This window comes from Lonchura striata, chromosome 7 (assembly GCF_050655825.1).
Source record: "Lonchura striata isolate lonStrDom1 chromosome 7, ASM5065582v1, whole genome shotgun sequence".
Taxonomy (NCBI): Eukaryota; Metazoa; Chordata; class Aves; order Passeriformes; family Estrildidae; genus Lonchura; species Lonchura striata.
This window is the reverse complement of record NC_140709.1, coordinates 32,309,878-32,438,370: the sequence shown is the minus strand read 5'-3', so window position 1 is coordinate 32,438,370 and position 128,493 is coordinate 32,309,878. Positions and strand designations below refer to the sequence as shown.

Sequence of the window (128,493 nt, the reverse complement as noted above, 5' to 3'; positions counted from 1 at the left end):
GAAATGCCAGCAGTTAATAGGATGGCAGAGTAAATGTCACAAGCTGAAGGGACCACAGGAATGTGGATTTGCCACATGTAGGAGTCGTGTTTTATTACAGCGCAATGTGGAATTTATGAGCATTGCTATAATATTCTAGATATGCCTCTCTGGAAATATCTGATATATATCAGTGCTAAAAGTCAGGATACTGCAAAATCAGCTCCCTCCTGCTCTCTGTACCTTTCTTAGATGCTCTGAAGCTATATAGTCCCAGTAATGCACTGTCAACTAAAGCAGGTAGAACCAGCCCCTGCATATTATTTATTGGCCTGTGGATGCAGATTGCAAACACACTTTATTACCTGCTAATTTACCACCTGCTGGCTGAAGGATGGCCAAAGTCTACTATTTGTTTTATAGAAATTCATTATGCCATTAACCTTTCACTCCTGTAGGCCACGAGCAAGAATCTCCTCAGTTAAATCACTCCTGTAATAATGCACTACAAATGAAAACAATGATTTATTGCACCCCACAAAGACTAATAAACATAAATTATATCCTAATGCTCTATGTGTTGCAGATGATTGTGTGCACAACTAGTTACTCTTTCCAAAAACTGTTCTGGTCTCCTCTGAAACAATTTACTAAGAATCATGCCCATTTTGGTGCTTCAGGGAACACTTTCACATTTTGCTTTGTAATAACAGTGATATCATCAAAGATGACGGGGTTTCTGTATTTAGATATTTTTTTTAAGTAGGAAGAAGAAAAATAAAGGATAAAGCAACAGCAGTTTCCCCCTCTCCTTTCAGCTATTGCTGCTCTCCTGTGTGGATGGCAGTGAAGGCATGACGTGTAGTCCAAGGGTGATCCAAAGAGACATTTATATCCCTCCTTCTCCAAGTCAAAGCAAAACTTTCTGCACATTTTCTAGGGTTTCAATAAATGTTTTGTGACAGAGTACTGCTGCAGTGAGTGCAGCATGACACTCTATCAGTTCTGTATTTTCTGCACCTTTCTGATAGCCTAAAAAATCTGTCCTACCCATTTCAAGCATTGCCAATTAAAAAAAAAGTCCTCTGCAGTATGTGACATTCACCTTGATACCAGTGACATTCAGAGAGCCTGCTGATTTTTAAGCTAGTGATTAAGAACTGTCTGAAATAGTTTCACACATGGTTTGTAAATCCTCAGTCAGAGCTTTTCCATCAGTGCCGCTGTGAAATATTTCTCCTTGGCTTTGCAGGTGTATTAACAAATTCCTTTGCAGGAACTCTCTGTCTTGAAAATGAAATAATCTCTTTCCTCTTGTAAACATTTATTTTCTACAAATACAAAAACTGCTAGCCAATGACTATAATGTAGCACAATTTTGCACCGGATAGAGGTCAAGCTAGAGTATGACCAAAGTAAAACAAAAATCCAGAAGTTTTCCCCCCTCAGAAAATTCTGTAGTCCCTTGTGCTTACATGAAATGTAGAAGTTTAAATTATCTGATCAGAATGGCAACATCTATTTACATAATTTCAAATGATCACATAAAGCAGCAATTGACAGGGTAGTCTCTGTCCTGTTTAAATAATAATGCTGTGTGTCTGAAAGGGTTGCAGAAAATAAGGGCATTTATTCTGTTTATTTCCAGAATAGAGTTGGTACAGCTGATTTAAATCCTCATGACAGTTTGTACCTACTGGGGGGTAAGGGGGAGAAGAACAGTGTCAAGCTCCTCTGAATCTCAAAGTTATTGCCATCATGCTCTCAGTGATGTTTTGCTCTTTTGATACTTTTTAGCTATGGAGTTGGATTGCAAAACAAGAAGAAAGAAAACTGCAAGGAGTTCCTGCAGTCATGACTGCGAGCAGCAGCAATCCCAGTGTGCCCTGACCTGTAGGAAGGCTGTTGTATGGAAGGTAGGCAGCTTCTCATCATTTGGCTGAGCTGCCACTTGCTAAATAAAACCTCTTTTCTTGAAGGCTTGTTTTGAAGGTCTCTTCAGCTCCCACTCAGAACTGTTCACAGGAGCACAGGGTGCAGTCCTGTTAACCTTGTGGATGGAGGGTAGCAATGGCATTAAGCACTCCCACGGGCACTGGGCACTTCAATCTGTATGGCTTGTTCTAAATCCCAGCTAGCAGTGCTTTGTAGTTTGGGTCAGAATTTGGCTTAAAAATCTTGGTTAGCAACTCTAAATGAAAATAATTACCCATTTATATTCCTGCCACTAGGGCTGTGTTATGTTCAGGAGTAACACCCAAGGAGCCCAGAGGATGAGACCCTTGGGCAGCTGCACAGCTCTGCCCAGAGCCTTCCTTGGACTAAGTGCACTTCTAGATCATTTGGTAGGCAATAATCCAGTTTAATCATATGCTTGAGGCAGAGGAAATTACTTAAATTAGAATCTCTTTATTGTTAGTGTGATCAACTTATGTTCATCGTGTAGATTGTTTATTTAAGTGGGACTCGGCCACTGTGATCTATGTACTAATAAAATTAGTGTTCACTTCTTTGAAAAAATAGAGGTGGTCAGTGGCACAACTGCAGTAGTTCATATCAGAGCCTGGGTCAGGGTCACAGCTGAGTTATTGAAAGACTTTTTGTTCTTTTGGCTTCTTGATTTTCAGAGAAAAATTTTTGCACTCACACTTTTTTCTTCTGTCCTACTCATCCAACACTTCTTGATAACTTCTGTATTTATTGGCCTGTTTCAAGCAAAGTTGGCAGCTCTGCCCGAGCTGGGGTCTCATAGCTGTGAAGTGCCAATGGTTTTCATTAAAATCACTGTTTTGGCATGTGCTGTAGTGTGCCTTTGGTGAAGGTGGAAACATTCCTTGTTCTTCCTGCCAGCAGTCTGAGTACCCACATGGCTCTGGACACTGCATCTGTGTCTGGCAAGTGAGGGAGCAAGTAAAGGTGCACAGAAGAAGCTGAGGACCATTCGGGAGTCCTGCTAGAAAAAAGAGGGAAGTGGATCTTTGTCATGACAGAGGAGGAGTTGGGAAAAGTGGGATCAGCAGGTGAGATTGGAGGCAAAGGAGCTCGATTTGCAGTAGTAACTGGGTTAACAGTTTACAGACAGCATAGAAGATGGATGTCTCAGATGTGCAGGAAATCAGGCTTCATTAGCTCTGCTCCTTGCAGAAAAACATGTTATTAATTGCCTTTGGTCTCCAGGGGAACCACTAGCCTCGTTTGAAACTATTCTGCTGCTTATTGTCTGAGCACTGAGGCATGCTCTGAACAGAGGGATGCCTTTGATGCTGATAGATCAAACTCTACACTGAAATCTGCTGAGATGAGGAAGCCTGAATCAGCAAAGCCAGCTTTTAAGGAAACAGAGATCCCTCTGTGGAATAAAGAAACAAGTGCTGCCAGAGACTGGAAATATGAAGTCTGTGCTCTTTAAAGCTCAGCACTCTCTGGGGCCCAGCCAGCAGCCTGGAGGACAGAGGAGAAATTACTTGAGGATTTCCATCCAAGGAGGAAAAGAGCCCTAAGTGACTGTGTGTAGGAGTGCAAGGACAGCCTGATATGATGTGTGGTTAATGCCTCTTTCCACGCTTGCAGGCTTGGAATACACAGAGCAGCAGCATTAGCAAATGCTCTGCAGTGATAGGAAAAATTGCCTGAGACTTTCTTTTCCTCTAACTCCTAATACATATTGAACCTGTATATTTAGTTTAAGGCTTTCCACCTGTCCTTTTGGGTAAGAATTCTGACACTTAAGAACTGTTTTCTGCACAGATGAAGTCCAAGTCACAAGTTTGTTTAATCTCTTAAATCTCTTACTGCAAAGATCTGTGAGAGGGCAGAAAAAACACTGCATCATTGCATCATTTGTGGAGAAGTAGTTCCCAGCTCTGATTTTGTTCTTCACCTCACATCCTGCTTGCCTTTGCCTTTTTTCTTTCGCTGTAATAACCTGATAAAGGTCTGATTATTGCTTGCAAAGGTAGCCAATTTGTAGATGTGCCTGCTGGAGGTGTGTGACCTAAATGATTAGATGCTGCTAATTTATGGGGAAACACATTTATGTGCATGAACCCATCTTCTGTACTTCTCTAGAGGAGTAGGGTACATTTACCTCTAGATCTTCTGTGATGAAATCTTCAACTGGCGGGCTCTGGTTTAGTGCTGCAAGCTTGTGATGCAGCTATCCAAATCCCAGGCAAGCTTCACACAGCAGGTGCAGTGTTTGCTACTCATGGGTGAGGAATTGTGAAGGAGATTTGAATGAGTTAGAGAGGGGAGCTCTGAGTTTTTTAGATGATACAGCTTATTTTTCCTATCCTGTGCATAGGCAGGAAGGGTGAATTTGGCTCACATCTTCACTGCATGGTTCAGAAGGTCACAAGACCCCTAGTGACAAGACTTTTTAAGGATTTATTGACCAGTAAAACACTATCAACAAGGATATTTATGTTTGTGACCCAGTCCTTAAATATTTTGTCTTATGGACTCATGCTACAGTTTAAACTTTCTTAGCCAATCATTTTATGACATACAGACCTACAGACTGTACTCTAAAACTCCAAACTTTCTTCTACTGACCTTAATGTGTCTCTGCTTTAAACTATAAATCCACATTCTCATTTTTAGCACCTAAGTTTGGAAGCCCTTTCCAAGGTCTCAGATCAAATCCGGTGTTTAATTCTAAGCTTTGGCTTACAGGCTCAGTGTTATGAGTTCCCTGCATTTCGGATTCCAACACTCATTCTGCTTCTGAAGGAGCAGCTTGAGCAGAAGCAATAACACACAAGTGAAATTTGGTTTGAACCACTACTTTCTTTGACAGAATTCCTGTAACAGGAGAATATTTTTGAAGGAGTGGATAGGCATAAAGCATACACTGCATGTACAGAGCAACACGTGACTGACTGGTTTTCTTAATGGATTGGGTTTTAACCCAGTACAGTTGATAATGGTGTTTAAATTTTAGTTGCCATGTCATAATTGTCTAACAAGAGAGGTTTCAATTATATGACAGCATAATTACATGTTCTAGAAATGTCTGGACATTCACTTAATGCCATGGTCTGGTTGACAAGGTGGTGATTGGTCAAAGGCTGGACTTGATGGTGTTGGAGGTCATTTCCAGTCTAAGTGATTCTTTGTGATAATAGCTTAAGGGCAAAAGAAATTTGGGAAGATTAGTCAGTGGACTACTTATTTTGTGGAAACTTTGGAAAGGCATTAAAGCAGACAAGTACATTAACAAACTTAAAGTAAGCTTTTTATTACTTAATATTTTTTCACCAAAATTCAAAGCTTTGGCACGCTAAGTAAAGCAGAAAGTGGAAATCTCAGCAGCGCTGCATTAATTTTTCAAGCCCTAATGTGCCAGACAGGGAATAAGTTATTACATCTATTGCCCTCTGGGAGGAAGAATGAAAAGCACAAAAATGATTCTTCTCTGTTAAGATGGAATAACTGGATAATAGCTGATATAAGCAGTGGTGTTGCTGCAGAAAAGCTTACAGCAGCTTGTGTGTCATCATTAGGAGTGAACATTCCTCTGTATAACTAGTGTAGCAGGATTAAGAAACATGGCAGGGCTTATTTGTTCTTCTCATGGGGCCCTTTACAATTATGGGGGAATTTCAAGTGAGTGCCTCATGTGCAGCTGCTGATAATCTGTGTGAGACACTCCTTTCTTCATGCTGAATTCTCAGCCCGTAGGCATTGCTTTCAGGATCCACAGGCAGAAATACAGTTGTCCATGGCTAGTTTATGAGAGCAATATGGCACTTCAAGCTGTGGTGCCTCTAGGCAGGTTAGGGATTTGTTTGCCATGAGCCTGGCTCTTGGGTGGACTCCTGGAGGTGATGAACTGAGTCCATAAAATCCTAGTCCTGCTGACAGGCAGAAACACTTGCTGGGTTCTTTGGTGACTTGTTTTCCAAGGGAGAGCCCTGGAGGCCTCTTATTAATGGTTGTCTCCTCTGTAAATACACTCATAAAGCTTTCTAAGTATTGTGATAACATGACAAGTAAACAATGATAACCCCAGAGGAAAATATGGGAATTACTTGTGTGTCCATGAGCTCACCTGGGAATGAAAGCACCATCCCCACGCTTCACTGGTGCCTCGAGCTAAATATCTCAGTCTTTTGTCATCCCCAAGAGGTATGGAAGGCTTCAGTATCAGGGCATGGAGCCAAAGAATGAAAACAATGTGGATTTTTAGAAGGCTCTTTATCTGCCTGTCTCCTTGGAACATCAGATATTACAGGGGCATGTGGAACTGGAAAGGCACATGGACAAAAGGGATGAAAGCACTTTAGGCTTTCTCAAATCAATTCCCTTCGTTGGAAAGAATATTAGAATGCAATGTGTAGATTTTTATCTTCACCTCTAATTGACCTTAGTACAGCCCTATATAACATGCTTTGTTGTGGGTGCTGTTGGTCTGTGAGTCAAAGAAAGCTCATTTCTGATGGAAGCAACTGCACTGAGAGTTTCCATGCACATTTCTCTCATTAAAACTGAACTGATGCTGTTTCTCTGGCCTTGTCAGGGGTTCATCTGAGGTCTGAGATACAGCAGGCTGTGACAATTTACTGTGCTGCAGGATGTAATGCATAAACAATGGCTATTTTAAGGCTGATGTGACCTAATAGAGGAGTAAGTGAAAACTAAACCTTATGGAAACGTTGTGTCCCTGATTTATTGCAAACACCAGCTAAGTGTATTTGTGTATTGAGGCAGACTAGGGGTAGTCCTCTACTGTTCCCTGCAAGCGTTCTTTAATTTTCTTAATGCTTTCATTTGCATTGAGCAATGCCAGGGCAGGTATCAGTATGTGGATTTAGCTGAAATCAGCTTTTTTAAATGTCGTTCAGCACTCTATTTAATTAAGGGTTATTGGAAAGCTTCCACCTCTTCTGTGTAGACTAGCTATCCCTTAAGCCTTGCGTAGCTGATTTTTTAAGAGATTGTCACTAAATTGTGGCAGGTCATGTGCTCATATAACTTATATCAGCATTGTCCTTGAAAAGCCAGTGTAGCAATTCGACTGTGACATGGTTGGGAGTGAGGAATCCTCCTGGTCACACCTTTCCCAGCTTTGACAGTGTGTGACAGTGGTGCACCAAAGGTGAAATCATCTGTCTGTGAACACAGAACAAGCATGTGCTTTATTTGTAGTGTAAACATACATACAGCTAAGAAAAAATATAAAAATTAATACCTCTGCCTCTGCTAGCTTGGAATTAGCCCTACATAGGGGACTAAACATCAAACCCCCAAACTGGTCACAAATTACTTTTGATTCTTGAGATCTGTCTACCTTGAGAGGGGAACTGTAGTTAAAGGCAGCCAACAGTTCAGGAAAGGCAAGGTCTGCAAGTGTTAAAGAGTAAAGCAGTTATAATTACTTTTACTATAAGGGAAAGCTTTTCCATTGTGAAGGGTAATCTGTCTCAGAGGTAGATTAGCACTGACACATCCCCTTTAGACAAGAAGCTCAGAACTGACAGCCATTTGGAATTATGTCTGGAAATGCTGTCAACACCCCCACGTCATGAGGAAAAGAAACGTGGTCTCTTGGCTGCCTGCAGTTGCAGCCATCTGTTTGGATGGTGAATTCCTGCTCTGGGGGGGTTGGAGTAGTTCACTAGGACTTCATGGGTGCCAAGCAGCAGTAGCTTGAAAAGAGCAGACTGTGTATCTCAACACATGCTGCAGCTTTTATTAGGAGCCCTCATTCTGCATGACTGCAGCAGCATCACAGACATCCTTGCTTTGCTGGCATGGGGTGATACTCACATGTCAAAGCAGAGGAGTAGAGACAAATAAAACGGATTTTGAGGGACTTTGTACCTGCCAAAATGCAGTGCAATGGGCACCTCAACCTTAAAATAGTGTGGGACAATCCAAATGTCCTTAGAGAGCCATCTCCTGAGATTTCTAGATGAATAGGAAAAATCACTGCCTTTTCACCACCCACTGAATCAGCTGGAATTTATGGCATAAAATTGCTCAATCGATTCCAGAATGGGAGAAGTCAGTCAGAATACCTAATTACATGGTTATTGAATACGGACAGAACACTCTTTTAATAAAATAAAATGTAACTGTGTCACAGAAGTGAAGAGATCTGCATAGCTGGGAGGCAGTGCAGCTGTAAGGAATTTTATTCCTATGCTGTGTGGCTCACTTTTGTTGAACACTTAACAACAAAATTATTTCACTTTAGGAAAAAAGCAGCCAGTGATGATTATTTTACTAGGTTTTCAATATATTAATTCTGATTCTTATCTTGCTTAACTTTTTTTTTTCATTTTTCCTAAAAAGTTTTTCAGAAAAAATAGGAAATGCAGTAATTTTGTACCTAAATGAAGCAACAGTGCCGTTATCACCTTTAGCCAGAAGTGCAGTCATTGCACCACTGCTGTTCTCATTTGTGTTGTTGGGGAATTATTGTGTATAGCATTAGAGGCTTTTAAAGTTAATGTCTAGCCCCACAGATTTCTGGAAACCCACCTTGCTGCCTCTGTAAGACAGATGCAACATGCCTTTAAAGGGCCCCCAGGGGGGGACATTGTAGGTCATGCTGGACACAGACCTTCCCTTTGCCAAAAGACTGTGTTTTAAAGTGGTTTTTTTTTCTTTTAGCTAGAAAAAAAAGTACATGCTGCTCCATCATTTCTTGTTCTAAAGTATTACATTTAGTCTTTCTGTCATAGATCTGGTTTTATCTGTCTTTTATTCTCTAAGATTCCCAGTTTCTTACTGTCTTTACTCCTTTTTTTTTTTTTAATAATTTCCTTGATTTCCTATATCCCTGATTTTTAACACAAGCATGCTGGCGACTGAATAATGCCACCACCAACTCCCAAACAGGTAAGAAGAAAGCTGATTTTTTTTATTTATGCTTTGATAAAACTGCTTTGGCGTTATAAGACACAGAGAAGGTTTCTAACACCAGCTCCCAAGTGATCTGCCTCTACCTAGACACGAGATTGAGCTGCAGAGCAGCAAACCCAGCAATGCTGGGAGACAACAGGCTTTGCCTGAGTGGTGCTAATGGGGAGGTTGGACCTCCAGGTATCTCTGGCTCAGCTGTGACACACAAGGATGCAGGTGAAGAACCTGTCCAGCTCTTCCACAGTGACAAAGTGCCATTTGCCAGTGTCTGCTGGCGGGGACAAAGTGGCTTTCAGCTCTTCCTGCACGCTGGGCTGGAGGAGAGTGCTCCATCCCTGCTCTCCCTGCCAGCAGGGGTTCAGGTAGGAAGGTGCTCTCTCTCCTCTCAGCTGGCATTTGCCATGGTGAGGGACAGCCCGTGTCCAGGGCAGCAGTGCCCAAGCCCTGGGAATGGCTGCTCCATTGGGAGAGTGGCCAGAGTGCCCTGGAAACCCTGCAAATGGTTTGATTGTGTATTCCAAAGAATTATTGCATCTGTTATTTCAGCCTTTTCTACTGTCACAGTTTTCTGATGTTACTTATTGAAGCAAATACTCTCTGCTTCTCCCATTTCCAAGAACCTTTTACCCTTGGCTAGACAAAGGATGACATTGCCGTGTCACTAATCTTGCCGATTTCCACAGTGTTTGATAAATGCTTTGGAACAGATTTCATCACATCCAGCAGATTTAATGCTTCTTTAGATAAGGCAAGTGCCTAACAGTAACACTTTCCTCAGTCAATTCAACTACAAGTAAATACTGTGTGTGATTACAGGATTAAATCTGAAGCAAAAGCCTGGTTTTGTAAGCAGCTAAAAAACTCTTGTTGAAGCTCTTCTTTCTCTCACTTGCTGTAGAAAAGGGAGTCATTTTCCCTTGACAGGTTTTCAGTTATAAAAATTGATTGTATGCTTAAAAAAATAGGTTCTCGGGAGAGCTTTAATTTCCTCTTGAAAGGATCATTTTTTAAATGGAAGTGCACTTGATTTTGGAAAATCTCAATTTTATTTATTCCAAATCTCCCTGCAAATCTATTTTTCTGCTCGATCCATTTTTCCTTTTCAGACTCGTGAAAGTTGCCATAGCTACCCATAACTTGCTGATTTTTTTCCCCAATTAAATCTCAGTAGTTATGAAGAAAGATGTTGTTACTTTTAGCAATAAGAGATTTCCTCTTCAGCCCCTCACCCCCTTGTTGATTGTGTCTATTAAAGCAGCAATATTTCTCTGACTCATCCTTACCCGATGATTCAGAACCTCAGACGTGAGACTCCATACGCAGAAATTACTGCAGTGGGTGTTAATATCTGTGTGGGAAAGGATAAAGCTTGGAATCTAGAATACCCAACATGTTACATGAGGCTCAGAGAAAGCATTCCTATTGCCTAATGTGATTCCTATTGCCTAATGTGGCCCTCCACAGTTTAACAGTGGACAGAGACCTCAAAGCTGCTCCCCAGCATTGGAAAGGTCTCAGCAGTTGCAGGTGTTCCCCAGAGACTCTGATGCCCTGTGAAGGCTGACCTAAACCAGAGACTAGGCAGAGTTAAAGAATAAGGCAGGGATTTATTAAAAGGCCTCAATGGATCCACCTCGGGCAGCACAAGAGCCCAGCCAGGGCTACACCCAAGATGGACCCAAAATGGTCACAAAATGCATGACCGGTCATGGGGTCTCTGACTTTTATAACTTCTGCTCCATTTGTATATTGGAGTTACAATTATAGCTTTGGGTTATGAAGTCACATCCTCCTTGTTTTTCTCTCCTCAGCCCACATTGTTTGTGCTCTTGGGCTTGAGATTTGGATCATTTGTCCTTGGTCCCCAGCTGGAGAAGGAATTGTTTTGTCTCCCTGCTCTGTGAAGAGAGCTCACCATCCCCTCATATGAAGCTCAGACCCACACACTAGAGCAGCAGAGAATCTGAAAAATATGAAAGCTAAAACCTGAGGCATCAACTGAAATACCCAAACATTCAAAAATGGAAGGAATGAGGATGTGGAAACTCCCAGCCAGTCAGCCTCACCTCAGACCCTCTGGAAGTTTTGGAGTGACTCCCCCAAGAAGCCTTGTGTTGGATTCTGTACTGCACAGGTGGTCTCACTCCTTGTCCTCCATGACTTTTATGCAACATGCACAAAATGGGATATCCATTCACAGGGATACGCAGCTTAATGTAGCAGGGAAGTAGAGCTCAAGGTGAGGTTATAATCCATTTGCTGCCCTTGGCTAACTTTCTTCCATAAGCCTAAGAACCAAGAACTTTGCTATCGATCCCACTGAACGAAGTTAACAAAATTTTTATTATTTCCTCAGAGAAGAGAAAGTCACAGCAGTTCAACTCTCTCTCCTCTCAGACAGTTCAATTTTTAATTCAATAGTTGAAGCAAACAGAAAGCCTTCCTTTCACAGTTTAGGAGTGACATATCACACCAAGCATAGCCCAAAACACTGTTGGAGTGTATTCCTAAGACTTCTCGGACTTCCCAAGTCATGATTTACCCTGGCACTCCCTTGAAAATTTCAGCAATGAATCAAACTTTCTGTTTCTATGGAAATAGAGCAGGGGCACTCAAGAAATCATCTAGTTTGTCTCAGCTGATGAACAGATGAGAGAAATACCATCCCAAATTTGTGAGCTGGTTCAGAACCCACACAAGGTGAGAGCTTTAGTCCAAGTCTGATGTTTAAGGACACTGCACAGCAAGGCAGGATTTGAGGGCTGTCACTGTCACTGTCTGGGCTCTCTGGGTAACAATGATTAATTATATGAATATTTCTATGACATATTTCTTTGTAAAATGCAAAGGAATCATATATTCTTCCCTGTGAGGGTGGGCAGGCCTTGGCACAGGCTGCCCAGAGCAGCTGTGGCTGCCCCATCTCTGAAAATGTCCAAGGCCAGGTTGGATGGGGCTTGGAGAAACCTGGGATTCTGGAAGGTGTCCTTGCCCATGGCAGGGAGGTGGAATGAGGTGAGCTTTGAGGTCCCTTCTAACCCAAATCTCCATGGTCCTATGGCATAAACAAAAGCTGCTTTTGAAGTGCCCAGTGTGGTTCCCAGTGTGCTGTGCCATGGGCAAAACCAACACAGACCATATTTCCAGATGTGTTTTCTATGTACACAGGTGCAAAGGATGGACAGACACCTGGATATACCAGCATTGGATTTGGCAGCTCTTACTTCAATTAAAAAAAAAGAAAATTCATTCATATATGTGGAGTTCTTCATAAAGCAGTATCCAAGTAGTCTGGGATGTAACTTGATCTACAACACATACAGCTTTTAGAAAAGTTTGCAGTGCTCACAGTACAAGCAGCAGCATCTAAAGCCCCTTGGAAAGGTGTAGGTTGCTGGTGTAAAGGGGCCTTTCTGAAAAATGTGTGGTATTTTCTTTATGGGAGATGAAATAACTTACTAAAATACTGGGATTAAGTCCTTTATATAATTTTAAGGGAAGTGAAGTCAGTTTTGTAATTAACGTTCTTGGCAAGGATTGTATCTGTTTTAAGTGATGGTTTATTTTAATGGTTTTTTCACACTGTCATGCAGGTACCCAAGGGAGACCCTTCCTTAGATGAGCAGAGCACCTCCATTCCATTTGTGTGGACTTCCCTGGTTAGTAGAGAACATGATCTTCAGTTCCCTGGAATAAGTGCAGGCATGTCATTAAAACTGAATATTTGAATTAAGCAATTCTGGAACTAAAAACCTGCTGAAAAACACACATCTCAAATTTAAAATGCCAATAGCAACACTGCTGTTATTTATCTATTTTTCCTAGAATTATTTTCCATTTGTCAAATGTGACAGGCTAAAGTGTGTGGCCTGGAAGATGTCTCAAATTTTGCCAAATTTAAAGTGCATGGTAATCTCAATATGGCCATAGTGGAATCTTATGCTATTTCATCCCTTTGCTCACATGGTTTGTCACTATTTAATTTGGAAAACTGACTGATCCTTTTCCTCTGATGTCTGTTTTCACCATCTTCATATCTTCAGGAAAAAAAAAAGAATCTGTAAGAATTTTCTGAATAAGTAAGGCTTGTAGGGTTTTGGGAATCTCAGCTTACCCTTTAGATGTTTGACAGGCTGAAGAATATATTCATGTACAACAACAAAAGGAAATGATGATACATCTTCTCTCCTCTGAAATACTGTCTACTTAAATGAGTCTTTTAAAATGAACACTGGAAAGAAACCCTTGTAAAAAGCTTATTTTCTTTTGACAAGGTATAAAGTTTCTTTCTCTATTTCTTTTTTTAAGAAAAAGGAACAAATTGATTTTTTCCTTTCTAGACTAATTTCAGGTGGATTAGAAGGAATGTAATGGCTTAATTATTTGCATGGTAATTTCTGCTTTTCTGCAGGAGATTGAACATGTGTATACGAAAACCTTTATTAATAATTCCCAGGTGTGTGGCAGAAAAACAATCTGTGCCAGTCAAAGTATCAAAGTTATTTGTTTCATTACATGCAATATAATTGCATTTTTTCCTTCTGGTTTCAAGAGCTGAATCTTGTAATGCACTTTTTTTTACTAGATGCTACAGAGGGGATGTAATTGAGCTTCAGTAAGTGAATTTTGGATTTTGTTGTGGAACATCAGTTTGCCCAGCTGTGCCAATGCCTTTCTAGGCAGTGACATTCAGGTCTCACTCTGGATTCTGAGTTGAATGACATTGGCTCTAATACTTTTGCTCAAGTTGTGCTTTCAAGGGCACTACCAGGAAAGCTGAAGTCATAAATGTGGGGCAGCAATCCCACCTGGGCAGGTGTGCCTTTCTTTCTCTGCGTGAGTGGCAGCAGGGAGAATGCAAACAGGGCTACAACAAGAAAATCACTTCCCTGAGGAAGAGCCACACACCACAACAGCCTGTCCTGCCTTGTGAGGGCCACACACAGGTGCTTAATTGGGACAGCAGCACCAAAGTCAGGAGGTTGTTGGGTTTTTTCAGACAGATCCAGGTGAGTGGGTGGGACCAGGCTGGAATTACCCTGACCAGCTTCACCTGGCATAGAGCTGCAGCCCAGAAGCCCCACAAGGTTCTTCCAGCCTGAAGGCTCAGGTTTGGGTAGAACTGGTTTAAGGATATCTGTTCCCCTTCCTTTGCTGAGTTATTGTTTGGATTTCCTGGGCTGACTTGGCTGAGGATCATGGGATGGGTTTTGTTGCTGTCGCCATCCTGGCTCTGCTCTCCTGGATCAGGAGCCCCACCTGTAAGGTCAGTGCCTCTAGTTTGATGTACAGAGCAATGGAGTGGCTTCATATAAACTGATTTTCTGAAACACAAAGCAGGAAAAATGTGTATTGCCTCTTCCAGAGCTTAGATTTTAAACCTCTGCTTGAAATTTAGCAGATTTACTTGGTAGCAGTTGGTGGCTCTTCAGCAAGTGCTATAGCATAGCTGTCTGTCTTCAGTGAAATACAAATCACCTGAACTTTTGTACTGGATTCAAATGAAGTGTGGTTAAGTAACACATTACTGTGAAAGGTGTAATGGCTTAGTATTTCAAGATAATTTTTGTGTGTATGGGAAAGTCAAATGATCTAGTTAGTACCTTACACAGTGTTTTTTCTTCTGAAACAGATGTAAGCCTAGTATGTGCAGATTCAATTCACCACCTACTTAAATGAATCAGATTTGGTGGGAAAGTCACTGAGCTTGCTCTTCTGAGAGCTGTGTGAGTGTAAACTGTCAGGAGGCTCCAATTCCCTTATTTCTGAATGAGTGGGGCACACGCTGTTCTTCCTAGGGATGAGGAGAGTCTTTAGAGAGATTTTTTAAATGCCCAGCCTCTTTAAAATACCAATATAGAAACCAGGTTTCTAGGGACAATCCTGGCACGTTGTTTTCTGGCTTTTGTCAGGCCCAAGATTTGATCCTAGCTAATACAAGAGCCTGAAAATGCTTACTTCTTTCTGCTGAAGGCAGTTTACTCTTCGTAGAGCCCAAGTTTTCTGTGATTTGAGCGAAGTTCCTTTCTAACCAGGCTGGCTTTCCCTCAGGAAAAAAAGCCCCACTGTCCTACACAGACATTGCACTTGCATTGGTGTCCTTGAGTGATTTCCTGTAAAAATAAAGCTCATACAAAGATCCCACGTGGAGAAGACCCACTTGCAAGGAGGTGTGTTGATGATCCTTTGATTTGTCTGGTGTGTTTTTGAGATGTAGCTTTTTCTGACATTTTAGCTGCCTGTTATGCCATGATGTAAAGCACAGTGACAGCTATATTTACACTAGCTGTAAATCTGGTTCTGTAAACACCAGATGAAACTTAAACTTGGACACATACTCCCAAACTGTCACTACTGTGACAGCACTGCTCTGTCCAGAAATGCAATGAAACTGGTTAAATCTGCAGGGGTGTTTAAGAACCTTGGCTCGTAAATTTAAGGGATGTTGCAACAAATCTCATGATTTTTGGTGTTTCAATATGTGAATTGATAAATCGATGGATGGATCCTCACCAGAATCATCTCTGTTGCTGGAGAGGGATAAAACCATAAGGGAAAAGCTGTAAGACAGTAGGATTTGAGAGAGGTCAGAGTGGCATGTTGTCCTCTAGTGGCTTGTTCCCTAGGCTGTGACTAATACAACAAAATTCTCCTAGAGACTGGATGGAAGATCTTTTCAATTTAAGTTTCTGAGCAAGTTGAGGCTCCACATTCCCACTTTTCTCTCCACCTGCTCACAAACACTGAGGCACATGACGTCGAGTAGGCTGGGTAGGATTTCTCCCATGTTCCAGAGACAAGGAAGGCCAACTCTTGAATATGCATTGCATCCCTGGGTTCCTTTTGATTGCCAGCTCATAAAATCACATATTCCTGAGTAATGAATAAATTATACTGATCTAAATAAATGATACTGTTTCAGCTCAAGGCCCTTGAGCTATGAAGGGTAATGGGCTGGCGTGGAACCATTCAATTTAAAAATGGTGTAGGATAGGGCTTGCTAAAGCAGGGTGTGGAAAGGATGGAAGTACTGGTTTTAGGAAGTGGTTGCCTTCTGAGTGGTAAAGTGTATTCCATGTACACCTGCCAAATTCATGGCAGTGGAATGAAGCACATAGAGCCCTGGTTTCTCAGCCCTCCAGCACAGCCAGGATCCTTGCTGTCATGCTGCTACTCTTAGAAAGGTGTCAGTCAGGGGAGGGCCTGGCTGCGAGGGAGGCTTAGAATCAAGCAAGCAGATTTAACATCCCACTGAAGTTGTCAGTGCTCAATGCTCAGGGTCTGGGTTTGGTAAGGGAACTCATTGCTCAGCATCTGCTCAAGGCTTGTGCTCCCCAGCAGCAGTGAAGTCACTTGATAAACAGCACTTGGTAAAATATTTAGGCAATAACTAAAATCAGTCAAACCTGTGATGGTTTGTGGGGCAGGATGGGGACATTGCAGTGTTGTGTCTGACTGCTGGGAACGAAGTCAGAGATTTGGATGAAGGAAAGAGAAACCACACAGCATAAATAAAGCATTTTGGGGTGTGGAATACCAAGGGTTGTAGAGGTCAGGAAGCACAAACAACTCATTCGAAGCCTGAAGCATTAAAATTGGCTACTTATAACTAAGTTTTAATTTCCCCTTTTTATTTCATATATTGTCCTGCTTTGTTGACATTTCTTAATCTCTATTAAATTTTATCGCATGCAATAGAAAAATTCAGACTCTGCAAAAGGGCTTCAAGAGGGTTTTTTTTTTAAGGCCCTATGGTTCATTTAGTTTGGGTTCTGGTGGCTTTGGTTTCCACCCCCCACCCCCAGATGGTTGTAATACTATGGAAATGATGCGCATTCCATCCTAAATGCATGTAAGTACATTAAATTTTGTAAGTTATTAAATTGGAATATCAGGGAAAAAATGCTTGGAGGGAAATGCCTGCTAAATAATACAAACATTAAGAAACATTATCTTTTAAGTGAAGAAAACAATTTTTTCATCTGAAAATGATGCTTACAGGAAATAATTCCACTTTAATAGGATATTGGTGGAATGAGCAAATAACAGGAAACATGGGAACAATGAGGGCTGTTCAGAAATGAGTGAGTTAAGGTCACAATGGCCAGATCCCAGCATCAATTGCCCCATCTGGAAAGTCTTGTATCTTCTTGAGGATTAAGAAACACTTCCTTGAGAGATTGCATGAGTGTGTATTTAGGTGACTCAAACTTTCCAAAACCCCCCTTGTACAGATTCTGGGATCTAGTGGGAGTTTCGTATGGGGTTTTTTTTATCTAATAATGGATATTTAAATGAGAAATTTAGTATTTTCTGATGTTTTTAAACTAATTCTTCTTTCAGCAAAAGTCAGGAGCAAAAGTAATCACTTTCAGGGAAAATTTTTTTTTTTTGGAACATTGACTTCAAGTGCCATAAATATAATAGATGTACAAAATAACTGTTAAGGGATCTTTATAAGCAAATGTAAAAGCAGATTTTTTTTTGATGCGTTTTTTTCCTCGATTAAGATTCTTTAAGTTCTCACAAAACTTTACATGTAATAAATATTCAATATATTGCTGGGAAGTGTGGTGTTTAAAGAGTTTCTGTGCAAGAATGGGATAGACACTTTGGTGCCTTAGGTGAAGTAATGTGCTATTGAATCATTTAGAATAGAATCAAATTTGGGATTGAGAAATACTATTCCACGTGAGAAAACATACTTCAGAACCTCTTGGGGTTTAATGTACTGTCTAACTTTTTCTGGGCCAGGTTACTCTTGAATTGTATGGTGGTAATAGGGTGTGTTGCATATTAAATAGATTGACAATAAAAGCAGAAAAGTAATTGTGCCCAGCTGGTATCTTGGCAGACTTAGAACATCGATCCATCTTTTGTGGTTGTGATCTTGCATGTGACAAGTATCAAAGTTTATTACTGCTTTAATTTCAAGAGAGTTATATCTGCCTGGCAAGTGCTTCCCTGTTGTCATTCCAAACCCACATGGGGGGACCACTGTCAGTGCAGCTAAAATGGGAATAATGGAGTTTTTATACCATGCTTTGCTTGTGGTCAGTGGGCATTACTGGGTTAGATGTTCTGCCTTGCTGGTTCTCCAGTGAGCCCAGGCTGTCTTGTTCCCCTTCATGCCAGTGTGTGCAGGGGGGAGTCATGTGTCACACAATTTCCCAATTAAGTGGCACATCTTTAATTAACCCTTGTTAATTAAAGAGAGGGAACAAGCCAACCTCACAAGTTGTGTGGGCTTTTTTACTTTCTTTCATGTTCTCTAGCTGTCAAAATGTTCATTACTCACATGCTGAGCTTTTGTTGCAAAATTCCTCTTGTGACTTCCCTCCTTGCATCTTCAACTATTAAAGCGTTAGGGTAAGATGTTCCGGAATGTGAAGCTGCATTGTAAGATAGATTTTTAGCCTATCCCCAGTACTGAGGGTGTTCTAAAAGAGATCACATTGTAGCTGGGCTTTTGGAGATTAGCCATAAATAGAAGATAGTCTAGTGTTTCCCACTGGTTTTCCATTATTGCTTTCTAAGGAATATACCAGTTTTAGAGGATGCTGAGTATAAATGCTGCAAGTATTGATTAGTTCAGGATCAAAAGCTGCTCCTGGGTTGAAGTTCTGGGTTGTGTCACTAATTCATTATCTACCACATGTGTGGATTTAAGAGTGTGAGCCCTGAGTGGTTACCCCATTAGCATCTCAGCTGTGCAGCATGTGCTTCCTTATCATAAAACTGCAAATTCAGTAACATAGGCCACTCCTGCCTGTTGTATCCATGTTTTCTGGTCCAAAAATACACTGGAATAAACTATAATCTGATACTATAGACTAGTGTAAATTGCAGGTGCAGCAAGGACTTGCCAGAAGGAAACCAGATGTTCAGTGAGTGTCAGACAACTCTGAAGTCACACACCTGCTGCACTGTGTGTTGCATATCCTGGACTCCACACACACAGATTTTGGCTGTGCAAAGTATGAACAGCCTGTATCAAATGCTTCAGAGCTGCTGCAGGTGTGGTTTGACTACAGAACAGTTGTAAAAGGTCAAACAGGCGCAGGGTTTAACATCCATACATCACACAATTACTGGCTCCCTGTTGAAGCCCTGGCTGGGTTACTAGCAGTGTGCAGGAACATGTGTGCTGCACTGGGTACTAATGACAGTGCAGCTGTTGTGTTCCCTTCCCCACATTTGCATGTGGAACTCGGTTTGGAGAAGGTAGTTGGAATAATAAAAAGCATTAGCAGTATAGTTGGTTGCTCTATAGCTATAATTAAAAGGTGCTAAGGCTGGTTAATGAATTCTGGAGATTGCTAACACATCCTTCAGGATCAACTGCACAGGTGTGGTAAGGAAAAGGCATGGGAGGAGGAGAGCATCACGGAGTGTCCCCTGGGTTTGATTAATGAGAAACCAGACATATGAGAAATAGAGAATATCTGTTTATTCACAGGGAGAAAAAAAAAACAGATTTTCTTGAATTTCTTGGGTGAGGGAAAGAAGTGTAGTATAGACAGTTGGAGCACAGGCAACTGATACTGTGTAGAAACAAACAAAATCACAAAACCCCCAAATGAATAAACAAAACCGGCAGCAAAACCAACACAAGACCACCAAACAATGAAAAGAACTGAAAGCTTTTAAAGTTAGGGAAAGAACTTGGCAAAACTGGCAGAACAAAGCATGCCTGGAAATCTCCCAGCAGATCTTGGTAACATCTGTGTTTCTAACTGGAGAAACTGAATTGCTTGTTTGTTAATTAGGAAGGCTGGTATGTTGCTATGAGAAGTTTGAAATGTGAATAATAAACCTGTCATGAGGATTACCATTCACTTTTCCTAGATAAATATTTCTGCTCAAAAGTGAGATTCCAGAGGAATGTTTTGGTCATCCCAGTAGCCACTGTGATACTTCTGTGTAACAGCTGGGAAAAAGCATATTATCAAGTGCCTTGAAAAAACACTTTCTTCTTTAAAGAAGCATTCTTTTTTATAGCTGGGCATTAAATGTTCCCGGCCACAAGTACTTTTTACTTCAAACAAATTCCAATTTGAGAGGAAACATCACCAGTCTTTCAAGGACTAAGAATCATTTTAGTTAAGGTTTAGGTCTTAAGAGCTAGGGTGAAAAATGATCTTGACAAAGATCCTAGATACAAAACTCTTGAATTTAACAAACTCACTAAAATAAAGAGTTGATGGTAGAATAAGGAAGCCCCCAACCCTATTATTTTGTTCTTTAGAAACTAGAATTACTTACTTTAGTTAGATTGCTGGAGGATAAATAGCCCATACACCGTCAGCCTATGCCAATGTAAAGAACAATTCCACAGGACTTCTTACATATCCAGGTAGAGAAGGATCATTTTTGCCTTCAGCACATTAAACACTGCAATCTGGAGGGTGGACCACAAGGAAGGTATTTCTTCATCAAACCCTTGTTAATTGTGCTCCAATTAATGGCAGCTGTTCCTCTCTCATTTGAGTCAATGGCATTGCAGCTGCGCAACACAGAAGTTCAGATATTTTCAGGAGAGGGCAACAACTGATGTCCTTAATATTTGTTCTGCTATATCAAGGCAAAGATCCACAGTTCTGAGTAGCCTTCAGTGCATGAAGAATGAAGTTTGTGTGTTGGGCTTCTAGAAAAAGTGCAGACAAAACTAAACTTGGCTCAAATGGAGGGAGGGGACGTGGGGAAGGATGGAGAGCTGGGCTCCTGCTCCCAGCCTTGTCAGGGGAGTGGGAGCAGGGACAGGAGGATTAGATCTTTTGTTAGAGCAGGTGTATTATTTCTTACCAGTCAGGATCATCTGATATATTTCAAGCAAATTGACAGAGCCTGAAGGTGTAGTCAGAAAGTGCTGGTGATTTATTTCCCCACTGATTTTCAGCTCCAGTGGAATGCACAGATAAAATGCAAAAATTTAACAGGTTAGAAATAAGTCTTCTGTGATTATATACAGGCTTTTCCTCTTTAAATATTCAGAGTAAATGTAAATGTATTCATAGCATTGTGTATTCTGCCTGTAGAAATGCATTTGCAGTGTGTCAATGTGTTATAAAAATAATGGAAAATACTATTTTCTAATAAAAAACCTCACAAAAATTGAAGGCAGCAAGGCTAGCAGAAGTTGTCCCAGAGAGGATGTATCGTTCCCTGTATTCTCTATTTGAAATTCAAATTGTAATTACAACATTGTACTTTGAGATTGCTCTAACAGTGATTTAGATTCTTTGCAGTAATCGTTTCTCTGTGGTGACGGGGCACTGCTGGTGACACATAAATTCCTCTGACAGATGTGGTTAGCTGGCTTAATCCTGCATGGGGACTGTTCAGGGGGATGCTAGAATTACTTGAAAAGGTTGTTTAAAAAGGTAAAAAAATCGCTGGCATGTTTATGTTGGGCACCTAATTCTTTATTTGCAGGATGATGGTCCTGGTGTCTTTAGGGGTATGAAGCTGTGCAGGGAAGTAGCAGGAATGTGAGTAGGATGTGAAAGCTCACATGCAGACAGCATTGTTTTGGGGTGTATATGAAGATAGGAATCTTACCAGCTGTGGTGTTCTGGCAGCTGCTGGGATCATATCTAAAAATAATTAACATTATATAGAAATTATAATTTATACATATAAATTATATATAAAATTATATACTATAGATATAATCTGAAATTATACTTGTTTCTGTCTTCTGTAGTTTCCTTGCAGAATATCTCTAAATATCTAAACCTTTTCAATGCAAGTAAATACACAAAATGATTGCAATTTAAAATATAACCTTCAAAATATGGATGTGCATGGATTGGTGTCAGATACATTACATTTGCTTAAATAGAATTTATTTAAAGGTTAACATATCTATGAACAATTGTGTCCTTACCGAGAGCTGTAATATAAAATCCTGGAAGTCAGACTGTCAAAACTAAAGGTATTTTTATGAGAATTTCCACAGAAAAACTGAGCTAATATAGCATATCAATAATTTACTTTACACATTTTGATTTGTATTTATTAATAAATGCAGCTTGCATATGTAGTTTCCACAGTAATTAAATTGTAATGTTGAAGGAATGGAAAAGGTGATAGGCCTTTGGCTGAGAGCAAGAGGAACATGTCATGTAAGCTTAAAATATTGCTAGTCTTCCAGAAGCCATTAACTATAAACAATGTAGGCATTTTGATTGCATTTTAAGGAGGAAAAATACCCGACCTTGAAAAACAATATATAACTTTGTGGGCAAAGAAACAAAACTATGCCCTGGAAATTATTACAGCTCCACGGGGTAACTAATGTATGTGCTGCTCCAACACAATCTTTTCTGCATCTTAGTTAAATATTCCTCGTCCTTCTTCAACCCTGTCATTCTGTTTCTATTATTCTGATGTACCCTATACTGTCACACTGCCCTTGTTTTAATTCCGTGGTGTTGGGCTAAAAATCCACATTGTTTGAAACGGGGCATGATGGATATTGGATATTCGTACCTGGGGTCTTCCTGCTTGACTTCATGGTATCCAAACCTCTCCATCTAAAAGCTGGGAAAAGTAGAATTCCCTTCCTTCTCCAGCTGTTTAGTTCTTGTAGAAAACTTTTGGTGGTGTGTGGTGAAAAGGGCCTCAGAGCTGAAGAGCTGACTCATTTCATTAAGAGAGCTCAAATCGCTGGCACTGCAGAAATAGGATGCACTTAATGGGATTAGTAAGGCTCTGATACAAGTACATAAAAATACAGCTTTAAAATTATTCTGATAATCATGGAAATGCTTCATAAGTACCTTTGTAAAGCAATATTCAAACAGTCTTACAAAAAAGCTGAAGAGGTTTATTATTTTATCTCTATAGGCATATGAGAATTTGGGGTCTAGAACAAAACCAGATTGATTGTCATTGCAGAACTATTTTATTTCTTCTAACCATAACCTTACCCTTTCTAATGGTATTTTTTAAATAAGTAATTTTGTATGAGATGATTCTGATGATATCCTGCACACAAAAACTCATTCTGCTTACATTTAAACTCACTTTTACTGAGATATGATAACCAGTAATCAACAGTGATTTGTGATGTGCCTGGGATTTTTGTAGCTACCTACTTTGAAGATTCTATCAAAAACCTTAAGCATGCTTTAGTCTACCTTTTAAGAAAAGTAGACAGAAGAATAAGCATCTTTCTAAGATGCAAAGCAGATATAACAGATAAAACTAAATGTTATTTCTTCTCCAAACTCTAACTTCTTAATCACATTCTCCCAAGAATGTGCTTTGAGGGATAAATAGCCAAAATAGATTTCTTGCACATACACGAAATGTATGTAAAAATATAAATGCAAAGAAATACTTACACACATGGTCACAAGCTTGGTCTTTCCATTCGTGATAGTGGCTTTTAGTCAAGAAAAAATCAGGTCAAAAAGTCACCATTTGAGGGCTGCTTGGAAAGTTGGAAGGCTGAATCAGTTGCACCATTTGGCTGCAGGAAAAAGACTCCAGTTCACACATGTTCTTTCTTTCTTTCTCTTTTTTTTTTTTTGCCTTTTTGAAATGGAACATCAACAACAGTTCAGCGGAGCTCAAAATTAAAGCTCAGGAATGATCGGTTAAATCTCAAAAAATTGCAGGGGGGAAATAGAGTGAGAAATTAGTTTCTTAATATTGACATGATACTGCAACCTTCATTATAAATAAGATTGTCATCTGATATCACTTCAGTTTTACATATGGATTTCTTCTGTCTGAGTGGATCATGAAAATTTCCTCACAGTCCAGGGAAACCTAAACAGATCTGTATGAAATGGGTTAATATTCATTAAAAAAGGGTTTCTTGAAGGAAAGCAGATGTTTGCACTACTGCTACCTGTGATGCCTGAAAACCTTTCTACAGATGACTGTAGGTAATGAACTAAATTGGCTCTGTGTCCTCCATTTGAAGTTGCAATTGTCACTGGCTTTTATCGTTACTTTCCTTAAGCCAATGTAAAGATGTTGAGGACTTGTTTGACTGCTAAGTGAATTACTGTAAGTCTGTACACACATATATATATATGTATATACACTCAGACATATATCTATTTAAGTATACAGAGCATCATTTTTTAAAAAAAACATGATTGACATTTTACAGGGGAAAAATTAGGGCTGAAATTAGTTGCAAAATTGGGTGGATTAGCAACAAACAGGGATTCTGTGCAGGAATGATTTTTATTTCCTTGAATGCATTCAGTGGTATCTCATCAGATGATTTCCTTTCCCCACCCAACATAGAGAAACAAGGACAGAATATGGAAAGAAGGCCAAGTAGTTATTAAGCTTGCCATGAAAATTCTGTGCAATTCAAAACTTTGTGCTTGTGACAATTCTTGAAATGGATGTTTCTGATTTAAAGTGGTTTGCACGGAGATCAGACCTCTGTGATTCTAGGAATTGGTAATGAACTGAGTTTAGATGTGAAGAAAATATATATTTCCTGTCCATTGATCCTAGCAATGCAATACTGACCCCCTCCTAACTGAGAGCTAGTTATAGAAAAGCTTCTGAATTTTCCCCAAGATGTTCCAATGAGAACAACACATCTTCAGATTGAATTTTGACATTTTTTGTCAAACAGACCTCACAGAAGTCTCAGTGGGGTGCAGGAGTCCCCTGACTGACAGTGCCCTGTCTCAGTGTTGCAGTCACTCACACAAACTCTGTCTTCTCAGGCTGTTTCACTATCCCAAATCACAGTTTTAGTGTGTGAAATGTTCCTTCTGTCTGTGCTCTGTGTTTTCTGTCTGTTGTTTGTGTCTCATGTGCTGTCTGAACAATTGAGACTTGCAGAATAACAGACTGAGGCTGAAGGCACATCTTGTCCAACCCCCTAATTAAAGGTTTTGAAATGTTCCTTCACATGGAGTTGGCAATGCTTTTTTTTTCTCTGCCCAGAACTCCCTTCAGTTTTTCTCTGTCTGGATTTGCATCAGATGCAATATGGTAAATTTGGGTTTGATGGAAGTTGTCAATGGAAGGCATTTAATTAGCTGTGTTGTCCACAGAATAAAGTCTTTATTAATAGAGTGTAAAATCACAATAACATTCTTTGCTGTCATATTCATTTACAAGTTTATAACTAATTAGCTGTCAGTTCTCAGCCTTAGGCCATGTCTTGCACACTTCCAGAACATTTTCCTTTTCCCAAAATACTGTTTCCAGTAGACCTCCTCTCTCAGGCATTCCCAATGTGCTAACTGGGATGTTTATTCCCTATCTGGTTATTAGTTAACTAATTTACCTATTCAGTTGTTTATTTGGGTGTTTTTTCCACTTTTTCTAATGCTTCAACAGTTTTGTATCTGAAAGCTAAAGTTCTTCCACATTTTTTGAGCAAGACCTTTTCTGCTTCTCATTGTGCAGCTCTGATCTTTTTTTTAGAAGAGCTTCCACGTTTAAAAAAAAAAAACAACTCAGAAGAGCTCTTTACTCCAGATATTTGCTGTCTCCTGGGTTTGGGTTGAAGGACATTTCCCATTGTTAACATATAAATGAGTGATGGGCAGTGAGTGATGTATCTGGTGGTTTTTTTTGCTTTTACCTCCTAGAAGCTGGTTAGAAATTAAGTTTTCTTAAGAAGGGGAGAGGAGGCAGGCAGGGTGGGATATGTGGAGCTGGAGGTGGTTTTGTGACTTCATTTTGGTGACAAAGACAATGGATTTATTATTGGTAGCGCAGTTTCATTTTAGCATGATTTTTATATTTTCCTGACTCTGAGAGACAATATAGATTACAATTATTTTTGTAGCACAACAGCCATGTAGAGATGTAAACAGATTTATTTCCCAAGTGTCTTGTCTTTGAATAATGCTTTTCTATCTGCATATCATTGACGCTTTTTCTGCCCAGAAAAACTTAAATTATTCCTCTATTTTCAAGTCCATAGGATCTTTATTGATTATTTTTCTACTTAAGTATTTGCAGGTCTTCCCAGTTTGTGATTTTCAGTACTGTGCAGTTTGCAGGCTCCAAGAGATCCATACTGAAGACACCAGCCAGTTGTATAAAGCTACATTAGCACTGCTGCTGCTACATTAATGAACTTTACTGGTTTTAATGAACATTTCTGGCATCCCTGCCCACAGCAGAGGGGTTGGAACTACAAGATTTTTAGTCATTCCCTACCCAAATCATGCTGTGGTTCTAGGATTTATTATACTAAAATATTAAAATCAGTCTGTGGTTCTAGGATTTATTATACTAAAATATTAAAGGACTTTTAGCACATCTTTATAATGTACTCCTAAACTAGAAAGTGATTGCAGACAGCTTGTAATTTGAAACAGACCTTTAAAAAAAAAAAAAAAATCAGGTAATTTTCCACCCAAAATAATAGGCAAAAGTATTGCCTCACAAAGCGGTAAAAGTTCTTCAGAAATTCAAATCCCTTTTATTTCTTCTGAAAACTGTGCCTGCTGGCAACAGAAATGGTAACCTTTTTCAGTGCAACTTCATCTTTTAGAAGAAATAACCTTAAAGTTCAGTTTTAAATAACCAGGACTTGAAGATTGCATGGTACAATCCAGCACTGCAGCCTGCCCATCCCCTTGCTCTTCATCTCTGTGTTTTATCCTTAAGAACAGCAGTCATAGAAAATATTTCTTTTTCTATTAAACAATAGAAATAAGGGATAACACTGAAATCAATTTACTGCAGCTGGTTTTGTACTATGTAGTGTAGCACTGCTGACTTCTGTGGATGCATCTGAAAAGCCTTTCATATCCAAAGATTGACTCCAGGCAAAGGTGAAAACAAGAGCAACAAAGCAAAATGAACTGATGAGTCTATTTTCTGAGAGGAGAGGTGGGGGAAAGAAAAAAAGATTTTCCTTATTAAGCTTAGCAGGGTAGGACAGGAAAGGACTATTTTCAGGAAAAAATGACTTTTCATCCTCCTGATTTAGTTTTACTCAGAGTAGTTTTATTTCTTCAATAGTACAAGTCAATGCCAAAGAATATTTAATCCATCAGGTTCATGATCCTGAAGGTGCAACTTCCCCGTGGCCTTCTGTGTATCACTGGGTCTGAAATACAGCAAAATAAAAAGTGCTTAAAGCCAGGGGTCAGCCTGGGGTTTCCCATCATCCTTGCTCATTTCTTGGTGTGTATTATACATTGTTCTGTGGTCAAAATCTCCCAGTGAAGGGAATATTCCATCTGATCCCAGGAAAGCTGGCACTTGGCATTGGGATTCAGCCACCTGAGGAGGGAAGGTTTCTGGAAACCATTTCTGCTGGCCTCTCCTCGAGAAAATTAAGCCTCAGAAATGATACTGAGCATCTCTAACCACAGTCAGGACTCTTTGTTTTGTTTCTGCTTTTGCTGGCTTTGATTTATTTGGGTGGTTTGGGAGATTTGGGTTTTTTTGGGTTTTTTAGCAGATCAATCCTGAGACAGTCACCCATTAAATATTCATTGTCTATTGCCTTTGTTTGAGAGGATTTCTGCTGTATCAAAGATTCCTTTCTTCAAGATTGTGTCTTAAAAATAACTTTCAGGCTATAAAATGAAGGGCTTAAAAACGATACATGGGGTAATCAATGCTACTTTGGTTGCTAGAAGTAATATCTTATATTCTAAGAGAGATTTCCACATTAATATTGGATGCCTGTAAGAGGATGTGGCATTACAAAGCACAGAATTAAAATATCTATTTTATACTGTCATTCATCTTAAAACTTCCCAGCTGGAGCATGTTGTATTTTAAAAGAAATTAATAAGTTACACATTTATTCCACCTGAAATGTCTGTATGTTGTTATTTCTTCTCTAGCTGTTTGAGATTCCAACTGAAATGAAGGTTTTAATAGATACTGAATTTTCACATAATAAGATACAGTACATGCCCAGTAAAATTTACAATAGACTTCAGAGAAAACGCACAAAAGGTCAGAGAAAGGAAGTGCTGTTATCTCAGTTTAATGAATAGAGAGCTAAAGCACAAAGAACACAAATAATTTCCTCACAATCACTCAGGGAGCCTACAGCAGGAATGAGAATGACACCTGCATCCTAAGAAAACCTGATGGCTTGATTAGCAAAAAAAAAAAAAAAAAAAAAAAAATTCCCCTTTCTTTTTTATTAACTGGAATTGTTTATTGAAGCACTTTGTAATTCTTACATGAAAGGAGCTGTAGAAATAATAATGGTCATAATTAGGTTACTTTAAAAGCTTGGCTGCCTGAAGGGATGTCAGAGCCCAGAGGTGATGCAGGTGGACCAGGAGTGGCTCAGAGCTGCACTGAGTTGTCCTCTGCACGGGGCAGCAGGTACAGAAAATTGTAAAATGCTGTGGGCTGGGTTTTGGTGAGGGCTCTTGATGCAATGTTTTCAAACAAGAGTAAGTTTCCAGTTCTGGAACTTTTAAGAATTCTTTAAAACCATGAAGAGAAGGAGCCCTCTGAAGGTACCAAGATAACTTATCTCAGGGATGGATGTGGGTAAAAGTGTATTGCAGAGGCATCAGTCACACACACTGAGTTTTGATTATACTTCATAAACTGTACTGGGCTGGATTTTTGCATTTAATCTCCAGGTATTTCTTTTAAAGGACAATTCTGATAGCTAGTACCAGATGCTGTTGGTAGTATGACTTTTGTAATTGTGCTGATCTGTCTAAACCATGTTTTGTTAAAGTAATAAATGTTCCCTTTCTATGAAAATTGAATTTTAAAGAGAGCACTGCATCTTGGCTTCTGCCACATCATTTGAATGGTAGAAAATTTTGGATATGTTTTTTGGTGGTATTAATGTTGGATATGCTTTTTGTTTGTGATCAGGGGGCTGCCAGCACAGTCCCTGTGTTAGTGTCCAGGAACACACATAATCATGGGATATGATTCCATACAGGTTCTTTTATTGAGAGCTCTGGGAATCAGGGGTGCAGACCCAAATCTGACTCTGGCATGGCTTTTGAGCTGAACATATTTTATAGTCTATCATTATATGACTTACATATTAATTATTAAACCTTTATTGTTCTATTTTATACATTGACATGAGTTTCTTGTGATCTTTCTTAGGTCCCTGACCACAGTCTCCCATGGTTATTCTTACAATTAAACAGTAATTATTTTTAATTACTAAACAATGATCACATCTAACAGTTGTATCATTTATCATGTACTAGCTACACAGGTGCAGTTCTAGCAAGGTACAAAGTCTTCATGTACCTAGGGTATTTATTTTTCTTTTCAGGGCCTACTAAGCTTAATTTTCCTTTTAACCCTAAATCCCCATGATTTTAAAACCCTTTTACTATCACCAGCATGGCCACTCCACAACTGAACTGCTCATCCTTATGTGCAGGTGTGAGGTGAGAAGTAGAGATTTCCTTAGTCTCCTTAATTCCAGTAGAGCATCAATTTATAAAAAAAATATTTTAAAGGTATGGTTCTTCAGGTGTTGCTTTATGTTTTCCCTGTGATATTGCTTCTTCCCTGGGATCATCATTTTTCTTCTCTCTTTAATGCTCCAGGGAGCTGTTTAACTTGTTGACTCCTAGCCACAAACAAGCACATTCTATTTCAGCACAAACACCTCATTTATTGTTCAGCACAATAGGCATGGCAGAAAAAAAAAGGAGATTTTCATGGTGAAGCAACCTGCATGTCAGACACCTCTCCCTGCATTTTCCAAGTGCATTGCATGCGAAGTCCAAGGTGATGACAGATACTCCTGGTGGAAAAATTGGCTGTGAGTTTCTTTTTTGTTACCAGAGACAATTCTAATAACAAGTAATGAGGCAGATGTTAAGGTGTCTGCAGAGTGTGTGACATTTTGGAGCAGCAGAAAGGATGTGACTGTGAGGAGGAGGGAAAGCTGTGTGCTGAAATACCTGCTGGTGGCAGCCAGTGCATTTCCTCGAAGAGAGAAGCTCAGGAAACCTATTTTTCACTGCCAACAAAATCATTCTCCAGCGATTTTCTATAGTAACACTTTCCCAAGTCAAGCTAGTCCAGTGTGAAGATTCCCCTTCTGAAAAATGTAAGGGGTGTCAAGAAGTTTTGTGATATTGATCCGTGATAGATGGTAGAAAAGTGTTTAGTGAAGTAGTTAGGTACTTAAAATACACAAAACATCGCTGGAAATAAAGGCAGCATTTGATAAAAGCAGGGATGGCCTTTTTACTCCTTGCTGAGTAGTGCAAACAAATCTGTTCTATTTTGAGCACGGTGGATTTTCTCACTGTCTTTTGAACAGTATCCACAGTAAAGGAATGAAGTCCTTGGCAGTGACTGAACATGTCTAGCACCTCTGAATTTCAGAGGTTTCATAAATCATGGATTTGAGTTAATAAGGGTTGGGTTTTTCCTGCCAATCTTACTGTATACACGATGCACGTGTGAAATTGTGGAGGAGCTCAGATTACTGGGATAACACTTCCTGTGCTGGTACATGGTTTCTGTTCTGGGAATCACCTAGGACAGGAAATTCCTTCTCTGAGGTGTTAAAAATACCCTTGATCTCTGCACTTACAGCAGGAATTTTTTTTTTTTTTTAAACACAAGACAGCATCAAAACTATTGCTATGAATCTATTTGCATTCATGGGGTAAAGAATACAGTCTTCTTTTAATGTTCCCTTTTTCACACCCACAGGTGTCATATCATAATCTGCTTAGCCTTTGTTTTCTCTCTAATCTGGTGTGGAAATAAATACTTTCTTAGGGATATTCCCCTAAATGCTAGGCAACTTGGGCAATGCTTTTCTTTTTCTTTTAGATCTGTTAAAATGCTCCCCTGAGGTAAAATTCAAAGGTATCACCCTGTTTAAAAGACATTAAAATAAAATGGATTTTTCTTCATTTCCAAGTGTTGTACTTGATATATAATGATTTTTCCCCTAAAAAGTGTGTTTTCCCATTTCATATTAGAAGCAGGAAATTAATTTAGCAGTGTGAATAGAGAGGTTGGAGAATAAAAGGGACCCAAGTCACTAAGGATCAGTTCCTAATTCAGTTGTAGAATAATCATTCTGGAAATTATGTCTGGAAACAAATCTGCTTATATTTTCAACAATATTCTCCCTTCTCCTACAAGGAGTAATGGCTTTAAAATGAGAAAAGCCAGGTCCAGATTAGATATTAACAAGAAATTCTTTATTCAGAGGGTGGTGGGGCACTGGCACAGGTTGCCCAGAGAAGTTGTGGGTTCTTCAAGTGTTCAAGGCAAACCTGAATAGAAATTTGAGTAACCTGGTCTAGTGAAAGGTCTCCCTGCCCATGGCAAGAGATTGGAATTGGATGAGATTTAAGGTCCCTTCCAATCAAAGTATTCTATGATTCTGTGTGATTCCTCTAATTTTTCTCTTTCTCTTCTCCCCCTACTTAAGTAGATTTATTTTTAGGGGTGCCTGAATGTGGAGGGGTGGGGAGCAACAGAGTTGTTCTCTACTCAGTCTGCTGACTTGGTTTGGTTTTTTCCTCCCGTGTTAACAGGTGTTAATGCCTGTGTAAGGCAAATGTCCTGGCAATCAGAACAAATGAAGCTCCTGCTAAAACATTTCCTCACTGCCCTGCTGGTTTTTAATCAGAACTGCTGGGCTCTCTGCTTACAGCCATCCTCATGGAATTTACAGGATGGTTTCAGAAGAGGAGAGCTGCTTTGAAGGGGTGTTTCAGCCATAGCTGATTCCATTCAAAGTCTCTGCTATGTTATTCCATACTCTTTCTAGATTATGGATAATTATTTGTAAAAGCGTTTATTATCTAACCTATCCATGCACTATTTTTTGTAAATTCACTTTGTTTTCACTCTTAAAATTTGCTTCTCAGTTCTGTTCTTGCTACTTGGCCAGGTAAAATAGTGGTAAGAACAATTTTATAATTTTTCTCAGTGTATCCAGCCAAAAGTAGCTTTTTGTATTATGAAATGGGACCAGACTTTAAAACCACCCCTTGCCATATAAAGTGCTCAAAGGGAATTAGTTCAATCTTCAGTTGAATCCAGCTCACAGGTGCATTCCTTTGCTTTGAATTTTTCTTTCAGTGAGCAGAGTCCTGGGGAGCAGACTAACCTTCCTCCAGGTAAGTCACACATGAAAGAAATTTAAAGTATTAACCAAGAGAAAGTACACAAATATTTCAGTACATTGATTTTCTCATGTGCCCTGAAAAGGGATCATGCAGGATTCCTCACTGAAAATAATCTGGTCTTCATGGTTTAATTAATAGTATTGCATGGACAAATTGAGGGCGAGAGAATGATCTGGCAAGTGAGAATTTCTGGTGCTCAGTGAGGAGTGAGTTGTTACACATGATGTTGTTCCTCAGCAGTGGAAGGTGGTAATGGACAGGCTGCTGGCTCAGACATTAATCTTCTCAGCTACATCCATAAATGAAATGTCATGCCTAACAACTCCTCTTTTATTGGTATTTCATCCTGCTTTCCCTGATTAAAATTAATGTCTGTGCATGTATGTATGAAAATGGGGATTAAAAGATCTACATATTCAGATGGTCAGAAATGGTTCACACACACACAGAGCCCAGTTTCAAAGAACAGATAGGGAAAAAAAAAAAAAACACCAGCTGCAAAAAGTCAGAGCACCTGCTCTTAACAAACATGACAACCTGCCAAAATTTCATCTTGAGATGTGCTTAAGACTGTGACAGAGATAACCAGAAATTACTGTGCACTCGGATAGCAAATTAAAATCCAGAAGTCAGTGAGGCCACAGGATATTGGATTTAAGACCTTGAAGAGGTTGTCAGTGTTTTTGACATTTCATTGCTGGAAACATATCAGTGTGCTCAACGTGTGGATATATTTGAATGCTAAAGCTGGGTGAAAGGCCAAGTTAAATCCATAGGAAAATTTGGCATCATAAGCAGCTGAGCATCCTCAGTTCCAGTCAGTCGTGGGGGCTGTGGTTATATAATGTATATATGAAAGAAATATGGCAAATATTATTCCAATGAAACAAAAGTGAGGTGTTTTGTTGAAGTTACAGATTGACTTTGGGCCCAGCTTGGTGTGACTGCTCTGCTGGTGTAGTATTAATGGGAAGTAAATGAAAGTTCCTCCCCAAGGGTCTTCCTCCCCAAGCTTTGTCATGTGCAGGGCTGGGTGTTATCACTGGGATAGAGAAGAGACACAAGTTTTACACTGAGTTTTCCAAGTGTTGTGGTTTGTTCCAGGTCTTTTCAGAAGACACACGTTGATGTTATTTCTCTGAGCACAAGTTAAATCTCTAAATTCTAAATTCCTCTGTTTTAGCTTGGCAGTTAAGTCTGTTGAATTTTACTTGTCTATTCACTAATCAAGCAGAGCATTTTGTATGTTCTCATACTTTGATCAGCTTTGACTAAATCAGAGGCTTTTTAGAAGAATGCTTCAATACGCTGTGACAGAAAAGGAAAATTTTAATGAACTTCACGTGTACAATTTTAGGGGTGTTTTGTGGGTAACACTGTGAGACATGACTGACATTGTCCTTTGCCTCATGGAATTTATTAAACTTTTTGCCTTTAAAAGGGTGCTTTTTCTCATGAAACATAATCTCCCATCACTTCTGACCACAGATCAAACTTGGGTTATCTGACAGTAAATACACAGCCTCATCAAAACGCTCCTCTTCCCACGTTTCAGCAATAAGTCTGAGGGAATCTGAATAAATTACCTCACAGCAAATGGTACAGCTGCTCTCAAACAGCAGAACTAATGAATTGTCATGACTGGAGAGAGGGAGAGGTGCCTTGCATCTGTAATCCCAGACAGCTGACAGGATGGTGCCTGATCAGGTTTAGTCACTGTTGGTAATTACAGGCTGAGAAATTACAGCCACTTTTAGGTTAATAGCTGGTAAACACCTCGAGATAACTTACAGCAAGAGAGGACTTGCCCTGCAGCTTAAAAAGGGGCTGGAAGGACATTTTGTGCTGCTGTGCTGACCCTCCAGCAGTGCCTGTCCAACCCCAAGCCTTTTAATATCCATGACATTCTGGCTCCAAAGACATTCTACATACAGAAACTGGGGACCTTTCCCCATTAATTTTATATATTTTTAAACAGAGATGTATTAACACTTTAAAGGCAAGGGTACTCAGTTGGAAGAAAGAATTCAGTTATTATTCTCCTCTGTCAATTCTTCTCCTCAGCTAAATTTGTAATGTAATGAAAAATGTCAGTGGTGTGATGGTTATACCAACAATAAAGCCATTTTCTCTCTCTTTTTATCTGAGGGTACTAAATCTGACATGCCAGTTATATCTCCAGAGTGGGTTTGAGTGAGTAGTGAATACCAGCTCAGTCAGCAGAGTTTTAAATCAATCCTCATGCTTTGTAAAAGCAGCAGTACCTTGTCAGCTTAGAAAATGTTAATGCACTATCTGGCAAGCATGATTTGAATTACAATTTCAAACTTATATTTTACCATACTCATCATTTTTGGTTTTTATTATTTCCTCTCAACAGTAACTGACATAAATTCTCTGGTAAACCAGACCAAGTGGTTCATGCACAGATAGAGAAACTAAGGCAAAGGTGACAAGTGAGAAAGGTAGGTAAAGGACTCTAAAATACAGTAGATTCAAGTGGACCTTGAATTTGTAATACTGTACAAGCTTTTGTGCTGCTTAATATTTATCAGCCTGAGAATTTTGCTTCCAGACCTGGTGCAGTATTCATCCTCTCTGCTGTCTAACAGGCACGGCAAAATCGAAAATCAATGTGTGCCTTAATACTCTGCTACTGACATGCTCAGACTTGCTTTGATATCCCCATCTTGGAAATAAAAAATCCAAGAGGAAAAACCACATGGAGATTGTCAAAGCCACAGAAAGCCCTTTTTACTGATAAGATGAACTAAGTCAAGTTGTTTAATTTATCAAGATGAGAACTGAGAGGGGATTTGATTGCTGGTATGTGAATAGTTTATTGTTAGCTAAAAGGAGGAATGCTGAAAGGGCCTCTAATTTTTCAGGGAAGAGCATGACACATTCTGATTTATGTACAAATTCTAATGACATGCCATGCCGAAATCGATCATCTTTCAAAAGTGATGAAATGAGCAGAGCAGTCCAATGAGACAAAAGGCAAGTTTAATGTTCCTCTATTTTATCATATCTAACTTCTGGAAGCAATACAGGAGGATATTGAAAGTAAAATACATGCAATAGAGGGTTAATTTTTTTATTTCAAATTCTTTATTACTCTTTGATATATTTGGCTGGGGATTCTTTACCTTTTAAAAAGTGAAAATGAACATATAAGCTTGGGGTTTTGGGCTAGAAGTGGTTTTTTATTATCTGAAATGTGTACTAAGCTTGATATGATGTCTAATTAAAAAAAAAATTTAAAACCCCAAAGTTATTGCATTTGAATTTCTTGTTTCTTCTTGCTCTGTTCCAGTCAGTTCTGGTGCCATTTGAGGTGTCACACTATTTGTGTGTGAATGCAAAAATCTCAGTATTGGAGAACTGTCTAGAATTCATCCCAGATCTCTCAAATTTGGCTTCTGTGCAGAGAGCTCTTCTGTGCAGACATCTTCAGGCATAGAGATAGTGTGAAAAACTACAGAATATCTTTTTATAGCTTCAAAATGAAAAATGTAAAGATAAAGCTTGGTAATTCATTCAAACTTTAGAAAGTCATGAATATGCTTACATTTAGGTCACTATTTGCATATATGGAAACCTCTTAGAGGGAAAATCTTTTTATACATTCTGTTTGAGGCAAAAGTAAATTGCTGATAACTGTTAAAATTTTGTTTAAAAAACCCCCTTAAATCGGTTCATACTATGGCTTTCCTGGTTCCCTTCCAAAAAGGAGCTTTCTTAGTTGTCTGATCAGTAAACCATTGCAGAAAAAAATATTCAGAATTTTATTTGCACCTTCTGTTTTGTGTGTGTGGCCTTAGACTCTGCTTGGACTATGGTCAAATGAATAAATGCATTAATGTCAACAATTTGTCCTATGGAGAAGCTGAGGTTTTACTAGAACACTCCACCCAAGTGGGGGTTCTTCTTTTCACCTCTCTTATCCCCTGCTTCCACAAATTAAACTTGTGGTTTTGTATCAGTAACCCTTCCCCCAGCTGTTCTGAGGATGCTCAAGGTATGCAGGCTTTCTAACATGGCAACACCCTCTGTTCCCCAAGGATAAGCCTCAAGATACCCAAATTATTCTTTTGGGCTGTTTATGAACTGTAGGAAGTGTTTTGGAGGCTGGTTCTGTAATGATTTGGGAGCTTGTGACCTCATTCAGAAATGTCCAGTGACTAATACAGTGCAGCGTCAGGTTTAAAAGGGTTTATGGGGATTTGAGGATTATTTCTTTGGAGGTTTTACTCTTTCATGTGGTGTCCTGGCAGCCTTTATTTGGATTACCTTGTTGCATGTTTCTTTAGTAAAGGAGCAGTCTGCATTTCAAGGAAACATGTTTTTAGCTGGATTAGGATTTGATTTAAAAAATAAGAAAAAAAAATGTCAATTGGGAAATTACTGTTTGAAGATGCTCTAGTTAAGTCATGAAACAGTCATTACTTTCTACTTTCCTGACCAGGCATAAAAAACCTCCCCCTCTTTAAAGGGAATGCAAGTCAAAACTTATTCAAAACTTGTTACTCAATTTTTTTGTTGTTGTTAAAACATCTTTAAATTTCCAATAAAATGATTCTGAGCTGGGATCCGAGGAAGAAATTATTTTCTATTTCCTGACTGAAATCCAACAAGTTAGGTTGTTTGGGGCTTTTTAGATTTTTTTTTTTTTAATATTCTCCACTGAATGAACTGGAAACAGGAAAAATGCTGCTTGTTTCACCACTGCTGTACACCTTAAACCATATTTTTTAATTTATGTTACTTAACTGCTAATGCTGAAAGAGTCCACAAAACTGCAGAAGGCTTCTTGTTTACTTTAGTGCAAGCCATGGTGACATTAATACTGGGGGAAAAACTAAATGTCCTGCTTTAATACGTCTTAAAGGAATAACACAAGTTGCGATAAAGAAATAACAGATGTCCAAAAAATAACACAACAAAACAAAAAAACTCCAAAATGGCTCGGGAAATTAGAAATGATAATGGAAACCTGAATTGAGTCAGGATCCTGCCTCAGTTTTATTTTCACTGTAACCTGGCAGAGAAGACCATCACTGTCTGTAAGCAGCAATGGCACAGGGCATTGCCATCCATTTCATCCAGCTCCTCAGTGCTGCCTTAACTCTTGAAATAATTTCACTTATTTTTGCAGCTTAGGTGCTGAAGGGCTTTGAAAGAGGAGATCCCCCCAGCTGGGGAAGTGGCAGAACATCTCCAGGGGAGCTCTGTAGGAAAGTCTGGGGCTGCCAGTGTTGGCTGTCACCTTGCTCAGCTGGTGACGGGGGAAATGCTGCATTCACTTCTCCAAAACGAGCAGGATGGGCCCCTTTGCAGAGGAGAAGAGGGGAAGAATTCAAAAAGGTATTTTTTGGAAGTTGCTGGAATCTGAAATGCAAAGAATTCTCAGAAGTTTAGGCCTGTAAGCCAAAGCTTAAAATTAAACACAGGATTCAATCTAAAACCTTAAAAAAAGCTTCCAAACTTAGTATTTAAGTTTTTACCTAAGTACTTAAGTATTAAGCAAGAATGTAGATTTATAGTTTAAAGCAGAGACATGTTAAGCTGAGTAAAAAAACGTTTAAAGTTTTAGAGTTTAAAATATTAAAAAAAAAAATAGAAAAGTAAACGAGATTAAAATATAATACTGTAAGTTTGTGTCATAATGTGATTAACTAAGAAAGCTTACACTGTAACATAAGTTCATAAGACAAAATATTTAAAGATTAAGTCAAAAACTTAAATATACTTGTTGGTAGGGTTTTATTAGTCAATAACTCCTTAAAACTTAGAGTCTAGTGACCTTCTGACCCACACTGTAACAATGTGAGCCAAACGCACACTTCCTAACTATATAAAAGAAAAATAAATTACGTAATCAAAAACCAACTCAAAAGTTCCATCTCAAATTCCTTCCAAAATTCCCCACAAATAAATTATCACGAGAAGTGAGCACTTGAGAGATCATAAATTGTGCAAATCCTTTCAGAGTAGATCTCCTTGGATTTTTTTTTTTTTTTGAAGCAAACTATATACTATGATAGACAAATGCCCACAATTTTGCGAAGTGATTTCCTTTTTTATATTTTTTTGTAATTGAAAAATTCAGAATTTTGTCTGAAGTGATTTCTTATAGCTGAACAAATTCACATACACTTCATTGAACAGAGAAAAGAAAGAGAAGCATTCCTTGTGCTCAACAGTTCTAGCTGGAAGGGCCATTCACAAAATTACCCACCCAAAATTCTGAACTTACATCTTCTAGGACAGACGGGAGCTCATGGTCATGGTCCCCAAGGAAAACCCAACTCTGACCTGTGACAAGGGGCCAGGAACCAGCATGGCCCAAGAATAACAAGTGACAGAGGCAGGTTGCATTTCCAGGGTCCTGGCACAGGACATCCTCCCTGCTCAGAGCCTGCTTCCAGCACACTCACGTGCAGCCACACAAGCTGCAGAGGAATTTGGCATCAATAACCTCCTGCAACACATGCAACAAAGCTCTGGTTGTCTGGTGTAGAAAGATTTACAAGTGCTTGTTAAGCAAAAGCATTTTAACACCATTTTTTAAATAGAGAAATAACTCGAGGATATGTTGCATGTTCAGATAATAACGATAAAAGAAAAGCTTGGATGAAACAAAATCTTGTAGTAATGTAAAACCCCCTGGCATTATCAGCTTTTGAAGTGTTTCACTCCAGTTTGCATTTATGCTAATGAGTACTTGAATATTTCAGTGGCTTTGTGTGTTTGCTTCAGCCTGACCCAATAGTATGTTTTTAAGATTTCATGCTCTGGGATAAAATCATGTCTTTTGCCCACAATTGGAGCACATGTTCCTCATTCCTCACTTTTAAGAGTCCCTGGGACCAAGGCTGCTTGCAGTGTGGTGTTATTTTTTCCCACAGATGATGGGCTGCTGCTGTTCCAGGCATCTCTCAAATGGTCAGTGGGATGATGAGACACACACCTGTTTATTTGCAGTCTATAATCTGTACCACTTTGCAGATGGTGCCCTGCACAGTTCTGTGAGGTATGTGCTAAATAGCCATGAATGACTTGGAAGCAGTGCTGGAAAAAATTTTGACATTAAAACTTTCAGTAGTTCCTCTCCCATCAGATTTTTAGAGCTGGCTGAGCACAGAAAGGGGAGGATCTCAAGATTGCAAATGTTCTGGGGCTGCTAAAGTGCTATTTTTCAGCTTCGAGAGAAGCCTTCTGTAATACAGAAATGAAGAGGTTTACCCAGCAGAAAATAAGTGTTGCCACTTTATTGTTTTTGGCAGGAGATGGTGGTTCATCATTTGGACACATCAGGTACTTTCCTTGTGACTGTCATATAATTTAAAATGACAGTGCTTCAAACGGTGATAAAATGACAAAGCACTGATCTGTGGTGTAAGTTTAGCATGGAGAGAGAGATGCAGCCAGGCAAAATTATTTTGAAAGGGAGTTGGAAGAGCACTTTGCTTTCAGTTTATTTATTTACTGGGCTTTGCCTTTGCTGATTCACTTGCAGGGACTCAGGAGCTGTGAACCTTGACGTGAATATCTCCAATTTGTGGGGTATTGTGTCCATGGCTCTCTCTGCTCCAACATTTTGAGGACATGTTTATACAACATTTTTCAGCCCTGTGAAAACTGCTGAAATCAAACCTGGTTCATTTGCTATGGCTGGTGTGCCTTTGTATAGTAAAGAAAGAAATCATCCACATAGTAAAGGAAGAAATTAATGGTTAAAACTCACATGCTGGTCTGAATTGTCACAATTGCTTTTGAGATTCTTACATGCAGAGAATTTGCATTTTGGAGATACATGTTCTGCTGAACTTCCCCTGCATTTGAAATCCCTGGAGGAGTTACCTTGTGACAAACACTGTGAGCTGGTCAGTGTCAATAGATGATGGTAGGAAAGTATCCATGTGTCTGGGAATTCACTGCTGCCTTCAGAGATCCTTAATCCTACACTTTTTTTTTTTTTTTTTTTTTTCTGAGGGACTTGAGTGCATCTTAAAGGATGAAAGTGAGGATAGGTTTTGTGGTCACAATAATTTTTTTTTTGTAGAAAAATAGTGTTAAGTTATAAATATGGTCATTATATGAAGTCTAGTAAAATGCCATCTAACTAAAACACATTTATTTCAGCAAGGACTGAAGTTAAATTGATGCCTCATGAATGCTGACCTAAAACAGAGGCTAAATGGAGTTAAAGAATAAAGTAAGGATTTATTAGGAGGCCTCAATGGATATTCCTTGGGCAGAACAAGAGCCCAACCAGGGCTACACCCAAGATGAACCAAAATGGTCCCAAAATGGACAACTGGTCACGAGGTTTCACACTTTTGTAAGTTCTGCTCCATTTGCATATTGGAGTTAATTGTGCAGTTACAGCTTTAGAGCTCCCATCCTTCTTGTTTTTCTCTCTTCAGCCCACGCTGTTTATGCTCCTGGGCTGAGATTTGGATCATTTGTCCTTGGTCCCCAGCTGCAGAAGGAATTGTTCTGTCTCCTTACTCTGTACAGAGAGCTCATCATCCCCTAATATGAAGCTCAGACCCACACACTAAAGCAGCTCAGAATCTGAAAAATATAAAAGCTAAAAGCTGAGATATCCAAATGAGATTCTTGAAGTGTACAAACACATATCAGAGGGGTGTTAGTGAATGATACTACTCTCTTAGAAACTGGAGCTGTTGCAAAAATGTACCACAGCTGTTTAAACTGAAATTAATAGACAGGTATCATGTGCCACTTGATTTTTTCTTAAGTCATTTTCACTGCTGTTCCCAGGAGAGGCTGTGAATGTGGGATTGATTTACAGTGAGAAGGATTATCCTGTAATTATCCTGCTCCTCATCTTACCAATGGGTTTCCTCTAGAAGCATTCCTGCCCTCCTTCCCACCCCATGGCCCTGCTGGGCTGCAGGGGAAGCCCATGTGGGAAGCTGGAGGAAGGTGTTCAAACAAACTCCCCAGCTTTAACCCAGCCAAGGGAATGTTTTCTGTGCTGCCCCTGTTATTCAGAGTAGCAATCACTAATACTCATGTCCAGGAGGATGTCCCTTTTCTCTGGTCATTCAGGAGATGAGAATTCTCTGACTGACTGGATGGTCTGTGCTTGTGGTTTACAGGCTGGAGCTATTTAGTGCCTATAACCAACTGTAAAATGCCACAAATAGAACAATATCATGACTGGAGCTACCCAGGTGATTCAGATTAACAATGGGCTCTGTAAGTACTGCTGTCCTGGTGGGAATTCTGAAAAGCAAAGCCAGCTCCTGGGGATGATGGAGCTTGGTCAGCAAATTACAAGGTGTCAGAGAAAAAGCTTTTGTGCCTAGGAGTTGTCCTATGGCTTTGTTCAGTTTGAATTTCTCCCATGTTTTTTGTGATTGACTTTTATTTCTAAACAAAGATAAACTGCCAGCTCCCAAGGAAGAGCTCCTACATGCCCCTTTGAAGCAAAGCATTAAATCCCCAAACCATCTGTCTGCAGGAGACTCAGATTGGCCCAGTACTGCTTCAAACCTCAGGCTGGTGAGACTGGTCAGTGATGCACTGTAGAGATATAAAATCTGGTTTCTTGCTTCTACCTTCCAGTCTGTGGTTTTAATCTTCTGTGGAGCTGTGCTGAACAGAACAGCTGGCCTGTAATTGGGGGAGATTGCTGCAGCCATTTATCTCTGTGGGTGTTACTCCTGTTCTCAGCATTATTGCAGATAAAATGGTTATCATTTTCATCTATAGTGTCTTTCTAAGACAAAAATAAGCATGTGCCACTTACCTTTTCAGTGTTATTGAATCATTTTTTAATCATTTCAGTATAGAATTATTAATTTTTTTTCCATTTTTTTTTTTTCCCTGCTGATCTCCATAGCCCTGGAGAAGTTGAGCATTGTTATCACTCTCCTGCTATTTAGCAGAAGGGAGAAGGACCTAAATAAGCTCAAAAGTTTCTGATTACCCTGACTGGAGTGTCAAAATCCTTTAACAATCAAAAAAAAAAAAAAAAGATTCAAATTCTTTTATAACCGTGCATCCAAATTCTACAGGTTATTCAGGCCTTGTTGCACTGCCTGCTTTTCATGCCACATTACTGTTTTCTTCTAACTCTGAATGGCCAAGGGCAGGTGCCTATTTTGTTGAGCCAATAATTTCCTAACTCACAAAACTGGGAGCCCTACTTGGGGGTAAGAGTTTGGGTGAATTTTGGAAGAGGGCTTGTACTAAGAGATTAGGGCGTGAAAATCTGATTTCAATTATTATCTTCAGAAAATATTTCTAGTGGGACCTTATATGATCCATTAATGAGTCTGGGTGTGATCTGCATCCTGCCAAGGTTAATAAAGGTGTTTGTTTTGACTGTGGTGAACTTTAACATCCTCATCCACTATGTGGGGCCATTGCTGTCTTGTTTCTCTTCTCTTTCTGTCTAAGAAACTGGCAATGCCTAATGTGCACTTAGGGGAAAAAAAAACAAAACATGGCTCTGGCAGCTTAAAAGTAATGCTACTACAGGAAGAACAACCTTTTGAAGGTCAAGTTATCATCACACATCCAAACTCCAGAAAGCATTTGTCATGCCTTGGGAATTGAGCTGAAATATGACCCATCTTGGAGAATAAATCACCACAGAAAGAAGGCATTAGAATATCTCTTCCTGAAGTTCCCTGTGGAGCTGATTTCCTGGAAGCAGCCTTAGGTATGGTGTGGGTAATGGGCCTGGTGTTCTGGGAGGAGGCTTGAAAAGCAGCAGGGAGCCCAGAAAGAGCAGGAAATCCAGCAGAGCTTATAGAGGGAGGGACTGCAGCTCCTCCTTGCAGCTCAGGGGAAAGCTGGACCTCTCTAGGTGTGTCCTTAGAAACATCAGCACATAGACCTCCTTCTGAAAGTTTTAATGCCAGTACTTGACATTGGATAACTTGTAATATACAAATTTTATCAGCTCCATGAAGATTTTAAAATAGGAAGGAAGAGGATAAGTCCTGAGAGTTTGCTCCCATATTAGAGCTCCTTGTACTGCAAACTCCGTGTAAGTAAAAAATGAAAGCATTTGCCTGTTTCATAAAGCTAAACATATTTGATAGTGCCACATCATAAAACCCTTGTCTCTGGTGTAGCTGGGTGTGGTAGTTGTAAAAGTGTCTGATTTATTTTACAAATTCTCTGTGTTCATAACCTGTAATTGCTTTTATTACTTGTAACTCCAGACAGGTGTGCATAGAAGCAATCAGTAATTTCTCCTCCAGCCACATGATTTCATGTAACCCAGCCAAAGTCCTGTGCACAGAGAAAGAAAGCAAAGCCCCAGGATGAAAGCTCTGCCTGGAATTACCTGGAATTAAATGGTGAACACAAAAAGGGTATTAAGAAAATAGCTGAGGGCTAGCACAGGTCTTCTCTCCTCTCAATAGAGTCTAAGACACAACCTAATACCCTGGTGGGTCTGCTCTGTGCCTCTTTAGCCATTTTTGTTTTAATGGTTTGTGCTAATGTGGGCTGGAACAAATGTAATGGATGTAGAAGGTAGGGAAAAAACCCTTCTGCTCTAATGTTCAATTTAAAGTGGTTTACAGACAGAAAGAAAGCTGAATATAATGAACAATGCAATTCTAGCTAAGGAAAGGAGCTGGCTTGGAAGAGAAGGTGGTTGAGACTGAAGGCAAACACAGCACAAGAGAAATGGTAAGTGCTGGCTTATAAACTGTGTATTTCTCCTGCTCTGTCCATTTATTCACAATACTCTGTCTTTAAGGTAAAAAAATAAGCAGCATGGATTTTTTTCCCTTTTTCTTTGGCCATTTGTATACTTTATCCAAACCATTTCTTTTCAACAGTTTTGTCTTTCTTTCCATGGCAACAAAGAGCCAAGGCTCCTTTGCAAAAGCAGTACAACCCCCTCTTTGTGCTAAGGTGGGTGCAAATCCACACCTGGTGTTAGGACTGCTAACATCACTGATCAATAATGATGATAATGAGACAGTTGCTAGCAAGGCATTATTAATATGATGGTGTCACCCACAGCAAGTGATGCTCTAAGTTTTATTACACTAAGACAGCCTTAAAATTTTCAAATCATTTACAGCTTTATCACACTTTTTCAGGAGCTGTTATTGCTCAGCCATTCCTCCTTTTCATCCTCTTCCCTTCTCAGCTGAGAGAAGATCTTTGATGCTTCCATTTTCTCACTCTGTGAATGGATCAAACAGCCCAAAATACACAGGGCTTTGAAACAGGAGCCCTGGAAGAGGGAGATTACAGCCAGATAGAACAGACTGGTCTGGTTCTGTAGTTGACAGTTGTGAGCATAAAAGCATTAGTAACAATGGCATTTTTAGATAAAATAATAGTAGATGAAACAAAGTTAATTTTGTACTAAATACCATTGTAATATTATGTCTTGCTGTAAATTTCTAACTATTCTGAAGTGATAATCAGTTTTCTTTCCTGTAAAAGGATCCATAGTCTAAGGAGATTTTTGAGTGGCAGCCTAGATATGAGAAATGTTATTTGAATTAGGCATTCTTATCCATGTTTATAGTACTTTCCAGAGGCTTTCTCTCACTTTTTGGCCTTCTTCACAAAAGCACATGCAATAAAAATGTTACTGCTGCCAGCTTGAATGCCTGAAAGGTCAATTCTTCTTTTTGTTCTAACTTTATCAGTTTCTTTAATAAAAGATATTAACTCTCTTCACAAACCTGTCTCACAGAGAGAAGAAAAATATCCCTAGCTCCAAAGAAAATATCACTTCTATTTAATGATTAAAACAAATCAGTGTGAAAGAAGACATAAGGCAGCTACCAGAAATTTCTGGTGAGTAGCAAGCTATAAAAGCTTCGGTTTTCTGGCTATTCTGAAAATTTTTGGTTTTGCTTTCTTAGTAAAATTGAACACAATAGAGCAAGAAATCTTTCAAGGCCATGGTTCATACATCAGCAAAAGAATCCTTCCTTTTCTTCCTTCCTGACAATGTAGGCTATGCACTTTTTAATTCCAGAAGGTGCTGCAGCAGCTCAGCACCAGCTCCATTTCTTGAGCCTGACTGGTGGAACATCCCCTAGGGAGAGGAAACCAGCACCAAACTCACACCTTTCACTGCTGCAGAGGACTTGGAGAGCAAAGTCACCTTTGCTGAGGTGACTTTGGGAAGGTACCAGTGGATTTGTCAGGGGAAATGGATGGGAGGGCACTACCTAAGGCCTCGAATACAAACACACATCAGAATCCTAGGAAATTATTACCAATAAGATCATTCCAATACTAATAATTTTACCTGATTAATAACAATAGTAATTGCATTGCCATAAAATATAGCAACTGTGGTATTAAAATAGTGTTTTTTCTAATAAATATGTAAGTAGTTATTGCTAATTAATAGCAACAAAAACCATTGCAATTCCATAAAATGTAACAGTAATTAATGGTAACAAATTCAATTACATTTCTATAAAATGTGACAACTATGATAGTACAATAGTAATTAAGACTATAGAGTAGTAACAAACAAAAATTGTTACATTTCTATTAAATGAAATAGTAATTAATACTAATTAATAACAACAAACAAACCATTACCTTTCCAGAAAATCTGCTGGTAATTAGTAGTAAGTCATTACATTTCTATAAATATAATTTTACAATATTTAATAATTACATTTCTTAAAAATATGTAATAATAATAATAACAATGCTAATAAGTTGTTAGCCAAGTGCAGGTAACCAGACATGTGGTGTTTATACCAAGTAAAACACAAACCCCAGTTCCAATTTCGAGCTAGTGCATTTTTGTTCCAGGTTCAGCATTTAAATTCTGCCCCTCTCTGGGTGTGAATATGAGGCAAGTTATCCCTGTGTGACAGGGAAGAGCCAAGCCTGTGCAGGTTTCATCAGCACAGTGTGCTCTGCATGGTCACTGCTTGATTATTCAAAGGTGTTTGTGGAAAACAAGTCTAAAGTTCAGCTTTGGGGGATGATCATTCTTTCTGCACCATTTAAGCACATCATCTCATTTCTAAGTGGTGCTGATTACAACAATTCATGGGCAAGCACAGTCATTTTCTGAATGGAAGGGTGAGAGAAATGTGACCCTGTCACAAAACAAAGCCCACGGCTACAGTGAGTGCTGCTAAAGGCCAAGGGGAGGCTGGTTCCATGTGTGATTAAATGCATCTCATTGGTATAATGCCTTCACATTTAAACAGCTTAATTTCTAAATCGCCAGATAATTGTGTAATTGTGGTATTTCTGTTGCCTGAGATGAATCAGGGTCTCCTCTCTAATGGTTCTCTGGAAATAAAATTGCCTGAAAGCAGCCCCAGCTCTGTTCTGTGATGTCAGTAAATGGGGCAGGTAAATGATGTTTGACTTGGCAAATACACCTACACCTAATAGGGCCAGGTCACTCCTGACTCCAGGAAGGACATTACTCATGACATCCCTGGTGTGGTTCCACAGGCCAGTCAGCTGCTTCTGATTTCTCCTTGTAGCAGCTTTTTTTGCAGGGTTTTGCAGCTGGGAAGCTGCACCATTGCTGTCAAAGGAAGGTCAATCCCTTACAGACTTGTTGGACTCTCCTGAAGAATATATACCCAAAGCATTTTGAATAAGCAGGCAAGTCTCAGTGTTCTTTTATGTCTTCCCATTTCACTAAAACACAAGCCATTTGCTAAATATATATAATTTGAGTCAAATTGGTATAAATGCCTGTCAAAGATAGGGATAACACCAAGGATGATAAGAAAAAAAAAAGAGCTAGATGTTACCAGTGAAATACAGCAGTAGATTTGGGAGAAACAGCTGGATTTGTACAAACAGGCTGCCTCTGCTTTGCTTCTTCATACAGAATCTCCAAGCCAAAAAAAACTCAGTCTGCTGGGAAACTGCTCTGCCCCAGGCTATTGGCTCTGCTAAAGGTAGAGGGGCAGAAAAATGTGAATTCAAGCCAGCATAAAGATTTTCTGTGTCCCCTGTGCCTGTTCCATCCCCTCTGCACCTCAGCCTGCTCCTGGGGAGGGTTATGTGGCACACACATGGGTACAGGGCACATTCTGTGCCCAAAGATGCCACAAAGCCCTGGCCAGGGAACTGCCAGCAATGTGGGAAAACACTCTGCCCTCCCCAGCACCCTTTAGGCTGGGGCTGAGATGCACCACAGCAAATGAAACCACAGCCAACACCACAAACACCCCATGCAGTACAGGTCCAAAGCCACTACTAGCATCATGGGGCTGAGCAGGACTCATGGCTACCCTTTTATTTAATTATTTATTTTTCTGTAAGACTTATTCTCTTTGGACACTCAGAATCTTTTTACCAAAATCACGTTTAATTTATTAAACTAATTTATTTCTGTGTCAGTATTTCAACACAAATACTTATTGCCTTATCTTGGTATTTTCTTCACTGATATAACTGAAAGATGTTCTTGCAGTTCCTTGACTTTAATTTTGTTAATCTAAACAAACCTAGCAAAGCTATTTGAACATGTCTTTAACAGAGATACTGTCCTTCCTGTGAACAGCCTGGCAGTTTTTGTTGTCCAGCCCAATAAAGGGATTTATATAATTTCAGGGGAAGTGTTAACAGTGCTCTAAATGAAAGCATATCAATGGTTTTTACAGCTTTTTTTTGGATTATGCCAGAAAACACCATGAAAAGTGCACTTTCTTTTGGCAATGGCAAATATATGGGTCACAGCCACAGTAAACCAAAAGTACTCCCAGGCCTTTCTTCTACTTTTTTTTTCCCTCTTCTGTAACTTCCAAATGATGAACTGCAGAAGTTCTTGTCTCCTGGGACATGAATTTATGCAGTACATCTTGTGATAGTAGAATCCAAAGTACATTTCCTTGCATAATTAAGTTAGTTTTATTTTTGTTATTGTACCTGTTGAAAGGCATTTATACAGAGACAGCCCTGACTTCTGTTTTAGCATCAGTTGAACCTTTTAAACAGGGAGGATTTTCACACAATTTAATGAATATTTTAATAAGTATTAAACTCCAGATCTCCTTTTTATATCCCATACACTAATTTACTTCTGCCTCTGAGTGCTCTAAGGGGGACAAAGCCTGAGCAGACAGACTTCAAATGAACATTTTTGAGCTTTACCTTGAGAGGAAACCTTTGTCATTTCGATATGCACACGTTGAGAAGAGCTATTAAAATGCATGTCTCTCTGAGCCACTGCTTCACTTCACTGCTTCACCTTCCCACCCTGTTCTACAACAGCCAATGCACTCCATTCCTGGGGAGAGATTTAAATTGTGAGCTCTTTGGGCCATGGGTTGTTACCCTTTTGCTCTGTGCTTTCACACTTTTTAGTCCCAAGAAGCCAGTGACCTTGACTGGACACAAAAAAACACACCTTATAAAAATGATCCTTTAAATATTTCCAGAGTTTCTTTTTGGCATCACACAAATTTATTCACCCACACTGAATATGTCTCCAGCTCAAGGCAAATTGTTAAACTTCTTGCATGATACTCTGTCTTATTTATGAATATTTCAGCTCCTAACCTAATCAGCATCTACTACATCTTCTGTTTCTTACAATTTTTAAGGATAAATCAGTAACTTCAAAAGCCAAGAGCACTGTACTTGAGTGGTCACCTGACAAAATGTAAGGAAAAGACTCCAAAAAAAAGGTGACTTTATATTCCTACCTTATTACATGATATTAAACACCACCACACCCATAAATTTTTCTAAGCTGGAAACAGATTGTTTTCCTTTGTCTTCCAATCTCTAAAAGCTTAAGTAATATAATTTCATATCTTGAGTGCCTCTGTGTTTTTAAGACTTTTAAAAACTGAATCCAAGTGTCTAAGATTTAAATACCAACTTGAGCTGTCAAAAATCACTACAGATGTAGTTAAAATTATTTTTCATGTAACAGAAGCTGATTTCTGTCTCTCGCTGGGTTTTGGACAAAACTGGCTGACAGCTCACACTGCAGTTATATGAAAACATTACTGTCAAAAGCACAGAAAATTCAAACATTTTTCTGCTACATTTGTGGTAAAAAAGACTTTTTAAAAGCTTATAGTTGTACAAAAAATAGTACACATATGAGAAAAACAATGCTTTTGGATTACTTCTGCTGCCAAGTATCAAGTAAAAGCATTAGAAACAGATGCTGCACTATTTCATGAAGTCAGAAGAAGGTAAAGACTTGCAATTTAATGTCATTATATAGACACACTCCTATAATATTTTCATCATCTACTACCTGAGACAATGAAACCAAGCCAAAAACTTCACCTTAAAATAAGTAGCATTTTATACTGGAAACAAACTAAATTCATATGGCAGCCCAGTGCACTATTCAAATTAATCCAGGCAATTCATATGTAAAACTCATCTATATTCTCAAACTCAGGAGAAAAACCTCTTTAAATAATCCCCCTATAGATGGCACTGCAATTAAACCCATGCTGAGTGTAAAATGTGTGGGGTTTTACCTTTTCCTTCTATGGCTTAACATGTCTGAAGGATTCTCTTGCAGATTTCTCTTTTAAAGTCCACAGGCCAAAGGACTTCAATCCCATGGGCTTTCCAGTGTGAAAGTTGTTGATACTTTCACAACTCTTATTGTCCTTGCACCTTAAATCCCAAATGAGGTGACTACTTCATTATCTAGAGAATAATAACCACTCAAGGTATTTAATGGAAGGAATAAAAGGAAGATATTTATCTCTAGATTTTCAGAACTTGAATGATATCTACTATTCAGAATATATGAAACACTGCAAAATATCACTGTGCAATAGGAAAAAAAAAGAGGGAGAAAGACAAAGCAGGATTTGAGCTTAATTCTTGGATTCTTTTGAAGGACAAATAAGGTAGATGTCTGCAAATACAATGCAGATGCAAGGGGCATAAAGATGCTTGGGGCCATTATATCACACTGGAGACTTTTGTGATAGAAATTTGCACATTTCAAGGCTTTCAACACAACCTCAAGACTTTCCTAGAATTTAATTTCTTCCTTTATTCAGACCACAGAAATTTTTCACAATGGAAAAGTGCAGACAACTGGAGGGAAAGGAACCTCACTCAAACACTACTGAATGAAACAGAGATATAGAAGGACAGCAGAGGTTCTTTTCCACGGTAATTATCTTTCTGGCAGTCCTTAATGTGATTTCCTACATCAAGAGGAGCCACTGACACAATTAAGTATTCCCAAGGTTTGTTTTGCAGTTTTCATGGCTAGAAATGTTCCACTAAAGGGCCAGATAATGTACAGGGTGTGGAGGAAAAGTGCTCTTTGCCTCATGGTGTTGGCTTCCCATCCACTACATGGTGTTTGCTGATATGATCACAGTGTTTTCTATGGGAAAATGGGTTTGCTCAAACTTCTATTAGGAAGGGTTCAGAATGTAATTAAGAGCAGTCTAGAATAGTCTAGTGCCATCCTTAGTTTAGAGAGGACTATATTGTGGAGATTCAGGTTACTCTTATCCCTGTATCCATCAAACTGTTGGTAATTTAAAATTAATGGCAAAATGGAATTGCTGAGGAGTTTTCCCATTCTTAAATATTTTACCCCTAAGTGCTTCCATTAGCAAGATGTACTTCAAAGGGATGAGAATGTTCTGTAAAGTATTTTCAGACTAATACTAATGTGACAGGTATTTCACACTCAATTGTTGATGAATTAGGGAATGAAAAATATTAGAGACAGAAAGCAGTGGTAAGAGAACACTGTTTACCTGAACTGAGTGTCCAATCTGACTGGAAATTTCATCTGAGTTTGACTATCTTTGGAATTAAAGGCAGTTATCTGACCTCGGCACTTGTGGTTTTCTTATAATTGCTAATATAAGGGAAAATAAAAAAAAAGCTGAAATATAAAAAAATTCCCAAAGAAAACCAAAGATTAACACAGCACTTATTAAACTCTATAACCCCACCAGCCTAGTGATACCTGTTGACTCTGAGCCAGGATGCATGATCACTGTCAGTGATGCCTGTTCACTCTCAGGCACCAGTGCTGCTTGCAGCTATTTCCTGCATTCAATTTCCTTGGTGGTTTTTTACTCATCTTACAATTTTACATGAAATCACAGGTGGATAACTGAAAGGAAAACCGCAACACCTTCCAGACATTTTCAAAACTGAAAGTAACGATGAGACCCTTTCCAGTGTTCCCAGCACAAACCACAGGGATCAGGGCAGTGCTGCTGTGCCCTGCCCCTGCAGCCTTTAGGGAATGGGGGTAGAATCTGCAAGCCAAAATATTTTTTTTTTTTTCCCTCAGGAGCATCTACAGCTCTCCTGTGCTACACAGGGATCTGTCTTGTGGCAGTTATAATGTTTTTTGAAGTTATCTCCTTCTCTACTCTGCCTCCATTTCGCAGGAGAATTGAGCTGCTTTCCACGTGGGGCCAAAGACTGCATGCATTGAATGAACTGACAGCAGGAAACCTCAAGACCACATCATTCCAGAGCACTGTGGGGAAAAGGAACCAAACAGCTCTTCCAACTGCTTCTGCACTGCAGAGCAACCACCACCTTTCTGCAAGCTGAAGGCTAGACCTGATGAACAAAAGGATTTCCAGTCTGTCCCCAAGATGTTAAATAGACACAGACAGTCAATCCAAATATTATGAAATTAAATAACCTCCTCTATTCTACGTCATAAAAGCAAATTGCCACAGTTGTGTCATTAAGTGCCACACGCAGAGAGGATGAAGAATCAGAGCAGCCCTTAGATTTTTCTCCAGTCCTGTCAGCAGCACGTGTCTGCCTGCAACAAGAAACACCTATGTCCATGTGCTTCCTGTCAGCCTGGGTGACAAATGCAGCCCACGTTTGTGCTCCCAGCTAACAGAGGGAGTCAATGATATATAAAACCCCTCTTTGTTCTGATCCAGGAATGGAAGGCATTGCCAGACAAAGACAAATGTGATGGCTGCCTGCTGGTCGGGCAGAGTCAGCCACTGCAGCTGTGAGCTGGTTCAGAAAAAACCCAGCTTTATTTTATGTTTATGGGTTCGAACCCAAGCTAAATGTGTTTGTAAATGACTGGGGTGCCACTGTGGCTTGGCTCCCACCTCCAGCTGCAAGCCAGGCCTGCTCACTCAGGGCAGGCTGGTGCCACAAGGTCCAATCTGCATGGAAGCAGTTCCTCCCCTCCTTGGCACAGCTGAGTCAGCCCCTCGGGGACAGCATCCCAGCTGAGCTGGCTGTCACCAACAGCAAATTTCCAGAAGGACTGGGAGACCTGGGGGGAGACTGGTTCAGGAGGATTCCCCTATATTTGTAATGATCTGCCAGTGGTGTAGAACTCCCACTACGTCAAAATTAGTCTTCCAGGTGACAATGCCAAAAAAAACCTGACTGTCATTTTTGCAAGGCTCAGCCTCCTAAATTGCAGTGAAGGAAAACAAAAGGTTACCACAGAGTAAAATTTCACTTTTGCTTCTCCTTACTTGGTCTAGCCCCTTCTACTTCCCACATTCTTGCAGAGGAAAGGTTCAGGCTCCTACAGAACTATCTGGTGCTCTTAGTAAAACATTTTTTACAAAGAAGCATGTCAGAGGAAATTGATATAATTAGGCTCATCCCCACACAAAAGGTGAGGTTGAATCCTCTAACTGATGAAGATAAACTGCTTCTAAAGGGAGTTATGGCCCACTAGATGGGCTGAGACCTGTCTCACAGCAGTGGCCATGAAATCCTGCTGCTGATACCTGGTGTGTTTGGCAGACTATAACCTGGGTTATATCTGAGGTTCCATTTTATGTTTTTCAGATGACTAAACTTAAGCATTGATAAAGCCAGGCAGACATTAGGCTTTTAAGCTCATACACCATGTTCATGACTGAACCACTGTTTGTGATGTGTATTACTGCTAAGTAATACACAAACCTGCAATTTCAGAAATAAAATGTGACAGCTCTCAGGCAACTGGGGCAGTAATGATCATTCTAGAATAACACCACTGAAACAGGAGATGCTGTTGGCTGTTGTTACAGGGCCTGTTTCCATAAAGCTCCTATAAAATCCTTATGCACAGTAACTATTTGCAAGTGAAAACAGTGGCTGATGTGTGCAATTGTTGATTCTGAATACAGAACAGACATCTGCATGAGCAAATTGATGTGCATGCAAATTTCCTCCAAAACTCACAGAGGCAGTTTTGAGCCAAAGTCACAAATGCTTTTTGGTGTATTTCTGTTGATTTCAGGGATTTTTGCCCACCGATGTTATTTGCACACCATTGACTTCACTGCTCTTAAATATGAAAAAGATCCTCAAGTTTTCTTTACTTACAGCACAGTTAAACTGATATTGAGCCAAACCCAGCCCAAATACTCTAAGAAGGGATAATCTCAAGAAGTAAGCTTGATAGTCACTAAATAATAAAGCATGAATCATACTGTTATTTATATTCTTCTGCAATGCATATTTGCAAGCAAAAATCAGGGATTTCTTCTATTTATTTACCTGTTTTTCCCTCCAGGAAGTCTGTTGAATGAAGAAAAACCTCCAAACTCTTAAAACCCGTGTGTATATGTTAAAGCTTTTCAGTAAAGAAAACTCTTCATAAAGTTCAAACATATCTTGCAGTTCTATTTTGCTGTTGCTGCTAAGGGATCAAAAAACTAAGCATGAAAATAAAATATGCTGAAAAGCTTTTGAATTCTGCAATTGTGCTCATGTTGCAATTTTTTTTTTTTTTTCTTATATTGGAAGGCTCTCAATAATTGGAAAGCTACCAGGTTGCCCTCAGGCAGAAAAGTACCACCAACTCTCTAATATCATGCAAAGAACCAAGGGATATTTGGTGCATCTCCCTGTGACATTTGCATTCCCTGGATGCAGAGTCATCATTCTTTCTCTGAGGATTTCTTGGAGAAGCACAGAGAGAAGAGAAAACAATCTTTATCTCTGCTCCTTTGCTTTCCCCATGTGGAATGTGGTGTGGAGATTGTTTACCTGCAGTGATTGCTGGGCTGGATTCTGGTGAAGGGTGTTTGGGGTCAGTGACCAATGGATCCAGCTGTGGCTCGGGCTCTCAGCAGAGAGTCACAGGTTTGAGTCAGATAGGTGAGTAAGAAGTATGTAGAATAGGATAGTAACTCTTTAAGTAGTATATTAATGTAATATAGTATAGTTTTAATAAAGCAGATCCTTCAGCCTTCTGATCTGGAGCAGACATCATCATTTCTTCCCTGAGCTGGGGTTCACCACGTTTTACTACATCTCCCCACCATACATTTGCCACTACCCAAGGGTTTGGGCCCTCCATCTGCTCCTCTCTGGGCACAGGGGCAACTTCCACTTCAAATTCTCCCAGTCACCATCTGTGTGCACCAGGTCCAAACTACTGGTCAGGTCTCAAACAGAAATGAAAAGGGGCAAACAAGCAGCAGTGACCTCCAGCGCTTCACAGGGCTGATCAGTGCAGGAACGATCACTTGTTTTGCTTTGCCAAATTCTCTCAGGATTCCTCATGAAAAATTAAAGTTTCTATTCCTTTGGCTTAAGCTGCCACACTTTAATAAGAAGAGTTGTTGTTCTTGGTTTGCTGACTGATAAGGTTTGAAGCACTTTTGCTTTGCATTCTGTTGCATGTAAGCTGGCAGTGAACTAGAAGGAATAATTTATAAATGAGATGAATTTGTATAGATTAGCCAAGTGCCTACTGACTGAGAATATAGCAATGACTAAATATTTAGATGAATTAAGCAGCAAGGAAAGATAAATATTCTTGAAAAGAACACATTTAGTAGGCCACTGAAGTATAACTAGCAATAAATAAAAACAAGGAAAGAAAAAACATAAGAACACAGAGGAAAGGTGTAGCAATATAATGAGGCAAACAGAAAAGTTTGCATGTCTTTATTTATACGTCTCCCATCACTAAGTTTATGACCTCCAAAGTATAAAATACTGGTTAGGTGAATGATCTATATTATTATTTTCAGCTGAGCAGCTTGGGACACACATTGTGTCTCTGTTGTCCATGTTAAAAGGACTGCTTTACTTTCCTGTCACTGCCTGAAGGCAAACACACATCCCCATTTCTGTGTATGCATCCACAGGTGCACAAAGGGAAGGGTTATGTAATGTAGCCACCCCCTACCCTGGAAAACAAAAACGTTGGCATATATTCCTGTCTCCCTCCTGATTCTAACAATCTAGGTGGGGGAAAAGAAGTATTGCTCTCACACTGGATAAACCAAAATCACAAAGACTGGTTAGGCACAATTTTTGTAGTCTTTCCTATAAGCATTGCATTTGTGGTGAGTTTTTGTTTGCCCTCTGTCATTAATGGAGAACAAACATCACCAGGCAACATGACACAGCAAGTGGACAACCTCTGTAACATCCAAGTTCCCCCTTTAGCATTGCTTTCAAACTTTCCTAAATAAAAAATATTAAATATTTCTCAATTTTCCACTTCTGGATGAAAATAAGTTTGAAACAATAGGAAAGGGCTAAAAAAACCCGAAGGTAATAGTAAACACAAGTGAAAAATATCTTATTTCTTCAGGCATTACCTCATGGGATTCTTAGAGATGTTAAAAGTATACTCTAGGAGTAAGAAGCATCACTTCAGTCTTTCAGAACATTTGTATTTTACTGACATGAGTTCTTGTCTCTGTTAATTATGGAGGTCTGGGTGAGGTGATTAAATTAAGAGGAAAAATAGGGTTCGGGTTGTTATTTTAATTATTTGAGTAATGCCTACTTTGTACAGTTTATCTTTTAAAAAATATAGTCTAAAATCTCTGGAGAACAGACTAATAGCTCTGGATAATTCTACTGAGAGCTTGACTTCATATTAATTGATCTGCTAAATCACAAAATGGTTATTGCCTGCATATATTTTAAAATAGATAGTAGGGTTTTAGGCACTACTTTTAATCTTGAAATTCTTTCTTGAGGTAGTAAAGACTGCAGTTTCATGTAGCTTATGTCTTATCTTGTTACTTCTAAAAATTATTAGATTATTTCTCACAACAGTCTGGTTTGCGTAAGTATACAAAATGTTCTTGAATATCAAAGAAGTTACAATTTTTTATAATTATGGAAAACTTGCAACTATTAAAAATAAACCCATTGTTCTCATAAAAACATAATATTTCCATCTCATGTCCTCAGTATGTGGAACATGCCAACTCTACTTCAAAAAATCTATATTTACTTTATCATAAGAACAAACAAAAATTCTAGCATAGGGAGCCAGCTAAACTAGAAAACATTTCAAGTAAAATGGTTCTCTATACTCTGGGCATGGTCTTATCCAATGCATTTCCCAGGTTATAATTTTTGAAGCAATTTACTGACAGAACAAGTTAAAATAGTTATTTGACCTTTCTGGAGTAAGTGAATCTAAATTAAAGTATGAGCAATTACTGTAGTATTTAAATTTTCCACCTTCCCTCACTGATTCCTCCCCTCCCCTCCTCTTCAGTATGCTTATTAGCACTGGTTACTTCTTGCTTGTGTCAGAAATTAATTTTTACATTTCAAAAATCAGCATAGAAGATTTTTTTGAGCTGATGCTGTGAGGTGAAATTTACCACCAAGCATCATTAAGATTCCAGCCTCATCTCAGGGAAAGACAGTTCCACAGACTGCAAGGAAGAACAGATTATTCCACAGATTAAAGACAAAGCCCAAAAGTATACATGATGACAGCTGCAAGAAAGCTAATATATTTTCAGTCTCTGCAAAACATTAGGTTTTCTCAGCTGAGTAATGGAGTGAGAAGTTATGGGGTTTGTATTATGTATGTTCTCAAAGCCATAATAAAATCAGCCACATTTTTCTCCATGAACACTATCAGAACACTTCCCATTTGATCTGGGGCCCAGTCAATAAAACCTATTTATGGCATTCAACCCAATGGATGGAATTTCAGCCATAAATGAAACTCCAAACTTGCATTTTTAAGAGTTTCATAGAAGTAGCTTATATCCCAGCCTTTAGGAGGCAAGGCAGGTTGCACATTTGGAACAAAAAAAAATCCTGGATCTTCTCAAGATGATGACAAACCTACCACACATGCAATGATGTTCAAAGGAAGTTCATTATTATTGACCTAAAAAGACAGAGACAGACAAGGAAATCACATTCTTCAATTCCTTGTCTCACCTAAAAGCACTAAAGCCCAAAAAAACTTCCTGTCTGTCTAATCTGTGTGCCATCAGCTAAAACAACAACAATCCATTTGAAGTTTTACTGACACCTGAAGTGCTTGCTGATAAACCTCCATCTCCTATCACCTCTTTATGGAATGGATCAGACAAGGCAGGCTGGAAGCCTTTAAAGATATTAGCTGAAAATCAAAATGAAGGGTTTTTTTCCTGACATATTCTTTTTCACATTAATAGTAAATAGTATGATTCTTCTCTTACAGGGTACCTGGTGGATTAACATTCATTCTTTTGGAAAACTACAGCTAATCTCAATACTAGCTACTTCACACTTAGTTCTTTTTTAAACCAATAAAATCAATCTGATCCTTTGTGGACAATCAACTGATGCCTTAGGTTTTAGATTTTCTATTTTTCAGATTCTGTGGTGCTTTAGTGTGTAGTTCTGAGTTTCATATTAAGGGTTGGTAAGCTCTCCTCATAGAGTAGGGAGACAAAACAATTCCTTCTCCATCTGGGGACCAAGGACAAATGATCCAAATCTCAGACCCAAGAGCATAAACAGCGTGGGCTGAAGAGAGAAAAACAAGAAGGGTGGGACTTCATAACCTAAAGCTGTAATTGCACAATTAACTCCAATATGCAAATGAAGCAGAACTTATAAAAGTGTGAAACCTCGTGACCAGTTGTCCATTTTGTGACCATTTTGGTCCATTTTGGGTGTAGCCCTGGCTGGGCTCTTGTGCTGCCCAAGGTGGATCCATTGAGGCCTTTTAATAAATCCCTGCTTTATTCTTTAACTCCAGCCTCTGTTCTAGGTCAGCATTCACAAGGCATTTGTTCCCATCTCCCTGGAACTACACCCACCAAAGCACCTCTAAGAAAATGATAACTATTATTTTCATTGTGGTTTTAACACATTTTATGGTTTAGTAAGGTGTGTGCTTAATTAAGACAAAACCCACAAACCTCTCAGTAAAATGTTCTGTTGTGGAATGCCTTGTAGAATAAGGAAACAATCCTCCTTTGCACTTTCTAAAACCAGCATGGTACATTATGTAAAACTACCTGCCTGCAGAATTATAGAGCTCTTCACCTCTGGAAAATGCTAAATATCTGTAGTATTTCCATTGAATGACAGTACTTGTGACAAAGAAACAAAGACACATGACCCAGAGCCTTCCTTAACTAGAAAATTGCTTGTTCTTCTTAGACCCAGAAGGCAGCAACCAAGGTTGCCCAAGCCTTTCTGCAACATTTTGTTTAGAAATTTAGATTACATTGAGCTTTCTCAATGCCATCTTTTAGGTTGTTTGAAAGGTGCAGCTCCTGTATTTGAAAGTATTTTCTGAAGTACCTTTATATTGCTACCATGGGTTTGCTCTGGTGACACTTTTAGGAAAACAACTGGTCTTTAAGGAAAGGGAATTAAGAGACAGAAATACTCAATGCTGCTGTCTGAAGCTGCATTCAAAGGGAAATGTGAATTGATTGTTCCATTTATTCTGTTTTCCTATTCCTATTTCCATAAATTAAAAGGGTAAGGAATAGACTGCTCTATTTAGAAACCTCCTTCTCTTAGGAGTTAATTTTACCTCATTGTTGATATTTATCAATAGATGCTTAAAAGAATTTGCTCTTTTTTTGTTGTTGTTTTTAAGTTACTGTTGCAAGTAATAGCAAACTGTTGGGAAGGGCAGCAAGGTGCAATGAAGCCCTGCACTGTGTGTGATGATAAAAGCATCCATTGAAAAGCAATGGAGAGTAAATAAAATGGAACACTACAATATACCAAGTGTCATCACCATTAAGTTAACATTACACTCCCTCTCTGTGAAATCCCCGATTGTGGAGACCACATTTTCTTCTAAATATTTAGAGGTATTTTCTGTCCACTCATGTACAAAATTCTACTTCAAGTTAAGCTCTTTAACTAGTATGTAAAATAAAAATTCCCCTAGGAAATGCTATGATTTTTTTACCTAATTTGAATGTTTTAAAGTTCTTGGAATGTACAGCTATCTTTTCTCCAAGCATTGTTTGTGACAGCCATCCTAGAAAGAACATGTTTTTGATTCACATCAATTTTAGATAGATTACTGGGGTGATTTTCTTCCTCAGTTCATGAGTTCCAGCTAGAAAAGCATCACTTCCTATGTATAAGTAAGTATCACTTGCTATCTTTGGGTCATTCAGACTGCTTAGAGGCAGGGGAGAAAATACCCGGGGTTTGGATTTTTGATTTTGGTTTTTTTTTTTTTTTTTTTTTTTTTTTTGTTTTTTGTTTTTTTTTTTTTTTTTGTAGGGCTTTAAAAATAAAAAAATTCTGTGTTTACAGTAGCAGGGATTTAATAATTAAAAAAAAAAAAACAGAAAAAAAAAACAGAAAAAAAAAAAAAACAACAAATTATGGAACAGTCTTCCATTACTGGTACTTTTGGAAATTCAAAAGCATCAGGAAATTACCTCAGCTACCCAGTAAAAGTATCTTTCAATATGGGGAAGGTCACAACTAGCAGAAGGCTCCAAAAATCTTCCTGTCTGTGATCATTTGCTGCTCTATTTTCTATCCTGCTCATCAATAGCTATTTTTACTTTTGCATCTCTTAGTTTATTTTTCTCATGCCATGCACATTTACTAAGATGGAATCATACCCAGCAGCTTCTGATCATGGTCAGCCCTCCTCAATTTACTGGTGCAATCATCCTTTGTGTCAGACAGACACCCTGCTACTCCAGGTCATCTGGACTCCCTCCCCATGCCAAAATCATCCCATTTCTTTGGTGTTCCTATATGGGAAGGAGCTGTAACACCTCTGAGCCAATGCAATTTCTCAATTTCTACAGTTCTTTCAGGTTATTGCTCCCTGAATACTTTGGGTGCTATTAGATTAAATTTCTCTTACCCCATCACAAGACGGTCTAATATCCTTGAAGGAAAGAGGCAGATAAAAAAGATTCTCTAAGTAAATATGTCAAAATGATTCTCTTAGTAAATATTCGCTAAGTAATATTTTTTTTTACCAAAAAATGGTGAGAACGGATTTGAGTTGTCAAACACAAGGGGCTATGCTGCACTTGATAACATGGCCAAACTTCTTGGGACTTGACTTCAAAATGCAGATTTGTACTTCTGCAAATTGGGTGCAAAAAAGAGGTAACATGCAGGCCTATTTACTATTTTTCTGCTTCCTAGTTTTGGGTTCTTATGGAGCTTATATCCATCTAAATAACAAGAAAGCAGTAATTCAAATACTCCCCAATTACTTGTGCAAGTTCGAACAAAAATTTTGCCATAACCTTCCACTTCCCAAATTCCCAAATCTATAAAGCATGGCATAAAACCACTGCCTGAGGGTGTCACGAGGGGAGCTGCACACACAGTTAGTCAAGTATTTGCTTTCCAGGAAGGGAAGGTAGGAACTGAAAATAAGAAAAGAAATTGATTTCAGTCGGGAGCTGCAGCTACTGAAAGCTGCAGATGTTGTGGTACCCTACAGCTGCTCTTGCCTCAGGGTCTTTCAGACCTGCCTGAGTGTCTGGGCCATGCACATCAAGATGTCTTTGCACACTTGGCACATCCCAGGGGAGCCTTGGCTCTGCAAATAGCACTCTCACTTCTCAGTGCAGGGTTCACCACCTAATTACTCATAGTCCAAGAATCATGAATACACAGCCAACAAAGCAGGACTTGTCCTCTGGCACTCACATGAGTTCTTCACAACTTAAATAACTAAGGATGTGATACAGAAAGTCACTTTTCAAGGTTAGTCCCACATTCTAAGTGTCCTGCTGATGAGGCTGGGCTCTGTGGCCAGGTCAGGAGACACTGACAATGAGTTGAAACATCAAGAAACGAGCAACACAAATGCTAATAAAATCTTATTTCTGTTCTGCAACTAAACAGCTTTATGAGCAAATCCTGTAAAGGTTAACAGATCACAACTTTTTAAAAGAATCATAAAACAACATACAAAAAAATCTGCTGGTAAATTTATAGATAGGCATGTATATTGCACACACATAACACTATGTTTATATTGGATTTCATGTGTACATATTTATAAAGTAAACCAACTACAGGAATATAAATTATCAAAGCCAACATTTTACAGTCCACATAATCATAAAGCAATTTCCCACTTTAGACCCAGTATTGAAAAAAACCAAGAGTATGGCAAGTCTTTTTGCCCATTAATGCCTCCTTGGAAGATAAACCACCAATCAATACTTTTTACAGCCTATTCTGTTATTTCACACCCCGCCACTGCTCTAATTGTGGGTAGGAACAAAGCACTGTGCTGTTGAGCTTAAACTTACACAGAAATCTTATTTTTAAAAAGTCATACAGAAAAATGTAATCTGTCCATTGCCTCCTGGTTTCGTAAAATCACTGTCATTACACTTAATAACGGAGTTAAGTACTCCCCATAAGATCATGGAATAATGATCTTAGGAAATTTGAATATTGTGGTTGCATTTAAACTTCCACATCCATCCTGTCAGACTTTTACAGCTGCCAGTCAAATGCCAGATTTCAAGCCTCTAAAGCATATTCCTCCAGCAAAACAATAAGTATAGGAACCAAAATTATTTATTAAGTGGAAAAAGGATTCTGTGCCAAATTTCTGGTGCTGTAACTATGGTGAATACCAATGTGTACCAAGAGAGGCAAGAGAAGGCCTTATTTTCCCCAAAATCAGGGATAGCATTTAGACTGACAACAGCATAAGACAAGCATGTGCTGAGACTAAGGTTTGGATAAAAAGTCCTAGAAGTCCTGTAAGAATTGTATTTGAAAATCAAGTTGGTTACAGAGCAGCTAGAATCACCAGTGAAAGGTTCCCTATTGTTTCCCTGTTGCTGTTTTGCAGGCAGACTTGGAGAGGCCAGTTCCTGATAAAACTGTGGAAGACAGGAGAGTTAATGACTCACATCTGCGACTTTAAATTATTCAGTTACCACTTGAGCACTAACCAGAGGCGCAATAAACAGCAGCTAATAGGAGTCATGCATGTTTCATAGAGGGAAACTGTACACTCTGGAGTGTATTACAGCCAGCTCTGAAAACACTCACAGTGTTTTCAACATCATTCAAGACCAGTTCTTCCTACTATTACTTTAACTTTCTGCAGTGGTGCTTCTCATTGATTTGAATCAGAGGTTCATTGAGGTACAGCAAATAGATTGCAATCTATTAAAAAATATTTTCTTTTAAAATCATATAGATAGGGAGAAACCTTCTATGGATGGGTTGGCTGTTTCCCTGTGGCCTATGCAATCCTCCTTTGCAGGGGCTGCAGAGAACAGCTGCAGCCACATGTGCTTCACATTCTGCTGAGACATTCAGAAGCCTGAATATCTCCAAAAGCCAGACACACCCACGGGGAACAGGATGGTGTCACCAGAATGCAGCAACTGCACACTGCAATGAAAGGCTTTCCTTGCTGGATTCCATCTGCACCATTCAGCTTCTCATATTGTCAGCAGAGTTTGAACATGATAAAAGCACATTTTCCACTGTTTGGAAAGGACTCTAGTATAGAAATACTGAGCAGACATCCGGAAGAGGGAAGAAAGCAGGAAGCACTGGAAGGAACATTAGAAATACACTTTTAGGCAGATAATCTTAAGAGCCTGGGTCCCTCATAGTACCTGCTTTAATTCAGTTATGACAGAAAACCTGAACAAAGCTCACTCCAATTGTTACTCAGTTATCCAGGAGAACTTTCTGCTGAGCTTACCTGCAGTGAACTCTTTCCTGTTACTGTTGGCAGTATTAATAATAGCAAAGCTTGTGAGAAGGAGAATAGCAAAGAAAAAAGGTGGGATTAAATGATAAAGCTCAAACCTCCACAGAAGCGTGTGGTATGAAGTAACAGTCTAAAGCATAACTACAAATGAGAAGAAAATTTGACTTTAAGCAAGTGCATCATGAACACCTCTGAAAGATGGGGGAGGCACTGCTAGGATACAGCCTTAGGCTATTAACTCCTGTTCTTATCTGGACCTGGCAAAGGCAATATTTGCATAACTCTGCCCTGAGACTGCAGCTCACTGAGCTGTTTGCCACCTCCTCACATTTCTCCTCTTTTTCTTCTGTAATTGGTTCCCCTACCCTTGACCTGGGGAGAGGGTGCCATGTACCAGCATTCTGCCAGCTGAATATTTGTACCTCTAAGGGATTAATGGCTCTATGCTCTTTATAAAAACGTCTCTATTGAACCAACACAGCTGCTCTTACAGCTCAATTACAGAGCAGTCATCCAGGAATTGAAGATGACTTCTGAGGCAGGAGAACTCGTGTCCCTCCAGAAATGATACTTTTTCTCCAGCTGTGAAGCTGTGACCCCTCAGGATCCAAGTCATTAAAAGAGCCTGACTATCAGAAGATCTACCATCTGATTACTGCAGTCAGTCTTCAAAAGAGCTCTTCATTCACAAAGGTATTAGCGGGGAGTTAAAGTGCCATCAGATTCTCTCTGCTATTTCTTGGATAGCTGTTTCCTCTCTTCCAGCTAATAAGGTTAAAGAAGGAGAGATTGTCAGCAAAGCCAGAGTAAATTAAAAGTGAAACTTCTCAGTCGTTGTTATTCCTCAGTTTCTGAAAAAATTCACCGTTTCCTTTTTGAGGTTTCACTTTCAATGAATGACACCGAAGTTTTAGAGAAATAAGACATTTGAAACCCTCACCTTAACCTTTCCCTCAAACAAATGTCTACAAATATCCATGAAAAAGGCCATTTTTGATAAAGAAATATGCTGCTTTCACAGCGAGAATGTCAAAGGCTCCAGCAAGTGGCACTGTTCTGGAAGCATCCCCAGTTTTCCTTTGTGTTAGTTCCTCATGGACTCCTCATCATCTTTCGACACAGCCATTTCTAATTTTGGCAGGTGCACCAACGACAAGCAACAACAAAGTTTTTATTTTTAGCCTATTTCCATGATGATCATTGCATCTGTCCAGAACCAAGGTCCCTGTAGAAGCAGGAGCACAGGGACTGGGAGACACAGAACACCCTGTGCCTGAGCACTCCCCCTCTTCACTTCCCCAGCTCATTCTCAGGAAATAAAGAGGTCAACAAGGACAAGAAGCAGCAAATCACCTTTTCATTGACTCCAGCCATAAAGAGAGAGGCATCCACATGGCAATCAACGCACAGAATTGTATTTTATAAATAGATTCACAGCTCCTTCTCTTTTATAAAGGTACATATCTCTCTTCAAAGTTTCATAAAATCCAGCTGGCTTTAAATTCTTTATGTGTAAATTAAATGTATGCTTTTCTCACAGGTTTCAGGTGGGAGCAGTCTATACAGTGGAACAATGACTATTCAATGACAAAGAATATTTACAAGTGGCATGGTTTTTGGTTCTGAAGAGCTGAAAAACCTGTTTGCTAGCTTTGAGTTTGGAATCCTGACAGCTCCTTCCCAAATATGCAGAACAGAATTTTCCCCAAGATGTCTCTACTGAGCTTAGACCTCAGCAAAACTATCTTCTTAAACAAACAAACAAACCAGAAGAACCATCACCACAACAATACCACAAACCACTGAGGCACTGCAAAATGCTTCACACCATTAGTTTAGGAACTCAGGCAAAGGAGAACACCCTCTACTGCTAGAAACTTTGCTTATCAAAGTTATTTGCTTCACAATAAATATGGAAGGCCAGAGCTTTCGTGAATCTAATTTTATTCATTCCTTCATGACATCCAATCAGGTGAATCATTATTTACTACAGTGATCAGTAAACTTAGGTTATTGTCTAAAGAGGTGGAATGGTGCTGTACTCTGCCTACAAAAAATCTGAACTGCTTTCAGACACGTTCTGACAACAGAAAGGGAGAGAGAAACATTTATTCCGCATTAAAAGTCAGTTTTGAGATGATGATGATGATATCACAGCATTGTAAAAAAACCAGAAATTACATAGCAAGAGATGTGATTAATATTCTTATTAGGATGGATGTACTACTACTGCCATAACAATGGAAAGAGAAATCAAAATTGCCACAGTAATTAATGAAACTAGGAAGAGTCTTGAATGCTGTAAGTAGTAAAAGAAGAAAAGCACAACGAGTAAAAATGGAGATGAAAAATAGTCTAAACAGATCTCAAATCAAATGCAAATGTCACATGTTAAAAGTAACAATAAAATGGAATACAAGTGCAAAGATAGACAAGAGCCAGAGAAGCAAGACCTCCTCAAGACCAGAGAAGGAAGCTCTGCAAAGAGATATTACCCAACCCTTGAAGGCAAAATAATCTGAGTCAATGAACCTGATGGATCTGATACTTGCTTTTGCACATCCAGTAATAAGTACTGTAATAAATATTTTTTAAAGTAGTGTTTTTAAAATTCCTAAAATCTAAGTACCACTTTTAAAAAGATCTGTAAAGGGTTTGTGCAATATTTTTTAGCTCAAATGTATGGAAATGGAAATTCTTTATTATAAAGTAAAAAAAGATATAGATATGAAAGTAATTTTTAAAAAAATGTAATGCTAGGTGATGAAATATGCACCAGTTTGGACTAAGGAAGCAGAAGAAAGACTTCCCCAAGTAAAGACCAGAAGGCAGATATTACCTGTGGTTTGATACCACCTCTTTTTGTCATTTTGGCAGTCAGATGGATGCCCTTGAGGAGAACAAGACCTCAGCTATGCAGATTAATTAATGGAAAACCATGAGCCAGAGGTGTTGTAAAATACAACCTAATATGTAATATTTATAGATGCTGCCATAGGTTTCCTTAACTAACACATTTCCAATAAACACTATGAAGCAGCAGATATTTTCAGCTATTTTAATGTTTTCATGTATTGTTAAAACCATAACTTAATTCTCTATGCAATTCTCGACATTTAACTTCAAGAAAAAACGGAATTTGAAATGAATGAATTTCTGTTCCAAGGAGGGTCACTAAAATAGTGAGCAATTTGATTGTGGATAAATCAAGTAGTTTGTGATTAACTTAACCCCCAAGTCTGTCCATTCTTAAAAATGCTGTAATGGACATTAAATTAAATCAGCTCTTACACAGTAAAAACCTTATATTTGTTTTTAGGGTTCAAAATACTAATTTAAAACTTGATTCATTCCAAGCAGGCACCACACACCACCAACTCACATTGCTCACTGCAGAAACTCTGCTACAGCTGTTTTCTTAACTTCAAACCTTCTGTTAAAAAGTGCAAACAAACCCCTGCCCTTTAGTCTCCAAGGGGCAAATTCTACCAAACTCTCCTTTATTCATTCCTACATTAAAAGCATGTATGCTGCTAAGACTCCAATTAATCTTTAGGAGTTCCTACCATCTATTTTGAATTCACATACCTTAAAGAAAAAACTATCATGAATCAAGTCTACTGCTAATTATGACCCATAGCATAATGCTTTTCCCCTCTGTCCAACATAAAGTTTGCAATATCCGTTATCATTGTAAATTATTTACTGCAGAGCTGCTGAACAAAAACCAGGCTTATTGGAAATTCTGTTGCTACACAAAATAGCTTTACAATACATTACACCTTCCTACTTCTATTAGACTTATTACTTCATATTTCAAGCAGAAGTAAATATTCCCCTTGTGGGAGACTACTGTCTATTTGTGTAAGACTTAATGACACAAGGTAAATGGTGCTGTTGGTTTGAGTTAGACATGCAATGCACTTCAATAATGTGCTATTTCCCTCTGTATAGGATGCAATCCTAAAGAAAACACGATTAGAAAACCCATTTGTGCTTGAAATTTCCTGTGATTGTTTTAAAGGCTATAGCTCAGATCAACACCGTACTGTTCTTCCTTCATCAATTTCCATTATCAGTTTGGTTCAGAGAACTCCTGTCCCAGGAGGTTTCCCAAACAGATTCTAAGTGGATATAGTGCTCTGATTACAAAAGAGAAGCAAACAAAACCTACTGATTCAATACATCCTGAAAGACACTTAACATGAGTAATAAGTAGTAAATATTGCATTCAAAGATCTTTCTTTCATATACAATACATATTCTTTCCTCAAAGAACACAAGCACAATATTACTATGGGTAAAGGCTTCTCAGATCTTTACAATAAATTAAATTTTCTCAAGAACTTTTCTTTTTATTAGGAAATCTAAAACCAGGAGGATGTATTCAATCTCATCTGGTCATTCCCTGCTACTGCTCATTTCCCAACATCTACAGCAAAGAATGTTTGCTTGGCTTTCATATATATTCGCTGTTCTGTTAAAAAAGGAGGTGCAGTACTCGAAAAAAACATACAAATAAGGACCATTGCTAATTAATTGACAAGTCATTCCTCAAGGAAACCCATGGAAGAACCACAAAGTGACTATCCCTGTGTGTATTACTCTTTGTTCATGCAGAAGCTGGTGGGATGAGACAGCAGGAGCAGAAACTCCAGAAAGCAAATGAATCCTCCAAGCAGTGCCCTGATCTAAGTGCAGTCAATAAGCTCCATGAACTGAGGGCTCTCTGCAAAGCAATCATTTTTCTGCCAGCATCTCCAATAGATATTTAACCCTGGAAGGTTAACAGACTATATGCTGCTTTAAAAAGTCCATTCAGAAAGAGCTCTTCATTATTTCTCTTCCCCCCCTGCCCCATAAGCACTAATTACAATTCAAGACAAGAGTTCATGTAACAATATGTGAACAAGAGATGCTTATTATTTTCCAGTCTCTCATTTTGGTGCTGAACTTCACCTAGCAGATTTTTCTTCAGGTTTATTCTGTCAATAATTAATTTATTTCTCTATTTACTCATGCATTTTTCACTCCAGGACACAAAGCAGGAAGGAATAAAGAATTTAAGCATTTTAGAATACCTTATTACATAGGCAAGCAAAATGTGTGTTGTTGGCATTTCACTGCCTATGAGTCACTACTTGAGGAAGTAACAGTATAAAGTCAAGAACACAACACAGCTGCTCTGCCCAGCCATATCCTGGCAAAGTTCATCACCAAAGTCATAAGAAAATAAACTATCTCTGACAAACAATTGTTAGAAATGCTGTTAAATGGGATTAATCTGTCCCTAGACCATGTTCATGGTCTCCTGACAAAACCAGAAAAAACTACCTGTCCTGGACCAGAACAAGGGAACACCCACTTCTGTGCCCTGCTCCTATTGCCAGCAGGATGATGATGCCTAGAAAAGTTATAAATGTGTGACAAGTACTTATGATACCTACCCAAATCCAGTACCAAATACCAGTTATTTTCAGCTAAGCAACTGTATAAACCTATCATTCGCTCAGCCACTAGGGGAACAAAAAGGAAAAAAAAAAATCATTACAACTGAAAACACATGATGTGCATGTGTGTAAACTTAAAATGAACTTAGTTTCTCCTAGAAACACTTCAAAAAATACCAGCTTTACTTCTCTGGGGCAGAGGGAGGCCAGTTTGAGCTTCCCAAGAGCTGCAGCTCTTCAGGATCCAACTGTTCCCAGCTTTCCACAGCACAACACATTGGGACCAACCTCACACTACTGGTTTTTGATGTATATCAGAATAAAATCTTATGCACAGCCTCCCACTGCCTGTTCAGGGTTGCTTTCTACCTGTGTCAGCATAGCAGAGACTCCATCCAACCTTGACAAAAAAAAATTTGTAGATGCTGTTAAGGTCACCTGAAAAATGATAATTCACTCTGATACTTCCTCATACACTGCTTTTTTGGGATATGTAGCTGACTTTTGCAGCATCAAAATGTAGCAGCAGCCCTCTCATGAAAATGAGCCAAGACAGAGAATTCTTGTTTACCACAGTATGAAAAGGGTCCTGGTTTATTCCTCTTTATAATCAGTTAACCTGACTACTCAAAATTCAGTTATCCTGACTATTCAAACTATTCAAAATTACCCATCTAGCTATTCACTGACTCTGCTGGCAGCCAGCTTTTGCTCTTGGTTTCCCTGGCAGACTCTTAATGCAGGCTGCTCCAGCTGCAGATCCAGACTGACTTCACAGCAGTGATTTTCTCTCCTGCTTCTGCACAGTCCTTCTGCATCTCCTTCCTCAGAAGTTTTCCTCTAGGTCTTCCGTTGGAACTCAAAATGTCCCTCAGACATTTTTGGAGGTTCCAGGCCCAGGTCAGAAGCATTTGAGACCCTGGCAGGCAGCTGGAAACAGCTGTGATTTTGGGTTTGAGCCATGGAATGAGTTACCAACCTTGCAGGAAGAACAAGAAATCACAAAAGTTTAGATATTATAGTAGAAGTAGTCACAAAGTGAAGGGAAGAATTTTTGAGTGCTGTACAGGGGGGTTTTGGTTTTGTACATGGGGGTCAGAGGTTTTAAGATGGAGGGATTTAGACCTGCCCTGTCCTTCTGCTTTCTGCTTCCTTACCTCCATGTTCTTGGTGATGTTGGCACTCACAGATTGGCTTAGAGTAGAAAAGCACCATTTAATATAGGTAATAGGCATTGGGGAAAACTGTAAACATGTAACATGTAATGTACCATATAAAAGATAGAAAAACACTATTTAATACAGGTAATAGGCATTGGGGAAAAACTGTAACCATGTAACACGTAATGTACCATATAAAAGACAGAAGCAGCCTTGGACAGGGAGAGAAGAAGACAGCAGACAGAGAGGATGTCAGGGTGTGTGTGTGTGCCTCTGCCTGAGCTGCTGAGCAAACTGCAGCAGCTCAAGAAGAAAATCTTTTAGATAACTAACAATAAACTGCCTTGAGACCAAACAACAGAGACTGCTGAGCCTTTCTTTGGAAACATGGGCTGGAGGAGAGACTTTTCCACCACACGGAGCTACCCCTGGCCTAGGGTGAGCTCTGGCAGTCTTCTCCCAGCTTCTCCCCTACCCAGCCAGCCCAACCCTTTGTCACACTTCTCTTTATTAGTCACAGCTGCAACCCATTAAGGGCAAGGCTGTCCTTTGGTCATTAGTACAGCTGCGACTTTTTGGGGCAAGGTCATCTGGAATCTATTCTAGACATGACATCAGAAAACTTGAGGAGTTTGATTTCAGTTTTGGACAGCATCTGATGAAGTACTGAATGATGAGGTTGCTCTGTGTGGGAATCCAGAGCTTCCCTCTGGCTGCCCTGGGACCCTGGCAGGGGTCAGGAACCCCCTGGACAGAGCCCCCAGAGACACTGGCTGTGATCTCTGTCCATGGAAAAGAGTTTCCAATCTTACAGCATGAATTACCAGATCTGAGTGTTTGATATAAGTAATAATTAAGTGTGGCACGGGTGCAAAAGTAAAATTTTAGCATTCTAGATTAGGGGTCCAAAGGGGACAAGCTGGAGGAAATTGGGTGTGCCTTGTCCTTTTTCTCCTTCTCCATGGCCTCCATGTCTCACTGTGGTGTTGGCATTGTTCTGTTGGTTCAGGCTGGGGACACACTGTCCAACGTAGGTGACAGATATTGGCACGTTCTTGTAAATCCAGCCCAGGGAGTTTCTGGTATTTAATGTTTGTCACATCCCACTGAGGGCAGAGCCCCACACGCTGCCCTGCAGGACAGAGCTGGGCAGGGCAGCAGAACATGTTAGAGATCAACAGAATAAACAACCTTGAAACCAGCACAGACCAATTATGGCTTCTGCTTTGGCAGCAGGGCAGAAAGACAGAGACTTTCTACAGTCTCAGAATTGTCAATACCACAGATTCCGACAGCTCTGGGCTGCTCAGTGTTTTCCTGCTCCTCAGGAGGGTTTTCCAGGGCTCCCTTCAGCTTTCAGAGGCAGATGATGAAGGCACAGCACAGGGTGAGGAGCTGCTGCTGTTTCCTGGGGGACACTTCACGTGGGAGGGGAGGGAACAAGCTGCTGTGCTGGAAGTATGAAAGTAACACGCTCAAAATTACATCTCCAAGAAGAATTCAGTCTGGAAATCAAAGCCAGGAGCCCCTCATCACACCCAGATCAGCTTCTGAGTTTCAGCAGAACTGTTTCCTATTAGTAGTCAATTTAACTTAAATTCCTCTTTCCAACCTTATCCTTTGCTAACTGGAAACACACAAGAGTAAATACAGCCTCCCAGCCTAATACAATATTCTGAAAGGATTAAATAAAATCTCTCTGAGCAACCATAATATCGTTATACATTTCTCAAGAAGGCTGAAGGATTATTAAGTGCTCTATGATTTTCTGACTAGAGAAGCAAGCTACTTTGGGACATGTCTCAGCCTACATTAGTGGGATTTTTATACATTTGCCTCATCAACTGGATTATCAGAAAGAGTAAATTCATTTAGAGAGACAGATTTTTTTTTTTTTTAAAGTACTGCAAGAGTAAAGCCAACAAAATCTAAGGAAAATTTAATTTAAAGATTCCGAAAGGATTTTATACATATAAACATTGGTAATATGCAGTAATTCATAAAAAAAACCCCAGAGGTATTCTAGACCCATCTGATTTTTTTCTGAGATTAAGTTAAAAATACAATAAAAGTTTACTTACTTAGTTTTGTTATTTTAAGTGGAAGACAACATTTCTGCCTTAGAAATTTCTCCCATATATGCTACTGGATGCAGTGCTTACTCATTGATTTGTAAGAGTCTAATGGGAAAGAGTAAAGATAATTAAAAGTGCCTATACTTGAATTCTGTTCTCCATATTCAGATACCCTTATGTGTAATGCAATTTGAGGCATAAACCAAAATGTCAGCTTTAGGAACCAACAAGCAAACTATTTCATGAGATGAGATTAAGGAAGGAATGCTAAGCAGACAGCCACTGGAGAAAATCCATTAACCACTTTTCAAAAGAATAATTCCCCTCACATGTACATATAATTTGATAAATATTCACCAATTAATTTACAATGGATTCCTCTCTTACCTTATCTGTTTTTATTTTCTTGTAACTTTATAGTTAGAAGGGGTTGAGTTGGGAGCAGGCAGGAATTGTGCACAATGGGCACTTCTGGACTGCAGCATCCTTGGGGCTCCAGGCCTGGCCACTGACAACACAGCTGCTCATTTTTAATTGAGATATAGGCAAAAGAACATATTGCATTAATGAAAAAATATCCTGTTTTTCCCCCCAAAAAATTTCATGCATCTTTAATTCTTATTCAAATCAACATGCTAAACCAAATTAAATGTAGTTCTGCTGTGGCAGAAATCTCAGAGCAAGTGTTGGCACCAGAATTGTTTGTGATGGTTATTCCCAAGCTTGTATGAACACTTTGGATTGCATCTGTGAAAAGGTATATATTAAACACCACAGTAATAATCAGAATTTTAAGAAATGCTGGCACAAGGCCACATCAATACCAACTGCTCAGTAATAATTAAGTCTGTAGGCATATGAGAAGGGAATTACTGAAACAGCTTTTGAAGCAAAACTTAACATTACAAAAAGTACTCTGACTCTGTATCTGAATTCCTACAAAGAAAAATAAACAGTGCAATCATCAACTTGCCAGTGACCTGAGGTCCTCCAAAGCCTTTTGAGAAGAAAATGCTTTTCCTTATATTTGCACTATATGTATATGAGTTTAATTCAAATCACAAGGGATGCGTGCAGGATCCAGGCAGAATTAGACTTTTCCACCCAGAGCCACTAATGTCCATGATAGATCATTTGATTTGGGATTTTTCATCCTTGACAAAACCCGTTCTGATCACTGGCTTTCCACCAGTTTTTTTAAACTTTTTGTAGGAGACTGTAGAATATTCTCTTAGGGGGAGGTGAGCACAGATGAGTGGATATTTCTACCCACCCTTCATTGCCCACAGTTTAACAGGACCAGAACTGATTTCTCCTACACAGAATTTGTTTGATGCTTCCCCCCCCACCCACCATTTTGCTTACTGAGAAGTTCTTCATCTCAGTTTTCTGCAAGTTCTTTTAAGATTTTATTCTTTCACCTTTAATAGAAGTGCAAGAAAAAGAAAGCACTGCTCTTTTTTTGTATATGTATTTTGTTGTATGCCTATTCTCACCTCTTTTGGGAATGTTTAAAATTTATGACTGCTAGGTAACATTTCCCTGATATGAAGAAAAATTTTAGTGACCCATAAAATTTGGAATTTAAATTCATTTATTTTGGTTACCATTAATTCCTGGTGTGACCATCACTGCTCACAGCAATTTACCACACACTGCACACTTTAATACAGCTGAAGGAACAGGCTCTCGGATCCCTCTGAACAAATGACCATATTGAATGGTCTGTTCAAGTGACTGACTTTTCCTATTTTTCCTTAGTCACACAGGGTTCCATATGTGAAAAGCCTGACTGCAGGCTGTCCCTGGACTCCTGAAGCTTACAGGATGCAGCATCAGAGGAGGCAACACTTTGAACCTGCTGGTTTCTTTTCAAACTGTTTGCCAAGCTATAAAAACTAAAGGATAAATATCTGTGTTAAGTAGTTTTTCAGTTTTTTTAAACAAAAAACATTCTTATGTGCCCATTAACTAACCTTAACAAAAAATTCCTTGGTGCCACTGGGGAAAACTGCCTAGTTCTCAGGGTTTAAAGGACAGCCAGGATTGGAAGTCTATTGATTCACTGATGGCCTAATTAACTGGAATTGGTGAACTATAGGGTCAGAACCTGCTCTGAAACAGCCAAACCACAGAATTCCACAGTTAGAAATGTTACAAACTATAATTTTCCAGCTACTCACCTATAACAAATCCCAAGAAGTGCCCAGCCAGAGGCAGTTTGCACCGCACTCAGAGATTTTCATCCACTTGGCATTGCCAGGACTGGAGGGGAGAGGTGCCCTACTGGCACCCCTAAAGCTTGGCACCTCTTTTTAAGGTTATAATGGGAAAAAAATCATGTTGATTTAAGGTAGATAGTATTTAATCCCTCATGCCCCCATAGTTTTCATCCTTTTATGAAAGCAGAACAGTACATAAGAACTGACCTTGTTTTAACCCTTAGTCTCCTTTTATTTCATTTACAATGGCTACGTGCAGTTGTTATCTTTGCAGCCTAAAATGATTTACCAAGACTTTAAGATCTGCATATCAACAGGAACTTAATAAGTGCTGGTTATATTTCTAAAATAATTGGGCAAATTAATCTTCTAAATACATATACTGATACAGTACCTGTCAACCTCATTCACCTTTCTCTCCTCTTAAAACTTTCCAGAGAGTCTACATTGAAAAGGACTTCAGTTTAAATGGTTTGCCAGAAACATGAACAACATTTCATATGAAAACACCTCCCTGCAGGGATAATATGTGCCATCTCTATATTAAAACCCAGCACAGCCTGGACTGTGTGATAATCAAGTGCTTGCCTAACTTACACTGGCCTGCTTTTGCTGCCAGCATCCTTTGAAAACAAGAGCTGCATTGCTTGCTCTGCTGCAAACAATTCTTCAAGTCTTAGGAAATCTGGAAATTAGGTTCTATTACATTACACAACCTCATTATTATCTTTCAAAACTTTCGACCTCCAAGAAAAATAGAACCAAACACCAGAGGCATTTGCCTGTACTAAAGTATTTCAGGGCCAAATGCACAGGTATTCTTTTAAAAAATAAATCATTCTGCAAGGCATTAACAGGATGTCATTAAAGAACTTGCATAGCTCTATTGATCTTACCTCTTGGAAATCAGTTACCCCCACAAGTGTCCTCTTTAAATCCGTATAGATAATGAGCCCTTCAGTGACCACTGACAGGAGCAGCAGCTGTCCCCCCCAGCTGCCTGTATCACACCCATCCCTGGGCTGCAGTGAATTATCTCTCATCTTGCACATTGCACAACATCCCAGAGATGATTCTTAGGACATGAGGCCATGCAGAAAGTTGCCTCCACATCTGAATGCTGCCAGCTGGCCTAAAAAAACCCTGTTTCCTTCTTTAAACCAGATCTGTTATGCTGCTGGTGCACAGAAGAGTGCAATAATCAATTACCCACAACAAAAGGCTGCATCAGTGACTGAAAGTACCTCCCACACGTTCAGAAGTTAGCAAAATTACTGATTTTCTAGTAAACTACAAGAGATTAATTCATAGTCTCAGAAAAGCCCCCACCACAGAGACAAATCTACTGAGTCTCTGCCTGACTCAGCAGCTGGTACATGGTCTGCTGTCCAGACACCTGGGAACATGATCTTCACATTTCATAAAAAAGAAATCTTTAAACACATTTTAATTAGAATATTTGCAGCTGATGTACCCGGTTTTCTTTTGGAAAGGCAGTTTTTATGTGTCTGGATTGATGGCATTTCTGCAAAGAAACTGGGAAATTTGGAAACTTGTGGAATGCTCTTTCTTGGTGGGTTTGGGAGGAAGTTCTTTGATTGAACCAGCCAGGCCACTTGAAAGGCTTCACCTGGCTGGAAAGAAAACTGCATTTCAGCTGTACTTCTTGCTTCTTTTCAAAAGGCAAACTGAAAGATGTCAAGAAGTACCTCTCCTGATCTGAATTTACAGAATTCTCTAAACTGCTATTTGTATGTAAACCACTTATATATAAAAAAAAAAAAGCAACCACACGAAAGTTAATTAGACTGAAGAGCAAGACTGGCTTTCTTCTATGTGACTTTTAAAAGAAAATACAACAGAAGATTGTGTTATATTGATGTAGATTGAAAGTAGTCTTTACATCAAAGCACAAATACTGTTACAGAAAATCAATTAATGGACAGGTTTTACTGATAAGTTCTCACAAAAAAAAAAAAAAAAAAAAAAAACAAACCACAAAACCAAAAATAAAACCTTAGAAATTAACATAAAGGAGGACCTCAAAACTGTTCTGCCATACTGTACTAAATTGAAACATCTATGGCCATGAGCCTGCAATTTCATACACTTGGACAGATTACTGTATTTGTGTGAAATGCAATCAAGTTACTTTTAAAGACTTCACGGTAGTTTGCAGATGCTAAAGCAGTCATAATTAACATTTGAGTTGCCAAGCCTTACACACCAAGTTTGTATCAAAATCAGTGATTTTAAGAATTCAAGGTCAGGCCTTTAAACACTGAAATCTCTTGTCACTGAATATCTAGCAATGATTAAACCAAAATGATTAAACATCTGGTTAGACTAAAATGCAGTTGTTCGAGGAGATGAAGAGCAAGCAGCCACTAAAGGGGTGTGAAAAAATAGAACTGATTGCAGGTTTGTCAACCTGAGGCAGTAATTTCCCTGCTTATCACTGTTTCTTCAGCACATCTTTATATGTTGAATAAAGCAGTCACCAGATTACTGCTTCAATCAGCATCATAAAACTCCGTGTTTCCCCCTGCTTCCTAACAGCTGGTTTAAGAGGAATAAAAGGTTTATTTGATGGGTAAGTTGGAAGATTTCCAAAGGTCCTATAAGCTGATACATTTCTACAGCTGGACTTTCAAAGTAAGCTGAGTCTTCACAAATACTGCCGAGCCAATTTTTTTGAGCATGAAGCTTTCTATAAAAAAAAAAAAAAATCAAGATAATTTTGGTACCTCTAACACAAGAATCCACTCACTCATCCTTTACCATAATGTCAATTGTGCCATCAGTTAGAAAGAAAAAATTACTTCCTTTAGATATTATCGACTTAAAATCTAATTCCACGTGACAGAAGCAATATTGCACTGCCTACAGATTTTGCAGCTAAATTGAAAAGTTACTCAATTATACTTCTGTATTAAATTATTTTCAACAAAAAATAAAAAAGGACCTCCTTCTTATTTGCTTTCCCTGTGCTGTGGAAGTGGCTCATAAGAGCAGAGCCAAGTGAACAAGGCAGTGTGTACTGAAATGTGTTCCCATGGTGTGGAACACCTATAAAAATTCCAAAGGACACAGCAAACACCAGCAACCACCCTCCTGCCCAAATTTAAAAAAATAATCCAACCATCCGCTGAAGGAGAGAGGGAAGAAGGGAGAAGAAGGGAGAAAGGCTGCAAATAAATTACCAAGTAAGTTTTCTCTGTTGTTTTTTTTTAAATAGTATCTCTAGAATTACCTAAAATTATTACAATAATAAAAAAAATGAGGTGATTTAACTAATTAAGTCTTGCACTACTTCTCTCACTTTGAAACAGAACAAACAGCACCGCTAGATCCCTGTGGATGCCAGGATTTTTGTACTGATGGCAGTTGCTAAAAACCTGAGCAACTCTCCTAATATCCCATTATCTTATGTCAATGCAGATGTCAATGTGAGGTGTATCTTTAACATGGCTGTGTAAAACTGTTCCAAAGGTTGTATTTACAGCTGTGGTGGGGTTTCCACAGTGAAAAAGCTCCACATGCTCACAGGTTGCTCCCTGACACCCTCAGGTTGAAGAGTCAGCTCCTCTTTGGTGAGAAGCTTTGCCTTCAGACTGACAGAATAAACTCTCCTCTTGGGGAATCTAAATTATCATTACTTAACATGTTATCGTCACTTTAGTTATTGAAAAAACCCAGCCAGCTCATTAGAAAAAGAATCCCCTCTTATTTCAGCTTGAGTTGTGTAGTCATGAAGGAGGATGGAAAAGTACACCCACCAAATTTTAATTTTTAAAATGTGCAATTTGAAAAGTGGCAATTATTTTTATTATTAGGTGTTTTTATCAAAGAAAAACAAACAAACAAACAAAAAAAACCACTTCCTAGCAGAATCCCAAACTTCAAGGTTGCATTAGACTTGGGTATGTGCACCATACAATACTCTAAATATTTTAGTCCTGTTGAAGAAGTTAAAAGCACAGTCAGTTTATTAAATTAAAACAGATTCCCAGAAATTCCTAAATTATGCCTGGGAGCTCTCCAGTCCCACCAGGATTAGGCAAGCACAAAACTGTTTTACAGATATCTCTATTCCACCCTGCCTATTAAAAGGTACAGCCCAGCACTTCCAGCAACATTGATTTTGCAGCCGTGCTCTTATTTGTAAAAATAAGAGGCAAACAGTACATTGTATTGTTCAATAATCCCATACTTATTTTTCAGAACATTTGGCACAGGTGTGCAGGAATCCAGGATTTCTGTTCTGCACACACCTCCCTCCCAAGACCAAGGCTCTCAAGGACAATTTTTCTCCCTTTTGGTTTTGTCTCATTTTAAAAGTCCACATTAAGATGATTTATGGATAAAATCACCAAGCTCTGGACTGACAGCCTAGCAAGAGCTGTTATAAATCCCTTATCTTGGGCAGCAGTGAAGCCACAGGTGTTCCTGTTGGGATGGGGTAGAGAAATAAAATGTGTGTCCTTCACTTCTAAAACTCCTGCTGCTGCTCCACATCCTCCCTCCCCTGACTAATTTATGCTAATTTGGCATGGCTCTGAGCCTTATATTGAAATTTCCAGATACAGCAGGTAATACATTCAGGTGTGTGTATATGTTTAAAAGCCAGCAGACAAAAGCAATTTCTTTGCTTTAATGAGAAAGAATAGCAAACTGAAGAGAGATCATTCTCAATGCAGAGGTTTCACCAGGCTGAAGGGAAAGTAATCAAGGCATCCACTATGATGAAATAATATAGCAAGGCTAGGAAAAGAGAAAAACCCTTGTCAAGCCTCAACTCAAGAAGCTTCAGCCAGACCCACTTCAGAATAAGCAGAAATTATTCCTTCAGGACAGTAAACAAAGGGAAAATAAGATAGGAATCAGTTTCTTTTATGGATATGCTCAATACTCATAAAATCTTAGGAGTGGGTTTGATGCACTGAGGTGAGAATCCATCGTGAAGGACTGCCTGAAACAACAGTTCTAGATTTCATACACCCAGATCCCAAGCACAAAACCAAACAAAAAATGCTTAACCAGAGTATAAAAATTAAGAAAAATGGCACATAGGTAGAACCTTCTGTTTGAGCTCCAAGAAAAATCTCTTGCACGTGACTGCCAAAGCTGAACTAGCCCAGCTGGTCCACAAGGAGCTCTGGGGACAGCTCCTCTCTGTCCTCCTGAAGTGTCCCAGGCACAGCCCAAGCTGGTTCTTTGTGTCCAAGACAAGAGTGGGAAATAAAAAATAAAGCATCAACCCCAGAGTCAACCATAAAAAAAGACTACAGAGAGACAGACATGGAGGATAAAGAAGCTGAAAGCCAGAACTGTGTTTCACACAGCTTCCTTTCATCCTGCAGTTAGTCACTCACACCAGATGAAATGTTCCTTCTTTAGACAGCATAGATCAAGATGGAAATGAGAGAAGATTACTTCCCACAAACTCCAACTGTCTGGGGAAATTTGACCTCTTAAATAAGATTTGTCCTTCAGGTAATATTTGAAAAACAGCGATTTACCAAAGAGATATTATCTTTGCCAGCTCCTGTTGCATCACCAAAATCAGGCAGGGCACAATTTCTCTACCACTATAGTCCTCTGTTTTACTCTCTTAAAAAAAAAAATAAAAAAAACCAAACACATCCCTCACAAAAAAAAAAAAATTAAAAAAAACAAACACCCAAAACAAAATAAAAAAAACAACCCAAAGAAAACAAACTTACAAAACCAACAAACCAAAATGGAGCGAATACCCACAAAAAACCAAAGATCTTTGTAAAGAAAAACTGAAGAGAAAGTACAAATCCTTTTCCTTTCTATTTTCTATCTCCTCCTTTCTACAAGTACATTAACAAATGTACATTCTGCCATAAGAATAGTGTCATATACCAGCACCTACAGTATATAGCTAACCAGTAAAGTCCAGACCCATAATTATGGTCTGAAAGAGGTGAAAGCTGTAAAATCTTTCAGTGATTTAGGTGTACCAAGACTGATAAGATGGCAGGAGAGAGGTTATGCTGGAAATTTCTTGATTTCAATGCTGGATACTAGGAATAAGATGTTGCTCTCCTGTTTATGTGAGCCAACAGACTCTATTCACTGGCAACAGAAGAGAAACATCTTGGTTTGATGCACAGCCAGATGAGTTCTGTAAATATTTTCTAGATTATATTAAGAAAGGTGGGTTTTATTTGTTCTTTTTTAATACTTGAGTGCAAGTACAAAGCAAACTGTCTCAAAAACACCCAGTTATTTTTCTACCTAGAGACATTGATGTTTCAGGAGCTAGAGACTTATGGCTTTATTCTGCTTGACATAAAACTGCGAAAAATGCCCAAATTTTTGGACACAGATATATTACATTGTGATTAATCCTGCTTTATCTTTTGCTCTTTCCCTCTGTGACAAGGCACATTCTATTAAGTCAAAGCAGGGAAGACAACTGTGTGTGTGTGTGTGTGTGTCTGTGTGTAAAAAAAAGGGATAAAGAGGGTGGGGGAAGGTGATTCACATCCCTACTTTCTGCTTCATATTATCTTCTTCATCCCTAAGAAAAGAAAAAGCACCAGAACAAAATAGTTCTTCTAGAGGCCAGGTATTCTCAAGGGGAAAATTTTGCACCAAAAGCAGGAATGACACTTTCAAGTAAAATTAATTAAACATTCAGACTGAGTTTTGGAAAGCTTAAGATATCAAGTGTGGAACAGGTGTTGCTCAGATAGGTCTTCAGAGCTGGTGCTGCACACATGGTTTTTTGTCAAAGCACAAGTCACAGGTGAGACAGCCACCACACACAGAGCATCACCACACAATTTCAGAAAGATTCAGCCCATTCACAGTAACACCTTGCCTCTTCAGAGGGCTTCAAGTGTCAGTCGAGAGTAATATCATTCCACTTCAGAAGACTGCAAACATCTGCTCTTCTTGTCCTTCAGCCCAGCCTTTTATCCCCTCATGTTGCTGCAGTGCCCCTGTGTGCCCTCTGTGCCCTTTGGTGGTTGCTCAGTGCCCCTGGGCACTCCCTGGCTCATTGCTGTCAGTGCTGCTCACCTGCTGCTCACAGCTGAGCCCACTGGGGATGAGGCTGGGCTGCAGCCCCATCCCAATCCCACACACCGAGTGCCACAGCCCAGCCCCATCCCAATCCCAATCCCACACACCGAGTGCCACAGCCCAGCCCCATCCCAATCCCACACACCGAGTGCCACAGCCCAGCCCCATCCCAATCCCACACACTCTGTACCTACAAGTTTTGCTTTTAATAGGAAGCATTAAAGAGGCAGCAACTCCTCAGTGAGCTCCAGCCCCAGCCTGTGCACATCCCCTTCTTTCCAGTGAGCTCAGCTGCCACATGGAGCATTCCCTATCTGTGACAACCACTCAGGAGTCTGAGTCCTCACTTCCAATGTATATAACTCAGTTTTTACTTCCAAAAAAATTTCCCAGACTAAGGTTCAAAGTGCCATCAAAAGCTAAGAAAATCCAACTGCTGCAATACTGGATTATTCCCCTACACCCCCCATAACCTTGGGTCTAATCACCCACAGAAGATGACTTCCATACACTGAAAAGCTTATGAGCACATCATAATGTCCACATCCTGCTCTGGATATATAAACCAAATAGTTTCTGATGTTTTCCCCCAGTGCTGCCATTAGTATTCCTTGCAAACAAGGATCTGTCTCTGGTACATTAAGGTGCCACGAGCTGTGGCATCTTGAAGCAGAGCTTTGCACTAAATGTACCTCCAGTGTGACAGGCAGAGGATGCCAGCCACAGCAGGAACAGAGAAAACCCAACAGATTCATAGCCCTGCCGCAAGAAAGCCAAACGCTTAAAATTCAATGTTCAATGCAATTAATTTTTTTAAAGAGAAACTCTCTGCATACTTTCTAAGAAATGGACTGTGTCAGCCATGTAAATTGTTTTCCACTTGGAGGCAAGACTTGGAGCCTATCACATTTACGACTTTGTGACAAGTGTTCCTTTACCCTAAGTGATAAATCTCACAGTACCAAACTCAGCTTTTTACACTTGTTTGAGTTTTAATAACCCTGATGTGCCAACAGAGAGAGTCTGAACCAGAGGAAGAGGCCTAATGCTCTGTGTAGCTCCTCATAACTAACTGCTCTGTGCAATACCTAAAGTAAATCCATCTTGGGAAAGGGAGAAAGAACTGAAATTATGTTGGCAAATAAAGTTAAAATAAACCAACATAAAAACCCCCAAATAGACAGCAGTGTACTCCACTACACAAACATAGTAAATACACTCCCACACATATGGGGAAAAATAAACATATGAACAAACTAATAGGATTATGCAAAAAAGGGCTTTAATAATGGGCCCATAATTAATCTTTTTTGTCTTGGGGCTCGCCTGTAATCATTCTCCATGTGCATAATACAATTTGGGCAATTCTAATTCTATGCAAAAGACATGTCTTACAACAACCCTCCAGTTGTGAGGACTATTTTGCTAATCTAGTTATGGCTCAGCAGATGGTACAGAGTCCACTCCTAAGCCAGGCTTAGCTTTGTGCCATGCTTTCTTCACTGACAAAAAAGGGGGCAACTTTTGTTTGGACCACCAAAACACAATTCCCTTGGTACAAACAGATGAACTGGAACTGAGGAGAATTTTACAGAAAACCTTATGACATCTAAAAATTATCATGAGAATTACTTTACCGTACTCCTCAGTTATTTTCTTTTCCAGTGGTTATTGTGTAATTTTAAAAAATGGTCTATAACTAAATCAAATAACATCTGTAGGATGAAACACTTTATCTGACATTTTATGTAGCTTTTGTGCATGCATGCATGTGTGTGTGGCACATAAAGCAACATATATTTTAAAACAAGTTTTCCTAGGTTTAAGAAATAGATGATCCTTACAGGAAAAAAAAAAAATATCCTAACATCCTAGTCTTTTTACAAGTTTCCTGTCAGAATCAATGTTTAAAAATGAAAAAAACAGGGAAGTAAGAAAGGAAATTCTACATAAATTCTACACACCACACTAATTATTTTCTTTTAAAACATGATATTTAGTTAAAATATTTTCCAGTTATGGAAAAAATATATTTTTCAGCCCCTAAAACTAATTCAAACCTTCACACAGAACTGAGAAAACATGCAGGAAAGTGGTTCGCTCTTCTTTCCCTAAGTATTTATTCCAGTTATTCAATTAGGGAATGCCACTGCTGGAAGTTGAGACATTCTCTAGTATATATATTAATTCTCCAATTCTTCCAATTCTTAAAATGCAATATGCTACTGGTGATAAGTGAGGCCAATATTCCTTTCATGTTCTGATAGAAATCATTAAGGCCCTTTGGCACACATGAAGAAAGTTTCTCACACTGGTTGTATCAAAAATACCTCGAGCACTGTCACACATCAGCCCCTCAAATCACATTCTGGCTCCTCATTTTCAAGCTCAGTACAAAAGGAAATGTCCTTTTTGCTCTCTTTCAAGGGGGTTCATTTTTTGAAGTTCATGGTGTTAGACCAGCCCCCTGCAGGTTCCCAATTCAGCTGTTATTAGGGTACATAAAATGCAGAATAATATGGTATTGCAAAAGAGCCAAGGTCCAATATTAGAAATCAGAAAATAACCCCTTAAAATTTTAAATGAAGAGAACAAAATAAATGAAACCTCAGTATATTCTAAGCAGAATCAGTGAAGATTTTCTTGATTTTAATTTAGATGATGATGTGAAGAGATGGGTTCCTTGGTATTGATTTCATTATTTTAATTTATATTATTGCTACTACTACTACAAGAAGCTTCAGCTGTAGTGTTAGGAGATGTGAGTTAACATTAAATTAATCCCCAGAGAACTGCCTGGCTAACACAGGAAGGGTCCAAGGCTGCTGCAGAGCCAGGTACCCAAACCCTGGCGCAAGGGGAGCTGCACAAGCTGACTGAAAGCTAAAAGCTGCAGCAGTAAATGCATGTACCCATTGATCAAAATTGTAAATAGAAACTGTCCCAAGTGACAGCAGCAAGGAGGACTAATCACTGGCCAAACTGCAGGGGAGGTGGCAGAGATGGAAGATGCTTCTACAGAGTTTACAGAAAAACACCAGCCAGAAGAAACTGAATAATGCTTTGAAAAATGAAGTGGGGAAGTAACATTCTTAAGGGTAACAGGTAGATAAACAACTGTTTTTGATGTGGAAGAATGAAAAGAAACCATCCTTCCTCTGGCACAGCACTCACAAATCCATGACAAAAGAGCAGCAGCAATGCCAGATAAGGATTGTAATTCACAATAATAATAATAATAATAATTCACAATAAAAATTCACAATAAAAAATGCAGTCTGGGGGAAACTGTGTGCTAAACCCAAGGCCAGTGCAAATGGACTTGCAAGGCACCATTTAAAAGAGAACTGTAGCAATCCTCCTGAGGGGCTGTGCTCTAGCCAAGGGCAGGAGCCGGTGCCTGGCAGCGGGATGGGCTTGTGGCACTGCTCATCCTGGTGTGCCCCACACTGCCCTGGAGGCTGCTGAGCCCAGACCTGTGCCACTCTGCTGCTCTCAAACACAGCAGCCAGCTGCAGGGACACAGCCAGGGCTTCTCATCCCCCCCCTACATGTGTGACCTCAGCACAACAGCAGCTACAGCCCCAGAGCATCTCAGCTTCACCACACATTCCTTCGTTTCCCCATCATTCTCGATGGACTCTGTTGTAGACATAGCACTGCCCTTCCAGGCTGCACAGTGTGGCAAAGCAAAGCCAGACAGAAGTTCTGCAGGTTTAATAGGATTGCTGATAATGTGTCACGAGCTTCAGTGGCTCTGGGGATCAGGTGTATTTAGAAATGCTATGTAATCTTCAGTGTTCTGCAAGTAACCATGGCTTGGGATTAAAATACATCAAAACTTGTCAGGACTCTGACATACTTAATATCTGCTTAGTGACATCTCATTTAAATACAAGTTTCATTAACTTCAAAATGCTATTGTTTTGGGGTTTTTTCATAGCAGCAGTATGATATGCAAGGCTGGTGCTCACTTTATAAACAGATTTTCAGAGGCACTGGCTGAATGGATTCAGATCTCAGCAGCCTAAAATTTAGTACACCCAAGTATTGGAAAAGCACTGAAAATTATTAAATGGCTTTGCACACATCGAACCTCACAAAATATGACTGCAGCCTAATTTGAGGTTGTGTCTGCTCCCTAAAATTAAAGAGAGACACTAAATTCAAATGACTGGATTTTATTCTACCAAGCATCCTCAGGATAGGATCTTTGGGTATTGTGGGGAAAATATTTGAAATGAGCCAGGTATTTTTCTGCAAGAATGAATATTAAGTACTGAGCAGGTGCAGTAGTTAATTTTCATAATGTTCTCGGTTATGCAGCTAATATAGCATTGCAAGTTTCATTACAAGGCAGAATAGATTCTAACAAATTTTGTTTTGACACTAACTGCCATTCAAACGAGCAAAAGTACCCTCATTTATTTTAATGAGAGCTGACATAAAAAAACCACATGCAAATAAGACAATATTACATAAAGGCAAAAAAGTCAATCAAATCATGAAACATAAATAAAATGCTAAATATAGGGGTTATATGGTCATAGAGTTACAAAATTATTAAGTTGGAAGAGACCTGGGCAGGGGGACCACCCACTAGACCAGGTTGACCCAAGCCCTGTCCAGCCTGGCCTCCCAGGGATAGGAGTATTCACCACACTTAAATATTAAAGAACTGATAGTGAATAAAGATAGTCAGCAAACAAGCAATGGAAACACACATCTGCTGTATTTATATAGAGTATATATATTTTTTTGGTTTTTTTGCTGGAGTCCCAGCAGAAGAGATGCTGAAGAAGGGGAAGTGACAAATGTCCAAGTAACCAAAGCAAGCCCTGCCTCTCTGCCACTTTTGCTCAAGCAGCTACCTCTAAAAATCTGGAGGTTCTGAAATAACTTTTCATCTTTCCCAATTCTTCATTTAGCAATGCCATTGTCAAAACCACTGCTCTGGTTTTATAGCAAAACTCAGTATGTCACTGCTCTGGTCAGTGAAACATATTTGCTGCTCCACACTTTTATTCTTGTTTCCTCAGTCATACTTCATCCTTCAAATGCTGACTGAATCCTGAGCAAAAACTCCATGAGAAGCGAAATTTTCTTGTATTTTCTGCCAATCTATTTCCAAGCATTTGCACAGTGTCATGTAAATAGCAGCATCATTGTATAAAACAGTGAAGCTGAAATGTTGTAATTAATTTTGATACCTGTAATCATAAACTGTAATTATCATGTAACTGGAGAACTATAATCAAGGAGCAAAGCCCAATTCCACATTTGATATATTTCACAGGAAGAGCTCTGTGGTTACTCCTCTAACTAGGAGAAAAAGCTACAAGATTAGCCGTGCAAGTGCACTTTTAAAAGTCATTGTAATTAGAGATGCTCAACAAAACACAACTGAACAAAAACAGAAAGGAGAGGGAAAAGAATTCTTTTGCTGGCCTTCAGAGAAATATCAAGCTTTTGACATTTCCACACTTTTTAACTGTAATTGTGATATAACTACATAAAATGCATTACAGACATCCCAGAGCCATCACTCTTAAACCCATATACATTCATTTGTCTGAACTGCACTGACTCCCCAGCAGTAAAGTGGAATTTGCTATTATTTATAGATCAATCAGGCCAGCTGTTGAGGCTGTAGTAATATTTGCTTAGATTATCATAGCCCTATTTTGACAACAAAGATGAATGGATAAAAGCTGCTGTAAGAGAGAAAAAACTTAATAATAAATGAAATTAAAATATTGAATAAAATAATTTGCACTTATTTTTCACACCCACGCATTTGAAAGCACAGAGACACCTGCACTGAAGTGCTCTGCCCTGCAGTTATACCTGTGCTGTGATGGAGCAGAGGAGACACCAGCTCTCAGTGTTTCCTGTCTCCAGGGCTGTCCTTACAAAGGAGAGGCTATTTTTGCACATTTTCATATGTTTACTGTCTTCTGCCCCTTTATTTGGATGTCCCAGGGTTGCAGTCGTGTTCTTTATCTTCCCTTCATCAATTCCTAACAGCTCCTTTCTGTTCATTATTTTGCTGTGTCCTTTGCTTCCCAATCTCAGTGTCTCACAAGCCTTTATGTCACTGCTGCTCTGTGTTTTGAACCTTGTCTCATCTACCATGTTTTCCTTCCGGTGCTTCCACAGCCTTTTCTTTCTCTTCATATTTTACTCATACAAATCTTACTACTTGTATAACAGATTTCTGCTAGAATGTGTTTTCACATCTCAAACTCTGGAAAACGCTGCTTCCCTCTGTATTAGGTAGTTCCTATCTACAGAACTGAATCAAAGAAAGAACTGAGTATCCATCCACAGGGCTTGAGTCTACAAATGTAATCATCTGTATGCTTTGAATTACACAAGTTACAGAGTGATTTGGTGGGTTTTTCTTAAAAGTTCACAAAATAGAACAACGGTGAAAGAAAACCCACAGGTGTGACCAAGTTCACTCCTACACATAAAAGAACTCAATTTGTTCCAGCATCTGGGTGATTTGTGCTGCAATGAACTTTTCCACTGTTCTCTTGTTCTGTGATGGTATAATTGCCTTTAGGGATATTCATGTAAAACTGGCATTTCAGCTGCTGAATAATTTACGGGTTGGCAAAGTTTAAATGCATATAAATGACACCCTCACCATGAATGTCAGACAGACAAAGGAGGACAAGCAGGATCCCGAGGAGATGCCATGCTGCTGCTTCACCACCTCGTGCAGGCAAGATTAGCAGGGCCTCTCAATGCACTCACCTACACTTCCCAAACAGCTAATCTCACCCAAATCAGGCAGATGGATTTTGAAAACAGCAAGGAAATCCCATGGATACCACGTGCAGTGCCCTGTGCCGGCGAGCGTGGAAGAAGCAGATCAAAGCTGACGCGTTGATACTGATCAAAATGGAAAAGATCAAGTGTGAGGTGATCTTGTTCATGAAGATGAGTTGACTGGAAATAATTCGTACAAGTCTCAGCTGGTACAAGCTGTACTGAAAATATTAAAATTTACAAAAATTTAAAAAATATGCTTTAACTGCAATAAATCCTAGTAAAATACCATTCAGTCTAAAATGTGTGAACGCCATGGATTTTATCTATGCTATACATCAGTCATGGACAATCTAGTACCCCCTACTTTCCTTAAAAACACTGAAATCTCTAATGCAAACTGTCACCCTCAAAAAACATAAAAAATGTTCTTAAATTGCAGGCAACTGAACTTCGTAAAAACCAAACAAGTGGATTAAGGCCAAGGAATCTTTACATCAATCCCACTTCATCCATGTCCTGGAAACCTAATGCATTGAAACAGGAAACATTTAATTATTATGAGAGCCACACACTGAAGGCAGGTGTCTCTAAGAATTTTCACTTTGTACCCATTTCTTCCAGTGAATCCAGCCCATAACATAAGAAAAAGATTGCCATTACCTCCAAAGGAAGGATTAAGCTACGGCAGGTTTTCAATAACATACTGCCTGGAATGCTAATTATAACGCTCCTTTTATGAATATTAAATTTTCTGTTGGATCTTATGTCCTTGAGCTAAAGCCTATAACTTCTATCAATATTAATGCCAATTATACATTCAGATCCATAGAGATCAGAGAAGTTACCCAGAGATCTTAATATGCCCAGTCTTGTTTAACTATATTGATTTTCAACTTCATCTCTACCTGGTGCCCTATGACAAGGATACCAAAACCACAGAAGATTTCAGCCCTTTTTAAAGGGCACAAATAATGATGATCACAGTAAGTCTCATCAGAATCTGACACCAGGTAAAAGGTTAGTGAATCTGAAAACACTGATTAACTACTAATTACTAAAAGAGGAGGAAAAACTAGAGAATCTTCAGTTTTGAAACCTAAAATCCACATCTGCAAGACTATCATAACTACCTCACTTTAGTTCATCTCAAAGAGATGCTTTTGCTGAGAAATACACTTTTGAGGATACAACTTTCTACCCCATAAGTAACTCAATGTGTCTGCAAGCTTGAGCTACAAAAAAGAAAAATAAAATCAGAGAGAAGCCAGGGGAAATAATTAACTAGAAAGATGAGTTATTCTTTAGTATCTGTCTAAGTCTGAGGACAAAATTCTATGACTTGGGTCTACTATTTACTCCTACATTGGTTACCTGATAACAAATACATCCAGGGTGAAAAAAAAGCTGCTTCATTGCAAACAGTGGGGAAAAAATGCTGTCAAGTATTAGGATTTTATCCATTGGGTGTTTTATCAGATCAGAATCTATACAGAAATTTCTGGGTATAAAGAAGTTTTGAACCTATTTTAACAGTTTTGAGGTATGTTGGCAAAGTGAGAAAATATTTATTATAAAGTTATTTTAAGTTATTTTAAAAAATGCTATTCCATCAAACCTCTGTTTCACCTGTAGGTTTCTCCTCTTTCCCCATCTCAAATGAAGCAGGTGTGTTTTTTGTAGGACCCATCACCCCCTCAAGTCTTTATGCACAGTCTCCCCAGGCTCTCTCACAGATTTCAGCAGGCTACGAGAGCACCTAAAAATCACATCAGTTTGAAGAAGACTTTTTTAGCCAAGCTAATTCCAAAGAGACATCCTGTTTGAAGAAGACTTTTTCCAGCCAAATTCCAAAGACAGACTCCAAGCAGGATCCCAGCTCTTTGTCCAGCAGCCCATTCACTCACTCCAACACTCCAAGCCATGACTTTCAGAGCTCCTTTGCCAGTTCTCCCTTCCCTGCCAGCTGCCAAGCTTTCCAGAACTTCCCTGGGGAATTCCAACCTGTAAGAAATGACACCTCTTCATGCAGGTGTGCAGGTATTAAATTTATCAATCTCTTTCTGATTATGTCAGTATAAGATGCTTTTCTAAGAACTGCATTAGAAAAATCCATTCCAACCTGTTTGTAGGACAAGAAGAAAATGTTTCACCTGCATTTGCATGTCAAAAATTTTATTTCCGGTTAACTTTGTTAAAATTTGCAAAGCATTAAGAAAACAAAGCAAAGGGTAGAGTTTCTTTCTATTTTTTTTAATTATTTTTCTCCCCAGAGATATTTTCAATTATATAATTTCAAACCCACACTGTTTATGAATTTCCACAAGTGCCACTTTGATTTGAAAAACAAAAAGTCTAATTGAAATAATCCAGTGTTTGCAGATCTCTGATACCAGGATTTGCTAGTCTGAGTAAGTTATTAGGAGATATCATGTGGTGCCTGTATCAAGCCCTTCATATTCCTCTCTCTCAAGTTCAAAGGTTTTGTTACTCATCTGCAGCACAAAAACCAGTGCTTTTCCAAGTGAAATACCTCCAGACATAAGCATAAATAGCAGCTTAAAATTCAGAGACTAAAATTCTATCATAACAGTTTTTATGCTTCTACATCAAAAATATCTATTTTTTCTGAAAAGATTACCACAGATACCGAGTTTTGTCTTACATAAAATACAAACATATTTCAAACACCTCAACTGATCAACAATTTCCTTTTGCACGTGGAAGTCTTTCAAAGCCGCATTTTTTATCTTTTCCAAAAGCTCACCTTAGGTTGAGGTCATTTTGTCTGGTATTTAAGTGAAATAACAGTTTTTTAATGCTTCTTAAAAGAAAGGCAATGGCAAAAATCCCTTGTGGCTCAGTGACCACCCCAATGTCAGGACACTTTGACACATCACCACAATAGCTTAAAGACAAGCCCATGAAATTTGTGCACAAAATAACATTCAAGAGCAAATGCCTCCTCAGACTGACAGTTTGGTTTGTTTTGTCCTAATAAATAAATACATAAATAAATAAGATAATTAATTTATTGCAGACAGTTACTTTACACCAGAAACTGATGTGTTTTTGTTGGGGAGAAGCACAAAACACAGACCATCAAAAGGCCTGAATGAGCACCAGCCTCTGCTAGATCACAGATCTCAGAAGAGCTCTGTGAATTATCCATCTCAGTATTAATTAAGATTTACTGACATACAAAGCAAAGCACTGGCAAGAATCGTGCAGAATACTCTCAGAGTGCAACATAAAGCAACAGTTCCAGATCTGTGCAGCTACCCTGCACAGGAAAGCCCCACATCCACAGTTTTCAGTTCTTGCCACCATTTAACTTTTCACATATTTAATATTTACAACTTAATCTTAATTTTAAATTCTCACTTTTTTAAAACTTCAGATCAAGCAATCTTATTTCAGAAAAACAAGGTTTTGACCAAACACTCCAAGTAGTGAACAACAAGATCATAGTCTCAGCACATAAAACAATTGTGGAATCATCAGCCTGAGCTATTTTAGATTAAAAACAAAGGGGTTTTTTTTCAAAAAGAAATAAAAAGTATGTATTTTAAATTCCAGTTTTTGACATAAAGTTTAGAAGGTCAGAGCTTAATCTCAAAATGTACAAATTTCACTGAAAAAAAAGCCAGTAAAAAAAGTTATAAACTATTCCTCCCTACCTTTGCATTAAATGAAGAAGAAAAACTAATCAAAACAAAACCAAATCAACAAAGGAGCCCAAACCTCTACTTGACCCCTAAATCTACCATCAGTACTTTCCTTCTCCTGGAATGGGCTTTGCCATTCTTCAGAGAGGTTGAAAACAGGATTTGGAATGGAAAATTACCTCATGTACTGAAGCCTGGGAAGCACATAATTGCAACAGCAGCATGAAATTCATCCTTTACTCTGGCTTGAAGTGCTGTTTGCCTTGCTGGTTGATGGTGTTTGTGCTCAAAGCTCTTCTTTGCACACACAAAGGCTTCAGTGTTTACACTGCAAACATCGTAGCAAGTAAATAAATCTCTGGTTAAGAAGAGCAGGGAAGCTGAAAACCCCGCTTTTAATTGCTGAATTCTTAAGGATTTTCTAGAAATTGTTCCAAACCTGATGGTGTAAATGGTAAGGCTAGGAGAAGAGAGTATTAATTCAGGAAAGTTCAACTCTTGTGTGCTGAGCTGCTGCGGCTGCACCAGGCTGCCAACTCACCAGAGTTCCAGGGGTCCTCAGCCCCAGGGAGGAAAGGAGATCCAGCAGCTTTCAAGGGGGCCTCATTACCTCCAGAAAAATACATTATAAAGGAGCTGTATATAGATGGTTACAAATTCTGTAACCTCTCCATTAGACATCTTTTTGTATAAAGAACTCTCTATTCCAATGCAGCACAAACCAGCCCTGGATTTGGAGTGGGGAGAGCTGGGCTGGAAATCAGAGTGGAACAGCACATCCACTTGCTCCTCACTTTTCTCTCAGTCCAACACCCAGCACACTAAAGGCTATATAAGAGCCATTAAGTTTGCACCACAGCTTGGCTGATCTCTACTCCTGCTGCTGCCAAAAGGGCCCTCACACTCTGCAGAGAGGATTTTTTTTCTAATTAGCACTTCTCTGCCTTGTTAACATACAAGGAGCACTGTGGCATATGTTTGCCAGCCAAAACAAATGCACTGATAGGACTTGTAAGATGCTGACACCACGATGTCTTGGCTCTTATTGCAATGCACAAAGGGTTTTATGCGTGTATGTTGTAAAAACTAGAGGAAGAGAGGAAGCATGTATACACACAATGAGAAAAAAAGAAAATAAATGCCTTTTAACTGTATTATATCAAAAACATTTCTGCTAAAGCATCTGTTAAATTAGAAAGTGGACTGTTTGTCTGAACACCAGAATGAAAATCACATCAAGCTTTTGTAGATGGAAGGGCAAGAATAACTCTTATTTATTTTTTGAGACAAATGCCACCTAACAATGACAGGAACTTGGCCAGGAAGGTCGAAACCAAAATGAAGTAGGGTCTTTGTGAAAATGGATGACTAAATTTCTATTGATTTCTTTCCACTTCCTCAGGAATCAAATTGCTGTAAGACTCACTATGGAGCTCCCAGCTCTTTGCTCAGTCGGTTCAACCTCGACTCGGTAACCTCTGTGATACATCTGTTTCAATTTATTACACTCAAGCCTATGGAATCTGGGCTTCTTTGATGTCCTCATAGTGATTTGATTTTCTCTGGCTACACAGAGGGTCATTAGGTTTAATGTAGGGCACCAGGACATGCACTGATTTGTAAGCAAATGTAATGCAAAGTGGTATTAGGTGTTAAAAAAAAACACAGCTGGAGCACGGGGGGCCGGCCGTAGACAAAGTCAAAAATAGAACTGAATATTCTTCTAAAAGAGAAAATAGCAGCAGGACTTAAAGAATGAAACAGTAGTTATGTTCTGCTTTCTAAAAATAAACCTAAACATGGCAATAAATAAATAAATTCGAGGCCACAGCTGAGAACACAGGTTGAATGCATGGGAAGTCTGTTAATAAGCCTGAGAGGAAGAAGGCTTAGCCCAAAGGGGATACTCAAGACATTCATCAGTGGGATCTCTGTTCATACCAACAATGGGCTCCTGTTTGCTCCTGTGTCTAGATCTCTGCAATCCTGCAGCTCCAGTCTGCTCTGCTACTGCCCCGAAGGGTTTGAGCATTGCCAAAACAATGTCTGCTTAGATTTGGGATTTTTTTAACATTTTACTCTAATCTGTTAATTTAGGCAGAGGTTGTGCAGCAGATTTCAATAAGATGTTTGTTTTATACCACTTCCCAAAGCAAAGCCCAGGTAACTACCTAAACCTTTTTACCTAAATCCTTCTTGGACTTTCAGAAAAGAGACACCAAGCTGGGGGAAGCCTTTTTCCATGTCACAGCTGACTGCTTTGTCTCATAGAGCCAAATAATCCTGAACATGTCTTGCAGTCATTTTGCACAATCTCCTATGCATTTTAATACCTTTAGATGAGTTCTGCATACCTCAGCTACCACTAGGTTGGCAATCATTTTTCCTACCAGAGGAACAGGGAGATCCTGCCAAGTCAGGTAAAACCTAAGGAACGACTCAGAGATAACAAAAAACTAAAATAACAATCCCTGTATATTCATGGAAGTCTTTGCTCCAGTACAGACACACCATCAAGCAATGCTCTCCAGGGCAATAAGAAACATACAGTCATACCCAAAAGGATTACAAAGAAGATAAAACTTGGTCAGATTATTAATAATAAAGAGAGATTACACCAAACTCCCCCAGTTTTACTGTTACTCCTTCTGGCAGCATGAAGAGCCTGTGACATCTTTTTAATGTGTTAGCAGATTTCCAGAAAAGGGGAATATAGAGCTTCTCACATGTAGAAAGGATTATATAATCAAAATATTGAAATGACACTCAGTAATTTTGACATTTTAGACTTCAAACCATTTCAATAATCCTTAATGTTTCTGTTTCTCCCTTCTTTACCTGTAAAACTTGAGGGTTTTCTCAATGACAACTTGAGGGTTTTTTCAACATTGTAACAGTAAATTATTGCCTATCACATACACATCCACCATGCAGATGTAAACATAAAATATTAAAGGTAGGAAGAAGGAACTTAGTGCAGTGGTTCTGTAAGCTGTTTGTGTCAGAATGATTTTCTGGGGCCAAATACAGCTGATTGACTTCTTTAAAACATGTGATTTTCTGTGATTTCTTATGTAGGTGTGCACACCCATATTTGGTGTATGTGCATGAAAAGATCCCCTGCACCACAGCACAACTGGGACTGGCCCCTGTTGCACTGCGGCCAGATGGGAAAATTCAGGTCAAATTCTCCATTACCAGATCATCTCCACTGCTTTGGAAGTACTGAAAAACACTCTCAGAGAACTCTGAATTACACTCTATGATACACGTAATTATTACATCACACAGATAATTGGACTGGGAGGAGGCAGCATCACATTATTTTGGTTTTGTCACTCAAAGCCCCTGCCCACTCAATACGTGCCTCATATTCTGCTTACCCTAACCAGTCTCATTTACAAAACTGAACTTTAAACATCAACTCAAAAGCTTTTTCAAATAATTTCAAGAATTGAATCTCTGCCATTTCCCTTCTAACCTTAACATATGTACCTTTTTAGAAACAACATCATCCTATTTGCTGTTAATAGTGAAAGGCAGATCTCAGGAGGATCATGAGTAGTCAGCACATCTTAATGCTGATTCCAAATTAAAAGCCAGAGGGGCCTCTTTCCCCTCTCTGAGGTCTTCCAGCAAATTATTGATTGTTGCTGATCTTCTTCCATTAATATATTTCTTTCTTACAGACTGAGTGATTGCTTAGAGTGCTTAGTAACTCTCTAATCATGTACATCTCCTGGGGCTGGAAAGGGCTTTGGTTTTAAAAGTAATTTGTTTCAAATGAGGCCTTATCTGTCCTAATGTGAGGGTCAGGGGCTCAGGGGAAAAAAGGAAAAAAAAAGTTTTCCAGGATAGTACTTGGAAAATCTTAAATTCTAAGCCATTTAAGGGCTAATAGAATAATAACTCAAATTTTTATCTTCTGAAAATCACCTACCAGTTATAACCACCTAGGAATACCTTCTGCTACAAACCTAGTGGTTTAGAACATTCTTTTTAACAAAATATATAATACTAGGGAAAAAAATTAATAGCTTCCAACCTTAAATTCTGACACAAAATATGAAAACAATTGAGCCACAATACTCAATTTTTTCCTAAGTTCTGCAGCAGCAGTTTAGTGTCATATCCCAATGGGATGATCAAATGCTTTCACTTCCTGTAATAGCATTTTCTGTTGCTTGGCTTGGATTTGTTTAAGAGCCATCAGTAGTTTCAAGGTTTATGGGAAGTCCTGGAACTCCCACTCACAACCAGAAGCAGGGACAAAACCCTGTGCAGCAAAGCCAGAGGATGCAAGTGATCAACACTGTATGAAGGAAGCTTGATGTTGTTTTGATTTTCATCTTTTTTCTTTTATGTATCCTCTGTATTCTTTACACATATATCTGGAACTCTGTAGCCTATTATTGTATTCTGGCTCGTTTTCCCAGAACTTTTCCATGCCCTTTACCTTGGCAGAAAGACAAAACTTGTTCCAAAGCCTCTCCTGTCTTGGTTCCTACAAACAAAGCTCTCCAGACACATTTTCATCAACAAAGTACAGACCCATCTGAGGGAAGGAGGCTTGGACTGTGGGAGTTGCATTACCACTTGTGATCCTAATCGGTGCTTTTTTTTTTTTTAAATTATGCTGATTTACCAAATTTATAAAACTGTATGCTCCCCTGTGGGGGGTGGGTTTTGTGGACATTTTCCATAACTGTCCCTGGAGGCCTTCAATAAAGACCCACTTTTACATTACCTCCCATGCTAATATTATCTTGAAAGTCTGTGCAAGATTGAAAAAGGCATCAAATCCACCCACACAAACCCGATAGGTACGTTCAGTATAGAGATACAGAGGATCTTCTCTAGGTTGTTTGAGCACTTGAATTAAAGTCATATGAAGGAGTGGAAGTTTTAAGAGCTTTGCATCTGCTGGACTGCAGCCCATATTCTGTGATGAGCAGTCGATTAAAAGAAGAATTCAGATCAGACGTGAATTTCCACAGAGAACATTTACTTACTTATTTAAAATCCTTCTTCTTCCCCAAAATGAAATCAAAGACTGATCTTTGAACTGCAGAACAACACCTCCATGGCAGGCTTCCCAGTGTCTTCTACACCTTGAACTTTTTCTATGATATCTAAACCAAGTCTGGAAAACAAGGATTTGGGTGGAAAGTTTGGGGCTTATGCAGTGACACATACCTGATGTCTAAGAAGGGAAAAAAGGGGACAGAAAATACACAGAAATTGGTCACTACTGGTTTAAATAGAGCTCTCTCCCTTGTGATCAAACACTTCCTTAAATCAAGGCTCCAAGCAACCACCACAAGCACTGTTGATGTGAAAGAGAAGTAGGCAAAGCTTTCTGCTGGTATGCATTGAATTAGTCTGGCAGAAAAAAAGCAGTTAATACCAAAAGAAAAAATAGTCTATTAGCTAAACTTGGCAGCTTTTCCACTCTCTGCAGCACTCAGCACCATTCAGGTAACAGACAGAACAAAGTGGATCCCACAATTTGCCCCTCACACCAAAAAATTGCATTTGCTGAGATTGCAGAAGTATCAATTCCTTTTGCAGTATGCACAACTAGGATTATATTTGCTACAAATGGTATAATTCCATCTAAGACTTAGGGATTTTTTGGCTATTTAGTCCTAGATTGTATGTGACATCTATTCTGCACCATAAAATGGTTTTTTAGTGTTGGAGAAAAGGGGCCACAGGTCTGCACAGGAGTCACTGAAGATAAAAGAAGTTTATACAAGTACTTTGAGTGAGTGGGTCTGTCAGAAACTGCCTTTCCCCTCCTAAGAGGATGGGGTTCCCTTATAAATAGGGGGAAAAAAGGCTATTTCTCTTGTCTTATCCAGGGAATGCACTGTAACTTCCCATATGCAAAATTTAATAGGTTGGTAAAATTTCTATCTCTCCAGCCCCTGATCTGTTAAACTACAGGGTTTGTTAAATCTAAGGAGAGGTTTGATCTCAACAACATCAGCAAACTAGGAAAAAAATGCAGCTCAGCACAGTTTCCTTAGCAGGAATCTTAAGTTTTTCCAGATAGACTAGGTTGAATCCAAACCCTGAAACCACAACTGAGGGTGTTCAAGCTGTTTGAAATCTGGATTAAAACCGAAATAAGTGATAGTCACTGGCAATGAAAATAGTTTCCTTTCAGAAGTTCTAATGGTCTATATCTGAAAGTTTAGATTTAGTTCTCTACCCTAAGATACCCAGTATCTGAAAAAGACAAGAAAGTTTGTAATATCCACTGTGTTTTGCCAATAACTGCTAATTTTGTTTATGAGACCTGCTTGCCCTAAATAATACAATAAACTGAAACACATTCCTGTCTTTTCCCTTTTTATATCATCAGTGTGTACAGGGACCGTGCTGCTAAGTGAAGCTAGTGGCAGTTTCTTTTCTTCTTACAGGAAGAGTAAAACCAAAGTTATGAAATAAAATTAAAAAAAATTAAATATGTTGCACATGCCCCATTCCTCTTTAAAACCAGTGTATAATATTGCAGAGTAGCTTTTAGCTAGCTTCACTCTTTTTTATACTGCTGAATCAATTCAATTCCATGCATAGTCTGTATATCAGATTACTTGATACATTTTTGACCAATGCTGCATTAAGAAGCAGATGTTTTAGATGTTATTGCCATCCAGAGGAAGATGCCTTAAGAACAGGTTGTGTATGTATAGATGTACTTCCCACAAAACAGGGCTGTAACACTTAGGCTGCCTCAAACTAAAACTTCTCATTCAACATAAAGTAATTAAGTGGAGCATATTGAATCTACAAGCAGCAGGTGAAGTGCACAGGCTAATTTATTGTTATTATTTATAGGGCCACTCTGTACCACTCCCCTTGCCAGGCACAAACCTCCCAAACCTCCACTGCCAGAGCATCTCAGCCTTGCAGCCTCACCTGATCCATGCAGCTCTCATCTGCCACCACAAACACCAGATCACTGAAAATGAAATGTTCCACTTCATTTGACCTTCTCTTGTAGAAAGATATTAAACATGTATAAAAATTGTACATTTTCTTTCATTGATTTCAGAACGTATTCAAGCGAAAGCAGCAGAACATGAATTTCAAGAGCTGTCAGACACTCAATTTACTGCTGTTCTGGGCACTAAAATGCACAGGGCTCAGAGAAAATAAAAAACAAAGCTACAGACACATGCTCAGAATACAGAGGATCCCAAAGATCATACAGCTACTTGCCAGTAGGTTTCTCAAGCCTCAATTATTTCCACATTTGCTATGCAGACTACTTAGAGACAGTGTATTTACTGGCATTTGTCTCTCCTTTTAGTATTAAGTTTTAATTCATCTCGGTTAGATCAGCATATGTGTGTATGTGCATTGCATGACTGCATATATATCTATATCATCTATATCTATATCATCTATATCTATCTATCTATCTATCTATATCTATATCATCTATATCTATATCTAATCTATATATATATGTGTATATATATATACATAATCATGGCAATGCACGTATATCTACATACATACATATATATATATATGTATGTATATATATATATATGTGTATATATATATATATGAGAACACCAATAATTAACCAATAATTAAGGTTTTTCTTCGACACATTTACAAACAGGCTTAAAGGCAGTCATGATCCTCTGATCTATCCACTGGGCTACTCCCTCATTAAAAATCACCTATTTTTGATTGAAATGTGACAGGAATTTTATTTTAGCCTGTACAAGCAGACATTTGGGCTTTGCAGATCACCTTCCTAGAGAGAGGGGTATCAGTGGCAGAGGGCATGGAAATATTCTACATGCACCTTGTGCTTATTAGCATAATAAATACCAGTCTCAGCTTGGGACAGAGGCAGTCAAGTGATGTCTTTCACCTCCCTAGGAGCTCAGCTCTGTGCTTAACTCTGCTGACTAAATTAACTCAGATCAGAGAACCAGGCAGGTAACATATTCCTCCCAGAGAAGAAAAGAAAAAAAGGGTGAACATGGAATAAAAATAAAGACCTCGCATGAAACAGAAGCCTCCATGGCCTCACATGCCTCAGAAATGGTGCAAAGGGCTTCAGTGAGGTTATTTTAGTGCTCTGAAAAGAATTTTTCATGTCTTCCAGCGAGGTGTCAGCTATATTAGCAAGCATAAAACTTCAATTTCTCACATCTGAGACTCTAGGCTTGCTGCCTGTGGCCTTCCTTCTGCAAGACAAGCTTTTACTCAGCAGGTTCCTGGTTGCCAACAGGGGCATGTCCTGAAAAAGTTCCTAAAAGGTGCAAGAGAAGGCAGACACTACAAAAACTTTTCTCTGTAAAAAAGATATTTATGGACTTTTAGATTGCTTTTTTGTTTCTTCACATATGAAATAGTGGTATGTTATACTCTACAAAATGACAATTAATTAAACAAAATAAACACCCTCTGAGTGGTCCATGCTTATTCGCACCTGGATTTGCTTTGTTCTGGAGCTAAAAGTAGCTGGAGTTTCTTGGAATCTTTAAAGGCACTTATTTTTTCCTAACAGGGACCCAGAAACAGGCTTTTAGGAATTTTAAAGGAGTTGCTGGTCTGGTTTGGATGATGCCTCAGGTTTTATCTTTTCTATTTTTCAGATTCTGCTTTAGTGTGCAGTTCTTATGAGGGGATGGTGAGATCTCTTCACAGAGTAGGGAGACAAAACAATTCCTTCTCCAGCTGGGGACCAAGGACAAATGATCCAAATCTCAGACCCAAGAGCACAAATAGTGTGGGCTGGAGAGAGAAAAACAAGGATGGGGGTTCTAAAGCTGCACAATTAACTCCAATATGCAAATGAAGCAGAACTTATAAAAGTGTGAAACCCAGTGACCAGTTGTCCATTTTGTGACCATTTTGGTTCATCTTGGGTGTAGCCCTGGCTGGGCTCTTGTGCTGCCCAAGGTGGATCCATGGAGGAGATCCTTTTAATAAATCCCTGCTTTATTCTTTAACTCCATCCAGCCTCTGTTCTAGGTCAGCATGCACAGGCATCATGGAGAGCTCTCAGTATCTGCCTTTGCTCACTGTTTGTTGGGTTTCCTGTGGCAGCAGCACCCAGAGAGTTCAGTTTGCTCCCAAATGTAACTTGAGCTCAGCTGCACAAAGCCTGGCTTTGGTCCAGGCCAGGCCAGCCAGAGCTTTCAGTAATCACAGGCACAGGGATGACTTAATGTCACCAGATACCCTTCTCTGCTTTCAACCTACACTCTGCTCTTCTTATTAGCCACCTGGGTCAATTACAGGCTGGTTTGGATAGAAATATGAATAAAGTTATTATTTTAAGAACCTTAGTCCTCTCTCATCTAATTTCTATAATTAGTCTAAGTATTTAAATTTTTCATGAAGGAAAAGGTCTATGATTTCATTCAATTAGTATTTACCATTAAGTTTACCATTAACTTAATTTGTAAAAACAAGATAAAATTAGGAATCTTGAATTATTCATGGTGAGGTCTACTAATTTTAAACTATTATTTCTTATGTGAAACTTCAATGTGTCACACCAAAAGGGTTGCTGGTTTGGTTTTTTTTTTTTTCTGGCAGGGAATAAATGCTTCAAAACACTCCCCAGAGAACAAAATGTAGCTGTCACATTGAAGATAATGCATTTAATCTCTTTGTTCATTGCAGCAATTTCAGTAAGCTTTATTGTACTGCGTTTCTTTATGGCAACCCTGCAAAAAACTCATTTAACTAAGTAAGCAGCCTGATGGTCTGTACATTTCTACCTACTTAACAATTAGATTACTGCTTTCAAAATACTAAAAAGCAGCAGTAAATTCCTTTTATAAATGCTGCTACACAAAGGAAGCATGTCAGTCATTCCTCAAAGCATAGATGCCAGTCACTTTCTAATCTGCACAGATTTAGTTGAATTTGGATTCAAATTACATATGATTTTTAGCCTTCTATTGCAAATCTTGCTCAAGACCTATTACACAGGTATTCCATCTTAATTCATTTTGATGCCTAGAGTGGAACATATCCTAATACCAACACCAAGTCATTAAAAACACTGACCACGACTAAAATATGCTCCAATTTTCAAAATATTATTTAAAAAACGCACCTGGAGCAAAGAAATTAATTATGTGTCCAAATCTGGCTGTAACACAAGGAAAAAACAGCTCTGAAAATCACTTTCTCATGGTGAAGTGGTTCCTGCAAACTCTGTTTAGTGCATGCTCCTAGGGAGCAGCTCAGGCAGCTGCCCCAGCATCAAAGTGCTAATCCCACACAGCCCCTGGAAGGATTTGGCCTCTGTCCATCTCTCAGAACCATTCAGATATGGATCATTAAAAGTTTCACTGGTAAAAGTGCAGAATTGTCTTTAAACAATCAGAAAAAGATCCCTCAATATACATTAGAGCCTAGGGAATATCAGTGCTCTGGCATTTTATTTAATATGACTTTCTTTGTCCTTTCCAAAAGGGCATAATTTTAACAAATATTTAATTCACAGACCAAAACAGCCTATGCAACATTGAATATGTGTTACAGAATGCTTTCTGTAGCAGAAGCACAATGGCAGCTACCATGAGAATAAAGGATATTTTCTCCTGCTTTGTGAAGAGGAGTATAAAGTAACACTGATTTTTCTGCTATTTCTGCTTTTTGGTCATGCCAACTGCTAAAATTATCTGTTGTCAATTAATCAGGGCAAAAGCAATCTTGTATGGGATCTGAGACTGCAGTAATAATAAACAGAGCAATTCAGGACTTTATATTTGATGTTGGAGGTGATTATCTGGTATGAAATGTTACAGTATAAGAGGAGACTGACCAGAGCCAGTTGCTGCCACTATCATGTATATAAAATCTCCATACCAAACCACTACCAACTCAACCAATAGCCAAAAAACCCAACAAAAAAACCCAAAACAAAACAAAACAAAACTAAAACAAAAAAAAACCCTCCATATATTATTGAATAAACAGCCCAGGACTATCTTCCTATTTCAGAGGAAGGAAACTAGCAAGCCAACTGAACATATTCAAATGCATTCACAAACTGGTTTTGCTAATAAAGCATCAGACAGTGAATACAGCTCCTCTTGGAAAAGATTGCTTAGAAAGTTGGGCTTTGTAATATTCCCATGAGGATGGGCAACCACGAGTTTTGGTGTGCACTGGGAAGAAGCAAATTTAGAATTCAGAGACCTCGAAAAGCTTTGTGGCTCCTTCTCCACCTATAGGTCCCCAATTAAAGACAGATGTTAAACATATGCCTCAGTCTATTTCAATTTGAGAAGCCAGTGAAGCATGAGCTCAAGGCTTAAATTCTGCACAGGGATCACCGTAGAAGTGGGGAATTTAGTAATAAGTAACACTTAACTCTTAAGTGGCAGCTTGGATTAGTGGTATGAAATTGTTTAATGTAGGAAATCACCACCATTAGCTTCATTTTAACAGATGAAAGAGCTGGGACACAGAAATGAGTGATTTGTCTCCAGACATACAAAAGGCCAATAAAAAAAGAAACATGGGAAAAATCCTGTATTACCTGATTTCCAGACTTACAGTCTCTCCAGCCATTTAATACAACTCCCCTAATTGCTGTATTTAACAGAAAAATAACAGCACTCTATCAATACAGACACTGCAAACCAGCAGAGGGAAATGGCTACCAGACCTCCCCACATGCTGTAACACAAACCTGCAGTAAATCCACCCTAACACAGCAAACAGGTGCAGCCATTGATTACTTTTTCTAGAGAAATAGAACCTGAACATGTCAAAAAGTTGGTAGCCCACGCTGACTTGAAATGCCCACCTTCACTACACTCATGATTTTGGAGCAGTTTCTGAATAACATACATATGTATTTTTCTAACCTGACACAGTTTCCCCAGAGATGTTAAACCAGACATTTGCAAGACATTTTTGACAAAATACATTTCCAAGACTTTCTTCCCTTTTTACTGAATTCTTTCCCAGCTTCCAAAAATCCCATGCAGACTTGTTTGGCTTATTATGGATGCATGAATGAAAAACTGCAAGAAACTGCAGTGATGCCCAGTAGTTGTATCACAGAAGTATCATCAGCATCTTCTGAAAAAAGGCCAGATCTGACAACTCTTTAATTTCAGCCTTCCTCAAAGACTCATCCTCACGTGCCATCTCCATTGCCTCTGCCCTCAGGTTCAAACTCTTGAACAAGATAAATGAAATTATCCTCCCAGGTTGGCAGCACAGTGTACACAAGATACACATCTGTTACCAAAACTGTGATGTTCTCTTATTGCTTAAGCAGTTGTCAAAACTCATCACTGCCTCTGTTATTTTACTTGTGAAAGATTTATTTAACATTCAAAAAGATGAGGCATAGGACTCTCAGTAACCAGTGAAACAGGTTTTAAAATACCAGCATTTGTTCACTACCCCCAAAATGTAAACTGTACAGAGAATTTCAGTCATCAGTAGAACAAAGCTGTTTTAATAGACACAGCTGACCACTAGATAGAGTATTCATATTCTGTACCTGAGCATTTTCTAAGCCCAGGGACTGCATTTTCCCAACTGACTATAAACCTGAAAACAGCATGTTAACAAGGCTGTGCTAATGTTCATGTTTGGAAAAAATCAGATCCTCAGAGTTTCATTACTTATTTTGTAATTATTTTAACTATTCCCTCAACAAAGAGTATTTTTGCTTACTTCCTCAGATTTCACAGTTTATGTACAGAATTGCCTTTTAACAGTCTCTCTGTGGGCTCCCACAACCTTAATTCATTTGAAACCCATATAAACCTCTATGCCATCTGGTAACTTTTTGCAATCTAATTATCCTGATAAATGTATGCACCATATTAGACATTTTCCATTACAGGGGTGACTAATGTTGCTTCTCTATTTACAAATCTGCCTGCAGATTTCTGTTACAGGCCCATTTGAGGAGGCTAACAGACTTGTTCATTTAAATTTATATCTTGCCCAGTGCCAAGGTTTTCCACCAAGCGTTCCTTGAATTATGAACTCCTGTTTATTCAAATAAGTTTCCTGTCGTGTAAATTAGCTATGTAAGGCAACAAAAAAAATGCCAGAGAATTTGTTTTGCACTTTTTTTTTTTTTATGTTGCCAAGTGAAATTTTGAATAAAAATCTTTGCTGCAACGTGAAAGGAAAAAAAAATAGTAGTTGAAATATTTTATATAATTGAGAAATAATTGAAGCTGCAGTTCCCCCCCCTGATTTTGGAATTTCAGGCCAGCAGCTGTATGTCTTGATGAAGGTTCTGGAAAGACAGCTGATTTTGAAGTTTACATCACAGCACTGTGTGTGATCTGGGCTACACAAGACTACTGGAAAATATTAAGAACCCACAGGCTGGGTGCATTGCTGCCTCCCCAAGCCCCACAGTCCATGGGGTGTTGCACCCCACTGGCTCATCCCAGAGAGCAGTGACACTGCTGACCTGCTGGGCAGCACAGGGACTCAAAACCCTCCCGGGAAAGCAGAACTCTGTGTGTGCACAAGTGACACCTCAGAATGCTGAAGGGAATCCCAGCAGCTCTGGGAACTCGTGTCTGCTGCTGCTCAGGACAGTGAAAAATGCAGTTTAAACCTTGCTGAGTTGAAAGCTGATAGCAGCTTGCCTTGTTTTCCTCATTACTCTTCCCATTTCTTCCACCTTCCTCATTTTCACATCTCCAGCCCTGCTATACCCACCCATCCCAGGTTTTCTCCTTGACTTCATGGTACATTCTGCCATTTACTCTGCCAGGTAAAATTCAAATTTGTGATTTGTATCAATGAGTATTTAGGGACTACTCATTGATACAAATCACAAATGAGACTCACTAGAGAACTGCAAGCTGAAATCAAGAGAGGCCAACACCTTTAAAAGGCAGCTCAAGACAGGGAGCAAACCTCTGCTCTGCCCCAGATGTGCACTCCATCAGCAAGTGCCACCCTAGCCCAGAGAAACGTGGCATGGAACAGCTCCTGCATCATGGGAAAAAGCTCATGGTCAGACTGGCCACTGCCACATTTTCATAGTGCCTACAGAGAACAGTTTGTGAAATTACAAAAAAGCAAGACTGGTGGAAGGAAGAGAGCTGCAGCTGATCTCTGTTTAGAGAAGAGCAGTATTTTGTGTAGTCAGCTTATTTAACATCTGCAAAACTGAGCAAGAGGGAACTGGAGAAATGTTTTCTGCATATTTTATAGCTATACAGCTAGTGACAATATTAACTAAGATTAGGAAATTACCTCAGGATTTGTCTTTTTCATTAATTGATGGTATAAGGTTCACAGAACAATATAGGTTACTTTCAAAAGTGCCTTAAATCAACCATTCGATATGCTTATATCTAAACTCTTAAAGAAATCTAGGTTTTTTTAAACCTTTGAAATATAATCACTTATGCAAATATAAGACATCTTATTTCCCACTATATGACACTTCACTGTGCTATAGATAGTTTTTATAGCAATGTATCTGAAATGTGGATTTCTATATCTGCATTTCTCACTAGCATCAAATGACAAAAGCAACAGGAAAAGGGTTTTACAGAAAGAGGTACAGAACCAGCAGTTGCACAGACTCCTGCCCATAATCCTCTTTTTCTCTGCTTTGGTTCTCTTAGCTTTAGCATATTTACAATACCATCCTTCATGCTGGGTATCTGGGTTGCTGTTCCCACAGGAAAACTGTCTACAAAGGTTTTTATTTTCAGATGCTGGTGCAGGTTGCTAAAGTGCAGAGGATGATCTTGGCATATCCAACATCACCAAGCTTTTAATTTTAAACTCACCAGTTCCATTTAAGGTGCTGGCAGATATCATGGTATCAGTGGGCTGAGCACTGAACTAATCCTGAGATTAGAGCTGCCAGGACAAAAGTACACTAATTGCACAGTTAAAGATTTTTTTACTCTGAACTCTACGGAAAAGGGAGCAGTTGGCTAAATTAGACAAAATTAATGTAAAAAGAAGCACAATATTAGACAGGCACATTTATTCTCCTTCAATTCAACCATTAGTAGTCTGTTTTGCTGCTGAGTAACATCAGGAAGGCTCAGCACTAATTAAGCCAGTCATTATCACAGCTAGGTGTTTACAGCCTTTTTAAACTTCTCACTCATTTCTTCTCCCACTAGCTCCTAAGAAAAACATTTGCCCTTTTTAACTCAGAGAGCAAACAGGTCAAAATAAAAAATTACCCCATTTAGGGCTGTTAGCCAAGAGATTAGAAGAGAAAAGCCTTGTACCTCGAGGCACCCTGAAGGATGTGCCAGAGCATCTGGGCCAGGGTGCTGCTGGGGGCAGCTGGTACAGGGCTCCAACATCTGCTGACCCTGGCAAGGTGCAGGATCCTGGGGAGGATCTCCTGGAAGCTCTGCAGAGCTCGTGGCACTCTGCACAGTGGCTCAGACAGGTGTTGGTGGCACCCAGAGTGATGCAGTGCTGCTGGGAAGGTGCTTTTCCCTTGTTGCAGGGTGAAGATAAGCTTTCACACATTGTGATAACGCAGCAAGACGTGGCATGCCTGCATTTAATTAAATAACATTATTAATCAGACCTCACAGCCTTGTGACAGTACAGGGATGCAAAGCCTCATGTGAAATGAGCAGCATACTGAAAGTTGATGAATAAAACAAGGAAAGAGCTGTAACAAAGGGGAGCTGCAACATCCACACTGTTTCTAATTAAGACTAAGCTGCTCTTCAAGTTTACTGCAACTTCCTAACACATCCAAAAGCTCTTCTTTAATCCCCCAGATTCTGAGGACATGTCAGGGAAGGCCCTAGAATAGCCAAAGAATTGGGTGAAAATCTGAGACAATAATGGGAGGTGCACAAAATGATTTGTAGGATCAGACCTTGCAACCATCCCTTGTATTAAAAATGAAGGGGAACAAAAAGCCTAATGATAATCCAGGGAAAAAATGCAACTATCAAAAAACCACCTTGCTTCCTAAATGATGCATGAATAATATATCAGTCTCAGAGGTTTTTTAAAAGACCTCAGCAAACAACTCCACTGAGTTTTCTGATCAGAAGCAGCTATTTTAAACCATGGTTGTAGTATAGTGCTACTCTAATACAGGATATATTAAGCTACAAAATCACAAAAAAAAAAAAAGAGTTAATTGTTTTTTTCATTGCAGGAATACTTTTATTCTTCTCTTTCGGCCACTAAACCTCCCTCCCCACTTATTATTTATCTCTAGGTTTTGTGAAGCTTTTAAAAAGAAGAATTATCCACAGAAGTGCCATTTAAAACTAACTACTTTGAGTAGTAGAACCATGAAAGCAATTGATTAAGTCAGATGAAATTATTTTTTCTCGTTCCATTAAGTTCTACTAAGATTTTAAAATAAATGCTCTAAAGAAAGAGACATTGTTAACAAGAGAGAAATGTTTTTTAGAAGAAATAAAAAGGCTCAATTGGTTTTTTTCACTCTCCAAAAACAAAAAGAGACAATTTTTTAATATCTCCCAAAACATAAAAATTAATTATTCTTTTTCTTAAAAAACCTTGGTACTTAATTTCATCCCAATCCTCCATCAGATACCATCATATTAGGAGGATAAAAGTTATTTTCACCAGGATTGTTATTTCCCTTCTGTATCAAGGCTGGACTCTGCTACAAAACCATCTTCAAACTCTATCCAGGTTAGCAACTGGGGGAAGGGAGACTGGGGAAACATTATGGGCAAAAGAGAAGAATTAATTTCTACACAGACACAGCTAAAGCAATGATTAAAAAAACGTAGCTGGTGTGCTGCAGATAAGTTCTCAGGGCCCCATACCACAAAAACGTCTCGATCAGGTATGCAAATATTTGAATATCTGAAAAGCACATCTTTCTGGGAAACCAGGAACACGTTGCTAGGCTATTTGTGGATCAGGAAAGGTGGATGTGCATCTTCAGATGGATGCAGAGCTGGGCCGGGCAGCGATTGTGCAGCACTCAGCATCAGGTGTGGTGCCATCGTGTTTGATGCTAATGAAAGGCTGGTTGGGAACAGAGCAGAGACACAGCTGCTTCCTCCAAATCCATGAGATGGCTCCAAATCATCCAGAAACAGCTGCCAGGAAATCGTTTCTGTTACACAACTTGAGATGTTCAGAGCAGCAGGAACAGACAATTTGCCATAGTTCAGCCAAAACAGCAAAAACGCGCCAGAGGGACCCGAGCTGGGTTTGCTTCCTGCTCCAAGGGGAGGCAGAATAAACTGCTTCCCACAGCTGAAATGTTCATTCACAGCTCCAAGGAAGTATGGATAGCTATGGGAAATCAAGGTTGATTCATGAAAAAGGGCAAGTTTTTGAAAACATAATGGAAAACCTCACAGCCGCTCTTTTTGCAAAACAAGAACAACATCACAAGTCTGATTTCTGATTAGATTTTTCAGTAACGAGTCAGGTGGAAGTCTACCAGAAATGAGGCAAATTGCAGATTGAAAATCATTCAGCTTCCTCAGTAGGCTGTTATGAGCTATGTGAGCAGTATCAGATGTGCTTATGCCTCACTGATTTATGTCAGAAGCAACAATCATGACTTAACATAAGAAAAATTTGTATAGCCTATATTCCTGCAAGAGCCAGCTATGTGTAACCATTTTTTTTCACCTGCTGTGCAAGTGTCTTACCATCTAAACTGCACCCTGTGTGCAAAGCCATGCAGCACTGAGTAAGGAATGATGATCACCATTTGAAGTCCATCATGCTCATGCCACAGTGAGAAAACCATAAATTGACAATGGCACTCAATAGCATAAAAACAAATCTATTGAAATAAAGATTAAGCCAATAGTGAGAGATGAAAAAAGTAGGAGTCTAACCTTAAAATCTTCTTAAAACACATACAGCAACATCCCTATTTTACATTGCCCAGTACTTGCCTTTCAATAAAATAAAAAAATATGTAGTATGTCAGCACACAAGTCCCTTTATCCTCAAATTCTAGAATAGTCTTCTAGAATATTCTTGAATATTCTTTAACCTCACATACCTTTAGAAGTCACTGGAAACAGGAAGTATTCCTTTATTATGGAAAAGCTGGGAGCTGAAAGGTGAAGAAAAGGATATTTTTATAGACTAATTCACTTGTATTCAGCCACCAAGATGCTTCCACAATATTTCAGGATTCCTCCTAAATTTAACCCAGTCATAAATTCCAGGCTAATTCCAGGGGAAGTTGCTCCTGTAAGCCCTCATGGCAATGCTGCCCTTTTGTGTTTATAAAGCTTCAAATGTTTCCCCAAACATTAAGGGTGGATCCAACGTTATCAGTGGTTCACCAGTGGCCAGTTTTCATCATAGGAAGACAAGTTCATTTATCAAGTCAGAAATTATTCTTCTCATTTTGAGAACCTCTGATTTAAACAACACACACGTTCAGCACTGATTCCCAGGCACTCATTTACTGATTATTCCATTATCAGCCAAAGAGCAAATATGGAGAGGAGTTAGCTTGGTTTATAGTCAAGCTAATTACTTTTCCTATGCCATTGTTTAAATTATGTAGGAATGTGTTGACAACAGTGTTCGTCCTCAGCGATTTGTTATTTGATGTTGCTTCAAGTATTAATTGCACATTATTAAAAATTATAATAAAATGGTGACACTTGAGTGTATACATCCATATAGGCTTGGTTTAATTGAGGGGGGTGAAGCAACCACAGGCAGTAAATACAATTCCTTCAATCAAATTAGTCAGAATACTTAGTTTGCTGCCTTGGTGAATTTGCTTAAATGCTTCCCTAAATTTTATTGACAGTATAAAGCTTGTTCTAACAGCCAGCTCTTCAGTATATTAAAAGAGCTCATAAGTGAATATAAAATATTAAAGAAGGTTGTCATTTATTACAGCTAAAATCAACTCTTTGTGCAGATTTCCACAGCCAGCACCGGAGAATTCCACAAGCGTCTCAAGGCCTGTACTTGCATAAATGCTTTCAGATATTTTTCAGAATTGCAGGCAGAATATGATATTTAAACCTCTTCTCTAACTATACAAGAATTATTATTTTTCAAGTAGCGTTTTATATGAACTCACTATTCCTCAGACTGACTTCCACACCATTAATTCCATAATCATGGCTGAGAATTTGGTTGTCATATCTTCACTCTAAAAGGACATTCATATGCAAACACACATATCCCATCAATTACTACAACATTTAAGAAAAAAAGCCTGAGACAGTCATTGAAAAGACCATATCAGTCACATTAATGATTTCATCTGCTATTACACACAAAAGCACATGTTTTTACAGTTTCAAAAGGCAAGTGGTGTAGTTTTGATTGTTTTATTGTCAGAGAAAGGGAGTGGTAGGATTAATGAGTCAAGGGGGACATATCTTTACATATTTTATAATGCCATTTTAGGCACTTAATTAAAAAAAAAAATCACTTTTCTCTCACTTTTTAAAAAATCTCCACACAGGGACTGTGCTATAAGAGAGCCATACAAGACAAACTCCAAAGTATTCTTAAATTCAGTTTGTTAATTCACACATTAAAGTTAGATCTTCAGCTCTATACAGCCTAATGCTATTCAGTTTTCCTGACTATTCAGCTCCTGGAAGCAGATTTCCTAAATTGTTATGCATCAATGAAGAGCTGGAGAAAAAAAAATTAATTACAGAACTTTTGCCAAACAGCAACATTCCCCCCCAACTTTTGTACATGTGCAGAAACTTTCTGTTGGGAAAGTTACCAAGAACCAAGGTTTTATACCAAAATTACAACACTCACTAGAAATCTAAATAAAAACCAAAAAGTTAATGAATCTTTAGCTGTAGTGATGTGAAGCTGAGTCAATAACCTCTTCTGCCAGTCACAATACATTTTTACCACATTCAATAAGGTCCATCCTTATAACTATTATTTAGAATCCTTCCAGCTATCACAAAGGGTGCAGGATATTTGATGTGGGCCTCTTATATCTGACAAGTATCATGACAGAATTTTCTAACTAAGTTCTAGAGTCACTAAAACAGCTCTTGAACTGTTTTGCTGGTCAGAAAAACAGCAAGAGGGTAAACAGGCAGGATGCCTGTATAAACCTCCCCAAACAGTGTTTGGTGGGGAGAGTCAGAGTCATCATGGCCAAGAGTATTCATATGGGAAAATTGAGAACATATTTTGCAATCTTGGGGAAGAAGTGACATACACCTTCTCCTTGTGCCCCAGAGAGAGAAAATAAGCTTAGATTCTTCTGCAAAGTTTCCCTATGGTTCCTGATTTAGAGTAGGTTGGAATGACCTGCAGGCCAAGCTTTATTAACCTTTGGCACATTTGGGAGTGCAAACCTCACAGGGTTCTGGCACCACAGCTTTAGCATCCCCTGTTGAACTGGGAACTGGTTCTGAGCTGGTTTTCTGATGGAAAAATTCCTTAGCTGAAAAATAAGTGAACTGGTATATTTCTATTGATTTCAATTCAATTTCCATCCAAATAAGAGTTACTGAAGCTGGGTACTACAATTGATCGTATGCCAGTTAAAAATAATCAAACAAAGCACTGTGCATGCTTTACTTTTGCTGCACTGAAGCATAAGCCACCAAAACAACCAAAAAACCCACATGACTCATGCTAAGCAGTGATTTCTGTATCTCTTTATTTACTTTACTTCTAATCTACAGTTGAGCAAAATAGTTAAATACCCAGTGGTCTCACTCTGAGTTAGGTCAGGCTCTTGCCTCAGTTTGTATTCTGCCCTGCTCTTTTCTTGAGAGCAAAGTGACTTCAGTATTGATTTCTCCAAAGAATACAGAGTGAAAAACATGAAGCAATTCCATTCTGATCATCAACATTAACAATCAAGTGCCTGGTGCTATAAAAACCACTTTCAAATCCTTACTTAAATTTGGAAATATTTGACCTGTGACTTCAATGACTGCCTGGCTATTTGCAAGTGCATGAATAACCTCCACAAAGCCAGAGCAGAGAAGAAAAACTTGGACTGAAGGGGTTTTTTCTACAAGGCATAAGCATAAATTTAAACTTCCCTGGTTAGTATCACCAAGTTTGCACCAAAATTAGAAGCAGTTGGGTTGGACACAACTGTAAAGACTTGATGAGAAAGCAATAATTGTGCTGTGAAATACAAAACTTTGTTCATTCACCAAGAAAAAATACCTGCAAATCAGAGGTACTGCCAGTGTTTACCAAGGATTTTAGCAATGCCTCTGTTAACCTGTTAGCTTGCACAGCGGGGTAGAAAATAACATTAAATTTCCTTGTCTTAAAAAAACCCAAAACTCTAGGGTAATTCTATCAGCAAGGCAAAAGCTGCTCAAAGTTAAGCCTGGTATTTTCTGAAATTGTTCTGAATGGCACTGGCATGACAAAGATCAAGAGACGGCGACTAATATTTTGTAAGTGTTGTTTCAATTAAGTGCCTAACATTTGCAATTATGGAGTTTTGAGAAGCTGAGGCAACAACATGCTCTCATTAATTTATCCAGCAATAACAGTTCTGGCAAGAGGCTGGAATCACAGGCCAATAAAACAGATGAGCAGGCAGAGCTGTCTCTCACTGAAAAGACAATTGGCCTCTGTAGGCTTTCTTGCAAAGTCCATAACTAATTAAAGTATTTACACAGACTGAGAGAATGAAGACCTCTGCCAGCCTTTTGGGATGTGCTCATGGGAGGGAGGCAAGTGGCCAGGAAGAGCACAAGAAAAGAATTCCGTGTGGTTGTCCACACACTTCTTGTTTTACCACAGCTCATGAGATACAGGCAAAGCTATGAAAAATTGACACTGGTGTGCAAGAAAATACTAAATCCATATTTGTCTCATATTGGATTTTTATCACAGTCAGTGTGTGCCTTCAAAACTTCACAGTCAGTATATGCCTTCCAAAATGGTTTACAAATATTATTTATTAATTGGCTCATAAAATTTTCTTACAAAGTACCCTGGAGCAGTAAATTTGACCACTTTTGATGAAGTTCTGAAGAAAGATCAACTGGTTTCTGCAAACCATTTTTGAAGTGCATCTCAAGAGTTCCTCAAAGATGTAAGTATGTTTTCAATGCATTCTGACAAAAAAATACAGTATCACCATTTGAGAAAATAAACCTGCTTGAAGGCTTTAATGGTACATCAAGGTTATTAATTCATCCTTTACAGAATTAATTACCACAACAAATAATCCCTGTGGGGACTGGCAGCATAAACATTCCAGTTGGTACAGTTACATCTCAGGAAGCCAAATTTAGGCAACATTATATGAGATATGGTAACTCTCCACCTTCTGGAAATTGTCGAGACAAGGTTTTTAGAAATATTTATATGCTTTCATGTTCACTTTAAAATGAGATTTATTGCCTGCTATTTAGTTGAAATTATTGTCAAATGCATATTGATTTTCATCCTCTTCTAGATCTGATACAACACACATCAAAACATCCTGGCATAAGTCTTAAAGTTGCTAATTAAAAAGTAGAGGCAATATAGTTTGAGCATGTACCATTTGCTTTAATTTAACATCAGTTAACATACTTGTACTCACTTGGACCTATTGCCATTTGCAGCAACTTAATAAGAGACTGTTCATTCCTTTTTCAGTGATGCCTGAGCCTCTTTAACTGAGAGAAACAAGGTATATCAGTATGAACTTGTCCAGTTTCTACTTTGTCTTAAGTGCAAACAACCCAAACCGCCTTCCTGCAACCATGTCCAAAACTACACACACATCTCCCTTCATTCTGAGCACAATATTCTGTTACAGAGGTCGAGTTAGGTTTTATTAAATCTGAGTAATCTATTGCTGCTTAAGGGAGGGTAAAGACGTCTGTATAGGTGAAGATTTTAACACTAAATCTCAAAAAAACTAAAATACATACCAGATTCATGAATTCAACATTTTATTCCACAATTCCATGTCCTGCCAACTCTTTGGATGCTTTATTTCTCTGCACAGTACCTTCTTAAATAAAAGAAATGCAGTGACAAATAATGAAGTGGAAATGCAGTGAAGAAAAAGCACGTGCATCCCTCAGGGCTGAGGAGGTACAGCCTTTATTCTTTCACTGCTTTGCCCACTGTCTACTTCCAACAGGAGGTGGTGATGAAGACTTAGGTGACCACACAAAATTCCCTCCTACAGCACATAAAATTCCCTGCATCCCAATGAGCACAAGGCAAATTAATGTAGATGGTTTTGTATATGGATACTGAAATCCTCATGTATTTCCTTGTCTCAGGAGGAATGGATGAGAACAGAGAAGATTAAGGAGCAGGGGAAAAAAATTTCTGTTTTTTGATTTTCCAAAATGCTCTAAAACAATTCTTGTTCAAGCCAATGAAATTCTGACTTCTTTTTCTCCTGTGAACAATTATACAGAGGTGACAGATTGTGAAAAAAAACCACTCCAATGATGGTACTTTCATTTGGACAAACTAATTGCCTCTCACTGACTGCATGCAAAGTCTTCTGTGTAAGGTCCTTATCAGAGCCCTGAGGAGCTGCATTTGTGTCTCTGCCCTGGCAATTCTTGGTGTATTTTAAGAAGGGAGGCCTGAGTGATGCAGCCACGTGCTGCATGCCAGGGGCAGCAGGAACATCCCATCCCATCCCATCCCATCCCATCCCATCCCATCCCATCCCATCCCATCCCATCCCATCCCATCCCATCCCATCCCATCCCATCATCACACAAAGTGCTTCAGTGAGCCTTTCTTACACTTTGTCCATTGCCAAGTGAATTTTCTTCCCCACCACAAGTATTTTCCATATTTTATCAAGACTTAAAATACAGGTCACACACCAAGCCCTCACTAATAAATTAGGAGGCAATTTGCACTAAGAAGAAATGGTTAATTATTTTTATTCACATAACTTAAGGTTCTTTTCCAATGTACTGATAGTGCTCTCCTTCACCAGGGCTGAAGTTTCAAGTAGTGAATAACTGAGAGATAAATAATGCTCTATTATGAGTACCAAGCTTTTCATAATACATATGTGGGTTATGATGATACAGAGAAATATAATAGGATGCTCCCAACTGACACATAATATCTTTCAGCCAGAGGTCATGCAGAAAAGACACTGAATCCAGTCAAAGGAGAAAACATCAAATACAGGGAAGGTGCTTAAATCCTGAAGGATATTCCTCCATCACTCAGTACTATAATCCTTATACGATTATTTTGGAAACAAAAACATACATTTGTTTTCATAAAGCAGAAACAGACAATATCTCTACCTTTGATCAGTTTGGCTGTTCTTAATCTTAGGACAGTGTTAGGACTGAAAGGAGTGCACTTTACTGTGCCTCAGCCACAGCAGAACTATTCCCAGAGAGAGTTACACTGCTCATGACACAGACACTGCCCCTTCTTCCTTATAAACCCTACCTCTACAACAATTAAGAGAACAAGTTCTACTTCTTACATGCCCTTTTTTCCAGTTGTTTTTGTGGTTTTTTGGTTTTTTTTTTTTTTTTCTTTTTAGTTTTGACTTTCAGCATTCTGTCTTGATTTGATACTCAACAGATCAGCTGTTGTATTTCAAACTTTTCAAACTAGAATATCTTCCTCATCCATCTGTGGGGACCAGACCTGCCTCAGGCCCCCTTTTCTTGCTTTCAGCTCCATGAAGAGTAAACTCAAAGCACACCTCAGCTGGCAGCCACTGTACATCCCCAACAGGAGCCCCAGACAGGAGAGGTTCAGGGTACAAAAGACAAATAAAACATGCTTTTACTCAGTGCTTTCTCAAAGACATTTCAATTACTCCCATGTCCTCAAAACTGGGAGTGCTGGTTACCAGGAGCTAACAATTGCCTTACACTAATCTCACTTTTTATGCTCTTTCTCAAATTGTCTTGGGTCACAATTCCTATAAAAATAACGCAATCTCATAAATTAAATTTGAGTGCTATTCCTCCCCTCACTGCAGACTAGATTTCACTATCATTATTGAAAAAAAAATCATTACAAATAGCCTGCTTGTGGTATTTATGTCCTGTCAGTAGCCACAGTACAAAAGTGAAAAAAAGTACAAAATATTGCAGAAACAGAACGAATTTTGGCTTCTCAGAATGAAATAGAGCAGAGAGGTGGTCACTCACTACAAATGCTTCAGGAAGATAAACATCAGGGAGTGGAAAAGGCAAGACGAGGACAAGAGAGGCATGGATACATTCAGGCAGTGAAGGATAAGGCTGCCACTCTGGAGTGCTGAGCTCGGGAATAGCCTCTGAATGGGAAAGGCAGGACACACCACAGTGCTCTGTGATCCTGCTGATGGGCAAGGCAGGAGTTTCCTTTACTTCTCTTCTCCCCCCTTTATGCCTTGCAGCCTTATGCTCATTGAAAAGCCTCCAGACAATGCAACTGCACTGTGAAAGAGATAATGCAGCACTTGAGTCCTTCTGCTTGGGTATGAACACCCTGTCATTCCATTTTAAAGATGAAATTCCCCTCGGGTTATTCAGAGCAGTCCACACGGATGTGCAAGTATTCACTTTTACCTCATACATACACAGAAAATATTAACAGACCTTTAAAGCCTGTCTTTGATACAAAACCTGCCTGCTAAACCTCAGTGATTCTTTCCTGACTAGGCTGCTCCTGAATGAATATAAATGACACAGTGACAAACCAATTCCCAGGTGACAAAAGTCCAACCACAGCAGCCAGGTACACGTGCTGTCACAACCTCATATTCCAGGGAAGGTGGCAAAAGGCTGTTTTGGACACTTGCTGGCATTTGATCCTCTAATAGCAGCTGGGAATGCAGCCAAACCCCCACGCTGCTGGTGACAACAGGCTGACAAATACCTTCTATCAAAGTGATTGATAAACTCTTCGCCATATTTAGTAATTGTTTTCCCCAACTTCTGAGCTTTATTTCTACCCTGCCTACGCAGCCCCTGATGGCTGTCCACCGAACAGCTTCTGAGCATTAAACAATCAATTTCTTCAGCAGGTCTGAAAGCAGCAGATTTATAGAGCTGCCACCCCAACACCCAGCCATCCCCACCCTCATCCCTGCTTAGCAGGGTGCCTGCAGGGTGACAGCAAAACAAGGCAGGAGCACCCCAGGGAAGGACTCAAGGAGAGTCAAGGACAAAGTCAACACACTGGATACGAGAAGATTTAGGGATTCTTTCTCTTTCACCAACCCAATGAAAATTTCAAGCCTACCTTACGTGCCTTCCAGGATTTCTTCAGCCTGCTGTCACAGGAATGAAAACATTTTATGAGCATTTGCACTGCAAACCAGTGAAGGCACCACACACATCAGCATTAGAGCTCCTAACAGAGTCCCCACTGCAACTCAGGCACAAAGCTCCTTTCCCACAGAAAAAACACAGTTTACAGTATAAAGAGTGAGCATCTCTCTTTCTGCCAAGAGTTTCAGCTAAATTGATCTTTTGGAACTGCCATAATACAGCTTTTCCTGAATGAAAAATTATCTTATTACCAGTATTATTACTAGCTAAAAATCCTACCTCCCAGTTGAAAAGTCTATTAATAATTGGCAAAATGAGCCTTTTCATTATTTTTCATCAAAGACCACACCATGACACAGGAGTTACTGTATTCCTTATCACTTCTCTCCTTTTATTTAACTCCTGACTTGCAGAGACATTTAAATCATCAGAACTGTTTTCAAAAAGGAAGTATTTAAAAAGTACAGTGTCTGTAAAACACCAAGCTACTCAAGTGCAGCAAAAAAAATGACAGCTTGCCTTTCACTTGGGAAATACTCTCCTATTACTGTAGTGGATCAAAAGCCTCTCTTTTAGAGGTTCCAAACCTCTAAAAAGGATGATACATGGTATTAATTTGCATTTCTGGTCACACCCTGAACACTAATTCTTTGATAACAATTTTAAAATAATTTTCAACTACCTTGAAGATGGCAGTTTGGGGTGTAGGGTTTTTTTCACTTAAGACTTTTCAAAACCAGCTTATAAGATCTGTGTTTCTAGCTAAGAGTCCCATTTAAAATGCTTACGAGTAACTTGCAGAATATCTCCACTAAAATATACTTCTTTGACAGTTCAAAAGAGTTAATGATATTTAACACCCCCAGCAACTCTCAGCTTCCCCCAGTAACTTTAGACGTGCAGAGACCAGAAAAATGTTACAAAATGAAGAGATGTATATCTCTTTCCTTGCCAGAATATTCTTGCCTTAACTAAAGTTTCTCTTAAAAAACGTGTTCTGAAAGAAAAAACAAAACATTTTTTGAGAAGACACTGCATTTAGATGCTGATCTGATCTTCCTAGTTCTCAAACTAATAGTTGATTCCAAGTTCAGTCTGTCTGACCAAAACAAACTTTTCAGCTTCCATTAGGTGATCTGAATATTGCCTGTTACAAGGAGTAATTTAATTCAGTTTTAGATTACAGGATCAAAGCACAGTGAACAGCAGAGGGGTTGGTTGGTGGGTTGGGTTTTGCTTTTTTGGGAGCACATCTGCTGGAATAGAAGAGACTTCTAACCCCGTTTTAGTGGGGCCAAGTATAAATACATGGTATTGCTCTTTTAAATGGATTCCATTTGAGGTAGCTATTAAAATAAAGAGGCAAGTATCTTATTTTTCACTTTCTCCCAGCTTTGGATAAGTGTTTCATTGCTGGCACTTATCTCGAACATGAAGCTCTTGTATGAATTCATAAATATAAATTTATGATCAAATTGTAAGGCAGAGGAAGAAGACAGTGAAATTTCAGAGTGTGTTTTTTCCCTCACACTGTTTACATCCAACCCAACCTGCACCTAGGCCTGTGGCATCCCTGGTGAGTCTGCTGCCAGCAACAGTGCTACACCAGCTCCAGAGCCAGTCTCCTCATTTCACATTCTGAAAAGGTGCCTTTTTGCACTGAAAAACATGCTGTCTGTTAACACAAAGGAACAAAAGGCTGCTTGCACAAGGAAGCATGTGCACTCTATTTCCAAAGACATTCAGCACCTAGACAGTCACTTTATGTCTGGATGTGCAGAAAGAAAGCAACAGCTGAAACAGAACAAACTCCTGACTGCAGGACGGCTTAAACCTCCAGGGAGAGACAAAGCTCAGAAATTCCTTATCCCATGGCCTGCAGCACCGAAGTGACATAAATACATGAAATTGTCCTTCAGTGGAGCCACCTGAATATTGCTGTCGAGGCAGGACAGGAATGAGAAGGCTCTGACTCAGAAGGCTGTGAGAGTAAAACTCCGATTTATTAAAAATACACAGCTCTTTTATACAGAGCTCCACAAGGACCAAATCCATTGGTTCTGAAGTGAAAACAACCCACACCATTGGTGCAGAGTGCTTGACACACAGTGATAGAACTTAACTATAAACAATGTGAACAACACGAGAGATAAAGAATTATTTACATTCTTTTCCAACTCTTTCCCAGGCTTTTGCTTGGGTAGAAACTCTCAGTTTCTTTCTTTGACTGAATCTGAGACCCACACCTGAACACAGAATTCTGGCCCATGCTGGATGCCTGTGGTAATAATTTCTCAAAATATAGGAATTACACAAGAAATGCAAGTGAACAGCTCAAGCAGTTAAAGGCAAACAAAAACAACCATCAAGACCATCATAATCAACACAGATTTAGGAAAAAACCCCAAGGTGATATCAGTGGAGGTGAACAAAATGTCAGAAGGGTACTAGGATGCTGCAAGCAGCCATGATATGTGACATCAGTCATATTTCTCCCTGGAAGCACTGAAAATATTCCAGTTTCTGTCAGGTAAATGGAATCAGAAACTTCCCTTTTTATGGAAAAAAAAAGTTAAGTAATGCATGAACATGCTATTGATTTTATCTATACATAGCCTCTGTTTTGCAGCTGTATTCTTTAAAAAGAACACATATAACACATTGTCTTTGCCTTGGTAACCTGAAACATTTATAAATTTAAAAAGGCTATAGACCTGCTTATGAAGCTTCCTATATACCTTTAGTCTAGACCTCTGGTTAGTAGGACTTTTTATTCTTCCTTGCCATTTTGTGAATCCTGTTTTCAGATTTAAAATTTTAGTTCAAATTTATAATTTACAAGTTAAGGGCTGCCTTGTTCTCTTTACAGCAACTGGACTTAACCTCTATTTTCTCAGAAAAATAGTTTTCTATGTAGAACATCATTACCATTGTTATAAAGATCTGATGAATTGTGACAGACTCTAACTTTGCAAAAATATTATAATTAAGCAACAGAAAGAGATTGTACTTTTGTTTTGTTTATATAAACCAATATATATAATAAACAAAACAATTTTGTTAAAATTACATGTAAGAAGTTTTGCTAGGTCAGGCCATCCAAACCCTTGAGATATACATACTATTTCTGAATTGCATAGACTAAATTCAATAGGAAATCTGGTATCATTACTGACTCGAGCATCATTTTTGACAAGTCAAATAATACAGAGCTCAACCACTGTGCCAGCTCTCAGTTCCACACATTATCTTAGAGAACAAATGAGTATTTCCTCATCTGGCAGTTTCAAGGGAACAACTGTATGTTGTGCTTGACCAAACAGAAATTGTTTGCCTTGCCTCAAAACTGCAAGACTTTGAAAAAAAAATACACAGAACAACTAAAAGAAGGAAAAGGTGTTGCAGATTTGCTTTGATTGGCAACAATTCAATAAAAACAAGTTATGCATGAATATTGCAAAGTTAATGAACAGCATAATCAGGAGAGAGTATCAGCTGTCAGAATCATTAGAACTGATAGAAATGATTGCATTATTGTCCCAGCACTAATATAAATCTTAAAAATTAACTTTTTTTGCTCAGACTGTCTTCATGCATCCTGTCATTGCCTAATTATATGGTAACTCAACAGAAGATTAATTGGAGTCAATTGAGAAAGCACTATAAAAACTGACATAATTGTTCCTAAGCCTCCTGAACGAGCACTGTTGGTCACTCAGAGAAAACTTCACTGGTATGAGCTAGAACTGATCAGTCACCATGCTGTGTTTGTCCACTCCATGCCATCCCTCCCACAACCACCACACCATTTCTTCTTTAAATTGCATTTTATTCCTGGGAAGAGACCATTTCTGGGAAAAAAAAAAAAAAAAAGCTTCAAATGGCACCATGAGCTGCACTGTTATCTGCATTAATGTTGCATTCTAAAGAAAACTATAAATATTCTCATTTAGGCACTGAACTTCTCTCCACACAAGCACAGCAGCCCCAACAGTGAGGCACAGCAGAGTGGTTTTGCTCCTTTCCAGTTGACATGTGCCCTTCCCCAGAGCCATGCAGGCAGATTGCCAGTAAGGTTTAAGATTCTTTAATAAAGAATCTGTGAAAGAAGTGTGAACTTGCCACCATACTCTGTAGTCTTTCCTCACACTGTCTTCTAAACCAAGCTGTGCCTTCAAAACAAACAACAAAGTGGAAGATACAAGCCAACAAGCTGCCAGAGACCAATTCCCTCCAAGATAACCAAGACAGGCTGGGATACAGCCAATGGGCTGAAATGTTTATAGGAAGGGGACATCAAACAACATAAAGAGCAAAAGACTACACAAAAACTGTTTCCATAGAAATCTTGTCTGCTAAAACAGTGATAGAAATCACCATGGCAATTAACCTAAGGAATTCTGATGCGGATTTAAAATTTGCCCTGGTTTAAGTATTAGAGGACAAGTCAGACCTCTGCTCCAGCTGCTGTATCCCTGTTGGAGCAAGTGGAAGCAGGATGCTTGCTTAATCACAAATTATTATTTATTTTGCCATTAAGTACGATCTATTATTAATTTTCTTTTCCAAAGGATAGAATTGCACATGAGCTTTGACAACTTTTCAAACTTATATTTCTGTTTGCTCCATCAAAAGCACCCAGGTACACTGGACATTGTTTGCAAGCTCTCTATAAAATGGGCATCAATAATCCTGTAGAAAAGAAAGGGATTTAAGTGCTTTTCTGCTCATTCTACAGAAAAGCCACATAATTATTTTGATGCAGTTGTGTATTCAAAGGAATGTGCGTGACTCCACTAGTAGGGTAGATAATTTGTCCTATCCTTATGAACAAAATAATGCATTCTCTGCTATGTACAATTTATATTTTGAGTCTCTGCTGGCATTAAAATATAACTCTAAATATTTTAGGTCTGTTCATATCTGTACTGATTTAGGGGGCAAAAAACCCCAAACAAGTGACCTCTGGCTGCTGAACACATTTGATTAGTCACTGATAGGAAGGATGAAACCATTGTTATCTGAATATTTACTTTCCATACTTAATGGCAATTAACCAACTCACAGGAATTTGTGCCTTAAGGTCTTCATTTTCCTTCACTTTCACAGAAATAATTTTGGTGCTGCCACTAGCTTCATGTTATGACATATATTCAAAATCTTACTCTGGAGTGAAAGCTTGTTTAGGTTGCTGAAAACTATCTTTCTCAAGAGCTGTCTGTCCCCTTTAATTCCATTCCAGCTGCTGTATTTAGGACAGAGATGGGTGAATAACTCCCAATCAACTGCTCACCTGTTCAAAAAACACATTTATTTCAAATATAAAGGTAATTTCTGAGGACAGTTAACCTAATATTACCAGGTCTTACTGCCTTCCTACTTTTTAAATTTCTTACATGGCTTAAGATTCTAAATAAAAGCTCTGGCTTTTAATGACATTTTGAAACAAAAGATATTTGTGAACTATTAGCTATGGTGGAATTTGTATAATGCATCTGGCTGATGCAGTTCCCTCCATTAATTGTACAGAGCCTGTATTTGGAAGCTCTAACTAATAAGCTAAGAGGGTCTTTATGGCTTTCAATTTTCCAACAGCTGGCTGGTATGGAAACAAGATGTCTTGGCACAGGGAATTGTTTATTCTTGTGTAGATTCAGTGTGGCTAATTATGTGCCACAAACCAATGGAAATCTGCAAAATAAGTAATGTGAAGCACCTAGCCCAATTCTGGCAAAAATTCTTCCCCATCATTAACCCATTAAAAAATGTTTTTACTCAGAGGTAGGATTTCAACATCCCAAGAAGGAACACCACATTTGGCATACGCTCAGCACCAAAAAAAGCCCAAACCAGCCCAACCCACCTCTCAAGCATTGTTCATTCATTCTCTGAAGTGCATCAGCTCATTTTGATTGCATGTTTTGGTTGTAGCCTTCTCTGTTGTTTTACATTATGTTTTCTATGCACTGGTTCTAGAAGACTGGAAATTTTTCTTTATGCCACTGTGTTTTTCAAATTTATCCTGTGGTTAAGTGGAGCATTGGTTGCTAAGATGTTACACAGGGATACACAATGAACCTAAATTTCTCTTGCCCCTGTGTTTTTATCACTGCCAAGTAGAGGAAAAAGAGAAAATGAGATGAGACTATTTTTGCTTTTTCTGAAAACTGTTGTTTTGCTTTTCATGTAAGAATGATTTTCCTCTTCTTTATCCACCCATTCAAGCTTTTGTGGAATTCTCATGTAAATAAATAGGAAGAGGACAAGCACTCTCAACAGCTCTGAAAATGCTTCTGACTTCCACCACTCTCTGGCAAGTCAAGATCAGAACAATTCTGATAGCATGTTTCACATCAGAAAGGTGTACACAGAACACAAGTACAAATGTAAGACTCATCACAAGTTAAAATGATAAATTAAAAAAGAAAAAACAACAAAACCCAGCAAAAGAACTTATCAAAAAATTAAATAAACTTTTCCAAGTGGAGCAAATAATTCCTTTTGTTTTGTCCCTTTTGTTGAACACCTTATATACCTTTTCTGCAGTACAAAGCAGCTTTTTCATTATTAATGTCTGGAGGTAGCTAATTGCCAGTTAAGCAGTCTGCTATGTCACACATTGCAAAAATTGTCCCTTATCTGCTGGCTGGCTCCAATGTAAAGCACCTGCCTTCAGCTCACCAGCCTTGACTCCAGCTGGGGCTCTTCACAGAAATGCTGGTGAAATCCTCCCCAGAGAGCCTTTTATGTGGACCTGTGCTTTTTGTGTTCTCTTAGGGACTGGTGGAGAGGACAAGCATTCTCCACCAGTCAGATTCCTTCCCCTTAACACATCCTGATTTTTCCTCAGTAAATAGGAACATTTTCCTGCATACTCAGCAGCCACATATCTCCTCTACTACACTTGGTTTCTTGTGTAGAGTTTACACCTTTATTAGAAGAAAATCAGTCACTATCCAGGCTCTTGACTACAAAGGAAGGAAAACACCATCTTGGGCCATACGAGAGTAAAAAACCTATTTGTCACTCCATAGGATCTGGATCACAAAATTCCAACCACAGACTGCAATCCTGGGTTCAGAATCCTCAACCTCCATAAAAATGGTCTCTAGTGGTGAAGTGTTTGAAGAAGCAATTCCACTTTCTGTGTCATGTCCAAGACTAACACCCCTCCATAAGGATTTAGTAAGCAAAGTGTCATCTATGAAGACCACAGATCACATCAAGCACAAGACATTTCACCACCACAGGAAAAACTCAACAAAAGAAAAAGAAAAAACCACTCACAACCCAACCAGGAGTTACATATTACTAAACATAGAGAAGACATCAGCAGTGAAAAAAGGACTGGATTCTATGAAATCTCAAATATATTGGCTGGATAGCTTAATATATACAAGAGTATTTTCCTGCTCTAATACATTTGTGATTAAATAGTGTTTAGGCATAGCTACCAAATTTGTTAACAGCTTCTCAGGAAGCTTTTCGGAGAGCAAAGGTTAATACACACTTGGAATTATCCCGTTGATTTGTCATCCCATCTTCATGTGGTTAAGCCCATCACAGGAGCCAATATAAATTTAACACCGTTTCAGGAAAGGCTTAAAAATATTCTGTGTCATATCGTTTAGAGGAGGTCATGTAAGTTCCAAAGGCAGCCTTTTACATCCACAGTGTGACACTATTAAATCCAAGTGTTTAAAACAAGATCTTATTAAGATTACCCAGCTAGACTGGGGATACATAGTATTTTGCCTACAAAGCAGTGTAAAATGTCTTGAAGATTCGGCTTCACACTGATACCAATTCCAAAGATTTGCTGTTTGAGAGTCCTAATTAGACAGCTGTATTCTAATAGACTGTTTAGCCTTCTCTGAACTAATATTTCCTAAGTAGCTCGCCAGTTCAAAATACTTTATTCTCAAGATGTTGTCACTTTTGGCTACTTTGGTCTACTAAATGACCCTCAAATTATTTCTGTCAGCAGTATGCCAGCTGAGTACACTCTTAAGCTTCAGCCTCCCACTCAGGTGAAAAAGCAAACAGGAACTCTTGTATCTTTTGGTTATTAAAACTGAAAAAAAGGAGATTATTTTTTGTAGAGAATGCAAATATTAAACAGTTGTAAAATGCAAATACATTATCACCTGTAGCTCTCTGAGGTTTCCCCATTAGCACCAATCATTAGGCTATAATCAAGATTATCTGGTTCTCTCTAGAGTAAGTAGACAAGGAGTTTACTTCACCACACCTTCTTATAATTTATTTATTAATTTTTGTGAGATCTGCAATCAACCCTAAGTTCTGGGACGAAGACTAACCCCATTTTTATGGGGTACATTCACTTTTGTGGCCTTTAAACCAAAAACCAACCCACAAAAAACCAACTCACCTCACACACGTTTTCTGTGTAAATCAGATTTCTGAATCCTAGATGAAATAAAAAACAAAAGGAGCTAAAACAAGATGCAACACCCACAAAAGCTTTCTGATTTTAACTACAAAGTTAAAGGTAGGTGCAGCTTCATCATTTAGAATTAAATTCCTAGTGCTGTACAGCTGAATGAATTAACAGGCACAGGAAAGAGCTTTTCCACTCGAATTTCAGAGCTCATTTTACCAGTGTTCACTGTGAGATTTACAAGAGGGTTCACTCACACATGTATGCTTGCAAATGTACAGCTCACCAAACCCCTGATCTCTAACTGTGCCTTGCTCATAACAATCTTAAGAGATTTTGCTTAAGATATTTGCTATTAAACACTTTTGTTGACTTGCAACTTTCTGTGACTTGAGTCACAAAAAAACCCCCAACACGCAAAATGAGACAGATGAAGCCAAAGTGCCTTTTTAAAAATCCATGACCCTGTGGTTAAGTATGTCTTGAGATGGAATTCCCAGAAAATTTGCATCCTCCTAGGGTTTCCATCTGCAAGAGTAATGCCCTGATTTCCATTCCTTACAATCCCCTGGTGAGAAGCATTCTCAGTTTTATCTGTTTAGGGTTTTCATGGTTGCCTGTTAATCACCAACAGGAATACAGACTGCATTTCAAGGTCCCACGTGGTAAGGACCTACTCCTAGGGCTCCATTTCCCTCATCAGTGCATCATATTATTAGAATTTTGTCCAACAGAGTGGATATTTGCATTTCTTCTGGAAACCAATGGGATTAGCAAAGCTTCATTAGAATAGATTTAAAAAATGCTTTTCCTTCTAGTCTAAAGTAGATCAACTCTGGAAAGGAGAACTAATTGCCTACAGAGATGGGCCATGTGGAAGTGGAAATATTTTTTCAAACTGGAAACTGAACAATTCACTCATATCCCATGTAACTACCACAATTACTCAGTTACTGGAGAAAATTGTGGAAGGCAGCACAAAAGTCCTCTTTCAGATGTCCTTAAAGCTTAATCTTCCATGGTTGTGGTTTTGATATTAAAAAAACAAACAAACACAAAAAACCTACACAACAACAAGACCCTCCAATCACTCTTTTCTAATGAAAGAAAGAAAAAATTCAACATAATCCTTTTCACAAGAGCAAAAGAAGCAGAAGATACAAACTAATCTTTCCTGCCCTTGTCAGGGGGTTGCAGTGAATGACCTTTGAAGGTCCCTTCTGACCCAAACCTTCCTGTGATGCTCTGCTGTGTCTGCCTGCTGCTGTGCACCATTATCAGGAAGAAATGAGGCCAAAAGTAAAGACAGTTGCATGAGTGACAGAAAATATTTCACACAGATTGTAACAAGCCATGAAACTGCTCTTAGAGGGCAAGTTATTTGTGTTCTATACTGGACAATTAATGTCATTAGAGAACACAGAATTAATAGCTCTCATTAAAAGCATCTAGAGAATTTCACTGCTGCAGTGGCTGTGACCAACCCAAAATGCCCAAGAACAAATCAAGGTTGCATCCTTCATTCCTCTATGTAATTTTTTTCTGAATATACATTTATTTATTATATATTATAATAGTTATTCTAGATCTCTCTGATTATTCATTTTCATTGAAAAAACACTGCTTTACTCTTGTTGTAACAACATCCTTTGGCTGCTAATACAAGATTTCTATTTTAACACTGAACAAGGGCAGGTACCCTGTTCTGAAGGTTTGAAGTCTATGGAGCATTTTAAGGGGACTGATAATATTTAAAGAAAAATAATCTCCAATATGAAAAAAAAAAAAAAAAAAAGAGCAAGTTTTCAAGTCTGAACAGACATGCTAGGAAATCTTTAAAAATAATTTTTAAAAATCAGTAAGCCATTTCCCCATCAAGTCATTTGTAATTCAGCTTGATACTGAAACCCAGAAATGGGTCTAAGTAGTTTTCAGGACACATGTAGAATACATATTCAACTTTCTATGTCTGCATATGTGCTACCTGAACCAATTAAGCAGATTTGCTTGATAACAGATTTCAGAGAGGTGGTAATAGACAATGGAGATTATCAGAAGACAAAAATCCCATGCTATACAGTGAACCATTATAGAATCATCACATATGTCATACCAATTCATGATATCTCTTCAATGGTATATCAAGATAAATTTAAGGAAGCTGAAATTATGAATCCTTCAGATAAGGATATGTAATACACTTTAGTATGGGTTAAAATAGTTTTGTGCAAATCACAGCTCATGTACCTTAAATTTTTTTTAACCTAACATTTTGAGGGAGAAATTTCTAGGGGATTGAAGGTGGGGAAGAGTCACAGAAATATTAGCAGGGAAAAAAATCACTGAGAATAGATATACAATTTTATAAATAATGTATAAAATTGATATAAATTTTCTCCAGCTGACTGACAACAGGCAGCCTGGCAAAAGCTCCCCAGCAGTCTCACTGGGATGGGCAGTGCAGCTGCAGGTTAGTTCCAGCTTTCCACTGCATGTGCAGCCAACAAATAATTGCTTTAGGCTTGGAAACATTTCCTGTTTGCAGAACCTCTCTGCACAATGCAGAAGCTGCTTGAGCAAAGCAGCCCCCTGAGAAAGGACACTGTGGGCATGAAGGAGAGGAAAAAGCTTGCCTTTATAGGATTTTTTTAAAGAAAATGCAAGACAGAAAAGAAGGAGAAAGAGGAAAAAGAGAAAGAGGA

The 128,493-nt window shown here is 38.9% G+C and overlaps 1 long non-coding RNA gene across 2 annotated transcripts; it reads right to left on the bottom strand.

Annotated features, from left to right (window-relative positions):
- Positions 1 to 18,061: 18,061 nt before the first annotated feature.
- Positions 18,062 to 98,563, bottom strand: LOC146766938 (uncharacterized). Of its 2 annotated transcripts, none has more exons than XR_014956607.1 (3): positions 23,202 to 98,563; positions 22,345 to 22,527; positions 18,062 to 21,446 (listed from the first exon to the last, which is right to left on the bottom strand). It is a non-coding gene; the product is annotated as an uncharacterized LOC146766938 (long non-coding RNA). The 2 variants fall into 2 exon arrangements; XR_014956608.1 differs by having other exon boundaries at positions 18,062 to 22,527; positions 23,202 to 91,535; positions 96,220 to 98,563.
- Positions 98,564 to 128,493: the final 29,930 nt, after the last annotated feature.